This window comes from Rhinoderma darwinii, chromosome 8 (genome assembly GCF_050947455.1).
Source record: "Rhinoderma darwinii isolate aRhiDar2 chromosome 8, aRhiDar2.hap1, whole genome shotgun sequence".
NCBI classification, from domain to species: domain Eukaryota; kingdom Metazoa; phylum Chordata; class Amphibia; order Anura; family Rhinodermatidae; genus Rhinoderma; species Rhinoderma darwinii.
This window is the reverse complement of record NC_134694.1, coordinates 3,893,619-4,015,514: the sequence shown is the minus strand read 5'-3', so window position 1 is coordinate 4,015,514 and position 121,896 is coordinate 3,893,619. Positions and strand designations below refer to the sequence as shown.

The window sequence follows — 121,896 nt, the reverse complement described above, 5'->3', positions numbered from 1 at the left end:
CCCTCTGTCGCTCTCTTTACATGGGGCCGCCCTCTGTCGCTCTTTACATGGGGCCGCCCTCTGTCTCTTTACATGGGGCCGCCCTCTGTCGCTCTCTTTACATGGGGCCGCCCTCTGTCGCTCTCTTTACATGGGGCCGCCCTCTGTCGCTCTCTTTACATGGGGCCGCCCTCTGTCGCTCTCCTTACATGGGGCCGTCCTCTGTCGCTCTCTTTACATGGGGCCGCCTTCTGTCGCTCTTTACATGGGGCCGCCCTCTCACTCTTTACATGGGGCCGCTCTCTGTCGCTCTCTTTACATGGGGCCGCCCTCGGTCGCTCTCTTTACATGGGGCCGCCCTCGGTCGCTCTTTACATGGGGCCGCCCTCTGTCGCTCTCTTTACATGGGGCCGCCATCTGTCTCTCTCTTTACATGGGGCCGCCCTTTGTCGCTCTCTTTACATGGGGCTGTCCTCTGTCGCTCTCTTTACATGGGGCTGCCCTCTGTCGCTCTTTACATGGGGCCGCCCTCTGTCTCTCTTTACATGGGGCCGTCCTCTGTCTCTCTTTACATGGGGCCGTCCTCTGTCGCTCTCTTTACATGGGGCCGCCCTCTGTCGCTCTCTTTACATGGGGCCGCCCTCTGTCGCTCTCTTTACATGGGGCCGTCCTCTGTCGCTCTCTTTACATGGGGCCGCCCTCTGTCGCTCTCTTTACATGGGGCCCCCCTCTGTCTCGCTTTACATGAGGCTGTCCTCTGTCGCTCTCTTTACATGGGGCTGCCCTCTGTCGCTCTTTACATGGGGCCGCCCTCTGTCTCTCTTTACATGGGGCCGTCCTCTGTCTCTCTTTACATGGGGCCGTCCTCTGTCGCTCTCTTTACATGGGGCCGCCCTCTGTCGCTCTCTTTACATGGGGCCGCCCTCTGTCGCTCTCTTTACATGGGGCCGCCCTCTGTCGCTCTCTTTACATGGGGCCGCCCTCTGTCGCTCTCTTTACATGGGGCCCCCCTCTGTCTCGCTTTACATGAGGCTGTCCTCTGTCGCTCTCTTTACATGGGGCCGCCTTCTGTCGCTCTTTACATGGGGCCGCCCTCTCACTCTTTACATGGGGCCGCCCTCGGTCGCTCTCTTTACATGGGGCCGCCCTCGGTCGCTCTCTTTACATGGGGCCGCCCTCGGTCGCTCTCTTTACATGGGGCCGCCCTCGGTCGCTCTTTACATGGGGCCGCCCCCTGTCTCTCTCTTTACATGGGGCCGCCCTCTGTCGCTCTCTTTACATGGGGCCGCCCTCTGTCGCTCTCTTTACATGGGGCCGCCCTCTGTCGCTCCCCTTACATGGGGCCGCTCTGTCGCTCTTTACATGGGGCCGCCCTCGGTCGCTCTCTTTACATGGGGCCGCCCTCTGTCGCTCTCTTTACATGGGGCCGCCCTCGGTCGATCTTTACATGGGGCCGCCCTCTGTCGCTCTCTTTACATGGGGCCGCCCTCTGTCGCTCTCTTTACATGGGGCCGCCCTCTGTCGCTCTCTTTACATGGGGCCGCCCTCTGTCTCTCTTTACATGGGGCCGCCCTCTGTCGCTCTCTTTACATGGGGCCGCCCTTTCTCGCTCTCTTTACATGGGGCTGCCCTCTGTCGCTCTTTACATGGGGCCGCCCTCTGTCTCTCTTTACATGGGGCCGTCCTCTGTCGCTCTCTTTACATGGGGCCGCCCTCTGTCGCTCTCTTTACATGGGGCCGCCCTCTGTCGCTCTCTTTACATGGGGCCGCCCTCTGTCGCTCTCTTTACATGGGGCCGCCCTCTGTCGCTCTCTTTACATGGGGCCCCCCTCTGTCTCGCTTTACATGAGGCTGTCCTCTGTCGCTCTCTTTACATGGGGCCGCCTTCTGTCGCTCTTTACATGGGGCCGCCCTCTCACTCTTTACATGGGGCCGCCCTCGGTCGCTCTCTTTACATGGGGCCGCCCTCGGTCGCTCTCTTTACATGGGGCCGCCCTCGGTCGCTCTCTTTACATGGGGCCGCCCTCGGTCGCTCTTTACATGGGGCCGCCCTCTGTCTCTCTCTTTACATGGGGCCGCCCTCTGTCGCTCTCTTTACATGGGGCCGCCCTCTGTCGCTCTCTTTACATGGGGCCGCCCTCTGTCGCTCTCCTTACATGGGGCCGCTCTCTGTCGCTCTTTACATGGGGCCGCCCTCGGTCGCTCTCTTTACATGGGGCCGCCCTCGGTCGATCTTTACATGGGGCCGCCCTCTGTCGCTCTCTTTACATGGGGCCGCCCTCTGTCGCTCTCTTTACATGGGGCCGCCCTTTCTCGCTCTCTTTCGCTCTCTTTACATGGGGCCGCCCTCTGCCGCTCTTTACATGGGGCCGCCCTCTGTCGCTCTTTACTTGGGGCCGCACTTTCTCGCTCTCTTTCGCTCTCTTTACATGGGGCCGCTCTTTACATGGGGCCGCCCTCTGTCGCTCTTTACATGGGGCCGCACTCTGTCGCTCTTTACATGGGGCCGCTCCGTGTGGCTGCAGTTCTCGGCTCGGCCGCTGGGCGGCAGTGAGTGCGGGAGGCGGCGCCCGGATCCTCTCACACGGCTGGAGATAGAGCGGCGGAGACACGGAGCCTCTCACCGGGCACATTACTCCGCCAGACGCCCGGACATGCTGTCGGTTTAGGTTGGTCTAGGCCTGGAATTCGGAGGGACTAGGACCGGGGCCTCCCCTCCCCGGAGCCTGGACTACACGGTACCGGAGAGCGCGGCTGTGGCCCCGGGGAGCGGCCTGTGACCAGCGGAGATGTCCGGGAGAATAGAGAAAGCAGGTAACGGGAGGAGACGGCGCAGCCTCGGGCGCTACATGCGGCCGCTCCCAGCAGCCCCGGGGCACACATTCTACTGAAGCCCGACCCCACTGACAGCGGCCCCGAGCACAGGCCGAGGAGGAGAAGAGGGGGACGCCGGGGAGGAAGAGAGGGGGACGCCGGGGAGGAAGAGAGGGGGACGCCGGGGAGGAAGAGAGGGGGACGCCGGGGAGGAAGAGAGGGGGACACCGGGGAGGAGAGGGGGACACCGGGGTACCGGGAGGATTATTAGTATGGCACATGAGGGGACATGATTTGGGGTCACCAGGGACTAGCAGTGACGTATGAGTTGACATGGGGGGTACAAATGTGGGTAATATTGAAAAAAGGGGGATTGACCCAAAGGGGGGCTGTGTAGTTTGGGGGTTTAGCAGGTGACGGGCCTGTTATGTTGGAGGGGTCAGCAGGGGACGGGGCAGTGTTATATTATGTGGGGGTCATTAGATGAACCCCACAACCTCTGTATCTGCAGGCAAGTCTCGTTATACAGATGGACCCCCCCCCCCCCCGGTATATTCAGGCCCTTGAGTCTTTCGCTTGCTAAGTAAGAAAGCCGCCTGTTTTAGGGGCATCTGGGTTACCCCATTATGGCCGCCATTACACCCCCGCCCGCTGTTTCCACACTTTTAAAGAGTTTTATCATTCAGGAGTCAGGGAAAGCTGAGTGTGGGACCCTTTAAGAGCAGCAATGGTGGCCAGACTGGTTGTCACCCATGACCTCACTGAGGACCAGCTGAATGAAGGACATGTCTAGGAGTCCCCTGAAGGAGCTGTCACCCGGGGTTCCCTTATTTCATGGCTGTGAATGTTCTTATTATTGAGAAGCCAATATGGCTCCTGACGTCTTCTGATTGGCTCCTGAATCTTTGGGGGTCACTATGACCGGGTGCTGTCATACAGTGAAAAGTTCTGCAACTTCCTAATATACTTTGTGTTTTAATTCCTCACTATTTTCCAGATCCCAGGCTTGCTGTCCATGAATGGAAGCACTATTGTATATACCCAGAGGCTAAAACGCAAGAACAGACCTAATACTTCTCACAGCTGAGGCTTTGCTACATTGTATCCAGTCTAGAAAATCCTCTGTTAGCTCCAGACTGATACATTTTACCTGCACTGATACATTGTAACAAACTTCCAGGACAGGGGTGAGATTTGTGCTGCTGTTGTGTTTATCTCACTGAGGATTGTCTAGACTGGAACGATGAAACAAACCCTCCGCTTTGACAAGTATTCGGTCATGATGGGTTTTTAGTCTTTTGATTCACTGAAGCAAGCAGAGATCTTGAAAATGGTGACGAGTTAGTGTTTTAGAGCGTGGCAGATCGTTTCGTTGCGTTTTGTATACAGGAGACTGGAGGATGGTCGGTATATGATGGTGTCATGTGATCGCCCGTCCAGTATGACCAGTGTGATGGGTCGACTGTCGCTAATCTGTGGTGGAAGGAAATCGTATCATGTGACTGGTCCTCTATGTTCACGCCATTTTTACGACTCTTAGCCACGCCCCTTTTAATAACGGTCTGGGAAGGCGCAAAAAGTGTCCAAAACACATCATAAACTTGGCGCAATTTGCTTAGTAAATTTCCCGCAATGTTCCAAAATGAATTATTTTGCTCCGATTGTTCCCAGTAATAATCTGCGCGGTCCGCGAGCGTCTCTATAAGATGATTGGTTGTGATATTTCGTTTTTCGTATGACTTCTCCGGTAAAGAATGATGAGGATCACCTCCGAGATTGCGGGGGATGGGTCTTCAGAGCCTGAGAAGTGACATCAGTTTCTTGATGTTTTACAAATTTTATGGATTAAAATAGTTTTTGGATGATTCAGGAGCAAAAACCTGCTGCGCGTAGAATGCAGAGGGCGCAGCACGAATCCAGTGCAGCACAGAGTATTTCAGGAGAGGAGGGGGCTGATCTTGTGGGAGGTCACAGGCTGAGAGTTACATAGTGGAAGGAGCAGGGTCCCCAGCAGTACAGAGTATTTCAGGAGAGGAGGGCGCTGATCTTGTGGGAGGTCACAGGCTGAAAGTTACATAGTGGAAGGAGCAGGGTCCCCAGCAGTGCAGAGTATTTCAGGAGAGGTGTGTGCTGAACTTGTGGGAAGTCAGAATTTGAGTGTAACATACTGGAGGGAGCAGTGTACTGAGCAGCACAGAGTATTTCAGGAGAAGTGTGCTATTGTATTGGAGCCAGATACAAGTGGAGAAAAGCTGTACAACTCCCATTATCCTCGTGGTGATTGGGCGCCCCCCTGGCTGGGATCTGTAGTCATGCAGCGTTTGCCGTGTTTTACTACCTCCGCTCTCCTCGCTGCGGAGTGACGTGTGGCCGCCAGATGTTGGCACCTGACAGGGAATCCGTGGAAACACAACACCGGCGCATCTGCAGTCAGTGGTCCCGACCCCCCCACCCCGCACACACTTCCCAAGATCTGAAGCCTGTGAGGTCCTTCTGTGGGACTTATGACATGCCGACTATTGTCCTCTGTTGTCAGCCACGTTCTGCTGCAGTGCGATACACAGATGGACGACTTCCTAAAAGATTCCCCGTTAAATAGAAATCCTCAGTCGTCTGTAGTTGTATCTGTTTCTGGGAAAGCTGGGTGACCACTCGTACTGAGATGGGTTGGTCGTCACCCAGCTTTCCCAGAATCGGATAGAACTAAGTCATTCTTGCGTTTCAGGGCCGGACATCTGGAGGGTTTACGCGTCGTTTGAATTTTCTTTTTTTTTTTTCCCGTCTGTTGGGCTCGCGGTGGTTTTGTGGATTGCCGCCGCCGGCGAGCGCACAGATTAGGACGAGGGTTTTTTGTTGGTTTCTACAATAAAGTTGGCAGCGGTCGGACTTCCTCATCCGGCCGTGTCATTGACTCCCATCATTGTATCGCCCCCTCCCCCGCTCTTCCATGTGACGTGATATCAATAATGAATCATGTGCATGTTCCTTGTGAATGGTTGCAGTCAGTGAATAGAACATTGCAGGGACGAGGTTCTGTGCTGTTGCCGGGCAGCCTGGTACGCTCTGACCTTCCTCTGGGCCGCGCCGGCGTTGTAGGTAGCTGCGGACGCGGGACGTTTTGGTTTTCCTCCACGCAGGCATTTCAGAGTGACATGAGAATGTGTTCTGGCTTCCTGTTGTGCGCGCTCGCCGCCGCATGTCATCGATTAGCCGCATATTTCACGGATTGTTTACGGGAAGAGCAATATAATTTTTCTTAGGAGATGAAGAGCAGATGGAAATAATATAAATTTGTGAAGGATCCTGGAGACCGCGCCGGAGACTCTTAATACACCAGCGGTCGTCGTCTTTTAGGCGTTCTGGGAGCCGTTTTTATTGCTGACTGACCTGACGTCTGCCGTATTGATGCTCTGACCTCCCTCTGATGGAGTCGGTATTGATTTTCCTCCATTAACGTCCATTAGAACTAAAACCTTAAGGAAATAAAAAATGATTATACGACGATTTCAAAGTACCCTGCTTGCTGTCACTGAATGAAAACATTATTTCTTTATATCCAGAGGTTGAAAGCCTGTCCACACGTAATACTTACAGCTCAATTGCATCCAGTCTAGATAAATCCTCTGTGGGATAGACAGCCTGGACTCCGGACTGATCTGCACTGATACATTGTAACAAACTGGAGAGGAGATAGATTTGTGCTGCCGATGTGTTACAGAAGATGGTCTAGACTGATACATTGTAACAAATGATTGTGCTGCTGATGTGTTTAGATCATAGAGCTTTGTCTAGACTGAATACAATTGTAACAAACCCTCAGCTGTGAGATGTATTCGGTTCTGTGCTAGTGTCATGGCTTCTGTTGGCCATGACATTTAGGACAGATTTGTTTTTTTTAATGGATCCCGGTGAATCCTGACCGATCCCATTGCCTTAAAATGTATTTTCTCAAGGTTCCGATATTTCTGACGACCAGAATAGCGCCGCAGACTGTTCTATTCTTGATGTCAAAATACCGGAACCCTTGAAGCAAAAATGTTAATGTTAAATCATAATGACAGATTTTTTTCGCCTCTGGCTGTAAATTATGAATGGTCTTATTCACTGACAGCAAGCAAAGATCTTTCTATAGATGAAATATTTGCATTACACAATGATGAAGCTTCGTTACTGAATGTTTGAATAAATCTGTATAATGTTCTATTTTAGACCCTGTTCACACACAGGTTTTTGCAGGCAGGTTTTGAACGGCCTGCACGTATTTTTCTGCGTTTTTCGCCAGCGGCCATTGAAGCTGGCGCACGAACCGCGGGCAAAAAACACTCAAACGAGGTCTGCAGGTTGTTTCTGCATCCCATTGATTCAATAGGTCAGAGGCGGAAACTGCGACAAGAAAAGACATGCCGCTTTATTTTTCTCGCAGGCGGCCGAATGCCTTCCGGGAAAAGAGAAACGCCACTGCCTCCCATTAATATCAATGGTGGGCGATTTCTAAGGTTTTTTTTGGCGCTGATTCCAATGCGGTATCCGCGTGAAAATTAGCGCCAAAAAACTCGACCTGATCTCTGTTTTTGACTCCTTACCACTTTCAAGATCTCTGCTAGTTGTCATTGAATGGAAAAGTAAATGTGTATATGTGGTCCTGACTTAGTCCTGCTCACCCAGATGAGGGATTTGTTAGTGTATCCGTGTAAGTAATTATCATAGGCTTGTTTGTAATTCTGTTTTATGACTTGCGCGAACGCCGATCACATGATGCGGAAACAATCTGCATGGCGGAAGTACCTAATACTGACTAATGGACTTAGCGGTGATTAAAGGGTTATTTCCATTTGATGTAGGATGAGGGTCCAACCCCTGAGAGTCATCAAGAACCATTTACAGCCGGAAACTATTCTATACTCTAATGAGGACAATGAGATCCATCAACAGCAGCTTGTTGACAGTTTCTCTGTAGCGTCCAGTTTCTATTCGCTCTTGTATGTAATTTCCCAGAGGAGCTGCGTAGGATACAGACCCTGATGTGTCACCGGGACTCCTGCCGCTGATTTCCCTGACAAATCTCTTCTCATTTCAACTCTCAACAGGTGCTGAAACCGCATGACTGAGAGTCCGTGATGGGGGAGGGGGAGCAGCGGCGCCAGTTATGATCCAGGACTCTGGCGTCAGTGCGTAACTAGGCAGATTAGCCATCAGCGGTCTACAATGCAGGGATACCCCCTCCCCTTTATGGCTAATAAGAAGGGGGACATTAACGGCCCCGCATGGAACAATCCTCCGTATCGCGTTTTTTCCTTATCACATCTTACGTAGGACTATGTCCGCAGCCCCCCCCCCCCCCCACTTTTCTTACTGGGGACTATCTACCGTAATAGTTCATTTATCACTATTTTATAGCTCGGTCATCCTGAGCTTCCTGTTTCATGAATCGAATGCTAACTGACAGTAAAGACTGACACACAGGCAGAGCAGTAACATTGGCATTGGTTATCATCCAGCATGTGTTAGAGAAGATACTGAGCTCCGTGTTATTCATGTCTGGGGTTGGTTTATGGCGTCTTCTCGGGGGTGGGAGGTTATCGCAGTCCTTTCATTTGAAGTGATAAGGGTCAGACCCTGGCTGTGAAGGACGCCTGACCCCCGGGCATAGCCCCTGTGTCTCCCCACTACACAGTGATTATCTGGGAGGAGGTTTTCTTCAGGAAGCCGCAGTAATGTCAGGAGGAGAGGAAACGTCCTTCATTATTATCACTGGTCCCGTCCCCGACTTCTTACACTAAGTTAATGTCTAGTCCTATACTAAGAACTGTGACCACACAGAAGAGGATCATGTGCGGCACCGAAGTCCTTACAGGACCAGCAACAAGAAAGTCTGCAACTAACCACTGCAGAAGCTGATATCAGTCACATATATGATGTAATGTCTCTGGAGGATATAATAGTGCTGGAGTGTAATAAGAGGAGCGGCTGATATCAGTCACATATGATGTAATGTCTCTGGAGGATATAATAGTACTGGAGTGTTATATGAGGAGCGGCTGATATCAGTCACACGTATGATGTAATGTCTGGAGGATATAATAGTGCTGGAGTGTAATAAGAGGAGCGGCTGATATCAGTCACATATGATGTAATGTCTCTGGAGGATATAATAGTACTGGAGTGATATAAGAGGAGTGGCTGATATCAGTCACACATATGATGTAATGTCTCTGGAGGATATAATAGTGCTGGAGTGATATAAGAGGAGCGGCTGATATCAGTCACATATGATGTAATGTCTCTGGAGGATATAATAGTACTGGAGTGATATAAGAGGAGCTGCTGATATCAGTCACACATATGATGTAATGTCTCTGGAGGATATAATAGTGCTGGAGTGATATAAGAGGAGCGGCTGATATCAGTCACATATGATGTAATGTCTCTGGAGGATATAATAGTGCTGGAGTGATATAAGAGGAGCAGCTGATATCAGTCACACATATGATGTAATGTCTCTGGAGGATATAATAGTGCTGGAGTGATATAAGAGGAGCGGCTGGTATCAGACACATATGATGTAATGTCTCTGGAGGATATAATAGTGCTGGAGTGTAATAAGAGGAGCGGCTGATATCAGTCACATATGATGTAATGTCTCTGGAGGATATAATAGTACTGGAGTGTTATAAGAGGAGCGGCTGATATCAGTCACACATATGATGTAATGTCTCTGGAGGATATAATAGTACTGGAGTGATATAAGAGGAGCGGCTGATATCAGTCACATATATGATGTAATGTCTCTGGAGGATATAATAGTACTGGAGTGATATAAGAGGAGCGGCTGATATCAGTCACACATGATGTAATGTCTCTGGAGAATATAATAGTACTGGAGTGTTATAAGAGGAGCGGCTGATATCAGTCACACATATGATGTAATGTCTCTGGAGGATATAATAGTACTGGAGTGATATAAGAGGAGCGGCTGATATCAGTCACATATGATGTAATGTCTCTGGAGGATATAATAGTACTGGAGTGATATAAGAGGAGCGGCTGATATCAGTCACATATGATGTAATGTCTCTGGAGGATATAATAGTGCTGGAGTGATATAAGAGGAGCGGCTGATATCAGTCACATATGATGTAATGTCTCTGGAGGATATAATAGTGCTGGAGTGATATAAGAGGAGCGGCTGATATCAGTCACATATGATGTAATGTCTCTGGAGGATATAATAGTACTGGAGTGATATAAGAGGAGCGGCTGATATCAGTCACATATGATGTAATGTCTCTGGAGGATATAATAGTACTGGAGTGTTATAAGAGGAGCGGCTGATATCAGTCACATATGATGTAATGTCTCTGGAGGATATAATAGTGCTGGAGTGTTATAAGAGGAGCGGCTGATATCAGTCACATATGATGTAATGTCTCTGGAGGATATAATAGTACTGGAGTGATATAAGAGGAGCGGCTGATATCAGTCACACATATGATGTAATGTCTCTGGGGGATATAATAGTGCTGGAGTGATATAAGAGGAGCGGCTGATATCAGTCACACATATGATGTAATGTCTCTGGAGGATATAATAGTACTGGAGTGTTATAAGAGGAGCGGCTGATATCAGTCACATATATGATGTAATGTCTCTGGAGGATATAATAGTGCTGGAGTGATATAAGAGGAGCGGCTGATATCAGTCATATATGATGTAATGTCTCCGGAGGATATAATAGTGCTGGAGTGATATAAGAGTAGGGGCTGATATCAGTCACATATGATGTAATGTCTCTGGAGGATATAATAGTACTGGAGTGTTATAAGAGGAGCGGCTGATATCAGTCACATATATGATGTAATGTCTCTGGAGGATATAATAGTACTGGAGTGTTATAAGAGGAGCGGCTGATATCAGTCACATATATGATGTAATGTCTCTGGAGGATATAATAGTACTGGAGTGTTATAAGAGGAGCGGCTGATATCAGTCACATATATGATGTAATGTCTCTGGAGGATATAATAGTACTGGAGTGTTATAAGAGGAGCGGCTGATATCAGTCACATATATGATGTAATGTCTCTGGAGGATATAATAGTACTGGAGTGATATAAGAGGAGCGGCTGATATCAGTCACACATATGATGTAATGTCTCTGGAGGATATAATAGTGCTGGAGTGATATGAGGAGCGGCTGATATCAGTCACACATATGATGTAATGTCTCTGGAGGATATAATAGTACTGGAGTGTTATAAGAGGAGCGGCTGATATCAGTCATATATGATGTAATGTCTCCGGAGGATATAATAGTGCTGGAGTGATATAAGAGGAGCGGCTGATATCAGTCATATATGATGTAATGTCTCCGGAGGATATAATAGTGCTGGAGTGATATAAGAGGAGCGGCTGATATCAGTCACATATATGATGTAATGTCTCTGGAGGATATAATAGTACTGGAGTGATATAAGAGGAGCGGCTGATATCAGTCACATATGATGTAATGTCTCTGGAGGATATAATAGTACTGGAGTGATATAAGAGGAGCGGCTGATATCAGTCACACATATGATGTAATGTCTCTGGGGGATATAATAGTACTGGAGTGATATAAGAGGAGCGGCTGATATCAGTCACATATGATGTAATGTCTCTGGAGGATATAATAGTGCTGGAGTGTTATAAGAGGAGAGGCTGATATCAGTCACACATATAATGTAATGTCTCCGGAGGATATAATAGTGCTGGAGTGATATAAGAGGAGCGGCTGATATCAGTCACACATATGATGTAATGTCTCTGGAGGATATAATAGTGCTGGAGTGATATAAGAGGAGAGGCTGATATCAGTCACACATATGATGTAATGTCTCTGGAGGATATAATAGTGCTGGAGTGTTATAAGAGGAGCGGCTGATATCAGTCACATATGATGTAATGTCTGGAGGATATAATAGTGCTGGAGTGTTATAAGAGGAGCGGCTGATATCAGTCACACATAAGATGTAATGTCTCTGGAGGATATAATAGTGCTGGAGTGATATAAGAGGAGCGGCTGATATCAGTCACATATATGATGTAATGTCTCTGGAGGATATAATAGGAGCGGCTGATATCAGTCACATATATGATGTAATGTCTCTGGAGGATTTAATAGTGCTGGAGTGTTATAAGAGGAGCGGCTGATATCAGTCACACATATGATGTAATGTCTGGAGGATATAATAGTACTGGAGTGTTATAAGAGGAGCGGCTGATGTCAGTCACATATGATGTAATGTCTCTGGAGGATATAATAGTACTGGAGTGATATAAGAGGAGCGGCTGATATCAGTCACATATGATGTAATGTCTCTGGAGGATATAATAGTACTGGAGTGTTATAAGAGGAGCGGCTGATATCAGTCACACATATGATGTAATGTCTCTGGGGGATATAATAGTGCTGGAGTGATATAAGAGGAGCTGCTGATATCAGTCACATATGATGTAATGTCTCTGGAGGATATAATAGGAGCGGCTGATATCAGTCACACATATGATGTAATGTCTCCGGAGGATATAATAGTGCTGGAGTGTTATAAGAGGAGCGGCTGATATCAGTCACATATATGATGTAATGTCTCTGGAGGATATAATAGTACTGGAGTGTTATAAGAGGAGCGGCTGATATCAGTCACATATGATGTAATGTCTGGAGGATATAAGAGGAGCGGCTGATATCAGTCACATATATGATGTAATGTCTCTGGAGGATATAATAGTACTGGAGTGTTATAAGAGGAGCGGCTGATATCAGTCACATATGATGTAATGTCTGGAGGATATAAGAGGAGCGGCTGATATCAGTCACACATATGATGTAATGTCTCTGGAGGATATAATAGTACTGGAGTGATATAAGAGGAGCGGCTGATATCAGTCACACATATGATGTAATGTCTCTGGAGGATATAATAGTACTGGAGTGATATAAGAGGAGCGGCTGATATCAGTCACATATGATGTAATGTCTGGAGGATATAATAGTGCTGGAGTGATATAAGAGGAGCGGCTGATATCAGTCACACATATGATGTAATGTCTCTGGAGGATATAATAGTACTGGAGTGATATAAGAGGAGCGGCTGATATCAGTCACATATGATGTAATGTCTCTGGGGGATATAATAGTGCTGGAGTGATATAAGAGGAGCGGCTGATATCAGTCACATATGATGTAATGTCTCTGGAGGATATAATAGTACTGGAGTGATATAAGAGGAGCGGCTGATGTCAGTCACATACCTCCAGAGACCTTTACATTATATGTGACTTACAGAAGGGATCCTGGTGGGGCAGAGAAGTTATACTGTCACTCTTCCCATTGATGAACACCACAGTCAGCGTCTCCCCAGCCTGAAATGACTGATAACAGGGAGCAATAGACCGCATTCAACAAATGGATTTGAGGTGGACTGTACGTTTTGGTTCCCCTACATGAGGCGCCGTGCAGGTCTGGTTCCGGTTGGTGGTCCGTTGTGGAGCGCGCTCAGTCGTCGTTTGGCAGGTCTTCGTGTTTTGTTACCGTCTAGGAATGGCGCAGTGTTTTGCTCCAGACGGTGCAGCTGTTCCCACTTAGTGAAGGACGCTCTAAAGAATGAGCTCGGCGATCAAGGAACAGACTGTCTGGAGGGGGCACTGTGCAGATCCCAATCATGGCACAGTATGGAACTTATTAGAAGTAGGAAGATGGCTGAACGCAGAGAGCAATAGATGTAATTATCATATTGATGCCGCTTATCTCTGTCTATGATGATAGAGGCCACCAGGGCACATAATGCCAGGATGTGGCTGTATAACGCTAATGAAAATTTCTACAAATCTTCTGTGCTGATAGTTTGTTACATTGTATCCGTGCAGGTAGGTGGTTGGGCTGTCTCGGTGGCTTGTTGGGCCGCCTCGGTGGCTGGCTTGTTGGGCCGCCTCGGTGGCTGGCTTGTTGGGCCGCCTCGGTGGCTGGCTTGTTGGGCCGTCTCGGTGGCTGGCTTGTTGGGCCGTCTCGGTGGCTGGCTTGTTGGGCCGTCTCGGTGGCTGGCTTGTTGGGCCGTCTCGGTGGCTGGCTTGTTGGGCCGTGGCGCTGTCTCGGTGCCCCGAAACCACCAGTGTCCACCGCTGGCCTAGAGATGCAACTTGTTGTGGGGGCTGTACGCGCGGCTTCTTGCTCTGTTGTGGGGGTTGTACGCGCGGCTTGTTGCTCTGTTGTGGGGGCTGTACGCTCGGCATGTTGCCCTGTTGTGGGGGCTGTACGCGCGGCATGTTGCCCTGTTGTGGGGGCTGTACGCGCGGCTTGTTGCCCTGTTGTGGGGGCTGTACGCGCGGCTTGTTGCCCTGTTGTTGGGGCTGTACGCGCGGCTTGTTGCCCTGTTGTGGGGGCTGTACGCGCGGCTTGTTGCCCTGTTGTGGGGGCTGTACGTGCGTTGCTACTCCACTTGGAGATGCCATGTTAAGAGCCTGTCCACCTGGAGTAGTAGTGTGTAGAAGCCGGAGTATCCATTATTTCCTGTGCAGGATGCTGGGTGTAGTAGTCCAGGTTACTTTTTTCTGTGTATTGGGAGAGCTCCGCATTGTCAGGATAATGGCAGACAATATGGAGTATCATCGATTTCCCAGTAATGTTGTGCTGGGGGAGGGGGCTGCACTGTGTCCGCAGACTGCAATGTGTGTCTGGGTAATGTACGGCTGAGCACTCTCAGCATCCTCCGTTTGACTTTTCAGTTCCGTTGTATTGAACCTTATACTATTGAGGGGGGAAAAAAGGCACAAAATTAACCATTACACTGCTGAACGGTGGTAGACCCTGCAGCAACGTGTGTGCCATCAATTACTCTACATGTTAGTGAGGATGATCTAGTATCCCAGCTGGTACCGACGCTGCTTGCGAATGGTGGTGGTAGTAGTTTATATAAATACATTGCACAGCAGCGATGCGTTTCGCGTTATTTACAATGTATGTAAATACCTTACATAGCAGTGACCTGTTCCTGTGTACAATGCTGGGAAGCTGTGTATGTAGTGATGTCATCTGCGCATCATATGACATCACCTGTACATCATATGGCCTCATCCGTACGTCTTCTGGCTCCGGGCGATGGCCTCATCCGTACGTCTTCTTGCTCCGGCGATGACCTAGTCCGTACGTCTTCTGGCTCCGGCGATGACCTCATCCGTACGTCTTCTGGCTCCGGCGATGACCTCGTCCGTACGTCTTCGTCCGTACGTCTTCTGGCTCCGGCGATGACCTCGTCCGTACGTCTTCTGGCTCCGGCGATGACCTCGTCCGTACGTTTTCTGGCTCCGGCGATGACCTCGTCCGTACGTCTTCTGGTTCCGGCGATGACCTCGTCCGTACGTCTTCTGGCTCCGGCGATGACCTCGTCCGTACGTCTTCTGGCTCCGGCGATGACCTCGTCCGTACGTCTTCTGGCTCCGGCGATGACCTCGTCCGTACGTCTTCTGGCTCCGGCGATGACCTCGTCCGTACGTCTTCTGGTTCCGGCGATGACCTCGTCCGTCTTCTCATATATATTGGGTGCTAATTGGACCTTGTGATCCGCGTTTTCAGCTCCCTGCAATTTCCACATCAGACGTTTTGTCTCCTATAATTATTTTGATGGTGGCGATCGCCGTTTTGTGAAATGTAAAGATGAACAAATCCGCATAAAGCGGTCGTGGCGTGATCTATCCTGGAATTGTCACCCTATTACCAAGGGGCAATTATTATTCCAGGTCTGAGGGGGTCTCGTGTATCACCAGCCCCATACACTTGTCCGCAGCTGCCGCTCCTCGGGCAGGAGACGCTTACATAACCATGGACGTACCCCACTTATCCCGTCCTCTGATCCGCCCGGATGAGCCAGCAATTATTTAGGGAGGTTTATAGTGAAGTTCACACAGTGCAGCGGTCACCGCAACATAACTGCTGATAACATGACTCATGTCACTAGTCACAGCGCAAGCTGCACAGACTTAAAATAATTTTTAAATGTATAATTGCGGTTATGAATAACTGTCCTGAAACCACCAGGAATGACAGTGACGACAGTTGTCAGTAAACTTCACTCCCTGGTCATCAGTCACCGCTGTAGGGAAGGTGGCAGCTGCCCATTTGTACCCACCCATCTCCGAGCCAGACCGTTCTGTCATTCCCCGAATGCAGCTTGAGGACTATTTTCCGATGTGAGATTAGCAGGAGTTCTGGATCATTGGACTTTTTTAATTGAGTACAATAAGATAACAACTCCCATCCTCCCCTGTATATGCCACCCGTGGCATTCTTCTCTTGGGACCCCAGATGTTAATGATGGGACTGTCACCTTGGAAATGAACCTGAGGGACAACCAAGCTGTAAACCGTGTACGTATACATACCGTATATGTATTACCGGAACGGCTGCGGGGTGCAGCATGTGTGAACGTACCACCACCACCATCATCCTTCATCAAGCTTCTATGGAATGACCCCATACATTGAGATGACCATGATGGGGCGCTGGTCTGTACGGACTCCTCCGTTTAGTGATGGGGATGACTTTGTGAGCGTTCAGCCAGTGTACGTTTATTAGGGAGCAGTAATGGCGCCCCTCAATTGTGCGCCGAGTGAATAATACGTGGACTGGTCATCGCCCTGCCTGTGACCCCCGCCGTCTGGGCCTGCCGGCATGTTTGTCCTCTCAGGTGGTAAATGCAGTGGGCAGGAAGGACAAAGGTGTTTACACAGGAGCCGGCCATTCATCACCCTCATATACACATTCTCCTTTTGTCTATTTTCCCACCCCCGGCCCCCTCCTCACATTGTTTGCCCCCCCCCCCCCATCTCCCTCCAAGGCCACGACCAGTCCGGGTGTGAGTTGGTTGGGTTCTGCAGCACTTCATCAGTGTAATTAGTATTGCCTAATGACCGAGCAGCAGCAAAGCCATAGACGGGGAGCCCGGGCCGGTCCTTCTTCCGCTCCGCTGCTCCCTAGCTCCCTAACAAGACTAGTGTGTCGTTAGACCGGTGGCTGATAATTATGTGGATGCGCCGAGCGTGAAGATCAGCGCCAGTTACCCCGCAGGATTAATCAAATCCCTTACTGGATTTATCCCTGTAATGAGGCGGGATCTGACAGGAAGAGGAGAAAACCCTGTACGGTTCTTCCCTGCCGGTTCTGTGTTGAAGGTTGTACACGGCCAAGTATAGGGGGGGGGGGGGGGTTGCTGCTGTATAGGAGATTTTATTAACATTTCATCTCTGAGACTAACATGAGGGGGGTCATGTGCTTTAGGTGGCCAGCCATTATCTCGTGGCTATGGCCAACATAGGCTAAGCCCCCCAGTAGTCCGAGCAGAGAGACCTTGTATTACGTAGTTGCGCCTCCAGTAGTCCGAGCAGAGAGACCTTGTATTACCTAGTCGCCCCCCCAGTAGTCAGAGCAGAGATTTTGTATTACATAGTCACCCCCCCCCAGTTGTCAGAGCAGAGAGACCTTGTATTATAGTCGTCCCCCCAGTAGTCAGAGCAGAAATACCTTGTATTACATAGTCGCCCCCAGTAATCAGAGCAGAAAGGCCTTGTATTATAATCCCCCCCCTCCCCCAGTAGTCAGAGCAGGGAGACCTTGTATTATAGTCCCGTCCCCCCAGTAGTCAGAGCAGGGAGACCTTGTATTACATAGTCACCCCCTAGTAGTCAGAGCAGAGAGACCTTGTATTATAGTCCCGTCCCCCCAGTAGTCAGAGCAGGGAGACCCTGTATTATAGTCGCCTTCTTCACTTGACTGAGCGCTAAGTAGACTTTAGATTATTAGCAAATCCCACCACAATTGAGAACGTCTATGGCTGCCATTTGAGAATGTGACTGTCCATCCAAATGTCTGCCGGACACTGCGGATCTGACATCCTTCCCCAGACAATTCCTGGTCACCCCCAGTAGTCATTTTGGGTGGAGTTGTCCTTTAAAAGTCACACTGGGACATTACTGCTGCTGGTAGCCCAGGGGCTTGTACAGCATGGCTCATGTTCTGGCCGCTTTACTGACCTCCAGCCCCTCCACACGATGCCCCTGAGTGGTGACGGTGCGGAGCGCTGCGGGCGGATGCATTAGAGAAGGCGCTCAGTGTATGTTGGTGTAAACCTTTGGCCGGCTCCGTGCATTCCTGTCCTGCTGCACAGCCCCGGGGCCTCTCATCCATTAGAGATCACACAGCTGGAGTAGCCGATGACCTCAACCCCCAACTGTTACCATGGAAGCACAGAAACCGGGCTTTCTGTGCTACCTGTCAGTGAATGTGTGTTAATGACGCTCCCCGAGTCCTTGTATGATGGGCTGTACTTTATGGGAGAAGCTGATGTGATGTGTAATGTGCCCCGTGTCATGGTTGTTGTCTTCTCCCTCCTCTGGAATGCTGTGGCGGCCGTACAGCTGGTCTCTTCTCATCCGCTACATGCCAGGGTACTGATGGACGGGCACAGCTGTGCCCAGGGGAACTGAGCTACGAGTGCGATGCAGTAAATCAGCACATTTGGTAAAAATGATGATTTCCTATATCACTGCTGGTGCCCCCTCTACTTTCCCAGTCTTCTCTGCTGGTGCCCCCTCTGCTTTCCCAGTCATCTCTGCTGGTGCCCCCTCTGCTTTCCCAGTCGTCTCTGCTGGTGCCCCCTCTGCTTTCCCAGTCGTCTCTGCTGGTGCCCCCTCTGCTTTCCCAGTCGTCTCTGCTGGTGCCCCCTCTTCTGCTTTCCCAGTAGTCTCTGCTGGTGCCCCCTCTTCTGCTTTCCCAGTAGTCTCTGCTGGTGCCCCCTCTTCTGCTTTCCCAGTAGTCTCTGCTGGTGCCCCCTCTGCTTTCCCAGTCGTCTCTGCTGGTGCCCCCTCTGCTTTCCCAGTCGTCTCTGCTGGTGCCCCCTCTGCTTTCCCAGTAGTCTCTGCTGGTGCCCCCTCTGCTTTCCCAGTAGTCACTTCAGAATTCTGCTCAGTCCACCCTTTCTCCCAGTAGTCACACCAAGGCCTCCCACACCTCTCCCCTATGAACTCGCTGTCTGACTGTTTTTGACTGGGAGTGATGGAGCGGTCAGTGACTTCTTTACACTAGGTCAGGGTCTTATTTTTTTCAGTCTCTAAATGTTTCCATACACTGACAGCAAACAGATCTTAAAAATAGTGAGGAAGTGAAAGTAAATGGGAAAGTTTCAGCATTTTCTTTGCTACATAATAATCCTTATTGACATAAGACTGGACTATTTGAGATGATGGGGGTAGTTCTGGGCCGGGTGTCTCTGGTCGCACCTCGTCCTGTGTGATGTCATCTAATCCTTCCAGGTCTGAATATTTCCCGTGTGACTCAGCCGGCAGGTGCGCGCGCTCAGGTCGCCTTCTTTCACTTTCATTGTTTTTGCCTCGACTCCCACGTGGACGTGTTAATTACAACCTGCGCTCCTCTCGTGTTTGTCTCACCAGGTGGAGATTCGTCTCCTATGGGATTTGCACAACCCCCTGATAACGAGATGAGCTCGCCGGATTACATCACCTTTTACGCTTTATTATGTTCTGATGTTAACCCTTACAGTGCTGGAGCCTTCTGGGTGCTAAAACATCAATCTATTGTTCATTAAAGCCCCTGTCCAAGGCCCTCCCCTCTTGTTGAAGGCCCTCGCCTCTTGTGGAAGGCCCTCGCCTCTTGTGGAAGGCCCTCGCCTCTTGTGGAAGGCCCTCCCCTCTTGTGGAAGGCCCTCGCCTCTTGTGGAAGGCCCTCGCCTCTTGTGGAAGGCCCTCGCCTCTTGTGGAAGGCCCTCGCCTCTTGTGGAAGGCCCTCGCCTCTTGTGGAAGGCCCTCGCCTCTTGTGGAAGGCCCTCGCCTCTTGTGGAAGGCCCTCGCCTCTTGTGGAAGGCCCTCGCCTCTTGTGGAAGGCCCTCGCCTCTTGTGGAAGGCCCTCGCCTCTTGTGGAAGGCCCTCGCCTCTTGTGGAAGGCCCTCGCCTCTTGTGGAAGGCCCTCGCCTCTTGTGGAAGGCCCTCGCCTCTTGTGGAAGGCCCTCGCCTCTTCTAATTTTTCTCATGGGTTTACGGCGAATTTACATGAAGCAATAGTTGTTGCCGTTTTTGCCAGGGTTTTCGTAATGGCGGCAAAACCTCATCGTCGAAAATTTACCACAACGACTCTTGTAGAAAAACCCTGTCCTGTCCTTGCTGTAATGGAAATCTCTTCATGCCTTGACTTCCTGCCGATCTTGTGGTTATACTACACATCTGATCAGAACAAGAGACATTGCAGTGTAAAGCATGGAGGAGAGACATCAGCAGCACTTCCTGGTTTTGTGGAGTCGTGGTATATCACATGACCCGTCTCTGCAATTCAGCTGCGCTGAAAATGATCATGTGACGTACACTCCGACTTTTCGGTTTCAGGATCTATTTCAGGGCAGCTGATTGGCTGAAAGGGATCATGTGATACACAGAACTAGGAAGTGCTTTCTTTTGTGACTCCGCTGGCACTTCTGGGGGGCTGTTGTTATAGGGGGATGTCCTCTTTCTATAATGAAGACAGAGCGGCGATCAGCTGTTATCACCATGGTTAGTCGCGTCTAGGCACACATCCGCGGCTTGTCCGGTCTGCCGCAGTTGGAGCCCCCTCTATAAAGTCTGTCTGCTCTAGTAGGACATAAGGACAGGGTTTCTTATCCTGAGACAATCTATAGGGGTATCGCACTGATGTCTTTATCATGGGTCTGTCATGGGGGACGGGTTCTCTTTAAGATGATTGCATTATGGGTAGGTGAGTGATCGCTCGCTCTGCGGGGGTCCTCTCGTGGTTCATTCATAGAGGTGGGATCGTGTGTCAGAGAGGATGAAGCCCACGGCCTGTGATCCCCCTGGGGAGACGGGTGACACTAGAATTTCCTCACGGCAGGTTTCGGTTTCCTGACTCGTACAATCCGCAGCCGATGGTCTGATTTACAACCAATCACACAGAGATTCTCCTGCAGCTTTTGTTTCATCCCCTCCTGTGCTGCAGCTGGATCTCGCACGCCCAACCTGCTGGTTCAGTGTCTGTAAAGAGCATGCTCTACTATGCTGCATTGCATTTGGAGATATAGTGTTTACATCAGGCAACTGTAGTCTGATTAAATGTCCCAGAATGCAGTTCATCAGAAAAGCTTTTACAATTTTTTTTCAAAGCAATGAGTCTAGATATGTAAATGCAGCTCTGGTAGTGACTGGAGTAGAGCACATGATGCAGCGGTCCAGTGACGTTCGGTCCAAGGCAATGTGTACTTTATCTGGTCCTTATACCTTCATCCTATGAACGGCCGCTGCGGTGGGAGGGATGCTGCTCTGTGCCCTTATATGCTCATTGGGCAGGATTGATTGGTTATGTCTGCTCAGCGCGAAATTGATCCAGTCATAACCAATCAATTCTGCACGTAGCACATATAGAACAAGCGTTGCTTCCCCTGCGGCATGCTGGGGTCCGCTTATCTGAACAGTACAAAATCTACAGCAAAAGTCCTTTAGTCCGGCATCTGTTAGTCCAGAAAATGCAATCATATAACGTGCCATAATCCTGCTGCTCCGTCTTCTGCTGCAGCCGTGTCCCTGGTGCTGGAGATTCAGCTCTTTTTGCATTTAGCTATCAATGGCGGTCAGACCGCGCAGTCATATGTCTGAGCGTTGTACCTCCATCTTGCACACCCCTCCCCCATCCTTCCAGATAATTGGTAGCTGCATCGTCTCCAGCTGAGAAATGTAATTTAAGGTGTGAATCCCATTATCCACATCCTACAGATCATCAAGGTGCTGGATTATCGGAAATTCCAAACTATTGGACAGGCCGTGCACAGAGCTGGACCAATACCGCATCACCACAAAACCGCCTGTTTACCATTTCAAGATCTCTGCGTCCTTCCGTTGAATGGCAACAGTCTTATGTCCAGAGGCTGTAAACCCATACAGACCCAAGGTCTCCCAGCTGAAAATTACTTACATTTTTACCTGCGCTGATACAATGTATCAGTCTGGAGCTCTGACCGTAGTTCACAGGATTGTCTAGATTGGATAGAAATGTAGCAAACTCTCAGCTGTGTAAAATATTAGGCCGGTAGTGTCATCTAATAACAGCTAGCAGAGATCTTGACAGTCTGTTCTAAAGTTGCCGTTTACAATATATTGACCTACGAGAGGAGAAGCCCTTTAAGAATGGTCAGTGTTTGGTTTTAGGGCGGCTGTAATGGGGTTTGGCACTTAAAGCAAATATACCGAATTATTTTTTTCACGTTCTTTTATGTTTTTTCTTGTATTTTTGTGTCGTTTTTAGTTTGCCCTGTCATCCACCGGTAATATTACGTGTTTAGTCGCTCGCCATTTGATCGCACCCCCTCCCCCGCTCATATCTGTCTGATCTGACAGCTGCTTTGTGGCTGCTGAGAAGTGATCTGTAGCACAGGATTGTGGTCGGCAGCCGCTGCGCTCTCCGTCCGACTCATCGCGGACTATTTCGAGCTGTGGTTTCTTGCGAGAAGCTTCTTGGCATTACTCATACTCGGTGCTGTCCCATCCTGGACTGCAGCTGCTCGGTCGGTGCTGCGCCGTTATCGCTCAGCGTCGTCGTCACATCTCCTTATTACAGAAACTGCTTTTGTTTTATCCTCACACCACCTCCTGTGGACCTGCAGGTCCGTAATTGGAAACAGTCAGCAAAAGATCTATTACTTGCTGACGGTTTCCCTTGTACAAGGGTGCTGCTGGCTTCTTCCTGATACCAGGAAACGGGCAGCAATCATTGGCTGATTGTTACCCACTACATATTCCAGTAGACAGGGCATGATGGGCCTTGTAGTCCACAGGTGTAATATGGAGAAGGGCGGACAACCAATGGAACGCGATCACCGGTATACTGTGGTGGGAGGGGGTTTATCATGTTGCTTGATTTTTAGGGCTGAACTTGTTCTCATTGTCTGAATCTCCCGGTTTTGTCTCCGCAGACAGTCAGCGCTCCCACCTCTCCTCCTTCACCATGAAGCTGAAGGACAAGTTCCACTCGCCTAAAATCATCAAGAGGACCCCGTCCAAGAAAGGAAAGCCGGCCGACCTCACCATAAAAACGGAGGAGAAGCCTGTAAATAAGGTAACTACAGCGCGGATACGTTTTACCGATCCATCATAACGCTGATCTTATTGGACGCCATATTGTTTGCAGGTCACACATGAAGCAGGTTTGAGGGGAGGCGGGGGTCTCCATAATGTCTGGTATGGTTGTACCTGTATTGTAATAGCCGTATAATATCTATAGGGGACAGGAAATGGCAGGTAGGATCTCAGTGACCACAATGATCACACAGGATGATGGAGATCCACGGTTGTCACCTGATGCAGGCACCGACTGTCGCTAGGCAACAACCCAACAACGTGGCTGTATAAGGACTTATTTTTTGCGGGATGAGTTGTAGTTTTCATTGACACTGTTTTGGGGGATATAGAAATTTTTTTTATTACGTTTTTTATCAACTTTTTTTTGGGAGGGATATAAAAAACAGCAATTTAGCCATTGTCCTAATCATTTTACATTTACGCAGTTTACCGTGCAGCGTAAATACCACGTTACCTTTGTTCTATGGGTCGGTACGATTACGACGATACCACATATGTAAAGTTTTTTTATTTTTTTTTAATGTTTTACGACTTTTGCAGAATAAAATCACTTTTGAACTAAAAACTTTATTTTGCATCGCCGCTTTCCAGTAGCTGTAACTTTTTTATTTTTACGTCAATGTCGCCATACGATGGCTTATTTTTTGCGGGACTTCATTCATTGCTACCATTTTTGGGTAAAAGGGACTTATTGATTAACCTTTTTATTATTAAAAGCAATTTTGGCATTTTTTTTTTTTTTTAGTGTACCTTTTTATTAACTTTTATTTCAAATCAATTATTTTTTTTAGTCCCACTAGGGACTTCACTCTGTGATCTCCTGATCACAAATATAATGCTTTGGTATACTCTGCCACCTCCTAATAGGCATATAGCCTGGGCAGGCCTGGGGGCCTTTGTTAGGCTCCCAGTTGCCATGGCACCCCATCGGATGCCGGCAATTGCATTTGCGGGCTGCCGGTGGGTGACAGAGTTCCCTCCCTCTGTAAACAACTAAAATGCAGCGGTCGCTAATGACCTCGGCATTCGAGGAGTTAAACGGCTGCGATCTACGTAAACTACGATCGCTACGGTTGCAGCAGGAGCCCGGCTGTCATCAGACAGCCAATCACTCTCTCCAGGCTGCACAGGAGACCCTTGAAAGACTTTGATTAGGCCGGCGTGAAAAGGCGTATCGGCGGTCATTAAGGGGTTAAAGGGGTTTTCCTATAATCAATATTTATCCGTTATCCACAGGATAGGGGATACATATCTGACCGCTGGGACCCCAATCGATCATGAGAACAGGTTTACCTTGCCGTTCCTGGGAGCCCCATAGAAATGAATGGAGCGGTGGTGGAGCATGCTCACTACCGCTCCATTCCTATGAGGCTCCCAGGTACGGCAAGGTGAGCCCGTTCTCGTGATCGATTGGGGTCCCAGCGGTTGAACCCCTACAAATCAGATATTTATGGGGAAACCCCTTTTAAGTAGAAAACCCCATAGCATGATTGTGTTGTCACTCCTGGGGCTACAGGATCGGCAGTGGCAGGCTTGCTTACTGTCGCCAATGGAAACACGACCCGCCAGCTGTTTGACTGCCCGTCGCCGTGCAGCATAATCCAGATTATTGGGAGAATTTTTTTCCCCTTTAAGAATCTTTCTTCCCGTTTTTTTGCTTTCACTTCTTCAGTTGCTTGAAATAGTTTGTGTCTTCACGTAGGAGGGTGACCGGATCGCCTCTGTAACATCCCACAGCTGTAATGCAGACCCCGTGCTATCTGCTGCCGCGCCCCACAGCTGTGAGGGGCCTCACCCAAAAGATCCTCGGCTTCCAGAGCAGAATGTCTACGACCCCTCCGCCAGGATCTGACCGTCACTTGGTCGATCACACGTCTTGATCAAGTTTCTCCCTTTTCGTGGCTGTCAATTTTTTAGGGAGTTGCTATTTAGGCCGCTCCTTAAAGGGACAGCACCCCGATGGCCGGCACCGGCCAGAGCTGATGTTGACGCTGATTCTGCTGCGGTCTCTTGACTGATCTGATCATTTTGTGATCACAGTTTTGATGTGCGGAGGCGTCTGCAGTGTCAGGAAATCTCTCATTATGAGTTGCGGAAAGTACTGAGACCGTCATCTTCCTGTCCTCGATTTATAATGAAACCAAAGATTGTTCCATGCACAAGACCTCTGCGTGAAGAGAATTTTCTTTGAATGACACAAAGCAAGGCTGCAAACGTGGCGCCTATAGTAATAACCCCGCTTTTCCATAATCCTGAATGGCAAATCTGTGCCGGGATACAGATCTATTCTTTCTCATATCACTAGCTAGGCAGACTTGCCATTCTGGACCCTGGGAAAACTGGTTTTCCATCACTGGGGCTCGTCACCCAGCTTTCCCAGAAACGGAACAGGCTTTCTGTATTTATTGTTTAAAGGGTACCTAAACTTTTAACATGCCAGAAGTTTGATCAGTGGGTCACGAGCTCGGAGACCCCCACCGATCGCTAAAACGAAGCAGCAGAAGTGCTCGGGTGACCGCTGGGCCTTGTAGTTTTTGATTGGCTCTTCTCGGAAAGCTGGTATAGGAGCTCATAGACTTCCTATTGAGCCCGTACATCGCTCTGAGGAAAGCCAATCAGAAGCCAAGCGGCGCAGCGCTCACCCGAGCGTTTCATTTTAGCGATCGGTGGGGTCTCTGTGCTCGGACCCCCACCGGTCAAAACTTCTGACTTTTTTAAAAGTTTTGTTACCCTTTAACATTTTTTTTTTCCTGCTTTTTAACATATTATATTGTGGAAATGTGATTTTCTTATCCTGGATGGTAAACTTTTGTAGACTCTGAGCCGGCTGGAGGAACAAGAGAAGGAAGTCGTCAACGCCCTGCGCTACTTTAAGACGATTGTAGACAAAATGGCCGTAGACAAGATGGTGTTGGTCATGCTCCCCGGCTCCGCCAGCAAAGTCCTAGAAGCCATTCTGCCCTTGGTCCAGGCGGACACGCACGCTCAGCAAAGGTCGGTAGTTGTTTAATCTGTTGTTAATGATCCTCCAGACCAGGGGTCAGCAACCTGCAGCACTCCAACTATTGTAACACTACAACTCCCAGCATGCACTGAGAGCTAAAGTCTTTATTATTCCAGCCAAGGGCTGCCAGGGCATGCTGGGAATTGTAGTTTCACAACACCTGGAGTGTGCCGCAGGTTGCTGACCCCAGTTCTAGAGTCTTGGCGTCTCTTCATAAACAACCATGACAAGTCCATCTGCTGGTCACACATTAATGGGCCTTCAAAAATAAGTGGGACGTTCTACAATTTTCAAATATACTTTGTGCCTCAATTTCTGACCATTTTCAATATCTCCGCTTGCGGTCAGTGAAACAGTGCCAGAAAGGCACTGGCACTGAATTGTATGAAACACAGAAAACTATGACCCCCCCCCCCCTCATGCTCCTCTCTTGTCTGTATAATGAGCCTAGTGAGTAGTTGACACGAGTTAGTGTCCTGACCGTATAGCAGAGCTGCCCGGTGTCGTATGAGACACTTTCCTTGTTGTAATTGTTCTTTTCCACCCTGTTGACAGCACTGCCATCTCCTCCTGCTACAGCAGAGTGTACCAGTCTCTGGCCAACCTCATCCGCTGGTCCGATCAAGTGATGCTGGAAGGAGTGAACTGCGAGGACAAGGAAATGGTGGCGACTGTCAAGGACGTCATAAAGGCCGTACTGGACGGTGTCAAGGTCAGGATTGTAAACAGTCCTCTTACAGTATGTTGTTTTATTAGGTCACCAAACCATTGCTTCTAGTTAGCACCGACCGTTCTCTGGATGCAGCCTGCAGTGTAAAGAATGGAGGTTTTCAGTCTAGTTCTCATAAACCTTGTGAATGTTTTTGCATGAATGTATTGACTTGTCTGTTATTAATCACTGTAGTTAAGGGGTTAAACCCAGCCATAATCCAGGCGGGCCGTCCGTCCCCTCTGGGGAGACACAGCTGGAGTCTGCACATCCGTGAGGTCATCCGGAGAATGAAGTCAGATATTTGGGAGCCTTCCAGGCCTCCCCTCGTTCCCTGTGCACATAGCTGTGATTTCACCTTCTAGCTCCGCTGTGTATAATCTGTCCGGGTCTGTGCCACCCTCATTATCACATCCCGCCCGGAGCGCACAATGTTATCACAGCCGGATGCCTCACAGCGCAGCTTCTGGTCCAATGTGTCCGCTCTAGTATGTGCAGAGGAATCCACGATGGGCGTGCTGGAAAGAACATGGCGGTTGAGCCTTCTGTCTCTTTTTCGCTGGTATTAGAGATCTTTACGGTGGTTTACGTTGACTATAGCTTTTCTGCGTTTAGGTTCTTTTTGGCGCAACTATATGTTACATGTCCAGCATTTTACAGATCATATATAGACATCATCTACATTAAATGTGAAATCACTTTATAAATACATTACATTACATATCCTTTACTCACTGAGTTACAGCCTCCGGAGCTGCACTCGCAATTCTGCTTGCTGTTATTGGAAACCATGGACAAACCCCCCCCCCCCCCCCTAACGGTTTAGCTGAGCTAGTATAAGAGTCAGGTGACCGTGCAGAGCCTGCGAATGTAAATAATTTGTGCAGACACTGAACAAGCAGGGGATGCTGGGAGATTTCAGCTGTGGAGATAGATAACGAAACGTATTTACGAAGTGGATCCGCTAGGTCTAGTCTATGTGAAAAGTGTTCAATTTGTGAACGTGGACTTGGAGGGGGTTCCTCGCTAGCCTTGCGGCCGGAATTAACCATTGAATCTCCATTGAAGACGCTGCAGGTACGAATGTCATATAAAGGGATGCCAGTAGCTGCAATGTCCGCCGTGTGAGTGGGAACCTGCATAGGACGTATTCAGCGGAGACTTCATCCTTTACACCCCAATAGTGTTTTATTCTGACCTATCCCAGTCATGTCCCATGTGTGGGGTCTGTGACCCGGGACCCTCGCTGCACAGGTCTGATAACCTCTTGGTTTGATCTTTCAGGAGTTGGTGCGATTGATGATTGAGAAGCAGGAGCGCCCGTCTCCCACCAGCCCCGTGAAGCCGTCCTCCCCGGCCAGTAAATCAGACAGGTACGTTCTGGGGTCTCACCTCTCGTCCTAGGTGCAGAGGGGTCCGGTCCCCTGCGGCTCCGTCCTGTTGTTGTGGCATCGTTAGTTCATCGTTTTCTTCTCTTCCAGCACACAAGAATTGCCTTTATCAGAGAGAGAACTGGAGATTCTCAATAAGACCCCCGAACCGGCTAAGGAAGTCCCTGTAGACTGTGTAGAAACGGAGGAGCCTGCTCCCCCCAAGCCCCCATTACCTGGTATACGAGTAATGGAAAATAGGTGAGTCCATGGTCTCTCACATAAACCGGCCATAGACTTGTGTCGTGCGGGGTCCTGCGTTACATCGGGCTGAAATATACGGTGTCTGGGCAGCGTCAGGCTTTGCTTTATTTCTCTAGTATCTGATTTATGATGCATAGGCTGTGCGTGATGTGATATCTTACTTTATTGTCCCAGTAAGGGATGATACTTTATACTTCTTCTCCTCTCTCCTTACAGTCCACCTCCTGCTTTACCTCCAAAGAAAAGACAATCTGCACCTTCACCCACCCGAGTCGCTGTAGTGGCACCCATGAGCCGTGCTACCAGTGGGTCTAGTATACCCCTTGGCAACAATACCCAGGTAAAGTAATACGGTGGGGGTGACGACTATAGATGTAAGAGTTATAATGAAGGATCTGAACAATTTTACAGTCATCAATGTAACTTATATCTATAGTACTACAGACTATTGACTGATGGAAATATGTTTTATCGGTTGGTACAACTTTTTTTTAAGTATATTACTTATTTTATTCTGATTCTGAGTTACATCTTTTAATATATGTACACAGCGACTCCACCAGCAGAATAGTGAGTGCAGCTCTGGAGTATAATACAGGGTGTAACTCAGGATAAGTAATGTAATGTATGTACACAGTGACTCCACCAGCAGAATAGTGAGTGCAGCTCTGGAGTATAATACAGGATGTAACTCAGGATCAGTATAGGATAAGTAATGTAATGTATGTACACAGTGACTCCACCAGCAGAATAGTGAGTGCAGCTCTGGAGAATAATACAGGATATAACTCAGGATCAGTACAGGATAAGTAATGTAATGTATGTATACAGTGACTCCACCAGCAGAATAGTGAGTGCAGCTCTGGAGTATAATACAGGATGTAACTCAGGATCAGTAGTGTATGTACACAGTGACTCCACCAGCAGAATAGTGAGTGCAGCTCTGGAGTATAATACAGGATATAACTCAGGATCAGTACAGGATAAGTAATGTAATGTATGTACACAGTGACTCCACCGGCAGAATAGTGAGTGCAGCTCTGGAGTATAATACAGGATATTACTAAGGATCAGTACAGGATAAGTAATGTAATGTATGTACACAGTGACTCCACCAGCAGAATAGTGAGTGCAGCTCTGGAGTATAATACAGGATGTAACTCAGGATCAGTACAGGATAAGTAATGTATGTACACAGTGACTCCACCAGCAGAATAGTGAGTGCAGCTCTGGAGTATAATACAGGATATAACTCAGGATCAGTACAGGATAAGTAATGTAATGTATGTACACAGTGACTCCACCAGCAGAATAGTGAGTGCAGCTCTGGAGTATAATACAGGATGTAACTCAGGATCAGTACAGGATAAGTAATGTAATGTATGTACACAGTGACTCCACCAGCAGAATAGTGAGTGCAGCTCTGGAGTATAATACAGGATATAACTCCGGATCAGTACAGGATAAGTAATGTATGTATGTACACAGTGACTGCACCAGCAGAATAGTGAGTGCAGCTCTGGAGTATAATACAGGATGTAACTCAGGATCAGTACAGGATAAGTAATGTAATGTATGTACACAGTGACTCCACCGGCAGAATAGTGAGTGCAGCTCTGGAGTATAATACAGGATATAACTCAGGATCAGTACAGGATAAGTAATGTATGTACACAGTGACTCCACCAGCAGAATAGTGAGTGCAGCTCTGGAGTATAATACAGGATGTAACTCAGGATCAGTACAGGATAAGTAATGTAATATATGTACACAGTGACTCCACCAGCAGAATAGTGAGTGCAGCTCTGGAGTATAATACAGGATGTAACTCAGGATCAGTACAGTATAAGTAATGTATGTACACAAGCGACTCCACCAGCAGAATAGTGAGTGCAGCTCTGGAGTATATTACAGGATGTAACTTGGGATCGGTAATGTCATGTATATAGGTGGACATCCGCTTGATATATTCAGACCCTGCCGATACTTCACATTTAACCTCCTATTTCTCTTTTATTTCCTGTAGGATTTTGAAGTGAATTGTTACGCATATCGCCGATTATCCGGAGGGAGCCAGTCCTATGGGGGAGAGTCCCCGCGCCTTTCACCGTGTAGTAGTATAGGAAAACTTAGTAAATCGGATGAGCAGCTCTCCTCCCTTGATAGGGACAGTGGGCAGTGCTCCCGGAATACCAGCTGTGAGACACTCGGTAAGATGGAGAATTGGGAAAGTTCATGTGAGGTTCTAGTCTGATGCAGATATACTCGTCCTGTGTGGAGACCTCCGGTCTGTGGCTTGAATTGCATTTACTAAATGGAGGGCGGGGGATTCTGAGGAGAAGCAGTGAGATGTGAGGACGTTCTCACACGTGGCCTCCTGCCGTTCTTCTTCGCTGGACCGTTTCCTGTTCGTGGTTTTCTCAGTTTAGACCGCAGCTCGACGTGACATGTTTAACAATGAAGTGTCATTTCTTGAGAAAACCACTGGCAATAAGACAGGCGGACGCAGTGATCTGAGGACCACACGGATTTCCAGCTTGATTATATTTTTTCCTTCCATTACAGTTCCCCAGCTTTCTTTGAGTCCTGAACGGTAAATCATCCCTATTGTGCAGTGATTCACCTTTCGCTTCTGTATTGCTACTTAACTTGGCAAATCTGTTATTCAGTAATGTGACCGACCCTGTAATAGTGACCATACACTCCCCCCTTGACTGTCTTGGCTCTGGGAAAGCTGAGTGACTACCCATTACCGCAACCACAGGGGTTGATGGTTTTTCAGACCTCATTGGAAAATCTGCCTTGTTAAGTGGCTACAGATCCCTTGCTCCACCCTAGGATAGTAGTGGAGGATCTACCACTACATAACTAGGCATGTTTGCCATTCAGGAGTCTGGGAAAGCTGTGTGACAGCCTCTGTGGCAAGACCATATTAGTTGACACCCATCTTTCCTACAGACAGACAAATGTGAGGACAGGTTAAATAGACCCCACTTGACAGTCTGGACTGTGGGAAAGCTGAGTGACAACCCATATGATCTTCATTATCCGCTATCACAGGGGTTGTCGACCATCTTTCCCAAGCTCTAGTGGAAGATCGTCCTAGTAAAGAAGCTATAGATCCTCAGATCCTCCTCCGGTTTTCCTAGGGTGGAGCAATCAATACACAACGAGAAATGTGTGCCGCTCTGGAGTCTGGGAAAGATGGGTGAAACCACCTTGTGGCTGCTGTGGTCACCCAGCTTTCCTAGCCGAGCAGACCCCTGTTATAGCTGATGGGTGATCTTGATCCCAGCTGTCACAGAAACCACTATTACTAAGGCGGAATAGACGCATGTGGCAGGTCTAATGGCGGCCATATTGGTTGGCACCCAGCTTTCTCTGAAACAGATGTAACTAAGGAGCAAATAAACACATGCTGTTCACACCGCTTTCCCAAAGACAGATGCATTTTTGCCATTCAGGATCATTGGAAAGCTGGGTAGCAAGCTGTGGGACCTGTAATGGTGACCATACTGACCGGAGAACATGGTGATATGTGAGTTATTATACTGACCGGAGAACATGGTGATATGTGAGTTATTATACTGACCGGAGAACATGGTGATATGTGAGTTATTATACTGACCGGAGAACATGGGGATATGTGAGTTATTATACTGACTGGAGAACATGGTGATATGTGAGTTATTATACTGACCGGAGAACATGGTGATATGTGAGTTATTATACTGACTGGAGGACATGGTGATATGTGAGTTATTATACTGACTGGAGAACATGGTGATATGTGAGTTATTATACTGACCGGAGGACATGGTGATATGTGAGTTATTATACTGACTGGAGAACATGGGGATATGTGAGTTATTATACTGACCGGAGGACATGGTGATATGTGAGTTATTATACTGACCGGAGAACATGGTGATATGTGAGTTATTATACTGACCGGAGAACATGGTGATATGTGAGTTATTATACTGACCGGAGAACATGGTGATATGTGAGTTATTATACTGACCGGAGAACATGGTGATATGTGAGTTATTATACTGACCGGAGAACATGGTGATATGTGAGTTATTATACTGACCGGAGAACATGGTGATATGTGAGTTATTATACTGACCGGAGAACATGGTGATATGTGAGTTATTATACTGACTGGAGAACATGGGGATATGTGAGTTATTATACTGACCGGAGAACATGGGGATATGTGAGTTATTATACTGACTGGAGAACATGGTGATATGTGAGTTATTATACTGACCGGAGAACATGGTGATATGTGAGTTATTATACTGACCGGAGAACATGGTGATATGTGAGTTATTATACTGACCGGAGAACATGGTGATATGTGAGTTATTATACTGACCGGAGAACATGGTGATATGTGAGTTATTATACTGACCGGAGAACATGGTGATATGTGAGTTATTATACTGACTGGAGAACATGGTGATATGTGAGTTATTATACTGACCGGAGAACATGGTGATATGTGAGTTATTATACTGAGTGGAGAACATGGTGATATGTGAGTTATTATACTGAGTGGAGAACATGATGATATGTGAGTTATTATACTGACTGGAGAACATGGGGATATGTGAGTTATTATACTGACCGGAGAACATGGGGATATGTGAGTTATTATACTGACCGGAGAACATGGTGATATGTGAGTTATTATACTGACCGGAGAACATGGTGATATGTGAGTTATTATACTGACCGGAGAACATGGTGATATGTGAGTTATTATACTGACCGGAGAACATGGTGATATGTGAGTTATTATACTGACTGGAGGACATGGTGATATGTGAGTTATTATACTGACCGGAGAACATGGTGATATGTGAGTTATTATACTGACCGGAGAACATGGTGATATGTGAGTTATTATACTGACCGGAGAACATGATGATATGTGAGTTATTATACTGACCGGAGAACATGGTGATATGTGAGTTATTATACTGACTGGAGAACATGGTGATATGTGAGTTATTATACTGACTGGAGAACATGGGGATATGTGAGTTATTATACTGACTGGAGAACATGGGGATATGTGAGTTATTATACTGACCGGAGAACATGGTGATATGTGAGTTATTATACTGACCGGAGGACATGGTGATATGTGAGTTATTATACTGACTGGAGAACATGGGGATATGTGAGTTATTATACTGACAGGAGGACATGGTGATATGTGAGTTATTATACTGACCGGAGAACATGGTGATATGTGAGTTATTATACTGACCGGAGAACATGGTGATATGTGAGTTATTATACTGACTGGAGGACATGGTGATATGTGAGTTATTATACTGACTGGAGAACATGGTGATATGTGAGTTATTATACTGACCGGAGAACATGGTGATATGTGAGTTATTATACTGACTGGAGGACATGGGGATATGTGAGTTATTATACTGACCGGAGAACATGGTGATATGTGAGTTATTATACTGACTGGAGAACATGGTGATATGTGAGTTATTATACTGACTGGAGAACATGGTGATATGTGAGTTATTATACTGACTGGAGAACATGGTGATATGTGAGTTATTATACTGACTGGAGAACATGGTGATATGTGAGTTATTATACTGACTGGAGAACATGGTGATATGTGAGTTATTATACTGACTGGAGAACATGGTGATATGTGAGTTATTATACTGACTGGAGAACATGGTGATATGTGAGTTATTATACTGACCGGAGAACATGGTGATATGTGAGTTATTATACTGACTGGAGGACATGGTGATATGTGAGTTATTATACTGACTGGAGAACATGGTGATATGTGAGTTATTATACTGACCGGAGAACATGGTGATATGTGAGTTATTATACTGACTGGAGGACATGGTGATATGTGAGTTATTATACTGACTGGAGAACATGGTGATATGTGAGTTATTATACTGACTGGAGAACATGGTGATATGTGAGTTATTATACTGACTGGAGGACATGGGGATATGTGAGTTATTATACTGACCGGAGAACATGGTGATATGTGAGTTATTATACTGACTGGAGAACATGGTGATATGTGAGTTATTATACTGACTGGAGAACATGGTGATATGTGAGTTATTATACTGACTGGAGAACATGGTGATATGTGAGTTATTATACTGACTGGAGAACATGGTGATATGTGAGTTATTATACTGACTGGAGAACATGGTGATATGTGAGTTATTATACTGACTGGAGAACATGGTGATATGTGAGTTATTATACTGACCGGAGAACATGGTGATATGTGAGTTATTATACTGACCGGAGAACATGGTGATATGTGAGTTATTATACTGACTGGAGGACATGGTGATATGTGAGTTATTATACTGACTGGAGAACATGGTGATATGTGAGTTATTATACTGACTGGAGGACATGGTGATATGTGAGTTATTATACTGACCGGAGAACATGGTGATATGTGAGTTATTATACTGACTGGAGGACATGGTGATATGTGAGTTATTATACTGACTGGAGAACATGGTGATATGTGAGTTATTATACTGACCGGAGAACATGGTGATATGTGAGTTATTATACTGACCGGAGAACATGGTGATATGTGAGTTATTATACTGACTGGAGAACATGGTGATATGTGAGTTATTATACTGACCGGAGAACATGGTGATATGTGAGTTATTATACTGACCGGAGAACATGGTGATATGTGAGTTATTATACTGACTGGAGAACATGGTGATATGTGAGTTATTATACTGACTGGTTATTCTCCTGTTTCTGTGCAGATAACTATGACCCCGATTACGAGTTCCTGCAGCAAGACCTGTCCAGTGCAGACCAAGTGCTCGGCCAAGTTACCGGCGTCCTCAGTCCTCTCCCCGAATCCCTCGTCGAGTCGGGTTCCCCCTTTCATGGACAAAACTTCCAGTTACCTCACAACAGCCCCCAAAACTCAGAAGCCTCTCACCCCTCGGCCATAGAAACCCCCCCTGCCCTCCCCGAGAAAAAACGTAGAAGTGCCGTCTCCCACGCCTCCGATGGCTCCCGCGTCTGCTTCGAGCGTCACCCTTCCCAGTACGACAACATCTCGGAGGACGACCTGCTGCCACCAATTTCTTCTACTCCTTTTGCTGCCGTTTCGCCCTTCCAGTCTGGGAACACCTCGCAGGTGGAGTTTCTGGTCGGCTTTGGAGCGGTGGAGTGTGACGGCGTCCCGGAGAGTCCGCCACCTCTACCGGAAAAGAAGAACAAACACAGTAAGTGGCGCCGGCTCCATGTATAAATGTATGTTTTCTGTGTAGTGATTTAGAGACCCCCCCCCCCTCCCCCAGGACTTGCATGGTCATTGGACCCCTGTATTGTAGATAGATCTGTGCGGAGTGGGCCGTCATGGGTTAATGGGCCATCACTATAGAAAACTGCTGCCCCTCACCCAATATCTAGGACTAAATGCTTTTCCTGTATCCCGTCACCTCTACCCTTGAGAGAACACTGGGGTCCGGCTCCTCAGGAGTCACTTGTGACGTCGTCCGTCGTTGTTTTTGTGATTCGCGATTGACTGCACGGGAATAAGACTCCGCAGCGACTAATGTCCTAAAATGACCGGTTCTCCCATACGACTTGTACTGCGGCATTTTCCACATATTGCACTTGGACACCTGAGAAGGCGACATGTGAAGCTGCCGGGAGACGCTGTAAGGAAGTCCGGGGATAGACGTCAGATGATTTTGCAGCCTTACGATGAATGCCAAATAAGGGATCCCATAGCCCCGTGCTCGGGGAACCCTCACATGATTGCTGAAGGTCCGAGCAGCTCACTGGGGTTTGTAATTGGCATATAGGACAGGTCAGGGTAAAGGGCCACTAACCTTAAAATCTGGAGGATATAATAGTACTGGAGTGTTATAAGAGGAGCGGCTGATATCAGTCATATATATGATGTAATGTCTCTGGAGGATATAATAGTACTGGAGTGATATAAGAGGAGCGGCTGATATCAGTCACACATATGATGTAATGTCTCTGGAGGATATAATAGTGCTGGAGTGATATAAGAGGAGCGGCTGATATCAGTCACACATATGATGTAATGTCTCTGGAGGATATAATAGTGCTGGAGTGTTATAAGAGGAGCGGCTGATATCAGTCACACATATGATGTAATGTCTCTGGAGGATATAATAGTTCTGGAGTGATATAAGAGGAGCGGCTGATATCAGTCACACATATGATGTAATGTCTCTGGAGGATATAATAGTGCTGGAGTGATATAAGAGGAGCGGCTGATATCAGTCACATATGATGTAATGTCTGGTGGATATAATAGTACTGGAGTGATATAAGAGGAGCGGCTGATATCAGTCACACATATGATGTAATGTCTCTGGAGGATATAATAGTGCTGGAGTGATATAAGAGGAGCGGCTGATATCAGTCACACATATGATGTAATGTCTCTGGAGGATATAATAGTACTGGAGTGATATAAGAGGAGCGGCTGATATCAGTCACACATATGATGTAATTGTCTGGAGGATATAATAGTACTGGAGTGATATAAGAGGAGCGGCTGATATCAGTCACACATATGATGTAATGTCTCTGGAGGATATAATAGTGCTGGAGTGATATAAGAGGAGCGGCTGATATCAGTCACACATATGATGTAATGTCTCTGGAGGATATAATAGTGCTGGACTGATATAAGAGGAGCGGCTGATATCAGTCACACATATGATGTAATGTCTCTGGAGGATATAATAGTACTGGAGTGTTATAAGAGGAGCGGCTGATATCAGTCACACATATGATGTAATGTCTAGAGGATATAATAGTGCTGGAGTGTTATAAGAGGAGCGGCTGATATCAGTCACATATGATGTAATGTCTCTGGAGGATATAATAGTACTGGAGTGTTATAAGAGGAGTGGCTGATATCAGTCACATATGATGTAATGTCTCTGGAGGATATAATAGTACTGGAGTGTTATAAGAGGAGCGGCTGATATCAGTCACATATGATGTAATGTCTCTGGAGGATATAATAGTGCTGGAGTGATATAAGAGGAGCGGCTGATATCAGTCACACATATGATGTAATGTCTCTGGAGGATATAATAGTGCTGGAGTGATATAAGAGGAGCGGCTGATATCAGTCACATATGATGTAATGTCTCTGGAGGATATAATAGTGCTGGAGTGATATAAGAGGAGCGGCTGATATCAGTCACACATATGATGTAATGTCTCTGGAGGATATAATAGTGCTGGAGTGATATAAGAGGAGCGGCTGATATCAGTCACACATATGATGTAATGTCTCTGGAGGATATAATAGTACTGGAGTGATATAAGAGGAGCGGCTGATATCAGTCACACATATGATGTAATGTCTCTGGAGGATATAATAGTACTGGAGTGATATAAGAGGAGCGGCTGATATCAGTCACACATATGATGTAATGTCTCTGGTGGATATAATGGTACTGGAGTGATATAAGAGGAGCGGCTGATATCAGTCACACATATGATGTAATGTCTCTGGAGGATATAATAGTACTGGAGTGATATAAGAGGAGCGGCTGATATCAGTCACACATATGATGTAATGTCTCTGGAGGATATAATAGTACTGGAGTGATATAAGAGGAGCGGCTGATATCAGTCACATATGATGTAATGTCTCTGGAGGATATAATAGTGCTGGAGTGATATAAGAGGAGCGGCTGATATCAGTCACATATGATGTAATGTCTCTGGAGGATATAATAGTGCTGGAGTGATATAAGAGGAGCGGCTGATATCAGTCACATATGATGTAATGTCTCTGGAGGATATAATAGTGCTGGAGTGATATAAGAGGAGCGGCTGATATCAGTCACATATGATGTAATGTCTCTGGAGGATATAATAGTGCTGGAGTGATATAAGAGGAGCGGCTGATATCAGTCACACATATGATGTAATGTCTCTGGAGGATATAATAGTACTGGAGTGATATAAGAGGAGCGGCTGATATCAGTCACACATATATGATGTAATGTCTCTGGAGGATATAATAGTACTGGAGTGATATAAGAGGAGCGGCTGATATCAGTCACACATATGATGTAATGTCTCTGGAGGATATAATAGTGCTGGAGTGATATAAGAGGAGCGGCTGATATCAGTCACATATGATGTAATGTCTCTGGAGGATATAATAGTACTGGAGTGATATAAGAGGAGCGGCTGATATCAGTCACATATGATGTAATGTCTCTGGAGGATATAATAGTACTGGAGTGATATAAGGGGAGCGGCTGATATCAGTCACATAAATGATGTAATGTCTCTGGAGGATATAATAGTGCTGGAGTGTTATAAGAGGAGCGGCTGATATCAGTCACATATGATGTAATGTCTCTGGAGGATATAATAGTACTGGAGTGTTATAAGAGGAGCGGCTGATATCAGTCACATAAATGATGTAATGTCTCTGGAGGATATAATAGTACTGGAGTGATATAAGAGGAGCGGCTGATATCAGTCACATATATGATGTAATGTCTCTGGAGGATATAATAGTGCTGGAGTGATATAAGAGGAGCGGCTGATATCAGTCACATATGATGTAATGTCTCTGGAGGATATAATAGTACTGGAGTGATATAAGAGGAGCGGCTGATATCAGTCACATATGATGTAATGTCTCTGGAGGATATAATAGTACTGGAGTGATATAAGAGGAGCGGCTGATATCTGTCACACATATGATGTAATGTCTCTGGAGGATATAATAGTACTGGAGTGTTATAAGAGGAGCGGCTGATATCAGTCACACATATGATGTAATGTCTCTGGAGGATATAATAGTGCTGGAGTGATATAAGAGGAGCGGCTGATATCAGTCACATATGATGTAATGTCTCTGGAGGATATAATAGTGCTGGAGTGATATAAGAGGAGCGGCTGATATCAGTCACATATGATGTAATGTCTGGAGGATATAATAGTACTGGAGTGATATAAGAGGAGCGGCTGATATCAGTCACATATATGATGTAATGTCTGGAGGATATAATAGTGCTGGAGTGATATAAGAGGAGCGGCTGATATCAGTCACATATATGATGTAATGTCTCTGGAGGATATAATAGTACTGGAGTGATATAAGAGCAGCGGCTGATATCAGTCACACATATGATGTAATGTCTCTGGAGGATATAATAGTGCTGGAGTGATATAAGAGGAGCGGCTGATATCAGTCACACATATGATGTAATGTCTCTGGAGGATATAATAGTACTGGAGTGATATAAGAGCAGCGGCTGATATCAGTCACACATATGATGTAATGTCTCTGGAGGATATAATAGTACTGGAGTGATATAAGAGCAGCGGCTGATATCAGTCACACATATGATGTAATGTCTCTGGAGGATATAATAGTACTGGAGTGTTATAAGAGGAGCGGCTGATATCAGTCACATATGATGTAAGGTCTCTGGAGGATATAATAGTACTGGAGTGATATAAGAGCAGCGGCTGATATCAGTCACATATGATGTAATGTCTCTGGAGGATATAATAGTACTGGAGTGTTATAAGAGGAGCGGCTGATATCAGTCACACATATGATGTAATGTCTCTGGAGGATATAATAGTGCTGGAGTGATATAAGAGGAGCGGCTGATATCAGTCACATATGATGTAATGTCTCTGGAGGATATAATAGTACTGGAGTGTTATAAGAGGAGCGGCTGATATCAGTCACACATATGATGTAATGTCTGGAGGATATAATAGTGCTGGAGTGATATAAGAGGAGCGGCTGATATCAGTCACACATATGATGTAATGTCTCTGGAGGATATAATAGTACTGGAGTGTTATAAGAGGAGCGGCTGATATCAGTCATATATGATGTAATGTCTCTGGAGGATATAATAGTGCTGGAGTGATATAAGAGGAGCGGCTGATATCAGTCACATATATGATGTAATGTCTCTGGAGGATATAATAGTGCTGGAGTGATATAAGAGGAGCGGCTGATATCAGTCACATATATGATGTAATGTCTCTGGAGGATATAATAGTGCTGGAGTGATATAAGAGGAGCGGCTGATATCAGTCACACATATGATGTAATGTCTCTGGAGGATATAATAGTGCTGGAGTGATATAAGAGGAGCGGCTGATATCAGTCACATATGATGTAATGTCTGGAGGATATAATAGTACTGGAGTGATATAAGAGGAGCGGCTGATATCAGTCACATATGATGTAATGTCTCTGGAGGATATAATAGTACTGGAGTGTAATAAGAGCAGCTGATATAGAGGTTCTCAGCACTGGAGATATGTGAAATGACGTGGGGATTATGGGGGAGGGGAGGTTTCCAAATTTCCTATCGCTCATCCCATTGAAGAACACTACAGTCAGCATCTCCCCGGCCTGAAATGGCTGATAGCAGGGAGCAATAGATTGTGTTAAACGACGCAGCAATCTGACTAACTTAAAATAAGGGTTAATGTCCTTTTAAAAATGCTGCCGTTCAGTAGGGATCATAGGATGTCACCGTCTATAACCCACATTCCATCTTTATCTCTTACCCCCCGACCCCCCCCCCCCCCAGCTGCCTAGTCTCCCGCTCTCATGCCGCAAGAGGAAACCCGTAGACGTATAACCCTGCAGCTGTTCTCCCTCTGCCACCCATTCACCTCCTTCACTCCCTCGCTGGGCATTGTAGACATCACAATATGAACTGTACATTGTAATACCAGTAAACCTTCCCATGGATGGACGCAGCGCCTCCCCTCCCCCCAGCAGTGCAGATACTTCATAGAATGCTACAGGTTTATTGATTAAACTCTACAATTGCGTCGTATGATCGAAGGAAATGCAACGTGCCGCCCTAAACCCGCAGCAAGTGCCATAGGGATCATCTCTCCGGCCGCGTCTGCCCCTTTAAGAACCAGAGTCCCGATTGTAAAAAGGATCTGAACTCTGGTCGGATTTGAGGGTAAATTGACTCGTGAATGGCCGCCTTACGATTCCTCTCTTGGATTGTCATCTCCCCTCTCCCCATTTTTAATAAGGTTCCTGTCTCTTTAAGGCTTTTTTAGTACACTGAATGGCAAGCGCAAAGAAAACTTTTTTTTGTGTTCTATGATTTATTTATTTTTTTCTTGCAGTGATGACGTACATGCGCTTTGTGGAGGATTACTCCGAGCCGCAGCCGTCCGTTTTCTATCAGACGCCGCAGAACGAGCACATCTATCAGCAGAAGAACAAACACCTACGTGAGGTCTACGGCTTTAACGACTCATTCAGCGGCCCGGTGGAGCGAGCCCCGCCACCCGCCCTTCCCCCTAAACAGAGACAGCTGGTAAGAACCAACACTCTACACCCCTACGGCACTCGGCACCTTACACTTCACTTTTGTCGTCCCTTTCATGTTCGTTTTTACGGCGCATTTTTGGGGTGGGGGGTTTATAAAAGAAAAACATTTAGTTGTGTGTTTCAGCAGCACTCCGCATCGAGAAGACTACCTCACAATACCCAAATATTAGTCCTTGCAGCAGGCAACCCCTTCAAAGGGTTCATCCCAGGAAAGACATATCTGCAGGATAAGAGTCTGACAAATGCGGGTCCCAACTCTAGCACCTATCTCCTAAATGGGGGTCCCCCGACCTGCCTGGTCCGGTGGCTGCCGGCCCCCTCGTCCAAGAACTGGATTCTGGAAGCAGCCGAGCGATCTGACCTTCCTATAGAAGTGAACAGAGCGGAGCTGCAATACCACAAACAACCTGTGCACACGTGTGGCGCTGTTTTTGGAAAAAAGCAGCCATGTTTTTTTTTTAAATAATCCCTCTAAGGGGTTGTTGTCAACCCTCCCTAGCGTTTTGGCTAATAAATACACCCTGGTCTCCCTCAGTTGACCCGCCTGTAGCTATTTAGAGACGTCCAAAGGAGACCTTAGTAGTTACATCCCCTCCAAAAGCGGAAGCTGCTGACTGGTACTGTCCCTTTAACCACATCCAGTGTTGCAGTGGTATCATATAGACTAGTATTTACCCCGCTAATACAGTATACATTGGGCAGTTATTATTTTCCTCCACTATGAGGCGCTGTTCAGGGGGTAGTAATGCCGTCAGCGATGTGTCAGTACTATGTCTGTGTGTTCAGCAGAAACTGCTACCTTGGATCTCTCTCTCTTTTTTCCTTCCTCCCCCCTCTGTGTGTGATTCTTCCAGCAGGCCTCCTTTGCTGCTTCTTCCTTCTCCTCTGTCTCGTACTGTGCACAGCCGACCAAAGGGGTCTACGCACCTGAGGACGGCGGCCACCCTCAGGGCATCGGTCTGTCCGTCTCTAACTGCTTTCTCAGCCGCCATGGCTCTTTTCCCGTGCCTTCGGTGAGTGTCCGTTACATTGCCTGATCTCTGGTGTGGAGTGCGAGAACTAGACCCTAGTGCGTGAGTGAGCGCGGTGTGGAGTGTGGTCAGATATAACGGTCAGTATATAGCGCCGACGTGTGCAGGAGCGGAGACGACACGCAGGCCGGGGATCGGGGAGTATAGGACGCATCATGCCGGTGATGTCTGTGCAATGTTTTACTTACGTCTGACATCTTGCTGGTCCCATGGACGGTAAGAGGGTCTTCTCGTGAACCTCCCCCTATGTCCATATACACAATTAGGGCGTTTGGATATCACGGGGGTCTCGCAAAGATCGGCTCTTGCTCAACTCCTTTAATTGGGTTTTCTTCTAGCTGATAAAAACTGAACGTTTAGTTTCCCTTTAAGTTTTATCTGTGGGGGTCCGAGCACTGAGACCCCCACCAATCGCTAAAACAAAGCGGCGGAAGTGCTCACGTATGGCTCAGCCGCTTCGTTTCTGTTCGGCTTAATACGGAATTCGACGTATCTGAGTATCCACTCAATTGGACGTCTGAGTCCGTACTCCGATATATCGGCTGTCCAGAAAAAAGCCCGAACAGAAACTAAGCGACTGACCGCTTACATGAGCACTTCTGCCGCTTCGTTTTAGCGATTGGTGGGGGTCTCCGTTTTCGGACCCCCACAGATAAAAACTTCCGACATGTCAGAAGTTTGTCGAATGTTTAGTTACCCTTTCAAGGGGTTTTCCCACAAATGCATGTATCCCCTTATCCACAGGATAGGTGATACATGTGTGATTGCTGGGGGTTTGACCACTGGGACCCCCAGCTATGAAGAGAATGCACTCCAGTCCCGAAAGTCCCATAGAAATTAATGGCGCCCAGGCCGAGCATGCGCACCAGTTCTCTATTCTCATGGAGCACTTCAGGGGACTTCTGGTCCCCCGTTCTCCTCATTGCTGCCGTCCCAGCGGTCGGACCCCCAACGATTACACATGTATCCCCTATCCTGTGGATAAGGGGATACATGTTTTTGTGGGACAACCCCTTTAATCACTGTATAATTAAATCTAATTTGCGTTTCTATTCCTTACTGTTTTCAAAAGCACTGCTTGCTGTTGGTGAATAGGAATATTGTTTACATCCATTAGTGCTGATCATGCCCATCTCGTTAAAGTGTCTCAGATCTCATGATGGGCTATCAGAATGTACCTATTTACAGACCGCAAGCAGAGATCTTGGAAATAATTAACGTGTAGTGCCACCCCATCACTTGTGTATGCTTTGACAAGTCGGGAGAAGATGCGCACTGTGACATTTAAGAAGTTCTCAAGACGCTTCCCCTTCTCCTTTACTGTATTGCGGGGGAGGGGGGATGCGGCCGTCAGTCCTCTGCACCCTGACACCCCCCCCCCCCCCACAGATGTCGGGTGAAAATAACCAGGTTGGGATGAAAGGGTCGGCAGACTCGGCTTTACACCAATGCTATCACAAGAGACTGTTGTGGAAGTACGGCGCCCCTAGTGGTGACAGCGGAGTTGGCATGTGGACCATATGGAAAGGAAATGTAATACAAGGAAAGGGGGGGTGCGGCTGCATACTGTGAGAGCGCATAGCTGAGATTCCACGGGCAGACTGCGGCATGTAAGAATCCGAGGAAGGAAGGAAAGGAGGAGACGTGTGAAGGGAAGGAACGGGAGGGTCCGAGGATGGCGGGGGCAGGAAAAGTCACCAAATAATACAAAGTCTTCACAGTGAGCAGGAACCAGAATACAAACCTCTCCAGCACTGACTGCAGCTATAGATTACACGACTAGAATATATCCTCATATAAACCTCCTCACCCCGACACAGTTACTACCGAGCGCCCGAGGCCCCGGCACTCCACCAGTGTATGGAGCGCATGGAGTAACCCCACACGTCTTCAGGAAATGTTCACATAGGCAAAAGCGTGAAGCGCGTCATCCGTCGTCACTCATATATTTTGGCAAATTCCACTTTCGTGATCAGAGATTGGCATTAAGAAGAATTACCGAAAGGGTTAATCACAGCGATCCCAGAACATTGGATACAATGTTTCAAACCATGTCGCAGAACAATAGAAAACATACATAATATCTAATATGTGGGCAAAATCCCTGACACCAAACTGAGGAAACCATAAGAGATAAAATTCCAGTTCTATATCCTTAACCCCTTAGTGACCACCCAAATGCCTTTTTACGGCAGCCTAGTTTAAGTCCTGCACGGGTGTTCTGTGGAGCGGGGGATCGGCTGTCCAATGACAGCCGGGCTCCTGCTCCAACGGTAGCAATCGAAGTTTACTTAGATCGTGGCCGTTTAACCCGATAAATGCTGCAGTCAATAGCGACAGTGGCATTTAACTTGTTTAGGGAGGGAGCTCCCTCTGTCACCTGTCAGCGGCCCGCAAATATAATCGCGGGCCTCCAATGGGCTGTCATGGCAGCCGGGGGCCTAACAAAGTCCCCCGGGCCTGTCCTGGCTATATGCCTATTAGTAGAGTATACCAAAGCATTATATCTGTCATCAAGAGATCGCACAGTGAAGTCCCTAGTGGGACTAAAAATAATAAGTAATAAATGTGAAATAAAAACTATTCATAAAATTTACAGTAAAAATAAAACTATTTTTTTCCCATAAAAAGTGGTTTTGTTTACTTAAAGGGTAAAAAATTAATAGAAGTACACATATAGGGTATCACCGCGACCGTGATGACCAAACCAATAAAGTTAACATGTAATTTAAACCGCAAGGTGAACGCCTTTAAAAAAAAAAAAAAAAACACGGCGAAATTGCTGTTTTTTTTCCATTGCCCCCCAAATAAGTCGTCATCAAAGTTAATCAATAAGTCCCATGTACCCAAAACAGTGGCAATCAAAACGACGTCTCGTCCCGCAAAAAACAAGCGCGCATATCACTACATTGACGGAAAAATAAAAAATGTATAGCTCTTGGAATACGACTATAGAAAAAAGTGAAAAAATAATTGCTTGGTCATTAGGGCCTAAGATAGGCTGGTCACGAAGGGGTTAAACCCCCAAACCCACCCCCAAAATGGTTGTAATATATGAACGCGGTGTTGATCTTTAATCTTTTCCGGGTATACGAGACGTCACTTGTGACGGGCTGTGTATGGGCTGCTCTGTTGTACCGCCCGTAACGCGCATGCGCGGTCCCTGAGAACAGCAGAGGCAGCGAGAACAGCAGGGACCACGCATGCGTGTTACAGGCTGTACAGCAGAGCAGCCCATACACAGCCCGTCACAAGTGACGTCTCGTATACCCGGAAAAGAATTGAAGATCAACACCGCGGCCGGAGAGTGACGTCACCCGTCCAGTACCCCGCGGCAGGGCCCGGAAACGGGGCCAATTTGGAAAATGTAAGTCTATTGCAGTCCTATATCACAAGCATTAACAGTCATTTTATCTCGGACAACCCTTTTAAGTCACAACGTTTCTAAACAGATCGTCTCTCATTTCGTCCATGTTGCCAGTCTTGGAGAATGTTTTGGCAATGCAGTATTTTGCGATGTATAATAGAGTTGATAAACGTAGTGGTCGGCCGGGTACCCGCGGAAGATTTGAGTGACGTTTACCGATTTGATATAGAAAGTTTGGCGTATAATGTTATCCGTACCAAATTCTATGAAGATCTCAGCCTGGAACTAGCCGGGGTTGTCTGAATGTCATCGTGCCCAAATCCCTAGACCATTTTAATCTTTTATCCTCAAGCAAGTCACTCTCTAAAGTGAAGCTACATTTTAGACAAACTTCTGACATGTGAGACGTTTGGATTGGTGGGGGGTCCGAGCACTGAGACCCCCGCCAATCACTAGAGCGAAGCAGCTGAAGGTCTCGTGTGGGCGCTCGGCCGCTTCATGTCTGTTCGGCTTTTTCCGGAAATAAATGTATCGGTGCACGGACTCAATAGAAAGTCTATGAGCTCGTACTCCGCTGCATCAGCTTTCCGGAAAAAGCCGAACAGACACGAAGCGGCGGAGCGCCCACACGAGACCTTCAGCTGCTTCGTTCTAGTGATTGGTGGGGGTCTCAGTGCTCGGACCCCCACCAATCCAAACTTCTCACATGTCAGCTGCACTTTAAGGTCATAGTCCGAAGTTGTTATTTTGTTTTTTTTTTATACATTTTCCCTAAACACCCCTTTCTAGTTTTGGTCTTTTCCAAAAAATAAGAAAATGTCCAATTATCCACATTGAGTGACTCCAACGCCTCTGCACGCATCTGATAACCTGCGGGCAGTTTTATGTGTCTCGGTGGTAGCCTGCGAGCGCTGTCTGCTTCTGTAGTCTCTATTGACTTGTTGCTGTAAAACGTTGCGACAACCTGTGTTAGTGATGCGCTGACAAGAGTGACAACTTTTATTCTGCAGACAGGGTCCCGGCTATCAGTGGTGAGGAATGTAAAACTCCCTGCCATAAAGACGCGCTGATCATAACATATCAGACATTGATAGGATCACAAACCGTCTCCCATCTGTTGGGAGGGATAGTAGACAGGGAGGAGGGGGATGCAGCTGCAGCTTCTCTGGTGTTGAGAGGAGGGGATGGCGGATGTGGGGGGGGTGGACATCGGATTGGCTCACAGGTTTGAGGGAAATGTAGGCAGCGGGACTACAACAAAGAGAGAGAGTCTGTCGGTCCGAATAGCATGCTGGAAAAGTAGTCCATGCACAGAGGCCTTGCAAAGGAATGGAAACCGCCCCAGTGCCTGCTGGTTAGACATATAATCCGGTCTCGTTGAAAAGGGAAGATATTCTTGATCGGACGACCCAATTTGTGCTGTTAGCTGGCGGTTCGGATACTAATCCTGCTTTTACACTAATCTGCTTTTCTTTTTACCTTGTCTGTTTCTTTCTCCCCTGTTTCCCCTTCACACCCCTCCTCTCCCCCAGTACAAATCTGTTTTCCGCTCCTACTCCCAGGATTTTGCCGCTCACAGCCAGGCTCCTACCCTTCCCCTGATGAATCCTGCCATCTATTACCCTTCCCGCTTTTCCCCGGTTCTCCCGGACTCCGTGCCCCCTCACCCAGCTCCTCTCTGTCCCCCCTTACCCTCCTCTCAGGGTGGCAGCTCCTGCGGGACCCCTCCTGCCTGCCTTCCTATTGAGCCTCCTTTCTCCAGCTCTCTGCAGACATCAGCGGTGAGAATGGGAGGGGGCTCGGACGGATGGGTTTATGTGGGTCGGGGGGGGGGGGGTGTTTGGCAAATCTGCTTCTGTCAGGTCAGTGTACCCCTCTCATCTGCCCTGTGCTGCTTTCATCGCCTCGCCATGCTCTGTCTGTCTGCCCGCCTTGCTCAATGTCCTCATATGTAATAACCTGTGCAAAGATGGAAGGTTCATTATCATCATCCTTACCCCAGGGCAGGTCGATGTCTGGGTCTAGCGCCCCCTACTGCCAGGGCTTAGTGTGGGTAGTCGTGCACAGGCATGGGCCAGCCAGTACACAGCATATTACCCTATAGACTTCTTTTGCTCTCTCATGTCAGCCCACAGATGTTACCTGCATGCTATTCAGACAGTCTTTGCTATTTCTGCTGCCCTTGGATACGACGCTGTTCCCTCTGCCAAACTAGTCTACCAATAAAGCGACAATATCCCAGTGGAGGCAAATATAAAACAATGGAAACCAGTATATACCAGCACCATGTATGGAAAAGGCTTTCCGGTGTATTCAGTCACATCCCCTACATGCTCGCGTTTCGAGCCACACCGCCTCAGTGAAGAGCGAGTCTGGCTGGAACGCGTCAGCACATTGTCTCTGGAGTGGATTTTAAAGAGATGAAAGGTTCGTAACCCTAAGCCCTTGTTCACTTGGCATGTATTTGACAGCGTTTTTGCCGCGTTTTATACGCCGAAAAACGCAGCAAAAACACTTGCTTTAAGTTTCCCAATGCATTGTAGTGCATATGACGCATTTTTTTTTATGCTCGACAGTTTAAAAAAAACGCGTTGTGTAAAAAAAGAAGCGTCTGGTCAATTCTTTCTGCGGATAACCCGCTTAATTCCCCATAGTCCATGGGAGTCCTAATTACGTGCCCAAAACACGTGAAAAACGCTAGTATTTTGGACACGCTTTACACATCGTTTCTTTTTAGCGCTATATGAACAAGGCCTAAATATCACTTATATAAAGTGTAATGTACCCTTAATTTACTGTAATATAGTCCCGGTATTTTTAATACCCAATTTCGATTTTGTTTTATTTTTATCTTTTTGGCCAGGAGCGTAGTAGGGTAGTGTGCAAACAGGTAAAAGGAACATGCAGGGGTCACTTGTAGCCCATGGCGGTACCTTTTTTTGCCCAAAGAGATTATTAGTGGGAGACGCTTGTCTTGAGAAGTGGTGAATTGTGTAGGTTGACACTTTGAGTTCTGCTAAGGAACGACCAAAGCACCATGGATTCTCTATTTTTGGATTAAATGCGGACCTTTTAAAGGGGAAGCGCACTATAGAGAGCCTTAAAGGGTGTCTCCACCTAAATAGTAGTCAGACCTGCTGTCACTTCTCCCAACATGCCAGTGAAGGGAATATAGTTCTCATGGTTGAGAAGACTCTTTCTAGGCTTGGAGTATTTTAGTTGTTCTCTGCAATTCAGCTCATTACATTAATGTACAGTATATGTTTATATTCTAGGGGAGATGCTCCTTTAAAAGGGTCTCCTCTGTTGTGCGAGAACAACGGATTTCAAAAGCTTTAAGCCATTAATGTCCCACAGCATATTGATCCAGCCCATCGTGAGGGAATCTGTTTGCCTATTCTCTGATTGACCTCGTCCACGTATAAACCACCATTTTATCTTAATAAAAATGGGAGTCCCTCTGCATGAAGCACTGAAGTGTTATCTGGGAAGATTACCTGCTCCCTGAATTATAGGAACTCAGCTAAGCTGTTAGACAGATGTCTTTAATAGAAACGGTCAGCAAGCTTGTGTACAAAGCAGAATAGTGAGTGCAGCTCTGGAGTATAATACAGGATGTAACTCCGGATCAGTACAGGATAAGTAATGTATGTACACAGTGACTCCACCAGCAGAATAGTGAGTGCAGCTCTGGAGTATAATACAGGATATAACTCAGGATCAGTACAGGATAAGTAATGTAATGTATGTATACAGTGACTCCACCAGCAGAATAGTGAGTACAGCTCTGGGGTATAATACAGTATGTAACTCCGGATCAGTACAGGATCAGTAATGTATGTACACAGTGATTCCACCAGCAGAATAGTGAGTGCAGCTCTGGAGTATAATACAGGATATAACTCAGGATCAGTACAGGATAAGTAATGTAATGTATGTACACAGTGACTCCACCAGCAGAATAGTGAGTGCAGCTCTGGAGTATAATACAGGATGTAACTCAGGATCAGTACAGGATAAGTAATGTAATGTATGTACACAGTGACTCCACCAGCAGAATAGTGAGTGCAGCTCTGGAGTATAATATAGGATATAACTCAGGATCAGTACAGGATAAGTAATGTAATGTATGTACACAGTGACTCTACCAGCAGAATAGTGAGTGCAGCTCTGGAGTATAATACGGGATGTAACACAGGATCAGTACAGGATAAGTAATGTAATGTATGTACACAGTGACTCCACCAGCAGAATAGTGAGTGCAGCTCTGGAGTATAATACAGGATATAACTCAGGATCAGTACAGGATAAGTAATGTAATGTATGTACACAGTGACTCCAGCAGCAGAATAGTGAGTGCAGCTCTGGAGTATAATACAGGATATAACTCAGGATCAGTACAGGATAAGTAATGTAATGTATGTACACAGTGATTCCACCAGCAGAATAGTGAGTGCAGCTCTGGAGTATAATACAGGATATAACTCAGGATCAGTACAGGATAAGTAATGTAATGTATGTACACAGTGACTCCACCAGCAGAATAGTGAGTGCAGCTCTGGAGTATAATACGGGTGGACTCTGTAGAGTTTGGGTGCAGTTGACCTTTCCTCGCCCTTGTCTGGGAGAATTTGTCATGAACACCACGGTCAGCAGATAATATAATAGAAAAAACTGCCAAACATTCCCTCTTCCCACCATAGAATGAAAATGCAAGTGAGGAGACGGGAGATGAGGAATACGTCAACCTGTATTCCTCCGGGCAAAGCAACGGAGACCCCCTGCCCGGTGATGGTGTAAGTAAAAGACGCAGCCTGGGGTGAAAGGGGCACAGTGGGGGGATTTAAAAGTTAAACCCAGCCCGCTGCACGCTCAGTATTTTGCAACGCATTCCCCTCTGACCCCTCCGCTGCGCCAGACCACTGCACCGCATGACCCTTCCCACCCCCAGCTGCCCACCTTACCCAACACTAACCTCCGGCTCCAGGCTTATAAGACACCCATGCAACTACAAAATTTCACTCTCTTGTGCATGACTTTATCCATAACTTATTTGCCATCTATACACGAATCATCTCTCTTTTTTTTTTTTTTTTTGTCTTGCCACCGCAACATAAAATACATAATAATGTGCAGCATGTAATGTCACGGCCGGCTGCGCCGTCAGCGCAACTTATTGCGGTGACAAACCTCATAAAAATAAACACGAAGCCCCTCCCCATGATCAGCAGCACATGCACAGCCCCTCATCTGGCTCCGTCAGCTCCTGGGCCTTCTATATAACACTGGTAGCTACGGAGGATAATATTTAAGGGGTTAGCTTGATTTTACAGCATCTCCCTTTATGACATTGAGCGCAGTGATCGTTAGTGATCGATCTACACGAACTTGGTTTGTCCTAGATGGTAATTCCTATGACGGGGCTGAACGTCCCTGTTACATTATAAATGACCAGGATCTTACGATTCCACTAAGTGGGTTCTCCCTGCATGATGTCCGCACAAATATAATGCGCCCCCCCCCCCCCCCCCATTACCAATGTATCAAGTGCAGCAGAACTGCGTCGTAGCTCAAAACCTTGAGGCCGCGCTCGTCGTCCTGTCCATCCAGCCATGTTAAATTCCCTCCAGGCGGGAGCATTATAAGACAACGAGCTTCTTCTTCCAAGGACGTCTATACCACTCGAGTAAAAGACCCCCCCCCCCCCCCACTAATGATATAGAACTCCAGCTGCCGGCAATTCTCCAAAGACCCCTAATTTCACCCTCAACTGGATTGCTGCTTGGAGAACGGCATTGAGAGATCTGTCGAACGCAGCGATTAACCTCAGGGAGGTACAGAAATAGCGCCTCGTGCCTCAATATCCTCCTGCAATAGGACGAGACGGGTTTAATGCAAGAAATGGCTGCGTCCTATAATAGTCCTGGTGATTGGTCGCACATAGTCCTTCTACTTGTGTCTATGAGGTCCGCATGGCGGTGATGGGTCCCCAGTTCAGGCTGTCCCATCCCCCTTTCCGTAGGTTTAAGAAGCCGTGCACCCCTATAGAGGAAGGACGACAGGCCTGAAGGTTAAGTTGCACTACTTTAAGGGGGTGGGGAGGAGACCCAGTCATCGTAGGGGGGTATGAGTATGAACCAGGAGGACGGTCCAGCAAGAATTGCAGATTTGAGCACTAGGTAACCGCCGGATGTGCCTGTTGTATCCAGCATCACTCCCATCATCTCTAACGACGCCGCTTGTGAGTTGTGGTTGTGCTTGCTTGTGTGTGCAAATCTCTGTCCCTACTCACCGCTTCTCGTAACATGGGCCTTCCAATCAGCTTGTGCCGCCTCGTGTGTGTATATATATATATATATATATATATATATTATTTTTTTGTGCATTTTTTTTTTTTATTATTGGGAGGGTTTGTCATATGTAAATCTTCAGGCCACATCTTGTCATAGACTCCTGCCGCCAGTCTGGATAGTGAAGTAGACAGTCATCCGGAGGAAGCTTTGGGAATCTATCGCATTAGTCTCCAATGCTCGGTCCTTCTGATCGGCATGCTGGGAGTTGTCGTTTTCGCAACGGCTGGAGAGCCTCACGTTGGGAGTTTATAAACTCGTAGATCTTGAGACTGTGACCCTCCAGTCGGGGGCGGTTCTGTCGACAAGCTGTCAATAGACTGCAGGCTGATCTAAAACAGAGTACAGGCTTCGTAGACAGTAGTCTGTAGTCTACAGGAGTGATTGTGATGATGCATTAGATTAGGGATTCTTATATCTGCATCGTCCCATAGGACAATGGTAAAGTAAATGCTGTGATCTCAGCGTCTACCACTAATGAGAAGTGTCACCACCGCTGGGGCAGATCTCGTCTCTAGTGCCACCGACGTAAGGAGTGAATCGTCATTGATACTTGTTATGTCTATGGCCGGATCCGCTCTGTCCCGATCTGTAGAGAGCAGGAAGGAGTGCAGTGTTACAGCTCATGAGACGACCTCCCCCGACCTCACAGATGTATTGTTCTTCTGCAGGAATCGCCTTTGCCTGGGGACGGACACCAAAGAGCCTCATCACAGCCCTGCGAGCCCGGCAGCGAGAACCACGAGACCACCGAAAGGTACCCATAGCAGCCCGACCTTCTTAAAAGGGGTCTCCAGTTTTATGTCAATAAATTATTGTATCACAAAAAGTTTTGTAACTTTCTAATAAACTTTTTTTTTTTTTTTTAACTCTGCACCATTTTCAAATCTCTGCTTGCTGTCAGTGAAGGAAAATATATTGTTTTTCTTCATCCAGAGGCTGTAAGTCTGTACAGACCTAATACTTTTTACATGGTATCAGTATAGGTTAGGGGTCAGCAATCTTCGGCCATCCATCTGTTGTAAAACTACAACTCCCAGCATGCCCAGAGAGCCAAAGGCTTTATTATTCCAGCCAAAGGCTATACTGGCATGCTGGGAATTGTAGTTTCACAACAGCTGGACGGCCGAAGGTTGCTGAGGCCTGGTGTAGGTAATCTTCTTTGAGACGTAGCAGCACACATCTTTCCTTGTAGGGATCGTGTCAGGACTACAACCCCTGTCCATAGGCTGTATTAGGGCATATGGACATCATAGGGGGAGTTCCCCCGCTTTGGACCCCTCTTTATGTGCCAGAATGGAAAGCCTCTTTGTAAGCGCTCTTCTGGTTGCATGTATTTGAATGGTCGACATGCTGTAGAGGAAATGTGTGCCTAGTTTCGGCTCCCCCTGGCAATGATGAGACTACTCCTTTATGGGTTTGCTACAATGTGTCAGTCTGGGGTCCAGGCTATTTGGCTGAGAGGATTGTGTGGACTGTATATAGTTATGAGAAGCATTAGGTCAAAACTGGTTCTCAACCGCAGTATGTAAACAATGTTTCCATTCACTGACAGGAAGCAGCCATCTTGAAAATGGTGGGGAATTGAATCAAAGTCTAATTGAAAACTGCAGAACTTTTCATTATGCAATGATTAAGCTCAATTTACAAACGGGAAAACTTTTTAAGCCACATTTACACATGATTATGTGCAGACGAGCAGCCGGGTGTAGTTACGCGAGGCGGTAATTCTGCAGAGCATTGCACAATGCACGGAAATATGCAGCAAATGGGGGATGGTACAAGCCCAATTTCTAGTAAAGGTCTAAAAAAGCTTTAATTTACCAGTCCCCGATCCTTGCGTGAGCCGCCATGACAGTGCCGCCTCCTCCCCGTCCTCATTGCACCGTGCACTGAGGAGCGTCAGATAAAATGACTGTAATTTCTCAGCAATCCTCCTAATTATGGGTCCATTAATGATCCCTTACATGTGGAGGAACCATTGTAAGAACGTCGCAGAAGAAACGCTACCAATCCGACCTCTGCAGACAACGTATTATCTCTGTATCTCCTGTCACATCCACATTGTACTATTGTCTGCACTGACGCATTGAGGGGGTTGCAAAGATACTAAAACAGCCAACACCTCCCAAAATATCAACTATAGAGCACAAGGAATGCTACCCACAATAAGAGAGACCTTAGAGGGGTTGTATGAGAAAACATGACGGCTTTCTTCCAGAAACAGCGCCACACCTATCCACAGGTTGTGTGTGGTATTGCAGCTTAGCCCCATTCTTTTTAATGGAGCTGAGCTGCAATACTAGACACCACCCATGGACAGGTATGGCACGGTTTGTAGAAGTAAGCAGCCATGTATATCTGATTCTAGAGAGCACATTGTAACAAACCCTCAGCTGTGAGAAGTTACATCAGGTCGGGTTTTTGGCCTCAAGAATGTTCCTTTTCACATAGCGCAAGCAGAGATCTTGAAAATGTTGAGGGATTGAAACACAAAGTCTGTTAGAAAGTTGCAGAATTTTTTATTGGCCGGTGATCGTAATTTATTTTATTTGTCAGGCCACCAAATTCAACAGAAGGACTTGAAGAGGAGGAGCAGGAGGCTGAAGAAAGTGAGGAGACAGATGAGCTTTCTCTAGTCGAACACAATGAGATTATGTCCAGGCTCACATTGAAACAAGAGGTAAACCTGTTGTGTAAGAGATGGAGGGGAGCGCTGACGTCATAGACATTCATTAAACTGCAAGCTGCGTATCATCTTCTGTTTCTGCAGGGTGACGATGGCCCAGATGTGAGGGGAGGCTCCGGCGACATTTTGCTTGTCCATGCTACAGAGACCGATCGAAAAGGTGAGATACCAACCACCTCCAGTGTACACAGGAAAAATGATCCTGAGTTACATCCTGTATTATACTCCAGAGCTGCACTCACTATTCTGCTGGTGGAGTCACTGTGTACATACATTACATTACTTATCCTGTACTGATCCTGAGTTATATCCTGTATTATACTCCAGAGCTGCACTCACTATTCTGCTGGTGGAGTCACTGTATACAGACATTACATTACTTATCCTGTACTGATCCTGAGTTATATCCTGTATTATACTCCAGAGCTGCACTCACTATTCTGCTGGTGGAGTCACTGTGTACATACATTACATTACTTATCCTGTACTGATCCAGAGTTACATCCTGTATTATACTCCAGAGCTGCACTCACTATTCTGCTGGTGGAGTCACTGTGTACATACATTACATTACTTCTCCTGCACTGATCCTGAGTTATATCCTGTATTATACTCCAGAGCTGCACTCACTCTTCTGCTGGTGGAATCACTGTGTACATACATTACTTATCCTGTACTGATCCAGAGTTACATCCTGTATTATACTCCAGAGCTGCACTCACTATTCTGCTGGTGGAGTCACTGTGTACATACATTACATTACTTCTCCTGTACTGATCCTGAGTTATATCCTGTATTATATTCCAGAGCTGTACTCACTATTCTGCTGGTGGAGTCACTGTGTACATACATTACATTACTTATCCTGTACTGATCCAGAGTTACATCCTGTATTATACTCCAGAGCTGCACTCACTATTCTGCTGGTGGAGTCACTGTGTACATACATTACATTACTTCTCCTGCACTGATCCTGAGTTATATCCTGTATTATACTCCAGAGCTGCACTCACTCTTCTGCTGGTGGAATCACTGTGTACATACATTACTTATCCTGTACTGATCCAGAGTTACATCCTGTATTATACTCCAGAGCTGCACTCACTATTCTGCTGGTGGAGTCACTGTGTACATACATTACATTACTTCTCCTGTACTGATCCTGAGTTATATCCTGTATTATATTCCAGAGCTGTACTCACTATTCTGCTGGTGGAGTCACTGTGTACATACATTACATTACTTATCCTGGACTGATCCTGAGTTATATTCTGTATTCTACTCCAGAGCTGCACTCACTATTCTGCAGGTGGAGTCACTGTGTACATACATTACATTACTTATCCTGTACTGATCCTGAGTTACATCCTGTATTATACTCCAGAGCTGCACTCACTATTCTGCTGGTGGAGTCACTGTGTACATACATTACATTACTTATCCTGTACTGATCCTGAGTTACATCCTGTATTATACTCCAGAGCTGCACTCACTATTCTGCTGGTGGAGTCACTGTGTACATACATACATACATTACTTATCCTGGACTGATCCTGAGTTATATTCTGTATTCTACTCCAGAGCTGCACTCACTATTCTGCTGGTGGAGTCACTGTGTACATACATTACATTACTTATCCTGTACTGATCCTGAGTTACATCCTGTATTATACTCCAGAGCTGCGCTCACTATTCTGTAGGTGGAGTCACTGTGTATGACATTACATTACTTATCCTGTACTGATCCTGAGTTACATCCTGTATTATACTCCAGAGCTGCACTCACTATTCTGCTGGTGGAGTCACTGTGTACATACATTACATTACTTATCCTGTACTGATCCTGAGTTATATCCTGTATTCTACTCCAGAGCTGCACTCACTATTCTGCTGGTGGAGTCACTGTGTACATACATTACATTACTTATCCTGTACTGATCCTGAGTTACATCCTGTATTATACTCCAGAGCTGCACTCACTATTCTGCTGGTGGAGTCACTATGTACATACATTACATTACTTATCCTGTACTGATCCTGAGTTACATCCTGTATTATACTCCAGAGCTGCACTCACTATTCTGCAGGTGGAGTATTATACAGGATGTAACTCGGGATTCGTACGTGTCATTAGATAATGATTAATTTCTATTGAAATGATGGAGTTACAGAGAGTGGCAGGTCACAGGTCTGTTCCCGTTCTTTTGCCCACGCTCTGTGTTGGGTTCCTCTTCCCCCTCAGTAGTTGATTAGCACTTTGTGTAGCGCACTTTTTGCTGTGTACTTGTTATACTGAGGATTGTTCTTCTTCTCCCCTCCACCAGATTTGGTCCTGTACTGCGAGGCTTTCCTCACCACCTACCGGACGTTCATCTCACCAGAGGAGCTGATTCAGAAGCTGCAGTATAGATATCCTTCCTGTCTTTACCGCCGTACACCGGGCCTTTTATTCTTAAAGGGGAAGCGTGTCAGACTTGTCAGGAGATGGCATTGGTGGGGGCTTATGATCCAGACTCGTGAATGTCAATCACAAATACAGGTGTAAACACTTCTACATCGACGCATTTGTATCAGCATTTGCCGGGATGTGCTACTATCTTATGTTATCAGCCACTTCAGGCTGATACTCCCAATCTATGGTTCCTCAGCTGTAATGAAAGTACAATCTGTGGCTGTCAAGTGATGCTGGGAGTTGTAGTTTTATAATGTGTCCTATTATTAGAGCATAGGGACATCATAGAGGGGGGGGGGGTGTTCCCTGCTTGTCCCCCTCCCCTGATCGGCCGTCTCACATGCCGTTTTTTTCTTTAACCGTTGTCAACATATGAGAGATTCTGTCACTTCCAGGACACGTTCAAGCAGCGCGTGAGCAAAAACACCTTCTTCGTGCTGGTGAGAGTGGTGGACGAGCTGTGGTAAGTGACGTACTACTACCAAACCGTGAATTCTAACCCCCATCAGCCACGTTCAGGGACCCCATGGAGTTCAGTGCAGCTCCCTTATAGGACTAGTGGCCGTATTGACGTGCGGCTCTGCAATAATGTTCTTGTAGTATTATCTACTTCAATTTCTTAAAGGGGAACTCCGGTCAACACTGGACTTCCCCTATATACATTAGGGTAGTGGTCTACAACCTGCATCTCTCCACTGTTGCTGAACTGCAGCCCCCCACACCGTGCAAAGTTTATTAGAAAGTTGCAGGACTTTTCATGTTACACGGATCAGGGTTTTATATATATAAGTCCCTATACGCTCCTGCGGTTTTCCTCTCACTTGGGTATATTCAGTCTTTTTTTTTTCTGCAGTTTGGTGGAGCTGACAGACGAGATCCTGAAGCTGCTGATGGAGCTGGTATTCCGGCTGGTGTGTAAAGGGGAGCTCAGCCTGGCCCGTGTGCTGCGGAAGAACATCCTAGAGAAAGTGGACAACAAGAGAATGCAAAGTCATTGCAACTCCGCTATGCGGCCCCTCGCGGCCCGGGGAGTTGCTGCAAGGTACGAAGGTCTCCCTGCAATGTCTGTAATCTATGTCCAGTCCTTATATAAGTATATAGGGTCACGAAGGACTCGGTGGATCATTAATTCTTATATATGTTACATTAGAGGGGTTTGTTCAGTTTAGAAAACCCATTGTCATACACCCTATTTGGGTGTTCTGGGTAATAGAGAGGGGTCCTCTATTCGGGACCCTCATCTCTTGGTCAGAGTGGAGAACGGTCACATAGAGCGTCTCTGGAGGACCCGTCCTGTATTACACACACACAACACATTGATATGAATGGACAATGTGTAATACTTCATTCCTCCTGTGGCTGCGCTGCAGAGAAACTGAACAGTTACTTCCAGGTTTCTCTATAGATTACCGGCGATCACTGGGGTTCTCATCAATGGAGCCTTCTAAAAAGTAGGGACTGTTCAAAGCACAAAAAAACTTTAATACAATAGCTCATATTGCAGCAGTCTTTGGGATATACCGCTCATAACTAGCTAAGTCTGGCTACGTGCCGTGCATCCTCCATTAGTGGCTCCAATTTTTATGCTTCGTTTGTTGAAGTGTGACAGTCTTAAATCCATCTCTCCTGTCTCTTTAGAGGTTCAGGTTACTGCTCTTATTCTATCCCTGTGCTATACACTGCAGCTCTGCTCCATTAGAGCAGAGCTATAATCAGGGACTCCAGCGCCACTGCATTGTCTATTGTAGTCTAAGGTAGTCAGAAATCCACCTCTCCAGTGTCCTATTATGCCTCTGCTCTGTACCTCCCCATGCTTTACACTGCAGCTGTACTTGTTCAGATTAACTTTTGTGTATATTCACAAGCCCAGTAGGACATGGAGACCTGATTTGTGAAAAATAAGATCAGGATACTGACACATAACGACTGTGGAGTGGAGCCTCAGAGGTGGGGGAGGGGGTGTCGTTGGGAAAATCGCTTTGAGACCCCACAGTACTGCACTACCACCAGGCAGCTGTCTATATAACTGATCCTCCAGTATCTTCGGGGATCTTACGTGACTGCCATCTTGTAAGTTCTTCCTTCTTATTCCAGACCAGGAACGTTGCACGATTTCCACAGTCATGAGATCGCGGAGCAGCTGACGCTTCTGGACGCAGAACTCTTCTACAAAATTGAGGTACGGGCAGAGGGAATGGCGGAGAGATTTGTTCCCATGCCGCAGTCTGCTGATCGCCCATAGTCACCATACCACGCGGACAGCACCCGGTGATCGCCCAAACTCTTACCCTATGATCTTCCCTTCACAGATTCCTGAGGTCTTACTATGGGCAAAAGAACAAAATGAAGAGAAGAGTCCAAATCTGACCCAGTTCACCGAGCATTTCAACAACATGTCCTATTGGTACGAGATCTGGAGGGACCAATGTATCACAGATATATATATACAAATGTAACACATCGATAGAATAGACACAAATGTAACACATCTATAGAATAGACACAAGTGTAACACATCTATAGAATAGACACAAATGTAACACATCTATAGAATAGACACAAATGTAAGACATCTATAGAATAGACACAAATGTAACACATCTATAGAATAGACGCAAGTGTAACACATCTATAGAATAGACACAAGTGTAACACATCTATAGAATAGACACAAGTGTAACACATCTATAGAATAGACACAAGTGTAACACATCTATAGAATAGACACAAGTGTAACACATCTATAGAATAGACACAAATGTAACACATCTATAGAATAGACACAAGTGTAACACATCTATAGAATAGACACAAGTGTAACACATCTATAGAATAGACACAAGTGTAACACATCTATAGAATAGACACAAGTGTAACACATCTATAGAATAGACACAAGTGTAACACATCTATAGAATAGACACAAGTGTAACACATCTATAGAATAGACACAAGTGTAACACATCTATAGAATAGACACAAGTGTAACACATCTATAGAATAGACACAAGTGTAACACATCTATAGAATAGACACAAGTGTAACACATCTATAGAATAGACACAAGTGTAACACATCTATAGAATAGACACAAGTGTAACACATCTATAGAATAGACACAAGTGTAACACATCTATAGAATAGACACAAGTGTAACACATCTATAGAATAGACACAAGTGTAACACATCTATAGAATAGACACAAGTGTAACACATCTATAGAATAGACACAAGTGTAACACATCTATAGAATAGACACAAGTGTAACACATCTATAGAATAGACACAAGTGTAACACATCTATAGAATAGACACAAGTGTAACACATCTATAGAATAGACACAAGTGTAACACATCTATAGAATAGACACAAGTGTAACACATCGATAGAATAGACACAAGTGTAACACATCGATAGAATAGACACAAGTGTAACACATCGATAGAATAGACACAAGTGTAACACATCGATAGAATAGACACAAATGTAACACATCGATAGAATAGACACAAATGTAACACATCGATAGAATAGACACAAATGTAACACATCTATAGAATAGACACAAATATAACACATCTATAGAATAGACACAAATGTAACACATCTATAGAATAGACACAAGTGTAACACATCTATAGAATAGACACAAATGTAACACATCTATAGAATAGACACAAGTGTAACACATCGATAGAATAGACACAAGTGTAACACATCGATAGAATAGACACAAGTGTAACACATCTATAGAATAGACACAAGTGTAACACATCTATAGAATAGACACAAATGTAACACATCGATAGAATAGACACAAGTGTAACACATCGATAGAATAGACACAAATGTAACACATCTATAGAATAGACACAAGTGTAACACATCTATAGAATAGACACAAATGTAACACATCTATAGAATAGACACAAATGTAACACATCTATAGAATAGACACAAATGTAACACATCTATAGAATAGACACAAATGTAAGACATCTATAGAATAGACACAAGTGTAACACATCTATAGAATAGACACAAATGTAACACATCTATAGAATAGACACAAATGTAAGACATCTATAGAATAGACACAAGTGTAACACATCTATAGAATAGACACAAGTGTAACACATCTATAGAATAGACACAAATGTAACACATCTATAGAATAGACACAAATGTAACACATCTATAGAATAGACACAAGTGTAACACATCTATAGAATAGACACAAGTGTAACACATCTATAGAATAGACACAAGTGTAACACATCTATAGAATAGACACAAGTGTAACACATCTATAGAATAGACACAAATGTAACACATCGATAGAATAGACACAAGTGTAACACATCTATAGAATAGACACAAATGTAACACATCTATAGAATAGACACAAATGTAACACATCTATAGAATAGACACAAATGTAACACATCTATAGAATAGACACAAATGTAACACATCTATAGAATAGACACAAGTGTAACACATCTATAGAATAGACACAAATGTAACACATCGATAGAATAGACACAAGTGTAACACATCTATAGAATAGACACAAATGTAACACATCTATAGAATAGACACAAATGTAACACATATATGGAATGAAAGGTGCAAATGATCATCTTCTCCTCCTCCCCAGGGTGCGCTCCATCATCATGCTGCAGGAGAAGGCGCAGGACCGCGAGAGGCTACTACTAAAATTCATCAAAATTATGAAAGTGAGTAACAGACGATCAGATAATCCGATAACGTGCAGGGAAAATGATCGCCGGATTTACTTCCTTGACACCGTCCTTACTGGATCCCCATCCTCCCTGCGCTGTGGCCGGATGAGGGTTTTCTTTATAGCTTTATGAAAACAGCCCCTGTGCTTATGCCATATAACGTCACATAGAGGGGGGGGGGTCCCTCACTCCACTTCCTCCTGTATGAGCCACAGGGAGAGCAGCAACGCAAAAATGGTAGCTTAGGTTCTATTCACTGCTTTTGAGCCTTCCGTCGGAGATGTTTGTTAGAAGTATTTCCGCCACTGTATAGGCATATGGGGGCAAATGTTGCTAATAGGGACTCGTTAGAAAAGAAAAAAACATTCCATGCAATAAATAAAATGGTATTCCTGCACATGCCTCCTCGATGTATGCCGGCAGGACAGTCTTGTGGCATACCCCGAACGTACGTTGCAGACGCAGTGGGATTAGAGATGTGAGAAAAATTAGATCTGTGCAGGATTTCAGCCTCTGGGTGTAAACAAAAATGTTCCCATTCACTGACCGCAAGCAGAGGTCTTGAAAATGATTAGGCATTAAAATACAGTCTTAATAGAAAGCTGCAGAATTTTCCATTATTCAAAGATTAAGCTTTATTTTATTTTTTATTAACTTTTTTTAATATTTTTTTTTGCTTTGCAGCATCTGCGGAAACTGAACAACTTTAACTCCTACCTCGCCATCCTGTCCGCGCTGGACTCTGCACCCATCCGGCGGCTCGAATGGCAGAAGCAGACGTCGGAGGTGAGGCTCCTGCAGTCCTCCTCTGCTGACAGCGATGTCGGACGTTTTCCTGCATTAAGACCTTGTTGAGAAAGGCGCTAAAAAAACAAACGGTGTAAACGTGTCAAAAACGCTAGCGTTTATGTAAAGCGATTGTTAAAGTACAGGCGTTCTTGGCACGTTTTTTGGGTGCGTGATTAGGACTCTCATTGACTATGGGAATTACGTGCGTTTTATGCGCCAAGAATTGACCTGCCACTAATTATTTTATTTTTTAAACGCGTACATAGAAAGAAAAAAGCGTCTTCTGCGCTACAATGTACTTTTCCATTGATGTCAATGGGAAGCATAAAGCATGCGTTTTTCGACGCGTCCTACACCTCACAACACGCCGTGTGAACAAGGCCTAAATCTCATGTTCTTTCTCGTAGGGCCTTGCTGAATACTGCACCCTGATCGACAGCTCCTCCTCCTTCCGGGCGTACCGCGCCGCGCTCTCTGACGTGGAGCCCCCGTGTATACCCTACCTGTAAGTGTCTGGTTTTTTTTCTTAGTCTATTAAAGGATCCCTATAAACCATCTGTACACTGTGTGACATTACGTTTCATCCAAATGGCGCAGTGATGGCGTGACATGGCGGCATTGCGTACACTTCATTCTTATTGTACATATCACATTGTGTTTTGTCTGTTTGCAGGGGTCTGATCTTACAAGACCTCACCTTCGTGCACCTGGGGAATCCAGACCACATTGACGGGAAGGTGAACTTCTCCAAACGATGGCAGCAGTTCAACATCCTGGACAGCATGAGGCGATTCCAGCAGGCGTAAGTGCAGCGTCAATCTGCAATTCCCCATCCGGTCTGTCACCCCCGTCCCCCCCCCGCCCCACACACGTCATAGCTCTATGTAGATCATGTCTGTATATAAAGCTCCACTGTTACAGAGACAATGGACACTTGAAATACACCAACTATCAGATGTTAAAGGGTTAACGCAGCGGGCACAATGGGCATTGTTATGGCGCAGACGTCACGTATTGCATCAATACCCATCCCAAGCTGCCATAAACCAGTACACCGGCTTAATGAAAAGTTCTGCACCTCTCTAATATACTTTGCATTTCGATTCCTCATTTATTTTTCAAGCTCCCTGCTTGCTGTCAATGAATGGGGACATTCTTGCTTACATTCAGAAGCTGAAAACCTGGACAGACCTAATACTTCTCACAGCTGAGGGTTTGGTTTAATTGTATTCAGTCTAGATTATCCTATATGAGCTTGAACTCCAGGCTGATACATTTTAGCTGCACTGATACATTGTAGCAAACTGTCAGGACAGGAGAAAGATTTGTGCTGCTGATGTGTTTTAGCTCACAGAGGATTGTCTAGACTGGATACAAATGTAACGAACCCGCAGTTGTGAGAAGTCTTATCTTTTGTAAAGGGTTTTCAGCAGCAAGCAGAGATCTTGAAAATGGTGAAAAATTTTAACAAAGTCTACTAGATAGTTGTAGAGCTTCTCATTATAAAATGCTTAAGCTTTATTCACAGACGACCGGACATCGGCCCTTTCCGTAAACCTGCTGCAAATGCTTAGTTAAAGGCATCGTAAGAAAACCCATAGTCCTACACCCTATTAGGGAATTCTGGGTAATAGAGAGGGGTCCTCTGCTCAGGATCCTCTGCTCAGGATCCTCATCTCTTGGCCAGAGTGGAGAGCGGTCTCTTAGAGCGTCTCTGGAGGACCCGTCCTGTATTACACACACAACACATTGATATGAATGGACACTGTGTAATACTTCATTTCTCCTGCGGTGGCGCTGCAGAGAAACCGAACACTTCTTGCCAGGTTTCCCTCACGGATGATCGCTGGGGATCTCAGCAAGTGGGCACTTTGATCAATTTATTGTCAAGGGTTCCTTCTAACAAGTGGGGATTGTCCAAAGCGGAGACCTCCTTTAAGGAGGGATCTGCCTCGTCGTCATCGCCTCTGACCTTAAATCGTCATTATAATGTATTTTTTATGATTATTTTATCCCTACAGTCATTATGAAATCCGCCGGAATGATGACATCATCTCTTTCTTCAACGACTTCAGCGACCACCTGGCCGAAGAAGCTTTATGGGAACTCTCCCTGAAAATCAAACCTCGTAACGTCACACGGCGAAAGACAGAAAGAGATGAGAAAACCTAAAGTGAGCAAAATGGGCAACGCTGCCCAGAGGACGCTGAATATTCGGGATCTCTGACCTGAAGGTGGAGACTAAAGGGAGAGGAGGGGGGGGGGTCATTCGTCATATTTATCCATTGTCACGGACACCTCCCAATGATTCGGTTGGCCATGTCGACCGTTGTCTTGTCGTACGCTAACTTACCACCAACCCGGTGAGGCCAAACACAACTCTCGGTGCCATCCGTCTCCTTACGGACCGTTCTCCTGTTTACACATCAGCGGAAGGTTAGACATATTGGATTTCGTGCTGTGGTTCTAGTGACTTGTGCAGACCTCCCCAGAGAAGAAGACCTGACTAACGGGACGTCCGCAAAGAAACGGCCTGATGTGGAGCCCAAAGTTATTATTTTATTTTTTTTTCCTTTTTGCCAAGAAGTTTTTCATTATGAACTATATGTTTTGCCCTGCACCCCCAGCAGAGGGCAGCGGCGAGCAGCTCCTGTAAATATCAGTGTTCTGTTTTCAGGGGGGAGGGGAGGCGGCGCAATGTGATATGTATTATTATTATTCTATTTTTTTTATGCTGTTGCATGACAAGTATACAGAGACTGAGCGTGTAATGTACATAGAGGAACACGGCGAAGAATCCGCGTATAGCGGAAATTACCAGGAAGCAGTGGGGCCTGCGGATCGCCTCACAGGAGGTCAAATAAATGTTTTAAACGTCTGTTCGTTCTTCGCTTCTTGGGTTCCGCAGCGTCTCATACGTAAAAGGAGCCGTTCTAAAAAAGTTCCTATAACTGATGGCAGGATTGGATGTGAGAACTGTGGGATGTCACGTGGGGTATTGTTTGGCTGGGGATGTACGGACAGACCAGGCTGCGGCGAGGACCACCCACCATGTCAGGTCATCCTGCAGATCCCCCCCCTATAGACCCAGCCTTGTAACTGGGGGTCTGTATGGAGGGAGATGGTCTCTAATCTAGCAATGACCTTGGTTGGGGGTCTTCCCGGAACATCGGACAGGTGACACTTCTGTCTATGGCTGCCCTCAGTATTCACATCCTCTCCCAGTCTGTGTTTCAGTTTTCCAGTGCAGTTTGGAGAATGGTTTCCGGTCACTATAGTATTATAGGAAGGCTACAGAGCTGCAGCGCGTAGCAGGCAAGTATTATCTACTATGACAACTTATCTATAGGCGCGTTCACACTGTTACCTGAGTGTCTCTGCGGCTCTCGGGATGAGGCGCCGTCCTGTGAGCTGGATGTCTGGGCACGGCTGCTGAAAGATTATGCTCCCTACGGAGACGCTAGTAGCTGCTGAATTTCCATAGAATGTAAATTGCTTCGTATGGGCCTGGCTACTGTGTAAAATCTCTTTTAAAGGGACGGTAAATATAGAAAGTACACAAAAAATTCCCAGCAATTCTCCTACTGCAGTCCGGACTTCAGGCAACTGTCTGCAGAAGGAGCCCTCCCCCACTGCTGCCCTGACTCCTTGGTTAAGCCCCTACCCGTTCAGCCCAAATTCAGTGAGGCCTATTTAATAAGCCCTGACGTGCCGCTCTGTGGTACTTGCGTGTAATCTGCGCGTGGAGAGCGTCGTAATCCCCAACACCGCAGCTATTGATAAATGGCAGAAAGTGGTGGAGGGACCTGATAAATGCATTTTTATTCACAATGACGCCAAAAGAATGTTTAATTCACCCCAAGAGAGTTAATTTTCAGCTCCAATCGTGATTCGGCATCCACATTTTTTTCAGTTCTGTGCGTATTTCGCATGTGGTCCAGTAGGTGGCGCTGTGTTTATGTATTTACTTATTATCCATTCACCTACGTTTCTACTTTTCCAGTTCTAATTAAATAAATTGTATTCGTTACCTAATAAAAAATTCTGGCATTTTCAAATATACTTTTTCAATTCCCTGCTTGCTGTCAGTGAATAGAAACATACTACATCTCACTACTAAATTAAAAAAATAAAATAAATCTAGGCAGTGCATCAGTACTAGGTCAGGACTGGTTTTCAGTTAGGTGACGAGGGTTCCATTCACTGATGGCAAGCAGAGAATTTAGACTGAGGAATTAAAATACCAAGTATGTTAGAAAGTTGCGGATCTTTATCCCTCGGGACGTCCTTAGACGTAGCAGCTTCGTGTAGTTCAGTTTGTGTCTCGTTTTTTGGAGACTTGAGATTGATAAAAAAAATAAATCCATTTTATTTCCATCTTTTCTATACATATACACATGGCTCTATGGCCTGATCAGCATACAGTAATCATCCTGGGGTTCTCCCCCGTCACCCCAGTTATTGGGGGTGATGTAGAGGATTAGGGTCGGCAGGGTGACGTGTGATATTTGATCGCTGCAGTAGGTTCTTTTTTTACAGTTTATTAGCGATTTCTTCTCCATCATAAGAAAATGGTCACCACCACGTAAATGATCCAACTGATGGAGATGAAGACTCCGAAGAGCAGGCTGAAGAGGACGAGGGAGCGAGCCTTGCGGGAGGACTCCTGAGCCTGCAGGATGTCGCCTCTGCTCAGCGCTGTCCGGGTCTGGAGAAGAGACAGGTGGGTGAGAATGAGCTTCATAGAGACATGCTATTTATGGTCTGTGCCACTAGGGGGCTCCCTCAGCCGGATTATAAGACTATAGCTGGAGCGTGTATCACTGTCGTTCGTACAATATGTCGGCGTTGCAATATGATGGTTTCTACTAGAAACATTACTAAGTTTATATATGTGAGGTTGTGTACGCTGGTGCTGCTTGTATTCCACTTAGGGTATACCTGCATCCTGCTGCACCAATCAGACCCCCAGAAGTGCACCTAATAAGAATAGCAGATCCATCAACAGCAGCTTGCTGACAGTTTCCAGGTAATAACAGCAAGCTACACCTAATAAAAAAAAATCGCTAAACTTGTCGGGTCATTATAGAGTTGTGTTATTTAATATTCACTATTAATTATTAGACGGGACCCCCGTTCTTACCCCTCACTACAAGGAGCCGGTTTCCGGGACCCTACATATCCATACATTGCACGGACAGATACATTTATTTTAATGGGTGCTGTATAATTCTCCGTTTACAGGGGAACCTGGCGTAGGACTGGGGTGTCAAACTGCCCTTTAAGGCCTGGACGCCCTGTTATTGCGGGGTTAATATCTCCAGTGGGTGAGCCGATATCTGGGGCCGCCCTATTTACCCCATTAATATTAGATGCTTTACATTATTGCTGCCGGCCGGATTTGCTTTTTTCCGTTCTGAATAATTGACGTCTGATCTGTGATTTGCTTGCCGCCGTGATCTCTCACGGGACCTGGATTTAAAGGGCTTCTCCACAATTGATTACTCCGGCGATGTTCCCTGTGTTGACGGGAGCACAATGGCGTAATTCTGCCTTGAGATTGATGGCATTAAAGACTTCCCCTTTAAGGCGTCAGAATGGGGTCCCCTCTCGCCCCTCCCCCACGGTCTTGTATCTCACCTCATGCGAGTAGACCACCGCAATGATTCCCGTCAAGAAGCAGCAGAAGAATGTAACGAGAACCGACTCCACCATGTAGTCCTTGGTCCTCGCTTCCGGCGGTGAAGGCGGCGCACCCAGGGAGCTGTCGTTCTGCGGAGAAGCAATGGCGGTATCAACGAAACCCCAAGACTAACAATATCGGACATAATGGGGGTCACATACAAAAAAAAATGTCGCAATTCAAATTTAAAGGGGCGTGAATTAATATGGACATATGAGGACTAGGCCGATCTCCTTGCAGGGTCGCGGTGCGCCGGGCTGGATCCTTTGGGCATAAATAATTCACCGTCCTCCCGGATAAGGAGCCGCCTCCGAGATCTTGTTTCTCAGGGAAGGTGCGCAGTTAACCCTTTACACGAGCGTGCACGGCCGGCATCTCACCGCACCGGTACTGATAAATGATGGGTTAATGCGCAGTTGGAGCAGACCTCATTGTCACAGTGTGTTCTACATTGACCGTGTATACCTCCCCTTACCATAGTGGACATTTATCAATACAATGTTACTCAGCTTTCCCAGACCCCTGAATATCAAATCTGTATAATGATGCATTGACCTGTCCCTCACCCCCATAATGCAGCACAGGTTGGCCATTCAGGGGTCTGATAAAGCTGAGTGGACTATAATGGTGGCCCTATTGGTGGTCACCCAGCTTTACCAGGGACAGATAGAACAGAATGTTACATCTCTTACTATGATATACGGGTACGATCCTGGCGGCAGGTTCTGCTGAGTGTAGACATTGGGCATTGTGGGTCCTGACTGGTAGTAGACTGGCATATTCCCGGAGAAGTTCGCTGGGTAACTTGGGTACAAGAGATGGGCAATCTTTGGGTCTGGGGGAGAATAAGGTGGGGGGTCCCCAACAAATCCTGTGTTCTCTATTCCTTTCGGCTCCTCTGATGTATTCTTGGGCTGTACAGGTGATTGGACGTTTCCAGGGCGTGGAGTGTCAGCTCTTTGGCTCATTTCTGCCGTATCTCCACTTCTCTCCTGTTGGATCGGAACCTCCATTTCTGCAGAATTAATATAAAATCTAGGTTAATTTCATTCGTATTGTCTGCGGCAACCTAGTAAACATCCTGACAAAGAATACAATGCAAGTCAGTCTAAACTGCCTACAATATACGGCTTCTGCACTAGAAATGCGTTCGCTGATAAAGGGAGCAGGACCAGTGATAGCAATTTTCTCATACAATTCTAATAGTGCTTAAAATGATGATTTTTTCCAACTTGCTGTCAGTGAATGGAAACATTGTTTTTCATCCGCAAACTAAAATCCAGCCCTGACTAATAGTTCTCATTTCTCATGTGGCTACAGTCATGTCCTCTGTGCGCTAAACACATCACCACAAATCTCTCTGCAGGACTGATAGTTCGTTACAATGTATCGGTGCAGGTAAAATGTATCAGAATGTTGTCCAGACTCAAAGAATTGTCCAGCCTGGATTTAATAGTAGCAAACAGTCAGCTGTGTGAAAGTGTTAGGTCAGGATGGGATTTTAACCTCTGGGTGTAAATTTGAATGTTGCCATTTATTGACAGCAAGCAGAGATCCTGAAAATGGTAAGGAATTGACGCACAAAGTCTATTAGAAAATTGTAGAACTTGTCATTATACAGGTATTAAGAGTTATATACATAGGACCGGACGCCTCGTTTTATTTATAGCTGGATTATTATTTCTGTCGCTTTCGTTCCCTTTGCTGCGGCTTCTTATCAGATTTCCTTCATGTCGCTGTCACTGGCAGCGCTGTCAGGGGTAATCACTTTCTATGGCCGGTACCTTTGCTCTCAGGACGAGTTATATATTCGCTCCTTTGCTGATAAGATTTTCGCTGTTTGTTCTCCTGTATAAAAAAGATCAGTGACCTCCAGCGCGGTCCTGTGCTAGGACGTCACCGGTGTAACACGTCATTTCCGGAAACTTCCTCCCTCCTTGATCTCCCCCCATCACCTGTGACTGATATTATAGTAAAGTGGAAATAACCGCCGCATCACAGCCACGAAGTGCAGACCACGTAAAGCTACAGAGCGGGGGGCCGAGTGCTGAGGAGCAAGTGCAGAAAAGTCACCAACACTCCGCTGACTCCATAACCGCAGAGTACAGACCTCCCCTGGTATTAACACCCGCACACTGTGCCCGGGAGTTTCATGGCACGGGGGCCGAGCAGCTGCATGCCAGCCATACATCACCAAGCACAATGCCAAGCGTCAGATGGAGGGGTGTAAAGCCGCCACCACTGGACTCTGGAGCAGCGTGTTATGCGGAGTGACGCTTCTCTATCAAATGGACGAGTCTGGTTTTGGTGAATTCAGGGGTCGGCCCCTTAGTTCCAGTGAAGGCAATTCTTAATTTTGGACATTTTGTAGCTTCCAACTTTGTGGGAACAGTTTGGGGTTCAGTCTTTTCTGCTCCCCATGACAGCGCCCCAATGTACAACATCCATAAAGACATGACTGGTTGGTTGGTCACTTGGTTGGTTGATTGGAGGGAGTTTTGTGTGGAAGATCTTGACCTCAACCCCATCCAATACCTTTGGGATGAACTAGAATGGAGATAGAGCCCGGCCCCCTCCCCCAACATCAGTGTCTGACCTCACACATGATCTTCTGGATGAGGGGGCGAAAGCTCCTGCAGATACTAAGATCTTGTAGAAAGAAAGAAGAGTGGAAGATGTTTTACTGCAAAGGGGGAACAACTCCAGATTAATGTCTATAGATGTAGAATAGGACGTCCTAAAACATCCTGGAGGTGGAATGTGGAGCTGTCCCAATACTTTTGTCCATGTAGAGGAATTCTATTATCAATATGGCTGCCGATACCAACAAGATTAAGTCGGGACATACAAAAGAAACAGTGTCACGAAATCAATATCTGTTTCTGGGAAAGCTGAGTGACCACCAATATTATTACCGTTACAGCTTCCATAGGGGTTGCCATTCAGCTTTTCCTAAGGTCCTGAATGGTAAATGTTCCTGACTATCCAATGATACAGATCACACTCCTGCTCTAATACATTATTGGACTATTCAGGACTCCGGAAAGCTTGGTGACAACCCTTAAAAACGTAAGAATGACATAACGATGGACACCCAGCATTCCCAGAAACTGATATAACTGATGACTTATCAGACGAGGACAACTCCAGGACTGATATTTACTGGGATTGTTATTTTTAGCAAATTCTGATTAGAGGAGCTTTTCGTGGATTTCCCTATAATCCAGGATAATCCCTGAACCTTTCCTGCTGTTTAGTTTTCCTTTAGTGTAAAGTGTCAGATGAGAAAATCACTGCAATTTAGTTTTTTTTCACAGAATTGATCATTTTATTCCCTTACTTGACTGTTCTCTCCAGTATAATGTGAACTTTACTCCTTGTAATCTCCTGCTCTGAGCTTCCCTGTAAACCAAGGGCGAGCGGCATGAAACAAGGTGCTGTCATCCAATCAGAGGTCACACTGCCGCGTCCGTACCCAGAGACCATCAGTATCCATTATAACATTCCTAGTCACATGAATCTACAATATATACCGTCTACAAGACTATAACTACAATACTGCCCCTATATACAAGAATATAACTACTATAATACTGCTCCTATATACAAGAATATAACTACTATAATACTGCCCCCCTATATACAAGAATATAACTACTATAATACTGCCCCCCTATATACAAGAATATAACTACTATAATACTGCCCCCCTATATACAAGTATATAACTACTATAATACTGCCCCCTATATACAAGCATATAACTACTATAATACTACCTCTATATACAAGAATATATCTACTATAATACTGCCCCCTATATACAAGAATATAACTACTATAATACTGCCCCCTATATACAAGAATATAACTACTATAATACTGCCTCTATATACAAGAATATAACTACTATAATACTGCCCCTATATACAAGAATATAACTACTATAATACTGCCCCTATATACAAGAATATAACTACTATAATACTGCCCCTATATACAAGAATATAACTACTATAATACTGCTCCTATATACAAGAATATAACTACTATAATACTGCCCCTATATACAAGAATATAACTACTATAATACTGACCCCTATATACAAGAATATAACTACTATAATACTGCTCCTATATACAAGAATATAACTACTATAATACTGCCCCTATATACAAGAATATAACTACTATAATACTGACCCCTATATACAAGAATATAACTACTATAATACTGCTCCTATATACAAGAATATAACTACTATAATACTGCCCCTATATACAAGAATATAACTACTATAATACTAGTCCCCTATATACAGGAATATAACTACTATAATACTGCCTCTATATACAAGAATATAACTACTATAATACTGACCCCTATATACAAGAATATAACTACTATAATACTGCTCCTATATACAAGAATATAACTACTATAATACTGCCCCTATATACAAGAATATAACTACTATAATACTAGTCCCCTATATACAGGAATATAACTACTATAATACTGACCCCTATATACAAGAATATAACTACTATAATACTGCTCCTATATACAAGAATATAACTACTATAATACTGCCCCTATATACAAGAATATAACTACTATAATACTGACCCCTATATACAAGAATATAACTACTATAATACTGCTCCTATATACAAGAATATAACTACTATAATACTGCCCCTATATACAAGAATATAACTACTATAATACTAGTCCCCTATATACAGGAATATAACTACTATAATACTGCTCCTATATACAAGAATATAACTACTATAATACTGCCCCTATATACAAGAATATAACTACTATAATACTGCTCCTATATACAAGAATATAACTACTATAATACTGCCTCCTATATACAAGAATATAACTACTATAATACTGCCCCTATATACAAGAATATAACTACTATAATACTGCTCCCTATATACAAGAATATAACTACTATAATACTAGTCCCTATATACAAGAATATAACTACTATAATACTGCCTCTATATACAAGAATATAACTACTATAATACTGCCCCTATATACAAGAATATAACTACTATAATACTGCACCCTATATACAAGAAAATAACTACTATAATACTGCCCCCTATATACAAGAATATAACTACTATAATACTGCCCCTATATACAAGAATATAACTACTATAATACTAGTCCCTATATACAAGAATATAACGACTATAATACTGCCTCTATATACAAGAATATAACTACTATAATACTGCCCCTATATACAAGAATATAACTACTATAATACTGCCCCCTATATACAAGAATATAACTACTATAATACTCCCTCTATATACAAGAATATAACTACTATAATACTCCCTCTATATACAAGAATATAACTACTATAATACTGCCCCTATATACAAGAATATAACTACCATAATACTGCTCCTATATACAAGAATATAACTACTATAATACTGCACCCTATATACAAGAATATAACTACTATAATACTGTCCCCTATATACAAGAATATAACTACTATAATACTTCCCCCTATATACAAGAATATAACTACTATAATACTGCTCCTATATACAAGAATATAACTACTATAATACTGCCCCCTATATACAAGAATATAACTACTATAATGCTGCCCCCTATATACAAGAATATAACTACTATAATACTGCCCCTATATACAAGTATATAACTACTATAATACTGCTCCTATATACAAGAATATAACTACTATAATACTGTCCCCTATATACAAGAATATAACTACTATAATACTGCCCCCTATATACAAGAATATAACTACTATAATACTGCCCCCTATATACAAGAATATAACTACTATAATACTGCCCCCTCTATACAAGAATATAACTACTATAATACTGCCCCCTCTATACAAGAATATAACTACTATAATACTGCCCCCTATATACAATATAACTACTATAATACTGCCCCTATATACAAGAATATAACTACTATAATACTACTCCTATATACAAGAATATAACTACTATAATACTACCCCTATATACAAGAATATAACTACTATAATACTCCCCCTATATACAAGAATATAACTACTATAATACTCCCCCTATATACAAGAATATAACTACTATAATACTGCCCCCTATATACAAGAATATAACTACTATAATACTGTCCCTATATACAAGAATATAACTACTATAATACTGCCTCTATATACAAGAATATAACTACTATAATACTACCCCTATATACAAGAATATAACTACTATAATACTACCCCTATATACAAGAATATAACTACTATAATACTGCCTCCCTATATACAAGAATATAACTACTATAATACTGCCCCTATATACAAGAATATAACTACTATAATACTGCCCCCTATGGACCAGAATATAACTACTATAATACTGTCCCTATATACAAGAATATAACTACTATAATACTATCCCTATATACAAGACTATACCTACTATAATACTGCCCCTATATACAAGAATATAACTACTATAATACTGCCCCCTATATACAAGAATATAACTACTATAATACTGCTCCTATATACAAGAATATAACTACTATAATACTGCTCCTATATACAAGAATATACCTACTATAATACTGCCCCTATATACAAGAATATACCTACTATAATACTGTCCCTATATACAAGAATATAACTACTATAATACTGCTCCTATATACAAGAATATAACTACTATAATACTGTCCCTATATACAAGAATATACCTACTATAGTACTGCCCCTATATACAAGAATATAACTACTATAATACTGCCCCTATATACAAGAATATAACTACTATAATACTGCTCCTATATACAAGAATATACCTACTATAATACTGCCCCTATATACAAGAATAGAACTACTATAATACTGCCCCCTATATACAAGAATATACCTACTATAATACTGCCCCTATATACAAGAATATACCTACTATAATACTGCCCCTATATACAAGAATATACCTACTATAATACTGCCCCTATATACAAGAATATAACTACTATAATACTGCCCCTATATACAAGAATATAACTACTATAATACTGCCTCTATATACAAGAATATAACTACTATAATATTGCCCCTATATATAAGAATATAACTACTATAATACTGCCCCTATATACAAGAATATAACTACTATAATACTGCCCCTATATATAAGAATATAACTACTATAATACTGCCCCTATATACAAGAATATAACTACTATAATACTGCTCCTATATACAAGAATATAACTAATATAATACTGCTCCCTATATACAAGAATATAACTACTATAATACTGCTCCTATATACAAGAATATAACTACTATAATACTGCTCCTATATACAAGAATATAACTACTATAATACTGCTCCTATATACAAGAATATAACTAATATAATACTGCTCCCTATATACAAGAATATAACTACTATAATACTGCTCCTATATACAAGAATATAACTACTATAATACTGCCTCCTATATACAAGAATATAACTACTATAATACTACCCCTATATACAAGAATATAACTACTATAATACTGCCCCTATATACAAGAATATAACTACTATAATACTGCCTCTATATACAAGAATATAACTACTATAATACTGCCCCTATATATAAGAATATAACTACTATAATACTGCTCCTATATACAAGAATATAACTACTATAATACTACCCCTATATACAAGAATATAACTACTATAATACTGCCCCTATATACAAGAATATAACTACTATAATACTGCTCCCTATATACAAGAATAGAACTACTATAATACTGCCCCCTATATACAAGAATATAACTACTATAATACTGCCCCCTATATACAAGAATATAACTACTATAATACTGCCTCTATATACAAGAATACAACTACTATAATACTGTCCCCTATATACAAGAATATAACTACTATAATACTGCTCCTATATACAAGAATATAACTACTATAATACTGCTCCTATATACAAGAATATAACTACTATAATACTGCCCCCTATGTACAAGAATGTAACTGCTATAATACTGCCCCCTATATACAAGAATATAACTACTATAATACTGCCCCCTATATACAAGAATATAACTACTATAATACTGCCCCCTATATACAAGAATATAACTACTATAATACTGCCCCCTATATACAAGAATCTAACTACTATAATACTGCCTCCCTATATACAAGAATATAACTACTATAATACTGCCCCTATATACAAGAATATAACTACTATAATACTGCCCCCTATGGACCAGAATATAACTACTATAATACTGTCCCTATATACAAGAATATAACTACCATAATGCTGCCCCTATATACAAGAATATAACTACTATAATACTGCCCCCTATATACAAGAATATAACTACTATAATACTGCTCCTATATACAAGAATATGCCTACTATAATACTGCCCCTATATACAAGAATATAACTACTATAATACTGCCCCCTATATACAAGAATATACATACTATAATACTGCCCCTATATACAAGAATAGAACTACTATAATACTGCCCCTATATACAAGAATATACCTACTATAATACTGCCCCTATATACAAGAATATAACTACTATAATACTGCTCCTATATACAAGAATATAACTACTATAATACTGCTCCCTATATACAAGAATATAACTACTATAATACTGCACCCTATATACAAGAATATAACTACTATAATACTGCCCCCTATGTACAAGAATATAACTGCTATAATACTGCCCCCTATATACAAGAATATAACTACTATAATACTGCCCCCTATATACAAGAATATAACTACTATAATACTGCCCCCTATATACAAGAATCTACTATAATACTGCCTCCCTATATACAAGAATATAACTACTATAATACTGCCCCTATATACAAGAATATAACTACTATAATACTGCCCCCTATGGACCAGAATATAACTACTATAATACTGTCCCTATATACAAGAATATAACTACTATAATGCTGCCCCTATATACAAGAATATAACTACTATAATACTGTCCCAATATACAAGAATATACCTACTATAATACTGCCCCTATATACAAGAATATAACTACTATAATACTGCCCCCTATATACAAGAATATAACTACTATAATACTGCTCCTATATACAAGAATATGCCTACTATAATACTGCCCCTATATACAAGAATATAACTACTATAATACTGCCCCCTATATACAAGAATATACCTACTATAATACTGCCCCTATATACAAGAATAGAACTACTATAATACTGCCCCTATATACAAGAATATACCTACTATAATACTGCCCCTATATACAAGAATATAACTACTATAATACTGCTCCTATATACAAGAATATAACTACTATAATACTGCTCCTATATACAAGAATATAACTAATATAATACTGCTCCCTATATACAAGAATATAACTACTATAATACTGCACCCTATATACAAGAATATAACTACTATAATACTGCCTCCTATATACAAGAATATAACTACTATAATACTGCTCCTATATACAAGAATATAACTACTATAATACTACCCCTATATACAAGAATATAACTACTATAATACTGCCCCTATATACAAGAATATAACTACTATAATACTGCCTCTATATACAAGAATATAACTACTATAATACTGCTCCTATATACAAGAATATAACTACTATAATACTACCCCTATATACAAGAATATAACTACTATAATACTGCCCCTATATACAAGAATATAACTACTATAATACTGCTCCCTATATACAAGAATATAACTACTATAATACTGCCCCCTATATACAAGAATATAACTACTATAATACTGCTCCTATGTACAAGAATATAACTACTATAATACTGCCCCTATGTACAAGAATATAACTACTATAATACTGCTCCTATATACAAGAATATAACTACTATAATACTGCTCCTATATACAAGAATATAACTACTATAATACTGCCCCTATATACAAGAATATAACTACTATAATAATGTCCCTATATACAAGAATAAAACTACTATAATACTGCTCCTATATACAAGAATATAACTACTATAATACTGCTCCTATATACAAGAATATAACTACTATAATACTGCCCCCTATATACAAGAATATAACTACTATAATAATGTCCCTATATACAAGAATATAACTACTATAATACTACCCCTATATACAAGAATATAACTACTATAATACTGCCCCTATATACAAGAATATAACTACTATAATACTGCTCCTATATACAAGAATATAACTACTATAATACTACCCCTATATACAAGAATATAACTACTATAATACTCCCCCTATATACAAGAATATAACTACTATAATACTGCCTCTATATACAAGAATATAACTACTATAATACTGCCCCTATATACAAGAATATAACTACTATAATACTGCCCCCTATATACAAGAATATAACTACTGCAATACTGCCCCCTATATACAAGAATGTAACTACTATAATACTGCTCCTATATACAAGAATATAACTACTATAATACTGCTCCTATATACAAGAATATAACTACTATAATACTGCCTCTATATACAAGAATATAACTACTATAATACTGCCCCTATATACAAGAATATAACTACTATAATAATGTCCCTATATACAAGAATATAACTACTATAATACTGCTCCTATATACAAGAATATAACTACTATAATATAACTATATCCCCTATATCCCCTATAACTATATCCCCTATATACAAGAATATAACTACTATAATACTGCTCCTATATACAAGAATATAACTACTATAATAATGTCCCTATATACAAGAATATAACTACTATAATACTCCCCCTATATACAAGAATATAACTACTATAATACTGACTCTATATACAAGAATATAACTACTATAATACTGCCCCTATATACAAGAATATAACTACTATAATACTGCCCCCTATATACAAGAATATAACTACTGCAATACTGCCCCCTATATACAAGAATGTAACTACTATAATACTGCTCCTATATACAAGAATATAACTACTATAATACTGCTCCTATATACAAGAATATAACTACTATAATACTGCCTCTATATACAAGAATATAACTACTATAATACTGCCCCTATATACAAGAATATAACTACTATAATAATGTCCCTATATACAAGAATATAACTACTATAATACTGCTCCTATATACAAGAATATAACTACTATAATATAACTATATCCCCTATATCCCCTATAACTATATCCCCTATATACAAGAATATAACTACTATAATACTGCTCCTATATACAAGAATATAACCACTATAATACTGCCCCCTATGTACAAGAATATAACTACTATAATACTGCTCCTATATACAAGAATACAACTACTATAATACTGTCCCCTATATACAAGAATATAACTACTATAATACTGCTCCTATATACAAGAATATAACTACTATAATACTGCTCCCTATATACAAGAATACAACTACTATAATACTGTCCCCTATATACAAGAATATAACTACTATAATACTGCCCCCTATATACAAGAATATAACTACTATAATACTGCCCCCTATATACAAGAATATAACTACTATAATACTGCCCCCTATATACAAGAATATAACTACTATAATACTGCTCCCTATATACAAGAATATAACTACTATAATACTGCCCCCTATATACAAGAATATAACTACTATAATACTGCCCCCTATGGACAAGAATATAACTACTATAATACTGCCCCCTATATACAAGTATATAACTACTATAATACTGCCCCTATATACAAGAATATAACTACTATAATACTGCCCCCTACATACAAGAATATAACTACTATAATACTGCCCCTATATACAAGAATATAACTACTACAATACTGTCCCCTATATACAAGAATATAACTACTATAATACTGCTCCTATATACAAGAATATAACTACTATAATACTGCTCCCTATATACAAGAATATAACTACTATAATACTGCCCCCTATATACAAGAATATAACTACTATAATACTGCTCCTATATACAAGAATATAACTACTATAATACTGCTCCTATATACAAGAATATAACTACTATAATACTGCTCCCTATATACAAGAATATAACTACTATAATACTGCCCCCTATATACAAGAATATAACTACTATAATACTGCCCCCTATGGACAAGAATATAACTACTATAATACTGCCCCCTATATACAAGTATATAACTACTATAATACTGCCCCTATATACAAGAATATAACTACTATAATACTGCCCCCTATATACAAGTATATAACTACTATAATACTGCCCCTATATACAAGAATATAACTACTATAATACTGCCCCCTATATACAAGAATATAACTACTATAATACTGCCCCTATATACAAGAATATAACTACTATAATACTGCCCCCTATATACAAGAATATAACTACTATAATACTGCCCCCTATATACAAGAATATAACTACTATAATACTGCCTCCTATATACAAGAATATAACTACTATAATACTGCTCCTAGATACAAGAATATAACTACTATAATACTGCTCCTATATACAAGAATATAACTACTATAATACTGCCCCTATATACAAGAATATAACTACTATAATACTGCCCCTATATACAAGAATAGAACTACTATAATACTGCTCCTATATACAAGAATATAACTACTATAATACTGCTCCTATATACAAGAATATAACTACTATAATACTGCCCCTATATACAAGAATATAACTACTATAATACTGCCCCCTATATACAAGAATATAACTACTATAATACTGCCCCTATATACAAGAATATAACTACTATAATACTGCCCCCTATATACAAGAATATAACTACTATAATACTGCCCCCTATATACAAGAATATAACTACTATAATACTGCCTCCTATATACAAGAATATAACTACTATAATACTGCTCCTATATACAAGAATATAACTACTATAATACTGCTCCTATATACAAGAATATAACTACTATAATACTGCTCCTATATACAAGAATATAACTACTATAATACTGCTCCTATATACAAGAATATAACTACTATAATACTGCTCCTATATACAAGAATATAACTACTATAATACTGCTCCTATATACAAGAATATAACTACTATAATACTGCTCCTATATACAAGAATATAACTACTATAATACTGCTCCTATATACAAGAATATAACTACTATAATACTGCTCCTATATACAAGAATATAACTACTATAATACTGCTCCTATATACAAGAATATAACTACTATAATACTGCTCTTATATACAAGAATATAACTACTATTATACTGCCCCTATATACACGAATATAACTACTATAATACTGCCCCCTATATACAAGAATATAACTACTATAATACTGCCCCCTATATACAAGAATATAACTACTATAATACTGCCCCCTATATACAAGAATATAACTACTATAATACTGCCCCCTATATACAAGAATATAACTACTATAATACTGCCTCCTATATACAAGAATATAACTACTATAATACTGCTCCTATATACAAGAATATAACTACTATAATACTGCTCCTATATACAAGAATATAACTACTATAATACTGCTCCTATATACAAGAATATAACTACTATAATACTGCTCCTATATACAAGAATATAACTACTATAATACTGCCCCCTATATACAAGAATATAACTACTATAATACTGCCTCCTATATACAAGAATATAACTACTATAATACTGCTCCTAGATACAAGAATATAACTACTATAATACTGCTCCTATATACAAGAATATAACTACTATAATACTGCCCCCTATATACAAGAATATAACTACTATAATACTGCCTCCTAGATACAAGAATATAACTACTATAATACTGCTCCTAGATACAAGAATATAACTACTATAATACTGCTCCTAGATACAAGAATATAACTACTATAATACTGCCCCTATATACAAGAATATAACTACTATAATACTGCCCCTATATACAAGAATAGAACTACTATAATACTGCTCCTATATACAAGAATATAACTACTATAATACTGCTCCTATATACAAGAATATAACTACTATAATACTGCCCCTATATACAAGAATATAACTACTATAATACTGCCCCCTATATACAAGAATATAACTACTATAATACTGCCCCTATATACAAGAATATAACTACTATAATACTGCCCCCTATATACAAGAATATAACTACTATAATACTGCCCCCTATATACAAGAATATAACTACTATAATACTGCCTCCTATATACAAGAATATAACTACTATAATACTGCTCCTATATACAAGAATATAACTACTATAATACTGCTCCTATATACAAGAATATAACTACTATAATACTGCTCCTATATACAAGAATATAACTACTATAATACTGCTCCTATATACAAGAATATAACTACTATAATACTGCTCCTATATACAAGAATATAACTACTATAATACTGCTCCTATATACAAGAATATAACTACTATAATACTGCTCCTATATACAAGAATATAACTACTATAATACTGCTCTTATATACAAGAATATAACTACTATTATACTGCCCCTATATACACGAATATAACTACTATAATACTGCCCCCTATATACAAGAATATAACTACTATAATACTGCCCCCTATATACAAGAATATAACTACTATAATACTGCCCCCTATATACAAGAATATAACTACTATAATACTGCCCCCTATATACAAGAATATAACTACTATAATACTGCCTCCTATATACAAGAATATAACTACTATAATACTGCTCCTATATACAAGAATATAACTACTATAATACTGCTCCTATATACAAGAATATAACTACTATAATACTGCTCCTATATACAAGAATATAACTACTATAATACTGCTCCTATATACAAGAATATAACTACTATAATACTGCTCCTATATGCAAGAATATAACTACTATAATACTGCTCCTATATACAAGAATATAACTACTATAATACTGCTCCTATATACAAGAATATAACTACTATTATACTGCCCCTATATACACGAATATAACTACTATAATACTGCCCCCTATATACAAGAATATAACTACTATAATACTGCCCCCTATATACAAGAATATAACTACTATAATACTGCCCCCTATATACAAGAATATAACTACTATAATACTGCTCCTATATACAAGAATATAACTACTATAATACTGCTCCTATATACAAGAATATAACTACTATAATACTGCTCCTATATACAAGAATATAACTACTATAATACTGCTCTTATATACAAGAATATAACTACTATTATACTGCCCCTATATACACGAATATAACTACTATAATACTGCCCCCTATATACAAGAATATAACTACTATAATACTGCCCCCTATATACAAGAATATAACTACTATAATACTGCCCCCTATATACAAGAATATAACTACTATAATACTGCCTCCTATATACAAGAATATAACTACTATAATACTGCTCCTATATACAAGAATATAACTACTATAATACTGCCCCTATATACAAGAATATGGATGTGACCAGTTCAGGGGATGTTGTATATTCTCATTCCCATTATTTTGCTCTCATGCTTCTGTTCATCTTTCGGTCTGTGATTTATTTCTCTCTTATTCCCAGAGGATGTATTTGGATCAGTATACGGGAAGTTGAGGAGATCGTCTTGTGGTGAGAACGGCTGAAGAAAGAGCCAAGAGGAGGAACAGTGATAAAACATGGAGGAAGAATTCTCTGCTCTGAACTGGTACTGAGAACCCCAAACTTTTCACCCTGTATAGACTTCATATAGGAGCAGTGGCAGAATTTTTGGGGTGAAATGTGACATTTTATGGGTTTACACTGACCGATGGAGATAAAAGACCGAGCGTGTGCAATAATGTGAGATCCTGATCACGTGGCTGAACAAGACTTATAAGATGCAGCCCATAACAATAGCGCTCATTCTCTGTTATCAGCAGTTTGAGGCTGTGGAGAGGTGACTGTAGTGTTCTTCAATAGGATAATTGTCCGGAGGGGTTAAAAACTTACCTGCCCCCCCCCACATAACTCCAGTGCTGAGTACCTCCAGAGACATTACATCATATATATGACTGATATCAGCCGCTCCTCTTATATCACTCCAGTACTATTATATCCTCCAGAGACATTACATCACATGTGTGACTGATATCAGCCGCTCCTCTTATATCACTCCAGTACTATTATATCCTCCAGAGACATTACATCATATATCTGACTGATATCAGCCGCTCCTCTTATATCACTCCAGCACTATTATATCCTCCAGAGACATTACATCATATGTGACTGATATCAGCCGCTCCTCTTATATCACTCCAGTACTATTATATCCTCCAGAGACATTACATCATATGTGTGACTGATATCAGCCGCTCCTCTTATATCACTCCAGCACTATTATATCCTCCAGAGACATTACATCATATGTGACTGATATCAGCCGCTCCTCTTATAACACTCCAGCACTATTATATCTCCAGAGACATTACATCATATGTGACTGATATCAGCCGCTCCTCTTATAACACTCCAGTACTATTATATACTCCAGAGACATTACATCATATGTGTGACTGATATCAGCCGCTCCTCTTATATCACTCCAGCACTATTATATCTTCCAGACATTACATCATATGTGTGACTGATATCAGCCGCTCCTCTTATATCACTCCAGCACTATTATATCTTCCAGACATTACATCATATGTGTGACTGATATCAGCCGCTCCTCTTATATCACTCCAGTACTATTATATCCTCCGGAGACATTACATCATATGTGACTGATATCAGCCACTCCTCTTATATCACTCCAGTACTATTATATCCTCCAGAGACATTACATCATATGTGACTGATATCAGCCGCTCCTCTTATATCACTCCAGTACTATTATATCCTCCAGAGACATTACATCATATGTGTGACTGATATCAGCCGCTCCTCTTATCACTCCAGTACTATTATATCCTCCAGAAACATTACATCATATGTGTGACTGATATCAGCCGCTCCTCTATCACTCCAGCACTATTATATCCTCCAGAGACATTACATCATATGTGTGACTGATATCAGCGGCTCCTCTTATATCACTCCAGCACTATTATATCCTCCAGAGACATTACATCATGTGTGACTGATATCAGCCGCTCCTCTTATATCACTCCAGTACTATTATATCCTCCAGAGACATTACATCATATGTGACTGATATCAGCCACTCCTCTTATATCACTCCAGTACTATTATATCCTCCAGAGACATTACATCATATGTGTGACTGACTGATATCAGCCGCTCCTCTTATAACACTCCAGTACTATTATATCCTCCAGACATTACATCATATGTGACTGATATCAGCCGCTCCTCTTATATCACTCCAGTACTATTATATCCTCCAGAGACATTACATCATATGTGACTGATATCAGCCGCTCCTCTTATATCACTCCAGTACTATTATATCCTCCAGACATTACATCATATGTGTGACTGATATCAGCCGCTCCTCTTATATCACTCCAGTACTATTATATCCTCCAGAGACATTACATCATATGTGTGACTGATATCAGCCGCTCCTCTTATATCACTCCAGTACTATTATATCCTCCAGAGACATTACATCATATGTGACTGATATCAGCCGTTCCTCTTATAACACTCCTGTACTATTATATCCTCCAGAGACATTACTTCATATGTGTGACTGATATCAGCCGCTCCTCTTATAACGCTCCAGTACTATTATATCCTCCAGAGACATTACATCGTATGTGACTGATATCAGCCGCTCCTCTTATAACACTCCAGTACTATTATATCCTCCAGAGACATTACATCATATGTGACTGATATCAGCCGCTCCTCTTATAACACTCCAGCACTATTATATCCTCCAGAGACATTACATCATATGTGTGACTGATATCAGCCGCTCCTCTTATATCACTCCAGTACTATTATATCCTCCAGAGACATTACATCATATGTGACTGATATCAGCCGCTCCTCTTATAACACTCCAGCACTATTATATCCTCCAGAGACATTACATCATATGTGTGACTGATATCAGCCGCTCCTCTTATAACGCTCCAGTACTATTATATCCTCGAGACATTACATCGTATGTGACTGATATCAGCCGCTCCTCTTATATCACTCCAGTACTATTATATCCTCCAGAGACATTACATCATATATGTGACTGATATCAGCCGCTCCTCTTATAACGCTCCAGTACTATTATATCCTCGAGACATTACATCGTATGTGACTGATATCAGCCGCTCCTCTTATAACACTCCAGTACTATTATATCCTCCAGAGACATTACATCATATGTGTGACTGATATCAGCCGCTCCTCTTATATCACTCCAGTACTATTATATCCTCCAGAGACATTACATCATATGTGTGACTGATATCAGCCGCTCCTCTTATAACACTCCAGCACTATTATATCCTCCAGAGACATTACATCATATGTGTGACTGATATCAGCCGCTCCTCATATATCACTCCAGTACTATTATATCCTCCAGAGACATTACATCATATGTGTGACTGATATCAGCCGCTCCTCTTATATCACTCCAGTACTATTATATCCTCCAGAGACATTACATCATATGTGACTGATATCAGCCGCACCTCTTATATCACTCCAGCACTATTATATCCTCAAGAGACATTACATCATATGTGTGACTGATATCAGCCGCTCCTCTTATATCACTCCAGTACTATTATATCCCCCAGAGACATTACATCATATGTGTGACTGATATCAGCCGCTCCTCTTATATTACTCCAGCACTATTATATCCTCCAGAGACATTACATCATATGTGAGTCTGATATCAGCCGCTCCTCTTATAACACTCCAGCACTATTATATCCCCCAGACATTACATCATATGTGACTGATATCAGCCACTCCTCTTATATCACTCCAGTACTATTATATCCTCCAGAGACATTACATCATATGTGACTGATATCAGCCGCTCCTCTTATATCACTCCAGTACTATTATATCCTCCAGAGACATTACATCATATGTGTGACTGATATCAGCCGCTCCTCTTATATCACTCCAGTACTATTATATCCTCCAGAGACATTACATCATATGTGACTGATATCAGCCGCTCCTCTTATATCACTCCAGTACTATTATATCCTCCAGAGACATTACATCATATGTGTGACTGATATCAGCCGCTCCTCTTATATCACTCCAGAACTATTATATCCTCCAGAGATATTACATCATATGTGACTGATATCAGCCGCTCCTCTTATATCACTCCAGTACTATTATATCCTCCAGAGACATTACATCATATGTGTGACTGATATCAGCCGCTCCTCTTATATCACTCCAGTACTATTATATCCTCCAGAGACATTACATCATATGTGTGACTGATATCAGCCACTCCTCTTATATCACTCCAGCACTATTATATCCTCCAGAGACATTACATCATATATGTGACTGATATCAGCCGCTCCTCTTATATCACTCCAGCACTATTATATCCTCCAGAGACATTACATCATATGTGACTGATATCAGCGGCTCCTCTTATAACACTCCAGCACTATTATATCCTCCAGAGACATTACATCATATGTGTGACTGATATCAGCCGCTCCTCTTATATCACTCCAGTACTATTATATCCTCCAGAGACATTACATCATATGTGACTGATATCAGCCGCTCCTCTTATATCACTCCAGTACTATTATATCCTCCAGAGACATTACATCATATGTGTGACTGATATCAGCCGCTCCTCTTATATCACTCCAGTACTATTATATCCTCCAGAGACATTACATCATATGTGACTGATATCAGCCGCTCCTCTTATAACACTCCAGTACTATTATATCCTCCAGAGACATTACATCATATGTGTGACTGATATCAGCCGCTCCTCTTATATCACTCCAGTACTATTATATCCTCCAGAGACATTACATCATATGTGTGACTGATATCAGCCGCTCCTCTTATATCACTCCAGCACTATTATATCCTCCAGAGACATTACATCATATGTGACTGATATCAGCCACTCCTCTTATATCACTCCAGTACTATTATATCCTCCAGAGACATTACAACATATGTGACTGATATCATCCGCTCCTCTTATATCACTCCAGTACTATTATATCCTCCAGAGACATTACATCATATGTGTGACTGATATCAGCCGCTCCTCTTATATCACTCCAGTACTATTATATCCTCCAGAGACATTACATCATATGTGTGACTGATATCAGCCGCTCCTCTTATAACACTCCAGCACTATTCTATCCTCCAGAGACATTACATCATATGTGACTGATATCAGCCGCTCCTCTTATATCACTCCAGTACTATTATATCCTCCAGAGACATTACATCATGTGTGACTGATATCAGCCGCTCCTCTTATATCACTCCAGTACTATTATATCCTCCAGAGACATTACATCATATGTGTGACTGATATCAGCCGCTCCTCTTATAACACTCCAGCACTATTCTATCCTCCAGAGACATTACATCATATGTGACTGATATCAGCCGCTCCTCTTATATCACTCCAGTACTATTATATCCTCCAGAGACATTACTTCATATGTGTGACTGATATCAGCCGCTCCTCTTATAACGCTCCAGTACTATTATATCCTCCAGAGACATTACATCGTATGTGACTGATATCAGCCGCTCCTCTTATAACACTCCAGTACTATTATATCCTCCAGAGACATTACATCGTATGTGACTGATATCAGCCGCTCCTCTTATAACACTCCAGCACTATTATATCCTCCAGAGACATTACATCATATGTGTGACTGATATCAGCCGCTCCTCTTATATCACTCCAGTACTATTATATCCTCCAGAGACATTACAACATATGTGACTGATATCAGCCGCTCCTCTTATATCACTCCAGTACTATTATATCCTCCAGAGACATTACATCATATGTGTGACTGATATCAGCCGCTCCTCTTATATCACTCCAGTACTATTATATCCTCCAGAGACATTACATCATATGTGTGACTGATATCAGCCGCTCCTCTTATAACACTCCAGCACTATTATATCCTCCAGAGACATTACATCATATATGTGACTGATATCAGCTGCTCCTCTTATATCACTCCAGCACTATTATATCCTCCAGAGACATTACATCATATGTGACTGATCTCAGCCGCTCCTCTTATATCACTCCAGTACTATTATATCCTCCAGACATTACATCATATGTGTGACTGATATCAGCCGCTCCTCTTATATCACTCCAGCACTATTATATCCTCCAGAGACATTACATCATATGTGACTGATATCAGCCGCTCCTCTTATATCACTCCAGCACTATTATATCCTCCAGAGACATTACATCATATGTGACTGATATCAGCCGCTCCTCTTATATCACTCCAGCACTATTATATCCTCCAGAGACATTACATCATATGTGACTGATATCAGCCGCTCCTCTTATATTACTCCAGTACTATTATATCCTCCAGAGACATTACATCATATGTGTGACTGATATCAGCCGCTCCTCTTATATCACTCCAGTACTATTATATCCTCCAGAGACATTACATCATATGTGACTGATATCAGCCGCTCCTCTTATATCACTCCAGTACTATTATATCCTCCAGAGACATTACATCATATGTGTGACTGATATCAGCCGCTCCTCTTATATCACTCCAGTACTATTATATCCTCCAGAGACATTACATCATATGTGTGACTGATATTAGCCGCTCCTCTTATATCACTCCAGTACTATTATATCCTCCAGAGATATTACATCATATGTGACTGATATCAGCCGCTCCTCTTATATCACTCCAGTACTATTATATCCTCCAGAGACATTACATCATATGTGTGACTGATATCAGCCGCTCCTCTTATATCACTCCAGCACTATTATATCCTCCAGACATTACATCATATGTGTGACTGATATCAGCCACTCCTCTTATATCACTCCAGCACTATTATATCCTCCAGAGACATTACATCATATATGTGACTGATATCAGCCGCTCCTCTTATATCACTCCAGCACTATTATATCCTCCAGAGACATTACATCATATGTGACTGATATCAGCGGCTCCTCTTATAACACTCCAGCACTATTATATCCTCCAGAGACATTACATCATATGTGTGACTGATATCAGCCGCTCCTCTTATATCACTCCAGTACTATTATATCCTCCAGAGACATTACATCATATGTGACTGATATCAGCCGCTCCTCTTATATCACTCCAGAGACATTACATCATATGTGTGACTGATATCAGCCGCTCCTCTTATATCACTCCAGAACTATTATATCCTCCAGAGACATTACATCATATGTGTGACTGATATCAGCCGCTCCTCTTATATCACTCCAGTACTATTATATCCTCCAGAGACATTACATCATATGTGACTGATATCAGCCGCTCCTCTTATATCACTCCAGTACTATTATATCCTCCAGAGACATTACATCATATGTGTGACTGATATCAGCCGCTCCCTAATATCACTCCAGCACTATTATATCCTCCAGAGACATTACATCATATGTGACTGATATCAGCCGCTCCTCTTATATTACTCCAGCACTATTATATCCTCCAGAGACATTACATCATATGTGTGACTGATATCAGCCGCTCCTCTTATATCACTCCAGTACTATTATATCCTCCAGACATTACATCATATGTGTGACTGATATCAGCCGCTCCTCTTATATCACTCCAGTACTATTATATCCTCCAGAGACATTACATCATATGTGTGACTGATATCAGCCGCTCCTCTTATAACACTCCAGCACTATTATATCCTCCATAGACATTACATCATATGTGACTGATATCAGCCGCTCCTCTTATAACACTCCAGTACTATTATATCCTCCAGAGACATTACATCATATGTGACTGATATCAGCCGCTCCTCTTATATCACTCCAGCACTATTATATCCTCCAGAGACATTACATCATATGTGACTGATATCAGCCGCTCCTCTTATATCACTCCAGCACTATTATATCCTCCAGAGACATTACATCACATGTGACTGATATCAGCCGCTCCTCTTATATCACTCCAGCACTATTATATCCTCCAGAGATATTACATCATATGTGACTGATATCAGCCGCTCCTCTTATATCACTCCAGTACTATTATATCCTCCAGAGACATCACATCATATGTGTGACTGATATCAGCCGCTCCTCTTATATCACTCCAGTACTATTATATCCTCCAGAGACATTACATCATATGTGACTGATATCAGCCGCTCCTCTTATATCACTCCAGTACTATTATATCCTCCAGAGACATTACATCATATGTGTGACTGATATCAGCCGCTCCTCTTATATCACTCCAGTACTATTATATCCTCCAGAGACATTACATCATATGTGTGACTGATATCAGCCGCTCCTCTTATATCACTCCAGCACTATTATATCCTCCAGAGACATTACATCATATGTGACTGATATCAGCCGCTCCTCTTATATCACTCCAGTACTATTATATCCTCCAGAGACATTACATCATATGTGACTGATATCAGCCGCTCCTCTTATATCACTCCAGCACTATTATATCCTCCAGAGACATTACATCATATGTGACTGATATCAGCCGCTCCTCTTATATCACTCCAGTACTATTATATCCTCCAGAGACATTACATCATGTGTGACTGATATCAGCCGCTCCTCTTATATCACTCCAGTACTATTATATCCTCCAGAGACATTACATCATATGTGTGACTGATATCAGCCGCTCCTCTTATATCACTCCAGCACTATTATATCCTCCAGAGACATTACATCATATGTGACTGATATCAGCCGCTCCTCTTATATCACTCCAGCACTATTATATCCTCCAGAGACATTACATCATATGTGACTGATATCAGCCGCTCCTCTTATATTACTCCAGCACTATTATATCCTCCAGAGACATTACATCATATGTGTGACTGATATCAGCCGCTCCTCTTATATAACTCCAATACTATTATATCCTCCAGAGACATTACATCATATGTGACTGATATCAGCCGCTCCTCTTATATTACTCCAGCACTATTATATCCTCCAGAGACATTACATCATATGTGACTGATATCAGCCGCTCCTCTTATATCACTCCAGCACTATTATATCCTCCAGAGACATTACATCATATGTGACTGATATCAGCCGCTCCTCTTATATCACTCCAGTACTATTATATCCTCCAGACATTACATCATATGTGTGACTGATATCAGCCGCTCCTCTTATATCACTCCAGTACTATTATATCCTCCAGAGACATTACATCATATGTGTGACTGATATCAGCCGCTCCTCTTATAACACTCCAGCACTATTATATCCTCCATAGACATTACATCATATGTGACTGATATCAGCCGCTCCTCTTATAACACTCCAGTACTATTATATCCTCCAGAGACATTACATCATATGTGACTGATATCAGCCGCTCCTCTTATATCACTCCAGCACTATTATATCCTCCAGAGACATTACATCATATGTGACTGATATCAGCCGCTCCTCTTATAACACTCCAGTACTATTATATCCTCCAGAGACATTACATCATATGTGTGACTGATATCAGCCGCTCCTCTTATATCACTCCAGCACTATTATACCTCCAGAGACATTACATCATATGTGTGACTGATATCAGCCGCTCCTCTTATAACACTCCAGCACTATTATATCCTCCAGAGACATTACATCATATGTGACTGATATCAGCCGCTCCTCTTATATCACTCCAGCACTATTATATCCTCCAGAGACATTACATCATATGTGTGACTGATATCAGCCGCTCCTCTTATATCACTCCAGTACTATTATATCCTCCAGAGACATTACATCATATGTGTGACTGATATCAGCCGCTCCTCTTATATCACTCCAGTACTATTACATCCTCCAGAGACATTACATCATATGTGACTGATATCAGCCGCTCCTCTTATATCACTCCAGCACTATTATATCCTCCAGAGACATTACATCATATGTGACTGATATCAGCCGCTCCTCTTATATCACTCCAGCACTATTATATCCTCCAGAGACATTACATCATATGTGACTGATATCAGCCGCTCCTCTTATATCACTCCAGCACTATTATATCCTCCAGAGATATTACATCATATGTGACTGATATCAGCCGCTCCTCTTATATCACTCCAGTACTATTATATCCTCCAGAGACATCACATCATATGTGTGACTGATATCAGCCGCTCCTCTTATATCACTCCAGTACTATTATATCCTCCAGAGACATTACATCATATGTGTGACTGATATCAGCCGCTCCTCTTATATCCTCCAGTACTATTATATCCTCCAGAGACATTACATCATATGTGTGACTGATATCAGCCGCTCCTCTTATATCACTCCAGTACTATTATATCCTCCAGAGACATTACATCATATGTGACTGATATCAGCCGCTCCTCTTATATCACTCCAGCACTATTATATCCTCCAGAGACATTACATCATATGTGACTGATATCAGCCGCTCCTCTTATATCACTCCAGCACTATTATATCCTCCAGAGATATTACATCATATGTGACTGATATCAGCCGCTCCTCTTATATCACTCCAGTACTATTATATCCTCCAGAGACATCACATCATATGTGTGACTGATATCAGCCGCTCCTCTTATATCACTCCAGTACTATTATATCCTCCAGAGACATTACATCATATGTGACTGATATCAGCCGCTCCTCTTATATCACTCCAGTACTATTATATCCTCCAGAGACATTACATCATATGTGTGACTGATATCAGCCGCTCCTCTTATATCACTCCAGTACTATTATATCCTCCAGAGACATTACATCATATGTGTGACTGATATCAGCCGCTCCTCTTATATCACTCCAGTACTATTATATCCTCCAGAGACATTACATCATATGTGTGACTGATATCAGCCGCTCCTCTTATAACACTCCAGCACTATTATATCTCCAGAGACATTACATCATATGTGACTGATATCAGCCGCTCCTCTTATATCACTCCAGTACTATTATATCCTCCAGAGATATTACATCATATGTGTGACTGATATCAGCCGACCCTCTTATAACACTCCAGCACTATTATATCCCCCCAGAGACATTACATCATATGTGTGACTGATATCAGCCGCTCCTCTTATATCACTCCAGCACTATTATATCCTCCAGAGACATTACATCATATGTGTGACTGATATCAGCCGCTCCTCTTATATTACTCCAGCACTATTATATCCTCCAGAGACATTACATCATATGTGACTGATATCAGCCGCTCCTCTTATATAACTCCAGCACTATTATATCCTCCAGAGACATTACATCATATGTGTGACTGATATCAGCCGCTCCTCTTATATCACTCCAGCACTATTATATCCTCCAGAGACATTACATCATTTATGTGACTGATATCAGCCGCTCCTCTTATATCACTCCAGTACTATTATATCCTCCAGAGACATTACATCATATATGTGACTGATATCAGCCGCTCCTCTTATATCACTCCAGTACTATTATATCCTCCAGAGACATTACATCATGTGTGACTGATATCAGCCGCTCCTCTTATATCACTCCAGCACTATTATATCCTCCAGAGACATTACATCATATGTGACTGATATCAGCCGCTCCTCTTATATCACTCCAGCACTATTATATCCTCCAGAGACATTACATCATATGTGACTGATATCAGCCGCTCCTCTTATATCACTCCAGCACTATTATATCCTCCAGAGACATCACATCATATGTGTGACTGATATCAGCCGCTCCTCTTATATCACTCCAGTACTATTATATCCTCCAGAGACATCACATCATATGTGTGACTGATATCAGCCGCTCCTCTTATATCACTCCAGTACTATTATATCCTCCAGAGACATTACATCATATGTGTGACTGATATCAGCCGCTCCTCTTATATCCTCCAGTACTATTATATCCTCCAGAGACATTACATCATATGTGTGACTGATATCAGCCGCTCCTCTTATATCACTCCAGTGCTATTATATCCTCCAGACATTACATCATATGTGTGACTGATATCAGCCGCTCCTCTTATATCCTCCAGTACTATTATATCCTCCAGAGACATTATATCATATGTGACTGATATCAGCCGCTCCTCTTATATCACTCCAGTACTATTATATCCTCCAGAGACATTACATCATATGTGTGACTGATATCAGCCGCTCCTCTTATATCACTCCAGTACTATTATATCCTCCAGAGACATTACATCATATGTGACTGATATCAGCCGCTCCTCTTATATCACTCCAGCACTATTATATCCTCCAGAGACATTACATCATATGTGACTGATATCAGCCGCTCCTCTTATATCACTCCAGCACTATTATATCCTCCAGAGACATTACATCATATGTGACTGATATCAGCCGCTCCTCTTATATCACTCCAGCACTATTATATCCTCCAGAGACATTACATCATATGTGACTGATATCAGCCGCTCCTCTTATATCACTCCAGCACTATTATATCCTCCAGAGATATTACATCATATGTGACTGATATCAGCCGCTCCTCTTATATCACTCCAGTACTATTATATCCTCCAGAGACATCACATCATATGTGTGACTGATATCAGCCGCTCCTCTTATAACACTCCAGTACTATTATATCCTCCAGAGACATTACATCATATGTGACTGATATCAGCCGCTCCTCTTATATCACTCCAGCACTATTATATCCTCCAGAGACATTACATCATATGTGTGACTGATATCAGCCGCTCCTCTTATATCACTCCAGTACTATTATATCCTCCAGAGACATTACATCATATGTGACTGATATCAGCCGCTCCTCTTATATCACTCCAGTACTATTATATCCTCCAGAGACATTACATCATATGTGTGACTGATATCAGCCGCTCCTCTTATATCACTCCAGTACTATTATATCCTCCAGAGACATTACATCATATGTGTGACTGATATCAGCCGCTCCTCTTATATCACTCCAGCACTATTATATCCTCCAGAGACATTACATCATATGTGTGACTGATATCAGCCGCTCCTCTTATATCACTACAGTACTATTATATCCTCCAGAGACATTACATCATATGTGTGACTGATATCAGCCGCTCCTCTTATAACACTCCAGCACTATTATATCTCCAGAGACATTACATCATATGTGACTGATATCAGCCGCTCCTCTTATATCACTCCAGTACTATTATATCCTCCAGAGATATTACATCATATGTGTGACTGATATCAGCCGACCCTCTTATAACACTCCAGCACTATTATATCCCCCCAGAGACATTACATCATATGTGTGACTGATATCAGCCGCTCCTCTTATATCACTCCAGCACTATTATATCCTCCAGAGACATTACATCATATGTGTGACTGATATCAGCCGCTCCTCTTATATTACTCCAGCACTATTATATCCTCCAGAGACATTACATCATATGTGACTGATATCAGCCGCTCCTCTTATATCACTCCAGTACTATTATATCCTCCAGAGACATTACATCATATGTGTGACTGATATCAGCCGCTCCTCTTATATCACTCCAGTACTATTATATCCTCCAGAGACATTACATCATATATGTGACTGATATCAGCCGCTCCTCTTATATCACTCCAGTACTATTATATCCTCCAGAGACATTACATCATATATGTGACTGATATCAGCCGCTCCTCTTATATCACTCCAGCACTATTATATCCTCCAGAGACATTACATCATATGTGTGACTGATATCAGCCGCTCCTCTTATATTACTCCAGCACTATTATATCCTCCAGAGACATTACATCATATGTGACTGATATCAGCCGCTCCTCTTATATCACTCCAGTACTATTATATCCTCCAGAGACATTACATCATATGTGTGACTGATATCAGCCGCTCCTCTTATATCACTCCAGTACTATTATATCCTCCAGAGACATTACATCATATATGTGACTGATATCAGCCGCTCCTCTTATATCACTCCAGTACTATTATATCCTCCAGAGACATTACATCATATGTGACTGATATCAGCCGCTCATCTTATATCACTCCAGTACTATTATATCCTCCAGAGACATTACATCATATGTGTGACTGATATCAGCCGCTCCTCTTATATCACTCCAGTACTATTATATCCTCCAGAGACATTACATCATATGTGACTGATATCAGCCGCTCCTCTTATATCACTCCAGCACTATTATATCCTCCAGAGACATTACATCATATGTGACTGATATCAGCCGCTCCTCTTATATCACTCCAGCACTATTATATCCTCCAGAGACATTACATCATATGTGTGACTGATATCAGCCGCTCCTCTTATATCACTCCAGCACTATTATATCCTCCAGAGACATTACATCATATGTGACTGATATCAGCCGCTCCTCTTATATCACTCCAGCACTATTATATCCTCCAGACATTACATCATATATGTGACTGATATCAGCCGCTCCTCTTATATCACTCCAGTACTATTATATCCTCCAGAGACATTACATCATATGTGTGACTGATATCAGCCGCTCCTCTTATATGACTCCAGTACTATTATATCCTCCAGAGATATTACATCATATGTGACTGATATCAGCCGCTCCTCTTATATCACTCCAGCACTATTATATCCTCCAGAGACATTACATCATATGTGACTGATATCAGCCGCTCCTCTTATATCACTCCAGCACTATTATATCCTCCAGAGACATTACATCATATGTGACTGATATCAGCCGCTCCTCTTATATCACTCCAGCACTATTATATCCTCCAGAGACATTACATCATATGTGACTGATATCAGCCGCTCCTCTTATATCACTCCAGTACTATTATATCCTCCAGAGATATTACATCATATGTGACTGATATCAGCCGCTCCTCTTATATCACTCCAGTACTATTATATCCTCCAGAGACATTACATCATATGTGTGACTGATATCAGCCGCTCCTCTTATATCACTCCAGCACTATTATATCCTCCAGAGACATTACATCATATGTGACTGATATCAGCCGCTCCTCTTATATCACTCCAGCACTATTATATCCTCCAGAGACATTACATCATATGTGTGACTGATATCAGCCGCTCCTCTTATATCACTCCAGTACTATTATATCCTCCAGAGACATTACATCATATGTGTGACTGATATCAGCCGCTCCCCTTATATCACTCCAGCACTATTATATCCTCCAGAGACATTACATCATATGTGACTGATATCAGCCGCTCCTCTTATATCACTCCAGTACTATTATATCCTCCAGAGACATTACATCATATGTGTGACTGATATCAGCCGCTCCTCTTATATCACTCCAGTACTATTATATCCTCCAGAGACATTACATCATATGTGTGACTGATATCAGCCGCTCCTCTTATATCACTCCAGTACTATTATATCCTCCAGAGACATTACATCATATGTGACTGATATCAGCCGCTCCTCTTATAACGCTCCAGCACTATTATATCCTCCAGAGACATTACATCATATGTGACTGATATCAGCCGCTCCTCTTATAACACTCCAGTACTATTATATCCTCCAGAGACATTACATCATATGTGTGACTGATATCAGCCTCTCCTCTTATAACACTCCAGTACTATTATATCCTCCAGAGACATTACATCATATGTGACTGATATCAGCCGCTCATCTTATAACACTCCAGCACTATTATATCCTCCAGAGACATTACATCATGTGTGACTGATATCAGCCGCTCCTCTTATATCACTCCAGCACTATTATGTCACACGGAAACTCAAAGACATCTCAAAATACGGAGCTGTTTTCAAGGGCAAATCGCTCCTGATTTTCAGACGTTTTTTAAGCCACTCGCGATTTTCACGGCCATTTTTGGAGCTTTTTTTCGATAGTCAATGGAGAACGGCTCCAAAAACGTCCCAAGAATTGACTTGCACTTTTTCGCGGCCGTTTTTTTACGTGTAAAAAAATGCCGCGAAAAACGCTCCGGCACAGAACGCTGTTTTCGCATTGAAATAAACGGGCAGATGTTTGGAGGCGTTCTGCTTCCGCTTTTTCGGGCGTTTACGGTCCGAAAATAGGCCGTGTGAACATACCCTAACTGTTCTTGGGGTCCCTATGCTGCGTGTCTTGCAGTCGTCGTCTATCAGTGGGGGCACCGCAGGATAAATGATAAGTCACGTGGCGTCTATTGATTATAATGTACGCTGTCTGTTCTGCGGGGAGCTGCTGAATACTTGAGGGGGGTCCCATTATTGTGACCCCCTCTTCTATTACTTTAACGAGCGCTATGTAAGGGAGAGACCGCTCATTTATAATATATAACCTTCCATTTAATGCTGCTGGTCATATGGGGAGGGGCTCTGACAACCTCTGTCTACTTGAATAAAAATCACCTTGTTGGCTACGAATAGAACACGGATGAGAGAATTTCAGGTTCCCCTTTAACACCAGGTCCCTCCAATGTATGATAAGGTTATGGTTGTCAGATGTCAGGAAACTACTAGTCGGACTCGTCAGTAAGAATTAAAAGTAAACCCGAGCCCGTCCACTGCACATTGTATAACTATCCCCAATATGGTCAGGACATGCTGGGAATTGTAGTTCCACAACTCCTTCATGCATGTATTGTAGCTCAATTATTTTATTCTTATGCTTGACAACTGCTGGGTTGTCAGACAGAAGCTGATATATTGGGTCCCTGCCGCTACATATATTGGGTCCCTGCCCATATGACCAACCATGGATAGCACTGGTCAGTGTGTGCCCAAGAGCTTACAATCTCCCTACCCGGCTGTACCTGTAGTCGTCATGGTCCCCAGCGTCTTGGCAGTCCTTGCCTGGGACTTGGAGGAACTTGTGGTAAAGTTTTATCCTCTTCTCATTAATTCTGCTGTTCTTGGTCTTCAGCGTGGCTCATCCTTGTGCCCGCTGCTCTGTGCCCACCCTGCTGCCCCGGCGTCTCCCCTCGTACCTTCCTTTCTCCGTCCTGATCCTCTTGTCTTCTCTCCACCCTCCTCGCTCTCAGGTCTCAGTTTCCTGGCTCTCTGCTGCCTTATTAATAATTGACAAACCTGTTTGCGGAAGGCTGTGCAAATACGATCTCCGCTCCTGGTGCTGATTTCACAGGAAGGCTGGCAGTACCATTTTACTCAATGCCATGATGGTACAAAGGGTGTAGGTAGGTCGGATAGGAGCGTGGTACGGGGTTATGTCACCGCTCACCCCATGATTGCCGGGGTCAGATTAATCGCTAACCAGGACGAGATCCCTATTGTTGCAGTGCCGTCTACCCGGCTCTGCTTCATCACAACCTATAGGGTCAAAGTCAAGTTGCAGTTTTGATGCAGGTTGTGCCCAAGAAAAGCTAAAACAAGAATTCTGTTGTGGACAAACGATGCCACCTTGTAACCCAAGTTTTAAAACCTTAGCCCCTTGGTAACATGCGGCGTTACGGTACGTGACAGCCGCCAAAGGGGATTATGGAGCAGCCCACACTATGGCGGTATGTTACAGCCGAGATCTCACTGCAACGGCCGGGCTCGGAGGTAACGCATTTCACCACTTAGATGTCACAGTCAAAAGCGACCGCGTCATCTCAGCCTTGAGAAAGAGGGGGGATGCCCCTCTGACACCCCATCGGTCCCCTGCGACGCAATCATCGCAGCCTTGTTGCCTACTGAAAAACCCAGGTCTGACATATTTGTGCTCATATTAACCCCTGCCAGAGTCAGGGCTTTAGGATCCTATTACACGGCCTGATATGGGGTGTGAAAACGAGCGCCGATCAACGAGACAACCTTTCACAAGGAGCTATGTATGGGGACGAGCGATTGTAGTAACGATTACTGGTCTCCAGGCCTGACCAATGGCCGGCCCCCAGGCCTGACCAATGGCCGGCCCCCAGGCATGACCAATGGCCGGCCCCCAGGCATGACCAATGGCCGGCCCCCAGGCATGACCAATGGCCGGCCCCCAGGCATGACCAATGGCCGGCCCCCAGGCATGACCAATGGCCGGCCCCCAGGCATGACCAATGGCCGGCCCCCAGGCATGACCAATGGCCGGCCCCCAGGCATGACCAATGGCCGGCCCCCAGGCATGACCAATGGCCGGCCCCCAGGCATGACCAATGGCCGGCCCCCAGGCATGACCATCATGTCGGCAGGACGTCTTCCTGTTTATACAATGTGCTGTCGATAACGATACGATCAGCTGATGAACGAGCGTCTCCCGATAATTGGCCGATGTAAAAGGACCTTTATAGGATCTGGTAAAAAAGAAATATGTATTGCAATATATGGATCAAGCGATCCAACTATCGCTGGTTCAAGTCCCTGAGCAAGACTAGTAAAAAAAAAAACTGTTAAAGTTCGTTTTTTTCTAAATATAACACAAAATATAATATTAAAAGTTAATAAAAAAAAATAAAAAATCCCCCCCCCCGAAACAAACTTTTATGGAAGCGGCAGAAACCGTTATAACGGTCTTAATATAACGTTATTTAACCCGCTCGGTAAACGCCGTAAAAAAAAAAATACATTTCTAGAATCGCTGCTGTTTGGTGACCTCCCCAAAAAAAAATACAAATAATAAGTGATCAAAAAGTCTTATGTACCCCAAAAGGAACTAATAAAAACGACAGCTCGCCCCGTAAATAATAAGCCGTCACACCGCCGAATCAATGGGGAGAAAAAAACTTTATGGCTCTCGGAATGTGACGACGCAGAACACATTGTATTTTAAATGCAGTGAAACTTAAATAAAACGATACATATTTGTTATCGCCACAATCGTACCGACCCGCAGAATAACGTGCACAGGATGTTTTTACTGCACGTTGAACTTCGTAAAAGTGAAACCCAAGAAAACAAAGGAGGAATTCTGGATTTTTTTTTCCCCCCTTCTACTCACAAAGATGAAACACGTCTCATACGTCGACGTCGCTGGAAATGCAAAAGTGTTTTGGCCTTTGGAAGACGGGGAGGAAAAAATTAAAATTGCGTCCACTATTTATTGAACCGTTGTTCAGCTTGTAGAGACCTAATTCTTCTCACAGCTGAGGGTCTGTTACAGTGTATCCAGTCTCATTGTGAGATAAACACATCCACAAAACAAAGCTCTCTCCTTGTCCTAATGGTTTGTTACAATCTATCAGTCTGGAGTCCAGGCGGTGAAGTTCACAGATGATTGTCTAGACTGGATACGACTGTAACAAACCCTCAGCAGTGAGTAGTATCGCAAACAAGAATGTTACCATTCACTGACAGCAAGAAGAAATCCTTAAAATGGTGAGGAATTGAAAAATAAAGTTTATAAGAAAGTTGCAGACCGTTATACAGGAATATCCGGTATTCTAGCAGAAGACTGACGGTGCAGCGTCCACAAGGACCGATCCTGGTGGGCGCTTGAATGGCGGCCATATTGCTTGTTACCCGTACCATTTAGGGGAAGCTGCGAGATAACTGTGGCCGCATCAGTAATCACCCAGCTTTCCCAGGAACTGAATGGATTTTTAGCAAATTGACAGAATAGAATGATTCAAGGTCATATAATTGGATTTAAAGGGAAATGTTCTTTTATCTTCCCCTCCCCCCACTTCTCGCCGGTCTCCTGACATTACGCAGCCAGTTTTTCCCAGTGATGACCTCGCTCTGTAGTTGGGAATAATGGAAGTTCCCACATCCGCAGCGCCACTAATTGCCTGGTCGAGGTCACACAGATCAGATAAGCGGCAACTGACCCTGAGCTGCTGCTCCTATCCAGACCCCAATGATTGGTGATCAGATTTAAAGGGCAATGCTTCTAAAATAAATGCAAAAAAATCTCCAACACATAAACGTCCTCTGGGAAAGCTGGGTGATGACCAATATGGCCGCCAGTACAGCTCATCCAGCTTCTCCGACTCCTGAGTGATATACTGCTGTGTACGGAAACATCCTCTGTCCATCACTAGACCGTTTGGCCATTCAGGATCCTGGAAAAGCTGGATGATGGCGCTAATGGCGACTCAAAATTTAGGATTTACTGTGGATTTTAGAAGAAAGTAGATGGAACGGCAGAATTAATTCGCCGCATTCACCTTCTCCGTCGCCCCTCCTTTTATGGGATGACCGTTAGCCCGGGTGGTGCCCACGGTATAAGCCGGAGGCTGGCAGGATGCCGCCATTTGTTGTTGACAGTGGATGAGATGAGAACGCAGTGACCTCTTAAAGGGGAAGTCTACCATTAAAGGGTAACTAAATGTTTGACAAACTTCTGACATGTCATAGTGACGTTAGAAGATTGGATTGGTGGGGGTCCGAGCGCTGAGACCCCCACCAATCGCTAGAACGAAGCAGCTGAAGGTCTCGTGTGAGCGCTCCGCCGCTTCCTGTCTGTTCGGCTTTTTCCTGAAATGAATGTATCGGAGGACGGACTCAATAGAAAGTCCATTATCCAAAATGGACCATTATAAAAAAAACTTTTGTGGTTTAAAAAACGGCTAAAAATCAGGGGCTGTTTTCCCTTGAAAAGCTGCGTATTTTACAGCCGTTTTTGTTTGCTGTGTGAACAGAGCCTTAAACTCAAGGTCACGCCAAGTCCTCACCGCAATAGTGCATGTAGTAAAAGCTGTAGCTCCAGCAATGCAGCGCAGCAGAGAATGTGACGGGCTGATCCTACTGGCCCTGTGTTCTGCAACCTGAGAGTGAACAGGAAAGCAGCACTGTCGTGGATGCAGCTCTGGTTGTGTTTGGAGTGTGAAGGCGTCTATACGATTTTTGAAATCACCCTCGAATGATCGTTGCCTGGGGAAATAATTCATGTATCGTGGGTAATGTCGCAGGAGGGAGGAGTGGTTGCTAGTAGTAACCACAGCAGTGCGTCAAATTCATTGTGGATGATTCCATTGATATTCGCAGCAGCTCTGGGAGGAACATTGTGTGAATTTCCATCTTCAGGTCACCATTGTCTCTTATTCTCTTATATAAATAAAATATAAGAAACAAAAAAAACTTTATTGTAAATGAACATAACCATCAGCTGTCATTGCTGTGTGCCCCGCCTCCCTGTCACATGTCCCCGCTTTCGTTTCTTCACAGTCACATGACCTGCGACGCAGATACGCGATACGTGCAGTGCGTCCCCTCATGGCCGTCCTACCCCCGGGTACTCCTGGGAGTTGTAGTTTCTGCGCTGTCCGCAGGTCGTCCCGGTCATGGCTTTAGTAGGGAGCACGGAGACCCCGGAGCGTGGACACCCGCGGCCCTTCCTGATTGGGGTGAGCGGCGGCACGGCCAGCGGCAAGGTGAGTGTGCAACGGGTGGAGCTGTCACTGACACCCCGGGTATTATTGGTTAACTAGTGCAGCCCGGGGGCTCCGCTGCTCGTTACCAGGGGCTCTATGGTTTGCTGTGGAGGATGTTCCCCGGGGGTGTCCATTATGTGTTATCAGAGTTACTAGAGGGCGGTTCCATTAGTAACTGTCATTGGGTTGTTATTTAGGCAGGTCCCTAGTGACGGACCCTCCCCCCACCTGCAGTCTAGTATTATATAATATAACAGACCATCATGGCCGCTGTGGCGCCGCCTCTCACGTATTTGGTGCAGAAATTGTACCGTTCCGGATCAGCGATTTCAATTTTTTTGTTTGTTCTGTTGCCAAATGTGACGGAATGACCGCTCCAGCCGGATGTAAACACACAGCAAGCAGAGATGGGGACGACATCAGCGCTCCGTTCACATCACGGTTCAGTCGGATGTTTGGAGGATTTTGTGACATAAACCTGCGCCGGATGCCGCGATGCGAGACGCTGTATAGCTGTAAAGTGATTATACGCCACCCGGAGGAGCCTGTGGTTAGAATAAAGTATTGTGCGCGGTTTACGGGGAAGGGGGGGGGGGTTACTGTATTTCTCTGTATAAAATATCGTCCGTCTATTGCGCCATTCTGTACTGCAAAAAAAGTATAGAGACTGACACCGCGGCGCGGCGGACGCAAAGAGGACAGGGTGACCTCTCCCGGGTCATTACAATGTATCAGTCTGGAGTCACGGATTGTCCGGTCTGGATACATTTGTGTCCAGTTCTCAGCTGTGTGAGCAGGATTAGGCCAGGATATTAACAAGAATCTTTCCATTCACTGGCAGCAAGCAGAGTTCTAACATAAAGGGGAGAATTTATTAAGACTGGTGTTTTACATCTGAAGAGCCCTGGAGTGAGAGCCGATAACCGCTCGTCCGTGCGCCAGAAAGTGACATTACTCCAGCCACACGTTGGGGAGATCTGCGCTATAATTGGCGCCAGTTTGTAAGTTATAGTCGTTTTGTTGCTCGCTCACTTTTTTAGTAGAACTGCGGGAGTCCTGAAAACGCCTCAAAAGCTGCAACTTTTCTAAAATAATGAATCCCCCCCCCCCCCATGTCTGTCGGAAAGTTGTGCGCATTGTATATTTATTATAGTGAATCTTTTATCAGTCTGTGTCGACTTCTTAATATCCTTATAGAACTATGTTTTTCTGACACAGAGCTCCAAAATCCCTCCACAGTACATGACGATAAATATATATGTAACTCTATGGGAGCTGTATATACCTGTATGTAGTGAGCTCCCCCTAGTGGTGGCTGCAGACAGCAGAATGTTATCATGTAACTCTATGGGAGCTGTATATATCTGTATGTAGTGAGCTCGCCCTAGCGGTGGCTGCAGACAGCGGAATGTTATCATGTAACTCTATGGGAGCTGTATACATCTGTATGTAGAGAGCACCCCCTAGTGGTGGCTGCAGGCAGCAGAATGTTATCATGTATCTCTATGGGAGCTGTATATATCTGTATGTAATGAGCTCCCTCTAGCGGTGGCTGCAGGCAGCAGAATGTTATCATGTAACTCTATGGGAGCTGTATATATCTGTATGTAGTGAGCTCCCCCTAGTGGTGGCTGCAGGCAGCAGAATGTTATCATGTAACTCTATGGGAGCTGTATATACCTGTATGTAGTGAGCTCCCCCTAGTGGTGGCTGCAGGCAGCAGAATGTTATCATGTAACTCTATGGGAGCTGTATATATCTGTATGTAGTGAGCTCCCCCTAGTGGTGGCTGCAGGCAGCGGAATGTTATCATGTATCTCTATGGGAGCTTTATATATCTGTATGTAGTGAGCTCCCCCTAGTGGCGGCTGCAGGCAGCAGAATGTTATATTGCTATCGCTGTGGTGGGTTTATAACTCTGTTTCAGCAAAATCGTTCCGGAATTTGAATCCTATGTACATAAGAAGGTTTGTATGTCGGGTTGCGTGTGAATATTTATTTTCGGACTTCTTTCCATGATAGAGGATCCCTGTGGAGACGTCACGTTATGTGATGATGATTCCACACGGGGCAGATTGTAGCTGGATCCAGCACAGTTGTAATAGGAGAAAGCAGCCGTATTGGGATAAGCGGTCCATGTTGGCGTGATCTCATGCCAGCGCGGGCACTGCAGGGCAGGAAGGGTCGGATTTTGCCCTCTGCCCATGTTGACTGTTGTTAATATCTTTCTGCCAGGGGAAAATCGTCATGTCCTGACATGTCATGCCTCCAATCCCCATACTTGACATTCAACGCTGCGTCACCTAATGGCTTAGTGCAGGCAGTACGGGAAGGGAGATTGTAGTGTATTTTGGCCACAAGGTGGCGACGTGGGGATCAGACGCCTTGTCGTCTCGCAGTGTGTAATAACGTCTCCTCCTTCCAGTCCACAGTCTGCGAGAAGATCATGGAGCTGCTGGGGCAGAACGAGGTCGACCAAAGACAGAGGAAGGTGGTTATATTAAGCCAAGACCGTTTCTACAAAGTGCTGACCCCGGAGCAGAAAGCGCGGGCACTGAAGGGGCAATACAACTTCGATCACCCCGGTGAGTGGTGCGGAGCGCGGTCCTACACTGATCGGTATTCATGGGGGGCACATGGGATGGTTTGCTTTTCATTGGGGGGTGTATATTGCGCAGTTGCTCTTCATCCCGATTGCTGCCCACGGGGGGACAGGATTATAAGCTGGTGATTTTAAGGAGCTGGTTTCGGGGGGTCCCAGTGATCGCGACCAACAAACGTTTATTTGCCTCATAAAAATCATGCGCCGACGATGTGCTGGATTCTCCCTTCTGGTTATTTTGGGGAACCCCTCCTGTCCGACCCGCTCCTCATCATGTGGTTAACGTCAGGACTCCGTGCTGCAACGTATCCCACTGTATAGACCTAGAACGGCCTGACGTCACTGCCCGTATATGAACAGTGATGTTGGGACTTGGGAGACCCCCCCCCCCCCCACGTATACATTTAACCCCTTACCAACCATCCCACTTAAATTAACCGGCTGCAGCGCTGGTCCTTATGCCTGCAGTCCATTCATTTACGTGTTTTCCTAACCGAGCCCTCAGTGATGCCCCTGTGCCCGATATCTCTCCGTATTGAGGGAAGATAACGGGACCAGATCGTGGGGTTTCGATGGTTGCTATGGCAACTGGAGACCCAACAATGGACTTGGGGTCTGCCATCTACCGAAGGTGGTTAGGTCCTGCCAGTGGCAAGTCCTAATACGCTGCTTGTCAGCATGAAACTGACAGGTATGATGCCCTGCACTACTTATTATACCAACGATCGAACAGTTGGACCTTCAAGCCCCTAGTGGCACGCAAAAAAAAAAAAGTTAATAAAAGTAAAAAAAATAAAAATCTACAAAAAAAAAAAAAAAAAGATTCAAGTAATAGAATTAAGAAAAACTTCCCTTGTTCCCTTATCAAGTCCTTCATGTGATCTGAATGTCGCTTTCTCTTCAGATGCTTTTGACAATGATCTGATGTACCGGACGCTCACCAATATCCTAGAGGGGCAGATCGTGGACGTCCCCATGTACGACTTTGTCACCCATTCAAGGTGAGCCGCTCGCAGTGCTGCCAGATATCGGAGGAGGATACCCATGTGTACCCATGAAAACACTTCATGCCCGTGTGCTGTACAGTTTAGTGTTATCATCATCTAACGTGTCCATAAGGACATAATCACAATGGAGAGAGATAGATATTACACAGGACTGTGCAAAAGTTTATGGCCTCGTGCACACTTCCGTGGCCGTCGTACGGCTGCTAATGACGGATCCATGAAACACGGACCACACAGAGAAGGCTTCCATGTGCGGTCCGTTATTTCATGGACCAAATGAATGAAAAGGCCGAGAATGTTCCGTCAAAAACAGACGGGAGTAAGACCTGTACTATTTTTGTCGGAACGGCCACGTGGTTCAGTTAAAACAACAGAAGTGCGCGTGGCCCCATAGGGGGCTATCCTTACAAAAAAAACAAAACGAAGAATATAACTGAAGTGGGAATGAGGACTAAGGCCCCATGCACACGAACACGCTTTTGCGGCCTCAATTCCCCCGAAAATCCACGGGAGAATTGCGGCCCCATTCATTTCTATGGGCCATGCACACGACCGTGGTTTGCATGGCCCAGGAGCCCGGACCGCAGAAAGAACGGGCATGTCTTATTACAGCCGTGTTCTGCGGCCCAGGCTCATAGAAGACAATGGACGCAGCCATGTGCACGGCCTGCGATTTGCGGGCAGCTCGCGGGTGACACTGCGGCCGGCCAACCCAAAAATACCGGCCGTGCCCATGGCTACGGTCGTGTGCATGAGGTTGTAGTTCTTTGTGTTCCCGTGTTCGGCTCTTTCATGTCTGGACCTGGTCGGCAGCGCTTCCCCTTTAGGAGTGAACAGGTGATGGATATTCTGTCCCTGGTGTTATCTGTTATCAGCCACAAGGAAAGTCCCCCTATTATAGCCGTACGTATCTGTTCAGCAAATAACCGGCCACATGTCAACACTGCCTGTCCCAGGTCCTGACACTTTGTAACTGTTGTCTGCAGCGGAGGGCCCCAAGCAGCGGAGGGCCACACAGAAATATTTATGTGGCTTTGAGGCTGATATTGGCTAAATTACACACGACCTTCCATGGTAATGAACCCTCCTGCCGGCCCGGCACAGAGCAGCGGGTGACGGGTACAAGGAGACCAGAAATAAACAGGAACTGGAGGAGAAATGTATAAAATATGTAAATGAGGGCGGTGAACTCCATTAAAGGGTTTAACAGTCCGCTGATGATGATGACAATTGCACAAATTCTCTCCCCTGTTAAATGTATAAAAAAATAAAAAATGTATTTGATAGATTATTTAGCAATCACACAGATGAGTTCTGACCTCGACTGACCCTCACTCACAAGCACTGCCCCCTTTTGATTAATTCTTTGTACAACTCAGCAAACTTAGGGAGAATTTCAGCAATGCATTTTGGGAAACTATGAATAACGCCTTCCACCCTTCAGATTTGCATAATTTCCTGTGCTACATTGGTTGATCTCTCCCTAAGTTAGATAAATGTGAAGGTGTCCCTGCCAGAGGTTGTTTATTTTATATTAGAGTGTATTGTTCTGCACTTGTGGGTGAGCCTGTTGCTCATTGGTTGAGGTTCTGAGCTGCTACTATTTGTGGTGCTGCTTTTGTTGGTTCTGTATCTGCTTAATGCAAAAGATTTTATTAGATATTAAAGAGAGTCAAGTTAAAAAAAATAATTAAATACATTTTCAGTGAATGGACTGATTTGCAAGACTCAGCCAACTGAGGGACAATTCAAGCAATGCATTATGGGAAATAATGCATATTATTTTCCCATGATGCATTGCTTGAAAATGTGCATATTCCCCATGGTGCATTGCTAGAAACTCTCCTTAATTTAAGTAAGTGTCCCTCTTGGGGGCACTGGTTATTATATACAGTGTATTATTCTGCACTTGTAGGGGCCTTGCGGGCTGGAGTCTCACTCGCTGGTTGATGATTTGAGTGACTGCTGTATGCGGTACGAGTGGTGTCGGTCAGGTGAAGAGGCTTATTTACTTCTCTAAGCATGAGATGTGGAGGATTTATTAGAACTTCTATCATTATAACTTATAAAATTGCAGCAGGTTTGTTATTATTGTATAATTAAAAATATAGAAAATAATTTGATTTTTATTTTTTTAATGACATTTTTCTGCAAATTGAGCATGCCAGAGCAGAACTGGGCGTGTCATGTGAGTCCCACCAGAAACCAGTTCCAAGATATTCCTCCATTTAATTTATACTTTTCAAAACTCAGTAAACTTAGAGAGAATTTCAGCAATGCATTCTGGGAAATTATGTAAATCGTACACATTTCTATTGGTTCAAAATGGCTGCCAGGTAGGCGGATCCAAGTGGCGAGGGAATGAAATTCATAACCTGGAGCATGGGATTCTTCTCTCTCCATGCCCTGTGGCGCAGAATCTACCTCTCAGCCCGGTCACTGGGTGGTGGCGGGAGGATACACGGCTGATTACTGGCAGGGATTACTTATTGGGGGCACTTTATTTTTATGAAATTAGTTTAATGGGAATGTGTTGTTAGCAAAACATGTTTTTTTTTTTTTTAGTTAAACAATTAGTGTGTAGGTGATTAAACATTGTTCTAATTTTTTTTTTTTTTTTATTTTTTTTTCACGAGTCAGGAAATATTATAAATTGGATTCAATTTATAATATTTCCCAGCACTGGTCACTAGATGGAGCCATTCCCAAAATTGCAGCATTGCATGTGGTAAAGCAACCACATTGCTTTATGCTGCAAAATTGGGTAAAAAGCCCTCGCTCTAGTGAGCTCTCAGAATCCCCCCCTCCTTTATCCTGGCTAGTGCCGGGAGAAACGAAGGGTTTGAACGGTCAAACCTCCTACACTGTGTGTCGCCATTTTTTGAGCTAACACACAGTGTAGAAGGTTAACATACAGTAGTAAACCTACACAAACACGAACATACATAGAAATAACTTACCTGCTCCAGTCGCCGCCGCTCCCTCCGGTCCGTCCGCTCCGTCCGCTGCCGCTGCTCCATGTGCACAAGTCCGGAAGCCGCGACCGGAAGTAGTAATCTTACTGTCCGGCCGCGACTTCCGGTCCACAGGAAAATGGCGCCGGACGGCACGCATTTCAACTTGGACTGTGTGGGAGCGGCGCATGCGCCGTTCCCACACAGACGGCGTACACCATAGTGGATGGAACGGGCCCCGTTCGCAGTCCCTATGGGACTGGAGCTGCCGTATTCCATGTCTGTATGTGTCGTTAATCGACACATACAGAAATGGAAAAAAAAATGGCAGCCCCCATAGGGAAGAAAAAGTGTAAAAATAAGAAAAAGTAACACACAAACACACAAATTAATCCAAACGTTTTTAGTAAAGCACTAACATCTTTAACATATTAAAAAAAAATTTGGGGTGACCCTGTTCCTTTAAATAGACTTCGGGTTTGCAAGGCTGGAACCACATAATATAAATTTTGATATAGTTTGGTCCTGATGAGGTAATTTGAATATTATTTTCCCATGATGCATTGCTTGAAAATATGCATATGTTCCGATGGTGCATTGCTAGAAACTCTCCTTAACTTAAGTAAATTTCCCAGTGAAGGTGTCCCTCTTGGCGTGCGCTGGTTATTATATACAGTGTATTATTCTGCCTTGTGGGCTGGAGTCTCACTCACTGGTTGATGATCTGAGCGGCTGCTACATGTGATGGCATCAGGTCTCCTGGTACGAGTGATGCCGGTCAGGTGAAGAGGCTCATTTACTTCTCTGTGCATGAGATGTAGATGCTTTATTAGAACTTCTATTGTTATAACTTATATTGTTATAACTTATAAAATAGTAGCAGGTTCCTTATTACTGTACAATTAAAAATATAGAAAATAATTAGCTGGGATTCAGGTGCACCAGAGCAGCACTGGGCGTGTCCTGGACCTTGATCCACCAGAAACCTCACCGACTCACAGAAGCTGCATTTTCAAGTTTTTCCTCCATTTAATTTATACTTGTCAAAACTCAGTAAACTTAGGGAGAATTTTAGCAATGCATTCTGGGAAATTATGCAAATCATACACATTTCTATTGGTGGAAAGGTAAATTATTCAAAATGGCTGTCAGGTGGGCGGATCCAAGTGGAGAGGGAATGAAATTCATGACCTAGAGCATGGGATTCTTCTCTCTCCATGCCCTGTGACGCAGAGTCTGCCCTGTGACGCAGAGTCTACCCCTCACTGACCATCAGGGAAGATCTCATCCCGGTTATGAAATGACTTTAAATAGACTTCGGGTTTGCAAAAAAAAAATTCTGTTATAGTTTGGTCCTGAAGAGGTAATTTGAATATTATTTTCCCATGATGCATTGCTTGATACTCTCCCTAACTTAAGTAAATTTCCCAGTGAAGGTGTCCCTGTTGGCGTGTGCTGGTTATTATGTACAGTGTATTATTCTGCACTTGTAGAGGCTTTGCGGTCTGGAGTCTCACTCACTGGTTGATGATCTGAGTGGCTGCTGCATGTGGTGGCATCAGGTCTCCTGGTATGAGTGGTGCCACCCGGTCAGGTGAAGAGGCTCATTTACTTCTCCATGCATGAGATGTAGCGGCTTTATTAGAGCTTCTATCATTATAACTTATAAAATGGTTATAGGTATCATACTACTGTATTAAAATTTTGATATTTATATATATATATTTTTTTTATAACATTTTCTGTGGATTGAGCGCTGGGATTCAGACACACCAGAGCAGAACTGGGCGTGTCCTGCGAGCTCCTGGACTACGACCCCCCAGAATTCCCCCCAGAAACCTCGCTGGCCCACAGAAGCTGCATTTTCAAGTTTTTCCTCCATTTAATTTATTCTTTTCGAAACTCAGTAAACTTAGGGAGAATTTCAGCAATGCATTCTGGGAAATTATGCAAATCGTACACATTTCTATTGGTGGAAAGGTAAATTATTCAAAATGGCTGCCAGGTGGGCGGATCCAAGTGGAGAGGGAATGAAATTCATGACCTAGAGCATGGGATTCTTCTCTCTCCACCCCTGTGACGCAGAGTCTACCCCTCACTGACCATCAGGGAATATCTCAGCCTGGTCACTGGGTGGTGGCGGGAGGATACACGGCTGATTACTGGTAGGGATTACCTAAAGGGAAACGTCTTTATTTTTATGAAATGACTGTAAATAGACTTTGGTTTTGCAAGGCTGGAACTTCTATATAATATAATATAAATTATGCTCTAGTTTAGTTTGGTCCTGGAGGGGGAAACGCCCAGAAGGGACAGACACCAATGACTAATGAGGAACTTACTATAGAAATAAAAATACTGACACAAGAGATGAAACGTTTATTACAACAAATGTCACATCAACCCTGACAGTCACCGGCACCGCAATTATCATAGAACTTGTCACCTAGAGTCAAGAACTGCCCTCCAAAGAGTCACAGAACAGCGCCCCCAGAGGAATCTACAGACAGAAAATGATGGATTAGTGATGACACCCAATGACTATAGGCAGAGATCCCGACCTAGGAATTTTGTAGACTCAGCGCCCCCGATAGGTGAAGCACGTGATTACACGTTCCATCAAAAAACAATGAAAACCAAGTCTATTACAGCCGGCTGGTGCATGCTGGGAAAAGTGCGTCACCACATTGTCATTATCTGCTCCGCAGGCGCAACTTTATAACCCACCTCTGGCTGTGCGCACTATTGGTGTCTGGGAAAGATGGATGACAATCAATATAATGTAATTACAGCTCCTGATGGGCTTGTCACCCAGCTTTCCTGCAGCACTAAATATCAAATCTGCCTAAACGCACTAAATCTGGAACGTAATATATCATCGAACACGTTAACTATTCAGGGGCCTGGGAAAGCTGGGTAACAGCTGCTGTCACCCAACTTTCCCAGACTCCTGAATGGCACGAGTGAATTCCGAACTTACCGGACAAATTGTCTCATCTGGAGTCATAGATGTCGTAATGCGCATTTATACTAGAAAAACACAAGATTCAAATGCAGCAGTCTAGGACATGCAGTGAGATTCGCGCTGCAGGAAAAACACGGACTGTCTGAATGGCCGCATTGAATTGCACGGGTCCGTGTGACGTCCGTTGTTTTAACGCCCGGATGTGAAATCCGCTGGTGTAAATAAGGCCTTAGGTGAAGCACCTTTGGCAGGGAGAACGGCCTCCTCTTCTTGGTTTGATACCACAAGGTTTGTACACCGGGAGTTGGGGGTTTTCTGTTGGGTGACGTCGGTGGAGGCCATTTTCAGTTCTATCCAGAGATGATCAATTGGGCACAAGTCAGGGCTCTGGCCGGGACAATCAAGGACATTTACAGAGTTTGCTTCTCTTTATGTGGTTTTAGGACTTGTGTGAAATTTGATGCCATTTTAGGTCAAATTTATACAGAAATCTAGAAAATTCTGAAGGGTTCACAAACTTTCAATTATATATATTTAATAGGGTTTCAGTAAATGTAATTTTTTTCATTGGGTGAGCGCCACCCTGTGGACTCCAGCTGCACTGCTAAGACATTTGCTTGCTGTGATTTTTTTGATGTTTGCAGAGGTGATTGTAGCTGCAGCTTCTCTTGTTCTTCTGCTGCTCCAGGTTACCGGAGACCACGAGCGTCTACCCGGCTGACGTGCTGCTGTTTGAGGGGATTCTGGCGTTTTATAATCAGGAGATCAGGGACATGTTCCACCTGAAGCTGTTTGTGGACACAGATTCGGACGTCAGGTTGTCCCGAAGGGGTGAGTGTCACAGAACGAAAGCTCTAAATAACGGCTGTTGTATATACTGTATAGGCAGATGCATAGAAAACTGGATTTACGTTATTGATGTGTGTGTACCTTACAGGAACTTTCACCTGTGCTCAACGTCGCCCGCTACTGAGTAATGTACTTTATATGACCTGCCATGTATATAAGAGGAAAAGAAGTGACAACTGCTGAGCACATTTATGGTTTAGGTTAATGGTACCAACGTTACCATCATTAAGCTTGTGATACAAACAACTAAATAGACCTGGAAAGACAAAACTACCTACAATACTGCCCCCTATATACAAGAATATACTGCCTCCTATATACAAGAATATAACTACTATAATAATGCTCCTATATACAAGAATATAACTACTATAATACTGCTCCTATATACAAGAATATAACTACTATAATACTGCTCCTATATACAAGAATATAACTACTATAATACTGCCTCCTATATACAAGAATATAACTACTATAATACTGCCCCCTATATACAAGAATATAACTACTATAATACTGCCCCCTATATACAAGAATATAACTACTATAATACTGCCCCTATATACAAGAATATAACTACTATAATACTGCCCCTATATACAAGAATATAACTACTATAATACTGCCCCCTATATACAAGAATATAACTACTATAATACTGCCCCCTATATACAAGAATATAACTATACAAGAATATAACTACTATAATACTGCTCCTATATACAAGAATATAACTACTATAATACTGCTCCTATATACAAGAATATAACTACTATAATACTGCTCCTATATACAAGAATATAACTACTATAATACTGCCCCCTATATACAAGAATATAACTAATATAATACTGCTCCCTATATACAAGAATATAACCACTATAATACTGCCCCCTATATACAAGAATATATCTACTATAATACTGCCCCTATATACAAGAATATAACCACTATAATACTGCTCCTATATACAAGAATATAACCACTATAATACTGTCCCCTATATACAAGAATATAACCACTATAATACTGCTCCTATATACAAGAATATAACTACTATAATACTGCCCCTATATACAAGAATATAACTACTATAATACAGCTCCTATATACAAGAATATAACTACTATAATACTGCTCCTATATACAAGAATATAACTACTATAATACTGCTCCTATATACAAGAATATAACTACTATAATACTGCCTCCTATATACAAGAATATAACTACTATAATAATGCTCCTATATCCAAGAATATAACTACTATAATACTGCCCCCTATATACAGGAATATAACTACTATAATACTGCCCCCTATATACAAGAATATAACTACTATAATACTGCCCCCTATATACAAGAATATAACTACTATAATACTGCCCCCTATATACAAGAATATAACTACTATAATACAGCTCCTATATACAAGAATATAACTACTATAATACTGCCTCCTATATACAAGAATATAACTACTATAATACTGCTCCCTATATACAAGAATATAACTACTATAATACTGCCCCCTATATACAAGAATATAACTACTATAATACTGCCCCCTATATACAAGAATATAACTACTATAATACTGCTCCTATATACAAGAATATAACCACTATAATACTGCCCCTTATATACAAGAATATAACTACTATAATACTGCTCCCTATATACAACAATATAACTACTATAATACTGCCCCCTATATACAAGAATATAACTGCTATAATACTGCTCCTATATACAAGAATATAACTACTATAATACTGCCCCCTATATACAAGAATATAACTACTATAATACTGCTCCTATATACAAGAATATAACTACTATAATACTGCCCCTATATTCAAGAATATAACTACTATAATACTGCCCCCTATATACAAGAATATAACCACTATAATACTGTCCCCTATATACAAGAATATAACTACTATAATACTGCCCCTATATACAAGAATATAACCACTATAATACTGCCCCTTATATACAAGAATATAACTACTATAATACTGCTCCTATATACAAGAATATAACTACTATAATACTGCTCCTATATACAAGAATATAACTACTATAATACTGCCTCCTATATACAAGAATATAACTACTATAATACTGCTCCTATATACAAGAATATAACTACTATAATACTGCCACTATATACAAGAATATAACTACTATAATACTGCCCCCTATATACAGGAATATAACTACTATAATACTGCCCCCTATATACAAGAATATAACTACTATAATACTGCTCCTATATACAAGAATATAACTACTATAATACTGCTCTTATATACAAGAATATAACTACTATAATACTGCCTCTATATACAAGAATATAACTACTATAATACTGCCTCTATATACAAGAATATAACTACTATAATACTGCCCCTATATACAAAAATATAACTACTATAATACTGCTCCTATATACAAGAATATAACTACTATAATACTGCCCCTATATACAAGAATATAACTACTATAATACTGCCCCTATATACAAGAATATAACTACTATAATACTGCCCCTATATACAAGAATATAACTACTATAATACTGCTCCTATATACAAGAATATAACTACTATAATACTGCCCCCTATATACAAGAATATAACTACTATAATACTGCCACTATATACAAGAATATAACTACTATAATACTGCTCCCTATATACAAGAATATAACTACTATAATACTGCTCCTATATACAAGAATATAACTACTATAATACTGCCCCCTATATACAAGAATATAACTACTATAATACTGCCGCTATATACAAGAATATAACTACTATAATACTGCTCCTATATACAAGAATATAGCTACTATAATACTGCCGCTATATACAAGAATATAACTACTATAATACTGCCCCCTATATACAAGAATATAACTACTATACTACTGCCCCTATATACAAGAATATAACTACTATAATACTGCCCCTATATACAAGAATATAACTACTATAATACTGCCCCTATATACAAGAATATAACTACTATAATACTGCCCCCATATACAAGAATATAACTACTATAATACTGCCCCCATATACAAGAATATAACTACTATAATACTGCTCCTATATACAAGAATATAACTACTATAATACTGCTCCCTATATACAAGAATATAACTACTATAATACTGCCCCCTATATACAAGAATATAACTACTATAATACTTCCCCTATATACAAGAATATAACTACTATAATACTGATCCCCTATATACAAGAATATAACTACTATAATACTGCTCCTATATACAAGAATATAACTACTATAATACTGCCCCTATATACAAGAATATAACTACTATAATACTGCCCCTATATACAAGAATATAACTACTATAATACTGCTCCTATATACAAGAATATAACTACTATAATACTGCCCCCTATATACAAGAATATAACTACTATAATACTGCCCCCTATATACAAGAATATAACTACTATAATACTGCCCCTATATACAAGAATATAACTACTATAATACTGCCCCCTATATACAAGAATATAACTACTATAATACTGCCCCCTATATACAAGAATATAACTACTATAATACTGCCCCCTATATACAAGAATATAACTACTATAATACTGCCTCCTATATACAAGAATATAACTACTATAATACTGCCTCCTATATACAAGAATATAACTACTATAATACTGCCACTATATACAAGAATATAACTACTATAATACTGCTCCTATATACAAGAATATAGCTACTATAATACTGCCGCTATATACAAGAATATAACTACTATAATACTGCCCCCTATATACAAGAATATAACTACTATACTACTGCCCCTATATACAAGAATATAACTACTATAATACTGCCCCTATATACAAGAATATAACTACTATAATACTGCCCCTATATACAAGAATATAACTACTATAATACTGCCCCCATATACAAGAATATAACTACTATAATACTGCTCCTATATACAAGAATATAACTACTATAATACTGCTCCCTATATACAAGAATATAACTACTATAATACTGCCCCCTATATACAAGAATATAACTACTATAATACTTCCCCTATATACAAGAATATAACTACTATAATACTGATCCCTATATACAAGAATATAACTACTATAATACTGCCCCTATATACAAGAATATAACTACTATAATACTGCCCCCTATATACAAGAATATAACTACTATAATACTGCCCCCTATATACAAGAATATAACTACTATAATACTGCCCCCTATATACAAGAATATAACTACTATAATACTTCCCCTATATACAAGAATATAACTACTATAATACTGCTCCCTATATACAAGAATATAACTACTATAATACTGCTCCTATATACAAGAATATAACTACTATAATACTGCCACTATATACAAGAATATAACTACTATAATACTGCTCCCTATATACAAGAATATAACTACTATAATACTTCCCCTATATACAAGAATATAACTACTATAATACTGCTCCCTATATACAAGAATATAACTACTATAATACTGCTCCCTATATACAAGAATATAACTACTATAATACTTCCCCTATATACAAGAATATAACTATTATAATACTGCTCCCTATATACAAGAATATAACTACTATAATACTGCCCCCTATATACAAGAATATAACTACTATAATACTGCCACTATATACAAGAATATAACTACTATAATACTGCTCCCTATATACAAGAATATAACTACTATAATACTGCTCCTATATACAAGAATATAACTACTATAATACTGCCCCCTATATACAAGAATATAACTACTATAATACTGCCACTATATACAAGAATATAACTACTATAATACTGCTCCTATATACAAGAATATAGCTACTATAATACTGCCGCTATATACAAGAATATAACTACTATAATACTGCCCCCTATATACAAGAATATAACTACTATAATACTGCCCCTATATACAAGAATATAACTACTATAATACTGCCCCCTATATACAAGAATATAACTACTATAATACTGCCCCCTATATACAAGAATATATTTACTATAATACTGCCCCCATATACAAGAATATAACTACTATAATACTGCTCCTATATACAAGAATATAACTACTATAATACTGCTCCCTATATACAAGAATATAACTACTATAATACTGCCCCCTATATACAAGAATATAACTACTATAATACTGCCCCCATATACAAGAATATAACTACTATAATACTGCTCCTATATACAAGAATATAACTACTATAATACTGCTCCCTATATACAAGAATATAACTACTATAATACTGCCCCCTATATACAAGAATATAACTACTATAATACTGCCCCCTATATACAAGAATATAACTACTATAATACTGCTCCTATATACAAGAATATAACTACTATAATACTGCCCCTATATACAAGAATATAACTACTATAATACTGCCCCTATATACAAGAATATAACTACTATAATACTGCCCCTATATACAAGAATATAACTACTATAATACTGCCCCCTATATACAAGAATATAACTACTATAATACTGCCCCTATATACAAGAATATAACTACTATAATACTGCCCCCTATATACAAGAATATAACTACTATAATACTGCCCCCATATACAAGAATATAACTACTATAATACTGACTCCCTATATACAAGAATATAACTACTATAATACTGCCCCTATATACAAGAATATAACTACTATAATACTGCCCCTATATACAGGAATATAACTACTATAATACTGCTCCTATATACAAGAATATAACTACTATAATACTGCTCCTATATACAAGAATATAACTACTATAATACTGCCCCCTATATACAAGAATATAACTACTATAATACTGACTCTATATACAAGAATATA

General features: G+C 42.9%; 3 protein-coding genes across 9 annotated transcripts in view; 2 read left to right on the top strand and 1 right to left on the bottom strand.

Moving 5' to 3' along the window:
• Nucleotides 1-2,528: 2,528 nt before the first annotated feature.
• RAPGEF1 (Rap guanine nucleotide exchange factor 1) lies at nucleotides 2,529-66,023 on the top strand. 7 transcript variants are annotated; one of them, XM_075834689.1, is made up of 26 exons: nucleotides 2,529-2,793; nucleotides 22,788-22,930; nucleotides 25,769-25,947; nucleotides 26,513-26,669; nucleotides 27,951-28,039; nucleotides 28,148-28,297; nucleotides 28,517-28,640; nucleotides 30,327-30,510; nucleotides 35,122-35,592; nucleotides 41,513-41,706; nucleotides 42,578-42,733; nucleotides 47,651-47,899; nucleotides 50,822-50,914; nucleotides 53,140-53,225; nucleotides 55,028-55,151; nucleotides 55,242-55,317; nucleotides 57,482-57,570; nucleotides 57,984-58,072; nucleotides 58,463-58,651; nucleotides 59,704-59,788; nucleotides 59,919-60,013; nucleotides 62,272-62,350; nucleotides 63,041-63,142; nucleotides 63,553-63,650; nucleotides 63,819-63,947; nucleotides 65,167-66,023. In XM_075834689.1, exons 1-26 carry the CDS (start codon nucleotides 2,769-2,771, stop codon nucleotides 65,315-65,317), a joined length of 3,606 nt encoding a protein of 1,201 aa, XP_075690804.1. In that variant the 5' UTR covers nucleotides 2,529-2,768; the 3' UTR covers nucleotides 65,318-66,023. The 7 variants fall into 7 exon arrangements, with proteins under 7 accessions (XP_075690804.1, XP_075690803.1, XP_075690806.1 ...); XM_075834688.1 differs by having other exon boundaries at nucleotides 42,575-42,733; XM_075834691.1 differs by lacking the exon at nucleotides 47,651-47,899 and having other exon boundaries at nucleotides 2,530-2,793; nucleotides 42,575-42,733.
• A 1,467-nt stretch (nucleotides 66,024-67,490) lies between these two features.
• PRRT1B (proline rich transmembrane protein 1B) lies at nucleotides 67,491-101,252 on the bottom strand. The gene is made up of 4 exons (XM_075834115.1): nucleotides 101,085-101,252; nucleotides 69,521-69,843; nucleotides 68,786-68,917; nucleotides 67,491-67,853 (listed from the first exon to the last, which is right to left on the bottom strand). Exons 1-4 carry the CDS (start codon nucleotides 101,095-101,097, stop codon nucleotides 67,707-67,709), a joined length of 615 nt encoding a protein of 204 aa, XP_075690230.1. The 5' UTR covers nucleotides 101,098-101,252; the 3' UTR covers nucleotides 67,491-67,706.
• A 4,114-nt stretch (nucleotides 101,253-105,366) lies between these two features.
• Nucleotides 105,367-121,896, top strand: part of UCK1 (uridine-cytidine kinase 1) — a 21,975-nt gene continuing 5,445 nt past the window's right edge. The window contains exons 1-4 of the mRNA XM_075834687.1: nucleotides 105,367-105,572; nucleotides 107,998-108,157; nucleotides 109,079-109,175; nucleotides 115,789-115,931. Of these exons, the coding sequence (XP_075690802.1) occupies nucleotides 105,483-105,572; nucleotides 107,998-108,157; nucleotides 109,079-109,175; nucleotides 115,789-115,931 (490 nt within the window). The 5' untranslated portion in view covers nucleotides 105,367-105,482. The remainder of the gene's footprint in view (nucleotides 105,573-107,997; nucleotides 108,158-109,078; nucleotides 109,176-115,788; nucleotides 115,932-121,896) is intronic.

Excerpts from the sequence above, each read along its gene's own strand:
- RAPGEF1 (XM_075834688.1), top strand. The coding sequence starts at position 2,769 with ATGTCCGGGAGAATAGAGAAAGCAG. Across the intron at positions 53,226-55,027 it reads AACCACGAGACCACCGAAAG|GCCACCAAATTCAACAGAAG; the intron begins GTACCCATAGCA and ends TTTATTTGTCAG. Across the intron at positions 60,014-62,271 it reads TTCAACAACATGTCCTATTG|GGTGCGCTCCATCATCATGC; the intron begins GTACGAGATCTG and ends CCTCCTCCCCAG.
- PRRT1B (XM_075834115.1), bottom strand. Across the intron at positions 68,918-69,520 it reads GATCGTACCCGTATATCATA|AACGACAGCTCCCTGGGTGC; the intron begins GTAAGAGATGTA and ends GCTTCTCCGCAG. Across the intron at positions 67,854-68,785 it reads CGGTGGTCTACTCGCATGAG|ACCCGGACAGCGCTGAGCAG; the intron begins GTGAGATACAAG and ends TCTCTTCTCCAG.